General features: G+C 40.0%; 2 long non-coding RNA genes across 3 annotated transcripts; both read right to left on the bottom strand.

Annotated features, from left to right (window-relative positions):
- Positions 1-16,390: 16,390 nt before the first annotated feature.
- Positions 16,391-68,441, bottom strand: LOC142601086 (uncharacterized). Of its 2 annotated transcripts, none has more exons than XR_012834685.1 (3): positions 68,353-68,441; positions 57,376-57,426; positions 16,391-17,338 (listed from the first exon to the last, which is right to left on the bottom strand). It is a non-coding gene; the product is annotated as an uncharacterized LOC142601086 (long non-coding RNA). The 2 variants fall into 2 exon arrangements; XR_012834684.1 differs by lacking the exon at positions 16,391-17,338 and adding an exon at positions 54,105-54,218 and having other exon boundaries at positions 57,380-57,426.
- Positions 68,442-69,019: 578 nt separating this feature from the next.
- On the bottom strand, positions 69,020-99,847 carry LOC142601084 (uncharacterized). Its single transcript, XR_012834682.1, has 3 exons — positions 99,530-99,847; positions 98,652-98,865; positions 69,020-69,101 (listed from the first exon to the last, which is right to left on the bottom strand). It is a non-coding gene; the product is annotated as an uncharacterized LOC142601084 (long non-coding RNA).
- Positions 99,848-140,205: the final 40,358 nt, after the last annotated feature.

A 140,205-nucleotide genomic window follows, 5' to 3' on the forward strand; every position in this document is an offset into this window, starting at 1 on the left:
AACAGTTGAAATAGGGAATATTTCTTCAGCTTCTGGGGCAAGGCAGAGCTGCTCAGGAAGTGTGACATTTTGCCAGAGCAGGGAGCCTCCGGGAACTGAGACAACACTGCTGGTGACCCTTCACTGCCTTAGACCAGCTGTTGGAGAGAAGGCAAGCACTGGTGTGTGCTTCACTCCTATGTGAAAGAGAAGAAACAAGAGGACATGGAAACTGTCACATCTGCATTAGGCTGGCGATGTGTGTCTTTGCTGGTGAGAATGTAATGTTTCAGGGTTTTTTTCCTCCGTAATGTTCCTTTATAGGCTATATTGACAATGATACTTTTTTTTTCTGTAATTCTAACTATATTTGTGCATTTTTCTGTACAATACTGTATCATTTTTATGTGGTCACAGAGAGTGAATATTGCAGTCAATGGGATATGTTCCTTTAAAATTGCTTAAGAAGTTTAAAAGCATGCTCTGGGGAGTTGGCTTCTCCCTGCCCACCCTAGCTGATGGAGAGCTTAGACTGAGGAAGAATCACAAATGGTAGCTGCAGTGTTTTGGGGACCCTAATGCAATTCGCCCAGACAGGGTAACTTCACATTCCCAACTGGATCTGCTCTGTAAAGAGATCTGAACCGAGGAATAAGGACCAAGTGTGTGGTGATTCAGCTGACTAATTGTTGGATACCTGCACTCTGTACTGGCTGAGCTGGAGGGAAGGCATTCGGGCTATCCCTGCCTGTGCTTCACACAGCCTGTGGGCTGCAGTAAGCCTGTGAAGCAATGTGTTGGCTTGCTGGGCAGCCTTGAATCATCCTGGGACGTTTACTGCCTTCCTGAACACCACTCAATGTACTTTTGCCTCTGGATTGCTGGGTGAGTCAAAAAAAAAACATCAAAAAAAAATCAAGTGTAGCCAAGAGGAAGTTTAAGCCATGCACATTGTGATATTGCAGATAGGTTCACAGGGCACATGAGGATGGGGATGCTCCAGCTGGAGTAAAAAAGGAAGAGCCAAATGTTCAGTGGAGGACACACGCTTGTTTAACTTGCACAGTGCTGACACACAGTGGAGGGCTCCAAGGTACCCTTTTTGAAATTCAGTCCAGTCCCCAATAGGAAAAGAAAGCAGCATTTTGAGTCCAGAGGAGGCACTCAGCAGCCCTGGAAGGAGCAGCAGCTGTTGAGCCAGCTACAGAGAGGGCTAACCAGAAAACACCGAAAGCTGAGATCCAGCAGATGAGAATGGAGCAAAACAGCAGCAAGAGACAAAAGGATGCAGCCCAATGGGCTGTCTTGAACGCAGTTCTCTCTTAATCCAAAGTGACCTGGATTTGGTGCTAGATTGGGAAGTTTTCCTAAAACATTATTAGCCCTGAATGGGTATCTGATTCCATTTTCTTAATTTTCGGTGAGGTATGCTCATTTATACCACTGAGGGATCCTGTTTTCAACACACTTTTACATCTAGAAAGTTATAACTACCCATACTGCTATATAATTATCTTTTAGGAGGGGAGGGGGCAAATCCACTATGAGCAATTGTTAAGCACTTATCCATATTGCCTGGATAAGAACTACAGAGCATGGCTTCTGAAACTCTTCTCACCTGTATGGGCATGATGCTGCTAGCTTAAATGGATTTCCTTCTGTTTTGAATTAAGTCACATGAGAGGATACTCCTAATGTTCTTGTCCAAGTTGATAGTGCTACATCCTACCCTGGGAGTCACGAGCATTTGCTGTATTCTTCAGAGATATGTATTTGCAATTAGTCATCCATACGAGGGGACTGTTTAAGACAAGCCTTTCCCCAAAGCAGTTAATTCTTCAAAATGAAAATAATCAGATAATGAGTTCATTTCCGATTTCACATTTAATGCCAAACATTTTTGGGTAAACAAGATATGCTGGCAGATCTCTGCTCTCATTGTATGGTTTTTATTAACTGGGAAACAGACAGTTGATTCTTATCCTCTCTATCAGCTCAAATAAATTACACATATTTTAGAATGAGAGACTTGTGCAAACTGGCTGGCCGGTTTCAATGTGGGAGCCCATCAGCCGGTCTGTGTAAAATGCACCCAGGCCCTGCTAGCAAGAAGTGAAAACCTCTGAAGACCCAGCTTGGGAATCTCCCACTCGATGGAAACTTTTACCGCAGTAACTCATACTTCTGCAGCACAAAAATAAGTAAGGCAGCAGAGAGTCTGTCTCTGGCAACTTTACGAAATCAGACTGTGTCATTTCTGTTGACAGCCCCTTGGTAGCACGAGGGAGCCCCTGAACAGCACAGGTGCTCCCGTATGGCTCCGTGCTGCTTGAGAGCCGATGTAGGCGTCAGCTCTTCACGATGCACAGCATAGCAGATACTGCTAGGTAATTAGGGGTTGTGTTTTAAAGAGGCTGCGGAGGGAGGTAAGAAGATAACAAAGCATGGGACCAATAAAAGTGACAGTGATTTCCCTCCCTGGAGCTCAGCTTTGGTCAGTGGACTTGCTGTGGTTTTACAGACCTGCCAAGGAGAAGAGAATCTGACCCTAAGTCTGGGGACCCTGAAGCTTTCAAAATCAATACTTCTCTCCAGGCAGGAGAAGTTGAGAAGAGAGAAATTGAAAAGATTTATTTGGAAGTGGTATTTATGGCATACACTATGTCAAAAGCATTTAAAGAAGATTATTCTTAAGATGTCCCAAATTTTAGCAAGCGGTTAAAATAGTCACAATAATTTCTAATTTTGAACATTGTAGATTAAAATTCAGACGTCTCTTTTACAAATAATATTCTTCCTATCTATGCCCAATAAACTCTAACATGCCATGAAGAGACCAGTCATTCCTAAACAACACAAAGCTGTCTTCCCTGTTGATCCTTTATATTAGCGCTTAGGTTGATGGTGCTAACTCCTGTCCAAACTGAGAATGTGAAAACAATCTCTGCGCTAAAGAGCTCCCAGTCTAAATGTACAACAAAGAGTCAGGAGATGGAGACAGACAAGAGGAGGGAGTACAAACGCAGCGATATTGATCAGCACAGCCTAAGCGCAGCAGTAATCACACTGCGGTTAGTTTTTTAAATATGTATTGCAGAAAAGGAGCATTTCAAGGTAAGAGTTGAAAGAGAGCAATGTGGTTATTTTTATGGATGTTTATCTATTTTTTAAAAAATAGCGAGAAGCAGTGTCAGAGAAAACAGTTTGGTGAATCCAGGCTGCATTTTTAGGGAGTCATAATTGACCCCAGAACTCTGAGATTCAGATGTTGAACAAAAAAAAGATCAGTAGAGTTTATTGAGACGATCATCTTTTTCTGATGTACAAAATAACATCCATGACACTGGAGAGTGTAACAGAACTATATAGGTGCAGCTGGAGGAAGACTTTGGCACTGCAAACTCTAGACAAATCCCAGCTCTGAACACTTCACTTTTTAGTTTCTGAGGACCCATTGAACAGAAATTGCCTGTGCTTTTGCAGGGATATGGAACAGAGGGAAAGTGGTGTCCACAAAATCAAGCCAATGAACATTGTGATTTCTGGGAAAAACAGTTTTTGCAGCATGGGCTCCAGACAGGAGAAGCTGGGGTATTAGTAACTTGTGACTGGAGACAGTCTCAGCAGTCCAGCTCTTGCTGTCAAGAGAATAAAGGAGTGTCTTGGGAGAAGCGCTCCTTTCCAATCCTCTCCTTAGAGGGGGAAAAGTGCAAATATTTTTCTTTCTGCTGTCATTCTGAGGATGAAGCCACCATTTGGATTTTCCTAGCCCAGTGTTTAAGTTTCAGATGACAGAAATACAACAGTTCACAAGAACCTGGTCTCAGCCCTCACACATACCCTGGTTAACACTTTCAAGGCTGAGTTAAATGCTAAGAAAATCTAAGTTGCTTAAATAAGAATTTGGCAAATTGCAACCACCCACTCTTTCCTTTTAAAACACCTTCTCAAATGGTTTTATTTTCTTTTTCAGTAAAAGCCTGATTTGAAAAGTTATTATCTGGAGGCTATATTTGCATAACAGCAAGAAGGGTCAACCTGCATTGTCCGGCATTGAGGAAAAATCAACCTTTGGAGAAAAGGAAGGCAATCTGCCCTGTTGTGACTCATCAGGAGCTGTTGTGCTGAAGGAAGGAGACATTCTTCATGAAAAAGTTGCTGGCATAGGTCTACTGCAGGGGAGAACCAGTGTTGTACTGTGGGTATGATATCACTAGGAGAACAGTTAACAAATTGGGTACGTGCTCTGCTTTTCTGGTCCCTGGCAGATTGATAGTGACAGTTGTTTGTTGCAATGCTTCAAGGTTGCTTCAGCCACCTCAAGCCATATGCCTAATGTTTGGGTTTAAAGAAGTTTGAATTTGGTTAGAGGTCTTTTTCTAGTTTTCCATACAAGCAATGATAGGCTCTGGGCCTGATATATCCTTAATCAAAAGGTGCCTTCTGTCTCCTTTCTGGTTCACACTTGTTTCAGAACTTGTTTTGTATTCTGTTTTTCTCCATTTACAGCTAATTTCGTACTATGTGGTTTTTCAGGGAAAAATGCCTGTGGTGAGGGAACATTCAGAAAAGCACCCAGCTTCTCTGCAGGGTTCTTTGAGGAACTCTACTGCAAGAAAACAAAAATGTTATACCTGAGCGGGGTGATGTTTTTCTAACAGGTCTTAATGCTTTGCTATCTATCTGGTTTGCCAGTCCGTTTCAGCTGTGAAGGTGCATTTGGTACAAGCACCCCATTTCATCAGACAGGAAGGTCACCGCATCACGTAACCTGACTTCTACACCCCAGTAACTCTAGAATATATATGTCTGAATTTCGAGTAGGAATACCTGGTTTAGAGTAGTCCCCTGCCCGCTCCGAGGTCTGCCACAGAGCGAACCTCTCCCTGCCTGGACTCAACCGAGAGACCCCCCTGCCTCCAGGAGAAATGGCTCAGGACCAGCGCTGCGACGAAAAGTGTTGCGCTGGTTTGTCCTTCAAGTGTGAAGCCAATAAGGACTCTCTACCACAGTTTTTGAACATATTTCCAAGTATGGCAGGGTGCAGTGGCAGGCACATAATAGGACTTTTGGCATGCATTAAACTGTGCTCAACAACTCCACTCTCTGATCCAAACATGCCCACCAAAAATAACTTCAGTGAACAGCTTTTATTTTAATTATTCCAGTGTGGGACTCATGAAGTTTTGCCAACAATCTGGTTTGTAAAGCTTTTTGTATCTAAGCACAGAAACCCGTAGTGTGTAGTTCATCCCCCACTGGGATTTTCCTGATCCAGTCACAGGTCTATTCTGCAACTTCATCTTTCTTTACCTATCACTTACTCTTAATGCTGTTCACCCCATCGACTCCTTGAAATCTTGCCCTTTTGTGGCTCCCGTGACTGTTCTTTCCCAGCTTTCCTCCCTAATTCTCCATTTTCTCTTTCAGCTCCATGTTTAGGGGTTGGTGGTGGCTATTTGGTGGTTCCCCAGTAGTTCTCATCTCTGCAGGGCTCTCAGTGAGGTCTGTACATGGAGGTCTCCCATTCACACACTCTGTCCAACCTACCACAAGGTATAACAACCGAATAACTGCATTTTTGCCAATGACTTGCAAATCTGATCTCCTTCCTTTTATCACCAGGACTTTCAGTTTTCTTCCCCACCTGTTCCCCTCTTCCTATCTCCTTCCCTTGCTCCCTGTGTCATAAATCATAAAGCAAACATAAGAAAAAGGATCTCCCTGTGGTTTGGTGGCATGAGCTGCGTGGGTTGACTATGCTCATTCCTCTCTATTCTCTGTGTTGGACTATTTATTTAACCTTTCCTTCATCAAACTCTAATTTGCTTTGTGGGGAAGCACATGAAATTTGGGACATGGCAATAGTGCAGTATTTAAGGAAGTACTAATTGTTACTTTGTAAATACCTTAGCGAATAAATTGTCCCTTTAAGAAGGTTAAATGTGAAAGACAAAAATAAAAAAGAGTTGATATGATGTTCAGTTTAGGTTAGGTTCATTTCCTTAGGTTCATTTCCTAAGCAAGCCAAAAAAATAAAAAGCTTTAGAAGAAAGAGTAGGAACTTTCCAGAGTAGGATAACCTATAGCCTGATAGTTTTTGGCACAGCTGTGGATAATGCAGGTTCAGATCCCTTCATCCCTAGAGGGAACTGAGCCCAAATCTCTGCAGTCTGAGGGTGTGCTCCAGTTGTAGAGCGATTGCGTAAAACAGGCCTGGCATCAACAGCACCCACTTCTCTTACTGTTTTGGTGGAGGAGGTCTGGATAGCAGTGGAGGAGGGTGGAGATCCCTGCCTTGAGATAGGCGACCGAATTCCAGAGAGGCTTAAGGTAATCCCAATATCCTCTGCATTTCCTAATGGATAATTTGGGCAGCTCCTGCTCAGCCCTCTGTTTGGGGTGTCTGTATTCTCCGCTTCCCAAAGCTCTGGGTCCCAGCACACAAGCGCGCTCCTAGCAGTCAGGAGCTGCAGTTTTCAGCGCTATGGGACCTAAACACTGCTTGTGTGTGGAACAAAGTATGTATCTGTGTGTATGTAAATGCTTAGCTCTACGAGGTCTTGTGCTTTGTTACCTTGAGAAGTGCTACTAATAATAACAATATGGACAATATGATGTTTATATGCAGCATTCATAAAACTTTCACATGCCATCTGTTACAACATCTATAACACAGTGCTTAAATTTATGAAGCAAAACCAGGGGAATGTCTTTACACCAGCTAAGGACAGACAGGACGTATAGTTGTGTGAGAATCCCTTTGCATTCAGGATATTTTCAAACTACTGCTTACTAGCATGCTAGTCTGTATTTGAGTAAACCTGAAACGCCGTATCTAATACTGGTATTTTCATTTTGTCTCATGTTTGGACTGTAATCTCGTTCTGCTACCTTAAGTTTCTGTGTGTATGCGGTGGGGAGTATAAAATGGGGGATTTTCAAAGGTCTGGAGGTCCTTCAGTGTCAAATTACTTTTGAAATTCTACTTTAGCATTTCCATAAGGCCCTCAAATATTCTTGGCAATTTACAATAGTCCTTGTCCCAAAGCACTTAAAATACATTTCAGATGTGCCGAGAATAATAAAGCTAAAAACAGGGAGAAAAAAGGAATGAAATAATCCAGGATGTAGTTAGAGGATCAGCGCTTATTCAGGTATGCAGTATTTTATTTTTAAGGCTTGGATGGAAGGACACTTCACTTTTAATTATTTTTTATTGACTCACTGATTGTGACAGTGTAAGAAATGTTTCTAGAAGTCAGATTTGAATTAAAGGAGGGTTTCATATGAAATCTGAATGCTTTTGAGAGAAAGAGTTGCAAAGACTAGACTTCATTATCTAGTACAAATACTGGAAACAAAATGGTTCATTGATCTCCTCCTCCTCAGTTTCTTTTTTCCATATGTATCAGTGCATTTGCCCATCTGTGATTAAAAATATAGATAACAAAGAAACTTTTGCCTTATGGTAAGTGTAAAGAAAACAAAATAAAAAGCTTTGCTTTATAGTAAGCGGAGGGATGCTGCAGTATTTAAGCAAGTATCAGCCAGCAGCTGTTTTTAAAAAAAAAACAATCTGAAATAATGAGAGACTTTGACTTTAAAAATTTTGAACTTTTAAAAAACAACAACCTCGGATCATGTAGATTTGGTGCCTACTCACTGGAAAGTCACCAAATCTCACTTGTTTTGCTTGGGCCTCACTCAAACATAACTGGCCTCAAGCTAGTAAGCAAGCCAGCAAATGTCCCGGCTTGTAAAGAAATCTGATCCAACTCTGTAAACCGAACCCAGCCTAAGAGCAGTGGTGAGGGGAACATATGGAAAATTAATGACAGATAATAGAATGGTGGGACAGTCTTAAAAAAAAAAAGAAAAAAATTATTAAGTTTATGCAACAATTCCAGTTAATGGTCTTTTGAGTTAAGAAAGTTACAGAGTAGCTGAGCGTTGCTTTTGACTTGGCCAGCACCTAAGCTCTGGAAATGGCTGCTGTGGTGCTCTTGCCCCTCTGCAGCCTGAAATTCCCACTGCAAATTCTTAATTGATACCTGTAGCAGAATTGCTTTATAAGCTGGTTCAGCTGCAACACCACTTTGGGAAGTACAGCAATTCTGGAACCACCTGTTTAAATAAATGTGAGCCTCAGGAAGAGGAGTGGATTGGAATTTGCCTGGGCTCAGACTAGGTATAACAGCAAAAGCCAGGCTGAGAACTACAAGCCTGGCCAAGCACTAGGAGGAGGTAAGGGTGGTGTGTGTGTGTTTTCTTTTTTCCTTTGCGGACCTCCAGGCATTTTGCAAAGATAAGCTGCTTGTGGTATGATGTCACAGATGGGGAAACAGTCCCAGGGAGCTCATAGTTGCACAGCCCCTCTCTGGCGGAGGGAAAGGAAAGAACAATTTTGAGGAAAGTGTATATATTCCTGGAATATTCAAATCACATATTTATTTGGCTGATGGCCTGGGATGCTCGTCTAGGGTAGGCTTTGAAATGTGGCACCATACAGTTGTTGTTTTGTACCAAGAAAAAAAAAGTTGTGGGGCTTGTTGTTTTTTTTTTTTTAATTCCTCCACTTTTGCTTTATTGAAGACCAGCTAAAATACTAACATTCTTCCTGCCTGGACCCTAAAACATCTCCAAGTCCTCCCCTGTTGTTTCTGAGAAATCACCTGTTTCCACTGGAGGAGCATCAAGCTGCCTTGCTTGCTGAATAACTCAGGTGTGTCCTCATTCCTTATCACCATGTCCAGCCCCCTGCATCTTTAACAGACCGTGCAGTGCAGCGGTGGCCCAGGTGATTCGGTGGGGTAAGCTGATGCCTCTTGTGCTGAGGAGGGTTTCTTGTATGTTTGAGGAAAACCAGCAAGGACTGTGCAGAGGGAGAATGGCTGGCAGTGATGTCCATCTCTTTATTACTGAGTAACATACTATGGCTGATGGATTATCATATTTGTCTCCTGGTGAGTAACCTAGCAGGAAGAGCACAGCTTATGCTCTTGTGGTTGTAGCCTCTCTGCAGGAGAAAACTTTTCTTTCTTTTATAATCTGAGATGAGGACTGTATGCTGTAATCCTTGCAAAACCATTCCCACTTCCAGTAGCTCAGCATTTAGAATATTCCCTATTCCTTGCTCACACTTGCAGTGTGGAGTATTGTACTCCCTGTTATCAAGTAAAAAGTAAAGTGTCACCTGAAATGGAGTGGCAGCAAAAAGTGTTTCATATGTGGCTGTGACACAAGAGCGGACTCTCACCCTGCTGAAGAGTAGCAGCATTACCAAACACATTTCAGTATGCATCCATCCTGCTGCACGTGAGCAAATGTTGAGGTTGATTTACCCACTCAGAGACCCCTCGGGGCCAAAAGTTGGGCAACTCATCTGGTAGTTTGGGTATTTTGAAGAAAGAGAAAAAAAAAAAAAGAAGTCCTGTGGTGCCATTCAACAAACTTTTTTCTTGAACTTGTTGCCTCTGCCAACACAGTGGCTTAGGGTCCTTCCCAGAAGAGCCTTGGGGAGGTTCTGGAGAGGACCAGGTTCACCCCAGACTGCTGAAGAGCAGGCATTGGGGGTCTCTGGCGTGAGCTCTAAGCTTCCCTCCCTGGCTGCTGAACTCAGAGAAAGAATGCACTTTCCAGTAAAAGCTTTTCAGGTGCCTGCCTGCATCTTTATTGCAGTTTAAAGAAATATACTGGGATGAGGTGTCAACAAACTGGTGAATTCTGTAGCTTACATTAAATAGATAATCATATTAGATCATTATAAGGACTCATACTAACCATAAAATTTGATGTCTATAAAACAAAAAAAATATGATACGCTGAGTTCTATAGGAAAAAAATGCATACATAACACACAAACATATAAATACACATTATGTATACATGCATATAGTGGTAGTAGTAATACCAGTAGTGCAGCAGAAAGCCTTTAACTATGTGCAGGAGGTGTAGGTGATTTAGCAGGCAGACTTTTTTTCCTGAGAAGTAACTTTTAACCCACTTCACATGGTTCAAAGACTGAGAATCAGTATCAGTGGGGAAGGAAAGAAATAAGAAATGTTTAGAAATACCAATGTTTCTAAACATAAATATTTCCATTTCTAGTTTGATAAATCTGTTTAAATCCTTTCAGGTTCCTGTGGAGGAGTAAAACAGCCTAAAGGTAAGACTTATGATGTAAAAGAGTGTTTTCTGTGACCTTGGCAAACCTATGAACTGACCAAGAGAGGTGATGGCTCCAGAGTGCACAGTGCATGTTTTGCTTTTCTAGTGTCTAGAAGATTCAATACATCTGAAATATAACACAAAATTTCATGCAGGGCAGTGGAGATGTCCTACTGACAAGAGGGAGCTGTATTCTTTTCTCATCACCTCATAAACAGTGGGGTTCTGACTGAGGATGTTAGGTAATGCTTGCCATATACCGAACTCAAAGGGGGTATTACTTTCATTGTATAACCCTTTGAGATCTGAGGCAGTATTGTTTAACAAAGCATATTGTTTTTCCCTCTTGCTTTTACTGAGCTTTGATGCTGATTTTAGAACTTGACAGCTGTGTTTAGACTTGTCTTACATCTCTTGTACACAGGGGGGGGGAGTATAGATATTTGGGGCAGCAGCAGGCAACGTAAACTATGTGGCGGTGATGGGGAGGGAAGGAAAAGAGGCAAGATTTGGCTTGGGAAATTGTGGGATATGTCCACGATGAAGAACTTCTAGTTATCCTCCTTTTGGGAGACTCCTTAGAGCTGAATGGGGTGCTGGTCCCTTATGCCCTACCCTGGAGAACTGTGTGCCTCAAAAGGACTCGTTGCCCCCTAACACTGACGTACAGAGGTGTGAAGTCTGGCTGGGCACCGTGCTTCAGAAGGATTCCTGTCTTTGCTTGGGACTGTGATCCAGGAGACCTTAAGAGACCCACAGGACTGCTTCACCTTCCCTAAAAGTGCTATTCATTGTGACAGTATTTAGGTATGAGTATTTTGTGTGGCAAGATAATTAGGGCGAAACAATATCTATTATGAATAGACTCTGGGGGGGAAAAAAAAAGTTAGAACTCGTTACAGCTATTGTAATAAATGAAATAAAAATAAGCTTTTTATCATTACTTTCAAATCCCTAGCATCAACTTAAAGTTAATTCTTGTACAATATTAACCTGCTAACCTGTTTAAGTTCACCCTTTAAGACATAAAGAGAAGTGTAAAGTGTTCATATTTGTTCAATAGCTGAGTTTTTCAGATGGCCCATCTTTGAATAATTATGAATACTTTGTTCAATATCTGAAAACTGTCGTGTTCCACCATCTTTACAGATACTTGAGGAGAATTTCTTGAATAAGTCAGCGGGACTGCACACATGGAACCAGGGATCGGGGCCAAAATAAGAAAAGAGAAGGAATTGAGGGATGTTCAAAACTCTAATAAAATAGAAGTCAGGCATAATCTTGTTCGAGGTCTGAATAACTCTTTTTCTCTTCACTGTTCTATCTAATGACAGAAGAATATTAATTCCTCTCAATTTCTGTAAGACCCCATGCAAGCAAGGGCTCTTAATGAATTGTGTGTCACAATATTGTTTGTTTGTATTTGTTTTTCCTTTGGAAGAATGACATTTCCATGGTGTTTAAGTCATAGCCCTCTCGGGAGAGGTCTCCTGAGTTTTAGCAAGATTATATCTGAAGTAAAATGCAAAATCCCTGATCCCTTTACACATTTCTCTTTCTGTTCTTCATGTACATTCTTTTCTTTTTTTTTTTTTTTTTCCTCCCCCCGCCCAAACTGGAGTGAACCTGCTGAGCACAGAGCCTTTGTGGCAACTTTTCTGCAGGAACGCCACCTCCTCAGACCATAAGCATTTCTGTTCTGTAAATACGCTTCCCCTTCTCTGATATGGGATGTCTTCATCTTTGTTTTCTCACCTTCTTTTCAGAATTTGTTTGCCTTTGGCAGCTGAGGGAGGGGGCATGATGAGCAATCCTTGCCACCCATTGCACACACTTTGAATTAATTTTTAACTGGGTATCAGAAGCAAGAGTAATTTAATGGCTATCACTATTAACCATTTCACAACAGATCAGTTTAGCCAGAATGTAAAAACAGTATACTTCCAAGACAATATAATATTGTCTGTCAGTGGTTGGTATCATTTGTGTCCTCTATAAACGGAAATTAGCAATTCATAGGCCTTACTTGGGCACTGAACATGGAACCTGCCTTTATACTCATAGAATGAAACATACTACAGGATTATCACTTCTAACCTAAGATGTCAAACAAATGTCCCCATAGCTGAGCTCCCAAGATCGGGTTATCTTAGAGAGGAAAAAAATCTAAAAGTTCTTTGAGTATTTTGCAATAATTTAGGGCCAGACCCAAATTTCATCACTTGCAGTGTTCTTCAGTTCCAAACCACTGTGTCTGGTAGAAATGTCTGGAATGTGGAATATTTTATTTAAAAACAAAGTAAAACAATCCTTGATAGCCACTCTATCATTTAGCTAAACAAAATCCCTATCCACACCATTCTGGAAGGGGGGAGTGGTGAGGATGGGAGAAATGGTGGGGGGAAAAAATGAAGTAAAACTGTGTATACAGTGACCAGTATTAATCACTTTGAGGTTTGGAACAAAGATGAAAATATAAATTAAACAAAACTGCCTTTATCCCATAAAACACTTAAAATGCTAGTTACAGAATTCAGAGGGTCCAGTGTTTAGTTCCAAAGAAAACTGTATGAAAGGCCAGGAAGCCAATTCTGCTTGGTTACCCTTACGCTAAGGATCAAAGCAGAAAGGTATCTCATTTCCATGTATAACTTTGAAGTATTTTATAAAGAAAGTCAGAAAATGGCTCTTACGAGTAGTTCTTACTAGGCTGCCTTGCATCAGAGGAATGAGTAAGAAAACTATAATGTCTCTTTGCTGGAAGATGTACCAGTACTTGTATTGTACAGCAAACTTCTTTATCTGTCTCTTGTAATCTTTGGTTTGCAAAGACCAAGAAAGAGTGGGACAGGTTTTTTTTATTGCCTTGGGATCATTTTTTCCCCCTCTGCTCTCATAAACCTTCCATATGCTTCTACATCCATCTCTTGTTTTCAATTTTAGTGAAGGTTTTTATTTGGAGTCTCATAAAATTCTAATTTATTGCAGCTTCTTTTTATAAAATGGAGAGGGGAGGAGGGAAGTGTTGAGATAGCGTGTGCAAGGCAGTCCCAAGGAATGTATTTGTGAATTTAAAGCATCAGTCAGTTTATCAGCCCCTGCTTCAGTTATTGGCAAATACTTTTTCTCGTTCTCTAACGTATGATCGTGTATTCTCACTGTGTGTGCAGAAAGGCTAAATGACCATCTAATTGTACCAATATATGCTTATTTTGGGGGGTATGGAATTCAAGTGCTGAACTTCTAAACCTGTTAAATAGGCCACACTGGTGTGTATTATGTATACTGAGAGATGGTGAGGAGAACCTGCCCTCCCAACCTGTCACATCTGGCACTACTTGGTAATAATTCTCATGCATTTTTGTGCATTGTGGTCCTTGAATTTTGCTTAGGAACAGGAACTTATTGAGTAGCTGCTGGTTTCACCAGCCTAAAGGAGTGCATCTCTACTACAGGGAAAGGCATAGTCTTTCTTCTTGTAGGGCAGAAGCCAGAGCAGAAAATCCTAAGACACCAAGTGAGCGTACCAAAATCAACCTTGAGAGGTCTGAGGAACATCCAAGAGCACAGTGAGCTCCCAGATCTACCCACTTCTTGTGCACATGGACTGCTGCATGCACTGGCACATCAAGGGACAGCCCAGTTGGGTGTGCCTGGTGGGGAACAGAGCACTGAGTGTGCTTGAATGTACGTGGGCTCATGCAACACGTGTTTTGCGTTTTTACATTTGCTCTTTACTTACATAGCAAAACTGGTCTACAAACTCTTATCCCTGTGCTTACATAATAGTCTCTTTTACAGTCAGCAAAGTGTCTGCATCTGCAGTAGTGAAGGGGAATCAGGTAGAAGAGCCTCCCCTCTATATGGTGTGCGCCTATAGCAGTTGGTTCCCGCTGGTTTGTTGTGGACTGACTTCCATCAGCGCATGCCGTTTGTTGAATAATCGTAATATCCAGCAAGATAGTAGTGGTACATTCCCCTGGAAGTCGCTGATGACAGCTGGCCCTTTCCTAGGTCAGGAGCAGAGGGTTCGCCTCCGAGGGAATAGGAATACTTCCAGGCTTACCTGTGATATCTCCTCCTGCTCTGTTCAGAATTGGATGAGACCAATTCTTGTTCTGATCCAGAAAATCAGAACAAGACCAGAAATCTTGTTCTAAAGCGAGATTTCTACATAAGGGAATAAAGTATATTTCCTATGCGCTGCCAGTATAGTTATTTTTCTTTGCCCTTCTCCAGTGTTAAGTTGACCAACCAACTTAAATCAAAACCTCATATTTCAAATAGGGAAGAATCTGGGCACTGATGTGTCACTGTGTTTTGAAGTTTTGAGTAGCTGAAGTTTGAAAATTCAGGTAGTCACTTGCTTCAGGAGAATGAGCACATCTTGTTCAGCAAAGAATCGCATCGCTTTTACATAATGACATGATGCACTGAAATCACCTGTAAAAACAAATGTCCAGAGTTAATGGTATATTGCACCAGCACAACCTATACAGAAGTTATTATCAGCCAAAATTACAAGTTTAAGAATTTTGTGCAAACAACATGTTTGCTTTTGTGTATGTTGTATGTTTGATAGACATGTAAATGTATATGTACACACACATGCATGTATGCTCTGAATATATTCTTTGTGAGCCACTTCCAACTCTATATATGTTATTTTATACATTAAGGTATGTCAGTAATACAACACTCATTTTGTTTAAATGTTTGGAGGGAAGATCCTCCTGGGAAACGTTCATAGGGGTGGGTCAAACTGAGCACTGAAAGAGAAATCCAAGTCCTGGAGCACATTTGAAATCTGTTCTTGCAGAGGCTGTAAGGAAATTTGAGAGAAGCTCTGCTGGAGAGAAACTGCTGGGTGCTGGACTTTTTTTTTCTTCTTTTTTCTCCCTCTCTAAATAGAAAATAGAATAGGCTTTTAAATGCCTTTTCTCCATAATAGCTACTTAACCCTGTTCACTAACATTAAGGGGAAAAAAAAAAAAAGAAAATTCCAAGCAAAATTCCTATTCAGAGTAAAAAATATAAATTAAAACGAAGTGCGCAACGCTCACCCTTTTCTTTCCTTCCTGTTTTGTTTGGTGTTTTCTAGCTCTGCTTTTCGGACAGCTGAATGGGGGCTGGGAAAGTGTTTACAATATTTTCACATGATTGAGATGGCAGAGTTCTTGCACTCTGTGAAAGGCCTTCTGTTTTCAGATGGCATTGAAAGTTTACCGTCTTTCCAGACAAAAGGAAGAGAGCCCGTTGCCAGCGGATGAGTAATGGGCATGGCCTCCGCACAATACCTCCTATCCAGTCCTAAATCTACATGGTGTTCTTAGGCTTCCCGGCTTCTCCAAAGCAACCTTTGTCTCTGCTCTGGGAGACCAAAACTGCTCGTTGGGCGAGTGGGGATGCAGCCAAGAGGGGAAGGCTCAGTGACAACAGTTGCTCAGTGCTCACTGCCCAGTATCTGCCTTCTTACTATGCTACTATAATAGTTGGAAACCCATCAACAATTGGGCATCTTCTATACAAATATGTTGCGGACCATCTGTATAGTTTTCTGTTCCAGAAGATTCCAGTAACTCACTAAGTTTTAATACTTTTTTTTTTTCTTGTGAATCTGATGGGCTGCCCTGAGATAAGTGATTAAAGCAAAAGCCTGCCATAATTACTTCAGAGCTAAAACTGCACAGAATTTGCCAATTCCTGTATTTGTTTTCTTACAAGTAACTTGAAGCAGGCATTTTCCACTGTTAATAATTTTTAGGTTCTATTAAGTCATTATTTTGGTGAAAATGATTGCTAACATATTCTTTCAAAATATTAGAATAGACAATTCTAAAGTTTTTCCAGAGAATTGTGCACTTGTTGGCGTTATAGAGACCAGTAGGTAATTTTTTTCTTGTTTCTTTTACAAAGTTTCCTAGAGCTTGTCTGTTTGGAATTTATCTATCTGCATATATGTGGGGCTCGTGTGTGCGTGAGACCATGTCTTTCTGTCTACCTGTCTAAAAGAACTTGCATTTCACTTTCACATACTTTAAAATGCACTAAGAAGAGCTTTCTAAGAATTAACTAAGTGTTCATTAACTCCTCTTAATTTTGACTGTGCGCTCTGCTAAGAATTGTCAGTATTAAGTTCTTACTCTTTCATGCTAATTTGACATTGCACAGACACTGATTTATTGTTGTCAGGAAAACAGAAGCAAAGACGTAAGAGATGTACCATTTCTTGAGGGTTGGTTGTAGCTGGTATCAGCAATTTACTGATTAACATGTAGTAACCTGTAGTGCTGACAGTCCTGGGTATACAAGCAATGCATTAAGGGTATTAGCAAAACTATTTTCTAAATTACCTGAGTCGAGCTTTCAAGGTAACTAATTCTATTTCTTTGGGCTTTTTTTTGCCTTTTTTTTTTTTTTTTTTTTTTTTTTTTGAGAAGCTAACTATTTAAAACAGCATTAAAATAATCTGGCTTCATTTCTTCTGCTGAAAGAGCAAGTCAGCTGAAACTTGGACTTTTTTGCTAAAAGAGGGGGGGGGAAGAAAAAGAGGTAGTTTTTCTTTTAAAGAGCATGACCATACACATTCCGCTCTGGTGCCTTTAAAGGGGACTTCCCTGGTTTAGATGCCCTTGAGCACAGAAATACCAACACCTCTTAATTGTTTAATATATTACAGCCTAAAACATTTACAGAAGTGCTTTCCAAGTATTTCACTGTTCCAGGTGCTTGGTCCTGCACCTCCTAAAATAATAGGCTATTTCCCCTCAGTTTTCATGTGCTTGGTGCCACAATGAGACATATGCTCTGTATCAAGGGAAGGGGAAGTGAGGGAAGTAAGTGGGACTGCCAGACATTGGTGTTTGCACTTGTGGCATACACAGACTTCTCTGTCTTGCGTCATGCAGCTTGTAAAGAATGAGAAAATAACGTGGCTTGTACTCAGACTGTAAGATCCAAGGAGAAAAATATCATATTGTTAAGCATTTGAATGTCACTCTGCACAAAGACCCCCTATCACTGCGTCCTCTGAGCAGCATCACAAAAAGAATCACAATTCTAGTACATACACCAGTCCACGCTACAGCCATCTTGCAGCCGTCTTAATGCCACGCTCCAAACTGCATTCGTTGTTGTGTGGAGGCGATGTGAAGCTGAAGTCTGACGTCTGTCACGTGCAGCCATGCCTCTGAGGAAAAAAAATTAATCTGAAAAAAACATGACACCTTATTTTGATTCAGTGGAGGCAAAGAAAGATAGAGCAATTTGCTTGCCCTATGCTTAGCTAATTTATTTTTCAACTTGTTTAGCCAAAGTGAAATGAGACTTTTTCCCACTTGAGAAATAAATCCCTTAACATCGAGCACTCAGGGCTCCTTAGGCTTCCATGAGACTCTACCCCGGCATAACAGGATCCGAGCTACTCTGTCCATCTGATTGTCACGTCGTACCTCTGCTGGGAGTCCCGGATGCCGCCTGCTCGCAAGCTGTGCGGCTCAGACATCGACGTGCCACGAGCACGAGTAACCCCAACATGCTATGATTCGGTGCATGGGCACTGAGTGAAACTGGGCAGTCAAAGGGACTTTGTCTGGAAAAACCTGTTCAAAAAGTCTCCCTCCTCTTTCTTGAAAATCCTCCATGCTGTGCAAATGCAAGTGAATGTAGATTGTTTAAAGAGTTGGGGTTTCAAGACCTTCTCCTAATAAGTCCCTGTAAGGGAGCAGCAGCTGGACACAGTTGCCAGTAAGGAGCTGGAGGGAAGGAGGAGATAATGCAGAGTTAAACAATTCTGTGAGAGTGGAGGACTGAATCTTTCCGTGGCTGCAGTTTCAATCATGCACTTCCCCGCTAAGTTGCCTACCATCCCTTTGAACCCACATCTCCCATGTGACAGAGCAGTGATCTGGCTGCTGAGCCACTAGACTAATATTGTTCTTTTAATCTCACAAAAATGTGTTATAAAAGAGTTTGATTCACATGAGAAATTAAGTATAAGATCGGTCCTCATAAAGACATTATGCCATGAATGCTCTCTTTCTGCTGGCTGCAAGAATAGGTGGCTCAAGGGTGAAAGGCTAGCATTTACATTTAAATACACCTATTGGAATTACACAAACAGCAGGCTAAAACTACTGGTCCCTCTCTGAATGCTTTTAGAGTTTGCTGCTTTTTTTTTTTTTTTTTACATAGCAACATCTTTTTTTTGGGGGGGGAGTTAACATAATCAAAAATGTGAAACGAGAGCCTTAAGATCCTATAAAATAAAACAAAGAAGGTCTTTGTGCCAGCAGGATAAATGGATGAACCTTTTCAAGCTAATTATTTTACTTTTCATCTGTATGTGGCACTCAGGAGGCGCAATCCAGATACGAACTGGAGCTTTCTCTGCTGTTACGCTAACTGGTAGTGCTGGCTGGGTGCGATGCTGTTTATATTTCCCAGAGAAAGTGAAATGCACTTTTTTTTCTTGTGTCTGCCAAACCCAGATTTACCCTGTGATAAAACAGAAAGCTCCTTACCACCTGGAGAAAACAGAAACTGAAACAGGGTGGAAAGAGCGCTTGGTGCCAGGGTGGCCTGGCAGGCAGGGTGCAAGCTCAGTGAAACCCTTGAATTGCACCCGCTTGACCCAGGCCAGGGGTTCTTCCCTTTGCTCTCTGCCATCTTCCTCCCCTCCACGCAGCGACAGAGGCTGGACTTGCAAAACCTCTGGGCTTGCCTTTGCTCTTTGGCACCTCTGATTGCGAAAAGAAAAAAAAAAAGTGCTGTGTCTTTTCCTTGAATTTTCCTCACATTTTTGATGGCTCTTTTACCATGATTTTCCACCACTCAGACAAGGGCCAAAACCAAATAGCATGAATAAATGCCTTAAAATTACAATGTAGCTGGAAATCAGAAATCAGGAACTGCATTCTGAACAATTTTTGCACACACTCCCCAATTTGTATTAAATTACCACATAACATACAGCTAATAACACTAATCATTAAATATGTTCCAGATGCCTCTGAACAGTGAAGAACTTAAAATCCAGATCTGGATGTGGCAGTTTCTTAACATCTTGTTAATATTTTTTCCTTTGAATATGTATGTAAAACTGCTATCTTAATATATAACCTTGGATAGTGGTGAATCCTAAGGCATTTTTTACAAACATAATGAAATTATATGGGCTTTAGAATCTCTTCTAAGTGGAGTGAAATGATCAGGTCTTCAAAATGCATGCAAAGAAAGAAACAGTGAAGGAATCCATATCTCCATGTTCAGTAGCCATCTATGGGTCTTTTTTTAAGAGTATATCTAATTGTATTTTGTTTGGGTTTTTAATAGTTTGGGCCTTTACAACATTGTGTGGCTGTATAAAACAAAATAGCATGTGCCTTAGTCTTCCTAGTCTAGCATGTCTTAGTCTTCCTAGTATGTATTCCTAGCTTTTATATTATGAGAAATGTTCAATAATTGTTTCCGGTATGCCGCCGCCTTTTTTTTTTTTTTTTTTTAATAATTTTATGTCAACTACTCAGTCATCTTTTTTTCAAACTGAGGAATCCTCTGCAATCTAAACTCTCCATGTAAAGAAGCTTTTCTAGACGTCAGATAATCCTTGTTGCACCCTGTTGTAGCTCTCCTCCTCCTGCTATGCCCTTGGGGAGGTGAGGGGATGAGACGTGTGCTCAGTATTCACCATAAACTTATAAAATGGCAGAATAACCTCCTCTGCATTGTTCTCCCTTCCCTTCCAAAGGACTCCTGAGATCCTGTGCACTGTCTGACTGCTACAGAGAGTTAGGATGACATTTTCATGGAGTTTAAAGGTCCGTTGTCTGGAGGAGTTAATTCTCCTGGCCCATGGATACATAAGGCCACATTACCTGAATTCAGAGGATTTTATGTCCTCTGCAGAGCAGTTTAGACAACCTAAATTGCATACCTGTGTTTTGAGCCTGCAGTGCAATGAAGATGCCTCAGTGCTCCTGACAGAGAAGTCCCTTCCAGCCAGCCACCAGTCAATATTATGCACCTCAGCTTACTGAGAATTTAGGCAAAAATTATCTTCTGAGGAATAAAACATCAAGTAAAGCCCATTTTTAAAAAGTGGAGGGGATGACAGATGTTCTGAGGCTCTGGTTCCTGGCCTCAGTTTCCTGTTTTCAATAATAGTGTCACATAAAATATCAAGTTATTCCCAAGACAAAGAACCAGAATCTATCTACTACCACTACCTGACAGGTAAGTTATCTCTTGTTTCCCCGGTGGATACTTAAGTGTCTCTGGGGAAATGTCGAGGGAACTTCCAGGTCAAAGAAGGAAGCCTGTACCTGCTTTTAGGTTCTCATATCATTAGACTGTGTGGGCAGAAGATGGTCCAAGTTGCTGTTTGAGCTTAGAATCAGACACCTCCATTCCAATTCAGGCGATGTTATTGGATACAGGCCCAGAAGTTTATGCTAAATGTTTAGTATTATTAGGTTATATCAAGCATAGCTCAACTACAATCAAATACTCATTTCCTAGCTTGAGGCTCTCATTTCACACTCTGAATGAATAAAATATAGCCTGACCAAACAGAGGTTGTGAGGCGAGTGCAGGCTCTACTTAGAGGTTAACAACCTGATTTCTCTCTCATACCAGTTTTACGGTCATTTAGCTCCATTGACTTTGGTGGAATGAGTCCTGATTTACAGCATTGCTTCAGAGCAGGTTTAAAGCGGTGTTCTACAATAGCAATGCTGGTGCCAGGTCTTTGGAAGCAAAGCATTTTGTTTGCATTGTGCGTGCCACAGTACTATCAGTTCTGAGGCCCTAAAGAAAATTTATATTAATTTTTGATCCATAGAGAACAGATTTTCAAGAAATTATTTAAGTTTCTCATTTGTTGCCTTACATGATTTAATATCAGTTATGGTGGGGTTTTTTTCAGTGACTTGTTTACCAAGGTAATCCTGGGGTTTCAAATCAAATTTGTAGGTTAGAGGTTTACAGAATCCATATTTGTGTGCATTTTTGGTTGGAACAGACACCCTCAACTTGAAATTAAATCTCAGAAATGCTGTCAAATTAAAAAAAAAAAGCAGCACCAAACCCACAAAAAACAACAAAACATAGAATTAGTTACTTTAGAAACTACTTTGAAATTAGTTTACTTCCTGTCACCTCTCGCAAGTGCGATTTTAAGTTTGCACACAATAGACTACCATTTGGGGGTTGGAACTAGATGATCTTTAAGGTCCCTTCCAACCCAAACCATTCTATGATTCTATGATTCTTCGGAGTTTGGCATGCACCACCATAGGTGGTCTCCTGTGCTGCTTCTTACCTCATATTGACTTCCCAGAGTAGAGCAGATAGGAGAAAATATCTGAGTGAATACATCTGAGGAAGGAATGAGGATCTGTGTTCTTAGCTTGACTCATGTTGAAACAAAATATTTTCACTGTGGGGAAGCTAAGCAAGCCGAACATGATAAACTTGCAATCCGCTTCACTGCTAGGTAAATACAACTATGCCTGCTGGAGCTCTCCTTCAGGAACTTAAGCTCATGTGTGCCGAGGATATGGAAAAGCACATGTGCTTTTGATGTCTCTCTGGTGTCTCTCTTAAGTTGCCAGAGCTCACTTTTCACAGTCCTTAGCAGCTGGTCTGTCAATGAGAAGCTGTAGAACAATCTTATCTTTGTGAGCCAGCCCTTATCTTCTTACCCAGTGCAATGGCCGTGTTCTTTGGTGCAGAGATCAGCTAGGCTTCTCCCTTCTCTGTCCCCATAAAATAATCTGAAGTGGGGCAGAAGCATCAAGAGTGCAGTGCAGAGGTGAAAAGAAAGATTTATTTTTCTTTCCTGAGGGATGTCATTGTTTCTCAGTTCCCAGCAGCAGAAACTTTAAACTAATGATCTTTACAGAACACGCAGGCCAGCTGAGCTCAAGACTCATATTCATATTGTGATGATTTAATATTGCATTATGAGTATTTCTAGATGGGGCAATGTTTTGCAACATCATATTAAGGATAATAATAAATAAAACCATACTCCCTTGTCTCCCCAAAAAACAACTTCCACCATGACTATTTATCCGGTGGATCTTGGGGGCTTCAAGGCCTTTACAGTTGTCAGGATTAGTGCAAGACAGACTTTGCTGAAGGAACCAGGTGGCTGTGGTGCCACCTCTCTACTTCTTTTCCTTTCCCCACCCAAAATCCTGACTTTAGGGAGGGGGTAGAAATTTTTTCTTATGTGCCTGGCTTGCTGAGAGAGCGCCACATAGTTGTGGTCTGTTTGCTCAACATTAGCTGTGCTGCCCAAGCGTGAAAGCAAGCATGGAGGGTAGATTCTCCCTGACTTCTGTGGGATCTGGAGCAGATCCATGAGGAATGCTACTGTTTTCAGCACTTCCCTTGCTCTGCCTAAGACCAGGCACACTGAGATATGAATGTTGTTGCAGCTGCCACATACTACGTATAAGCCACATGTTGATGATTATTGCTTTAAACGAGAAGGTCTTTGTTTAAATTGCTTGTTTTCTTCCATCTAGAACCTATCATGTTTTCTATGATAGAATATCTATTTTTAATTTCTTTAACAATGTACCTGGAATTTACATAATATCACAGTTTGTATTTATAAAAAAAGACTCTCCAGATATATATTTATTGTGTAGACAGCTTTATAGTAAAAGAACTAGCCTCTAATTAATTGAAACAAATTGACCTATTCATTTTTCAATTGTTTGTATCATTTTATGTTGTGGTTTGTCTGTTGCTTCTAGGTCTGCTTCAGTCCGCTCCCCAAATAACAGTGCTTTTCTTTAAAATATAATGAACTGTGCTGCATTTATGAGAGCTGCATGGTCAAGCCGTGTTACTCCCGTCACCCGACTGAATGCCATGTCACACTGCCAATGTTTGGACTGAGAACTGATCGCTGGCTTCGGCAAGACTGGAAAGGAAAGGATGACCTGGACACACTGACTACATCTAAACTATTAAATAAAATTAGTCAGAGACTTTTCCTGGAGGCCAACTGGCATGAAGGAGCTTGCATTCACACAACGAGACTCTCTCACCCTCCAAATGACAGTGACCACATCCAAAATACCTATTGGAGATGGTCCCTGACCCAGGTTAATACCCAAGCTGTGCTTTGGCATTGTATGGAGAGCACAAGAAGGCTTGGGCCAAGACTATGCCAGCGACCAGTTTAGTAGTATGGATGGTTTCAGGCCCATGCTTTGTTGGTCCTGTTTTGTTTATTTAGTGTTAGAGTGAAACCTCAGCAACACTGCCAAGAGTCAACAGAAAACCCCAACTGGCCTCAGTGACCGGAAGTCACTGAGAAATATAAACTTTAGTTTGTTCATCATCTTCACGTTTGGATTCTTTTTTCTTTTGTTCTGTTTTTTACCAAATGAGTACTGAAATGAAAATTTTTTAAATCTTATAGACTAATAAAATTGGGTTATCACCTGCTCAAATCTTGTTATTTTTGAACTACCGAGAGGTTTATCACCCAAGCTGAGGTTCTGGAAAAGCAGCTTCACCTCTCTTCCCTGATGGAGGATCTCCTATGGCTTTGAGCAAGTAACTAAGATCTTCTATGACTCAGCACCCTGTTTGGATAAAAGGGTAAAAAGCTGCGAGGTGTTGAGATACAAACACACCAGGTGCTTGAGGTCACATAAGCACGCTAAACTGATGTGAACATAAAATTCCCTTTGATTTCTGTGGCAACTTTTTTTCACATGTCTGGGAAGGGAATTTATTTTAAACCCTGCAAAACAGACACGAGTGCGTTCACCCTTATATCAAGATGTTTTCACAGTCAGAGCACTGGAGGTAGTTCTGGATAAACCTGAAGGTCCTGTAGTGTAAGATTGTTTGGGGAGCTGGTGCTCTGTGTTTCTAGGACTAACAGTGCACTTGGTACCCCAGTTAACCCATGTAACACTGTCCTTCACAGGACTATGTTATACTTCTGCCTGCAGCATTATAAATAGCAATCAGACAATTCATGCTATAATCTTTTTCTCTGTTCTAAAGATAAACGGCAGTGAAGGCCAAGTTGGTGTAAAAAGCTCATCATACAAAATTATGATATTAGGCCATGCTGTATTACTGCGATTACAGAAAATTACCTACAGGTATTGAATTAATCCATGATTTTCCAATGATCTCAGCAACAGCAGCAGAATTGGGACATTTTAATCATTGTGTTATCAGTTTGGTAGGTAACTACTAAATTGCTGCTCGAAATGAAAAACAGTATTGTTTTATCCAGAAGGTTTCTGGTTTCTAGCACTAACCTTTACTTTTCTTAGAGCTCAGACATACGATTGAATTACTGAAGCTGACAAGCACTGATTTCAACGACATTTAAGCTAACACAATTTTTGCTACGGGCTAAGAGTGTGCTGTTAATTAACGCGGTCATTTGATGTGCAGCACCTTGCAGGACTATGAGAACTTGATTGTGTGCTTTCATTTCACCCAGTGTTCCTTTTAGGTTAAAAAGACTCTTTGTTTCTTAATTAACCTATTCATGGATCAGTCTCATAAAAGAGGCTATGGAGCCTGATATGTACATAGTCATACCTGGCCCGGGCTGTGTGAATCTTATTTAATGAAAATGTTATGGAGGAAAGAATAGAATTGTTGCAAAGAATGATTTACATAGAAATTGATAATTTATTTTCTGAGCTGGACTTTGAAAAGCAGGAAGTGTGCCAAAGCAGAGGAGGAACATTTGACCAAATCTACCATTGGCTCCCTTTCCCTTCCCTTTCTGTGTTGCCCCTCAAGCCAGCAGCACTCTCCGTGGGTCCTGGCACATGGCAGTGGCTCTGCTCAGACCAATTGAGATCATTGCATCAGTTAAGGCTTGCAAGGCCATAATATGTTTATTTTTGCAGCCTGATCTTGAAAGAAACGGAGGAGGGCTTGCATCTCCCTCCCACTGATAACGGCGGTGTTGAAAGTGCTCGGTGCATTCCAGGGCAAAGCCTTGAAGGCTGCGGGTTAGAGAGCTGGTAACGCTCCTCTGGAAGTACAAGCAGATTCTTTTGCTTTTCACTGGGGAAAAGCCTGGCTCTCCATTAAAAACAAAACAAATCAAAACAACACAAAAAACCCCAACACAATAGTGTAGTGGCCCAAATAAAACATAGAAGAACCAATCTCAGCCCAAGCACTCAGTTTGGAGATCCTCTAGAATTAGACAGCAGCTTGAAGCTTGACCCAGGGAGGAGTATCTCCATGGTCTTCTCACGGGCAGAAGTGTGCAGGCTCTGCCCACATGTGTGTGCCCTGTGGTGTGTGAGGACATAGCCCAGAGTCCCCAGCTGGTATTCCCTGCCTGCTGGCAGAGGGTATCATCACTGGCTTGATGCTTATTCACACTGCGTAGGCTCTGAGCTGTGCTACGCAGCCATCACCCCAGGCTTCATCTCAGGCTCTTTTTGACCCTCTTTAGCGTTTTTAAAGCTGGATTCTTTCAGCTTATATATTCTCTCTAAGGAATCTCTTTTTTTTTTCTCTCTACTTTCACAACAGATCGTGCTTTGCCAAACTCGCCACTCCACCATCTATCCACCCCATATGTTTATATTTTCCTATTGCTGAGACACGTTGTGCTGACCTGCCTGGCCAGAGCTCCTTTATCACAGAGATAAACATGATGTCCCCCCTCACATAGAGTTTCTATCATGTGTGACCTTTCATCTTGAACTGCCATGACCTTTTTTTTATTAATGCTGTACTGTGCTGCTTGCAGAAGCCAGGAAAGAAAATCTTTTGTTTCTAGATAGAATACTGCTAAAGGACATGATACGGTCTTGTTTTTAATCCAGCTAATTAAAATCTGCATGTGCAGTGTAACTGAGAACGCAGCCTTCGCCCACTACTTTCCCACAGGCAGGGAATAAAGGCCTTTAGTGCAGCAGCAGCTAGCCACCCTTGGATAACAGAGAACAGAGCCCACAATTCATCCCAGCTTTCCTTATCATATCCGCGGAGGGCTTTCCCTTCCCTCCCTCCCTCCCTCCCTCCTTCCCTCCCCCTTTCTCTCCATGGAATCACTTACTGTAGCTATGCGCCTCTATACATCACTTCAGAATGTAATCAAGTTAAAAATATGTTAGCTCTCGTTTATCTATGCTTCAACGTGCTCTGAATATAATTCTTTTCCAGTAAGAAAAAAAAATAGAGAAAGAAAAAAAAGAAAAAGAGAAAGGAAAAGAGAAACAAAAAAGAGAAAGAGAGAAAAAGTGTCTATTTCTAATGAAATGTCAAACCTATTTATGTTAAAACTGTTCTGCCAAGAACTAACTGAATAACACAGTTTAGCGGTTCACACTTTCGTACGTTCATTATGTAGGCTTTTTTGGATTTGCTGGATGGTTGTGGTTATTACTAATGCTGCCTTTTGTGTGTGTGTGTGTGTGTGTGTGTCGGGGAGAGGGTGCCATGGAATTTTTTTGTGTGAAGCATTCCCTTGGTTAGTTTTTCACTTGTTGTTTTTTGTTGGGTAACTGAAGTGGGGGAGGGAGGAGGAGGAGGAGGGCAGCCGGGTGGGAAGAAGCGGTGAGGGTAGCATGGGAAGCACTAAAATTGAGCCCCCACCTGTTTTCTCTTTCTTCAAGTCATGTTTTATATGATGATGATGAGGTCAACAGGGAGCATAAAAATGTGCCAGGAGATTCAAAACTTGGAAGGAGATTGTACAACATGAGTAGAAATTACATTTCAGTGCATGTCGAGAAGGCCTGCCCCCCCCGGTTCCCCCAGTAAAGCACACAAACAGGCTTTCTGTGGGCATTCCCTGGTAACCCGCACAAAGAGCTGTTCCAACAGCTGTGCCTGCAGCTAAACACCATCCACGGGCTGCTGCCGAAAATGATGGGGTTTGTGCGTTAACTTCCCCAACTCAAATTCAAGGAAATACACTTGCGATTATTAAAGGAAGAGATTTTGAGTCCTGAATGAATATGCAACATCTTGGGAAATGATTTACTTTATTTGTCTGTAATGAATTATTCATATGTATGTTGTACTCAGGGAATGATTAGAGAGATATGAGAAAGTGGTGTTTTGAAATCTAATAGAGCTTATTAGGTGACACCAGTCTAACTAATGCACCTAACATCACATGTTTTTAATACCTAAGTATTTTAAAAACAGAGAACGGAATGTTTAAAAGACATCAGAAGTACTGTGCTGCCTATACATTAAAACATGTTATGTTGATCAAGTACACTTATGGTGACTTCTATAAGCACGAATAAAGAGATCTGTACATTTTTCTGATCTTAGTGCCTATGGAAGGACTACATTAAATAAGAAATAGCTGTTAGTATTCTTATATAACTCTGATATATTACATTTATATAACACATTGTGAAATTACAGCAAGCATAAATTTTTATGTACTCTGGAATTAGTATCTAATCAGTAGAACAGCGATAGCCAAGAAGACATTTATCTGTATTTGACCAATTTAAGATTTTCGGTTTTTCACATTTTGAGGAATATATTCAATAACCGGTCTTTGATAGTGACATCTGTTTTGACACAGTAAAAAAGTTGTTAATATCATCACATATTTTTTTATAAAATGAGGGTTTGCATATTGCATAAGCAATGTAAAATTTATGAAGCTTTGTGTATTCCTTTTAAGTGTGCTAATCATAATAAATATGGCTTTTTTTTTTGTTACTTAGCAGCCTTCCTTAAGCATTAAAATTAATTTGTATTTTGGGGGACACTTATTATTTTTATGGGCAGATGTGATGTTAAATAATGTTCTGTAATTTCATGTAATTAATAACATAAATTAGGGTGGTGATTGTTATTTTTGTCACTAATAACTGTTGTTGTAGAGTCCTTCTTACGCAGAGGGCACCTAACAAGAGCTGAAAATCGACCACATTGCTGTGTTAGTCACACATGACAACCAGCATGGCATAAATTCCCTCTGAAAGTTACTGAAGGATGCTGAACATCAGGGCATGCTAAAGGTCAGGCTTAATAATGGGGCATAAGTCTCAGATCCCCACAGTGAACAGTTAATGTATTGGAAATCAGGATGCCTTTACTAAGTCCCTAAACCATTTTATGCACTCAAAACTACATCCAAAAAGTTCAGCTTATGATAGGACCCAAAAGTGTTTAGGAGGCTGCTCTCAATACACTTAATGAAAAGGGGATCGAAATGGCATTCTTTAGTCTCCCACCTGGGACCTGAACCTGCACTTGAGATGTTTTGGTTCATCTGTGGTATCAGCAACCATTTACAGGGATCCCTCACTGGTGATACCATGGAAAATATGACTGCGACAAGAGGGCATACCTGATTTTTTTGTATCAAATAATTTTCAAAGTTTTAAATTTTCATTTCAAAAGTTTATTGCAAAGTTTTCAGGTTTTCATAGCTTGTACCTCTACTTTTTATGTCACTGTTGATCTTCTGCACAGCAGATATATACTGATCTGCCAGAATTAAGAACAAATTCTACATTAAGTGAAAGTTAAGAAAACTCAAGAGGCTGACATGTCAAAGATGGCAGTTATTTAAAATGTTCAGCTATGGCTGCAGAAAGATCCCTTTAAAATGACCATTCTTCTTTCCTATACTAACCTCATATCAAAGCAAGTTCTTAAATCAGCACCAAAGGAAGTGAAAAGAAAATTTGTGACTAAATTTCTTTTGATGCTGCAAATTCCTCTCACAATCCAATTGTCAGATTTCACTGCATCCCTTCCAAACCAAAGCAGTCTAGCCCAATTGTGCAAGAATGTTTTGTAAGGCTATGAAACGAAGGGTCAGTTAATTACGCCCTTTTTACAAATGATGAAGACCATGGCAGTAATGCTTCATCTGATGATTCAGGGGGACAGTAGGAGGCAGCTGCTGCATTGCAAACAGAAACATGACTCACCCTCTCTCTGACTCTTAAATTAAAAAAAAAAACAACAAAACATAACAATAATACAATTAGAAATTACTTTCCCTACCCTCGGAGTGGAGGAAGAGAGGGCAGCTCATCTGTTTTTGCAAAATAAGAAGCTAAGTTTATTACTGGTGGTAAACGATAAATGGCATAGCCACATAGCTCTGGAAACAGAAGAGTAACACTGACCAAATATTCATGCCAAAGTCAGGTTTTACCTACTGAGAATAATTCCGTGTGAATTAAAAACCGAGTTGGGAGCTTGGGATTTAGCCTACTGCTAGCATAGCAGTAACAACAATAATCCTAATAAATAGCTATTAGTAATGGGAACACAGTGACAGTACTTGTTAGTTATAAATAATTAGTTATCAGCGATGGTAAGCCCATGGTAGCAGCGGGAGCCCAGGACTGCTTGCCCTGCAGGTACCTGGCAAATGGAGCATGGTGGGAACACCACCATGTCTCCAACCCTTGGCAGGCTGAGCGCGAGGTGTAAACTACCGAAACGGAACAGGGGTAACTGCTTGTTCATGGCATTGTAAAGCCTTCCTTCAACTCGTTTATCCTCAGTCTGTCAGTAAGGTCCCATTTTCTCTCTGGGACACAGTTAAGCCCAGAAGGAGCAGGGAGAGCTCCCATTCAGTTCAGCGTCAAACTGAAAATGCAGTGCTTCTGAGCACTTCTTCTCCACCTGTAGTAAGAAGCCTTAAATCCCTTTAAAAAAAAAAAAAAACCCAAACCTGAAATCTGTTTTTCCGAATTCGAGCCTGATGCTGTTGCCACTCCTGTTGGTTGGATCAGCATGCCTACTTACACCAACACCCAGGTTTTCAGCTTCCCCTGCAAGAAATATAGTCCTGGGCTGTACCTTCTACTAACATCAGGAAGACAGTTTTGGACTGGTAGAGTATCGAAAGTTTAGTTTTCTGGAATTGTGCCCACTAGCAACTAGCCAGAATTTGGCCCTCTCAATCTGTTCACTGCCTATGAGGATGGCAGTATTATTACATTTAACCTCAATGCAGGAATCCAAGAAAAAGCAAGATAACATGTTTATTTAGAAATTCCTACATACATATGTGTAGCCTTTTTAATTCTCTCAAAAGAAATGGGAGCTGGGTTACATCTGAGCAAGCTAGCTGAACAATTATTAATGTAACTAAACCAGTTGACGATTCATCCCACTTTTACAACCTTTTTGTATACTAAGGTTTGATTCATTTCTCTCAGATAGACAAGTACTATGCACATGCATGGCCCAATGCTTCTACCTTGCTCCCTATCACCGCAGGAGGATTGGGATAACCTTCATGTTTGCACCAGGTCAGGTAGGACATTGGTAGCAGCAGCCCTTTTGCTGCCACTGCAACACTTTTTGGGTTCCAAACAGCGGAAATGCGGTTGATGCATCGCAGACAGCTTTAACATATTGGGAGAAATGGAACATCTCTGAAAGTTTCAGTTCAAAATTTAGCCAGCATCAGATCTGGCATAAATTGTTTTTCAGAGATAAATATGTGAGTGTTTAGAAGGAAATACTCCTAAACACATGTAGTTGTTGAAGTTTACCTCTGACGACATCTTTGGGAAACACACCAAAACAACCCACAGGTACAAGGTGTGCATAAAGCCTACAAGCTCTTTACCAGGTGGAAAAGCCATTCTGTGACAGCTAAGGATGAGACAAAACAAAAAAGATTGAGTTCAACAGAGCACACATATGCACTTTCTGAATGAAGTCAGCTAAAAGGTCAAGAGAATAATCTGAGTGATAAGCAGTGTAGTGAGGCACACACTAAAAGTAATTTTCAGATGTACCTCCAATCAGCTTCTTCTTTTGAGAAAACATTTCAACCTTATTTTTTGCACCTGCAAGCTGGTTACCTGGATTAGCCTTATACTTAACACGTGCCTTGTTGCTTCACTCTCCTTCCTGCCAGGGCTACCTGTACTGATACCTGGTCTTGGTGCTTGGGCTCAGGGTGCTGTGTGCTTTGCTTATGCATTACAACGTTCACATTCCTATTTCCTTGGCTTTGCTTCCAGAAATCTATCAACAAATCTCTTAATTTTTTTTTAAAGCATCTGCCATTTTTTCTTCTGTAAAATGATACCTGTCATGTCTTGAAGCTCAATAACTGTCCTTTATGTAAACCTGCAAATTCTGCTCAAAATTCTTTGAGCTCTGTTTAAACCCTTTCTCTGAATTAGCTACTTTCTTTTAGTTTTTATTTACAATACGTTCCTCATCTTCTAAATGCCTTGCTTCAGATAGTAGGATTTTTAATGTCTAACTTTGTTCTCTCTTGTATTTCAAAGTGTTCGAAACTTTCTGATCCCACTTATCACTGCCCTTGCCTTAGGTGTGCTTTTTTCAGAGACTCAGATTCTCACACCATGTATTTTCAAAGAGTTTTTTTATTTCAGTGATCACTATCCCAGCAGATGGAGTTTCTGTTGCTGCCACTTGGATCTGGTAAGTAATCTAACAAAAGTTGGTGGGCGTATGTGTCACTGGTGGGTTTAGGGTTTCATTTCTTTCTTCTTTCACCAATATCCAAGATCATCATTGGCTTCTGTAGTGAAGTGAAAAGTTTGAGCTGCTCAAGCTAAACTGAGGTTCTGGAGGGACCAGAGTCTTAATAACAGTGAATTTAGGATGCAAATGTAAACTTTCTTAGTGTAATGAAACATAATACACTTCTGTGAAGTGTGTTTTAAAAAATGAGAAGTGCTAATTAATCATGCTTTGAACTTAGCATATGAGTTGACTTTTCAACTCTGACCTTGACTTAATTAGCTGGTAAAATACTATTAATTGAAATGCTCTTTTAAAATTTTCTTTAAAATTCTTTATATGTTGCCTTGATGAAGATCATAACATAAATTTAAGCAGTTGTAAGACTCTTCCTTCCATTTCTAAGCATTTACTTCTGGAATGAATCCTGCTGATGTCCCTGGGAGTAAACCACCTGTGAACTGGGAGAGTTGCTACTCTCGTTCTTACCATAGCTATGTCTTGCCTGGTATCCTGCTTTGTCTCTATCAGGTTCATTATGAAAATAAATTATCCTTTGTCAGTATGTTGTTGGTAGATTTAAATAATTCTTAGCAGATTAGTGAGACACAGGTTTTCTCTGCAGAAATCCTGCTGATTAGACTCTGTGGCATACTGAACATCCAGCTGTTTTATTATTTTGCTTTTAATGACCATTTCAAAGTAATGTCCTGAATAACCAGTAGAAACTTTTCTAAATAAAGGTACAGCGCTTGCTACCTCCAGTCTTCTGGAACAGTGGTTGTTTTCCTGCAGTCTAAAATTTTACTTTCTTCACAATTTGTATGCTTTTTGGGTCTGGTAGGGTTTTTTGTTTCATATATTGGCAATTCAAAATCTTGGATAGCTGTTCCTCTTTATTACAAAACCAACCAACCAAAAAAACCCAACAAGAAGGTTTGAGATTAGTAATCCCCTGATGTTCCGAGCAAAGAAAACTGATGCAGGAAAATAATTTAGCTCTCCAATAAAATGTCTTAGCTCTTCTAATTGCTTTCTTTAGGTCTTTCTGATCCAACTCAATCACTGACTGTTGTGTGAACCTTTTACTTCTGATGGACTTACTGATTTTTATTTTTATTTTTTTGCTAGCTCTCAGCTTCTGATAAACCCTCCAATTCATGCCCCAGCTTCCTGTTTCTAATATGCAGAACACATGTCAGAACAACTGGCCTAACTAGAGATGAAAAATAGTGAGAAGCTCTAAGATGTAGGAAAGGAGAAATACAAACACCAATTCGGTATGAGCTTTAGGATGTTTAAAATTAAGATTCTAGAGATTCAGTTGTCATGTAAATGAATCTGAGAAATTTTTTTTGTTGTTAATATAAAATTCTTTGGGTTGTAAAAGAGTCAATGAATGCATGGCTGTTTCTCATTAGTGGTGGCTGTCACTAAAATGAATATGTTGCTGAGTGTTCAGTTTCTGGGAAACGTGGTTGAAACATGAGCAGCTCTCTCCATGCAGAGCTCCGAGTCAGATGTTTTCAGAAGGGATGTTCCCCATTAAGTAATGACAGAGAACCATACGGAACACATTACAAATCGAAATACTGATTGATGAAGTGCCTGTGGTCAGCTTTCTACAGAAATGAGAATTTTGAACGTATTATCACATCAGCATGGAACTGATCTCACGTACAATCACATTCTGTTTTCATTTCTTTTTTGCTTCACAGTCTCACATGTGCTGTTCCAGATCACGTTTATAGTGAGCAGAACCTCAGACTGAAGGAAATAAAGCATCAAGTTTGAGCTCTGATGTTTCATTGATTTAGCCCAGTTCACAGAAGCCCAATAAGTCTGAGTTTGTTCACGCAGCTGGTAAGCTATAAACTCTTTCTCTGCGTAAGAAACTTCTCCCCTCCTTCCCCAGAGCTTGGAGATTGCTGGAGCAGGCCGGTGTTGGGGAGGGAGAAGTGGGGTCCCCTGGTAAGGCAGGGTGAGTCCTGGGCAGGTTTGAATTTGTCAGACTAAAAGCTCCACTTTGGCTTCCCAAAAGTAGATGCTCTCCTTTTCCCACTTAGCTCATTCGCAGGGGTTCAGTGAGGAAAATCAACTGACTTCAGGGCAAGACTGCTTGATTTGTTTGCATTAAAGTTACTTATTACTCTGCTTCAAGTTCAGGTTTGTTTCAGATACGGTGACCTCTTCTGTTTTACACAGAAAGCAAACGGGGCTGGTCATGTGAAATGTGTATATCTATTCACTGTGTACACAGATTGCAAGTGAATGCATGTGTGAGTCACAGCACATCTAAAGAAAAATATACAGTCAAATGGTAAATTTAGAAACTTAGGTCAAAGTATCTAGCTCTTTTTTTGCCAAACAATTCTTAAATGGTGCTTCAGTAAAAGCCTGAGCAGGAATGGACTTAGACACATATTTAGCACAGTGAACACTTGAGTATTTCTGTTTCTGAGATCTCGGCATGAGATTATTACAGTGCTAAGGCACATCAGGTGTGAGAGCCAAGTCTTGCTTACGCCTTTGCTAATGGAAACTCACTCAAGTGAATAGAGTTGCTTGGTTTACATTAGCACAGCTGAGGCCACAGGTTGGCTCAGCACCTAAATATTTGAACATAAGGGGAAGTAAAATCAAATGTGTACTAATGCCCAGAAATGTGAACAGTGGACAGAGTCTAAAACTAAAAACAAGGAGAGAGAAATATCAGGCATTTGTGTAAAGCCTGTGAATACATTTTAGGGTCTAATATTTCATAATAATTGATTTCAGACAATCAGGATCTGATTATTCAGAATTGTTAAGAATGCACAATCCTTAGCTGAATTCTCTTAAAATTAGATCTTTGAGACTTACAGCAAACATTATAGCAGTTTCCTAGCCTTCTTAAATACATGTGGGTTTTTTCTTTTTAAAGAATTAGCCGTGACAAACTGTTTTCCAGGGATCTGATTTCTGCCTTTCAGATTTCTGCAGATATTTTTGAAAATGCAGAACAAATGTACCTTGCTGATAAGCAATTTGTTAGTTTTCACTTTGTGTTTATTCATGGCAGAAATCTGTATTGGTAAGTATGCAAACAACAGTGTTTAGGTGCTTCATGAATTCAAAGGATAAATAAATGTAGAATAAAATGAGGAAACATGTACAAGCAGCTGTTCAAGGCTATAGAGTTTTAAGCTATCTGTAACCATAATTATTTCTGTTCTTCTTATTAAAAAAAATATAATGCAGATGTTATAATAGTAATGATCAGTAATTAGCTGAGATTCTACTGCCTTTCAGATATCTAAGTCATGAAATACTAAAGTCTTTCTGATAGTGATGGTTAGTCATTGGCAACAGATGCAGACTTTTAAGGGGGCTGAAGGACTTCATGGCAGGAGGAACGCAGAGAGTACTGCAATCATCATTCAGATCACCTTCCTCATGTACAATCTTCTTACCATACAAGATGACCCTACCAGTCTTCATGGCTCCTCATACCACAGTCATGAGCTCTGCTCTCAAAAAAGACTGTTGCAATTGTATTTTTGGTACTGTCCAGAAGTTTGGGCTTAGATGGGGCACAGATCAGGAAAGTCTCACAGAACTAGTGTCTGACATGAGCTTTGTTTAATCTTGCTTGTCTTGGAGGATCAAATGCTCCAGAGCCCTTGCTGAAACTGCTCCCCCAGCCTAAGATGAGCAATAGGAGTGATCCTAATCTGGACAGGAGAGCAGCTCAGATAAGGAGAGGGAAATGCTGATGGCACTTTCTCAAATCTTGTGTGTTTGGCCTGGGATAGATGATTGAGGCTTTGATGCCAGAAAGGTTAGTTCTGGACTGGGTTCCTACTATCATGGGCACACAGCTGCGTTTCTGACAGCATAGCCAGAAGATAGGTTTTGTGACTTCTAGACTTGTTCTGCCATGGCATGAAGCAGCAATGTGGTTCCCTGGCTGTTAAAGCTGCTCCAGGCTGAGCAGACTCGCTGTCCTGCAAACCCTTGGCCGTGTATTTGAGCTGCTCTCCTGACCTGGAGCTAGCACTGCTGTGAATGTGTGGTGCACAAACTGAGAGATCAGTCAAATCAGTTATCTGTAGGCTGAGGCTGCCTCTCTTCTTTCCAGCACTAGGCACCCTAAAACTGATAGACAGTATCAATGAACCTGAGGTTTTCCCATGGATCAGATAAAATAAGGAAACTCCCTTTCTCCCTCCACTGAAAGTTTGTAAACTTCTAGTGGGACGTAAATCAGGGAACTAAGAATCTAGATATTATTGAATTTATCTTCTCCAGGACTCAGTTTGTTCTTGTATACATGAAGATAACAGCATAGTTTTGTCTCAGATAAAAAATGCTCAGACAGCATTATATGTATTGCTATAGCTCTTGTTACCATTTTCCACAAGTATGGGTTATGGACAGAGAAGACTTGCCAATATAATCAGCATTAATACAGATTTCTCTTTCCTTTTGTTATTGTATCTTCAGAATGGCTTTGTTCGATTCCATTTCTTTGAGGAGGACTGCTTTATTTTTTAACTTGCCAATTCTTATACATTTCATCAGCCTTAAAAAATAATATTTTCAAAATGCTCAAGTAACTTAAGACCTTCTCTCTCAGATGTGATCTGGTGCTTACATGTGGGCCTGGAAACGCTGTTACCTGCCAAAATTGTAGTGAAACTGGTGTGATATAGACATCTAAGACTTCTGAGACTCTTGGTCTCCTATAGAAGATCTGGCACCAGTGCAACCATTTAAGTTACTGGTATGTGTTTTTATTGAAAAACATCCCAGTACAACCACATTTATAGATATAAAGACATCCTATGTTCTTGCTTCCCTATACTGCTATTTCCTTTCTAGATTGAAATAGGTGATACTGCTCAGAGTACCGGTATAACTGAATCAACATTAAATGCTGTATTAACTATATCTGACATCGTGCTGAAAGTTGTGACATAGGCTCTTAGGTGCTAGTCTGTTTCAAAATCAAGATTTAAGGTCTAATTCCACAAAACTTCTTTGCTTTCTTTTTAGATTGGGGCTTTTGGTCTTTTGAAAGTTTTTACAGTTAGGTTTATGCTGTCAAATCAGATCAGGATTCAGATTTTGGGTAGGATTTGGGTATTATTTTTTCTGTCCCGTAATAATGATCTGACAAAGATTAGGAATGGTGTGAATGCGGGGTGAGACTCAAAGCTTTTGAAGCACTAGCTCTCACCAGAGATGAGTCCAGGTTAAAGCTGCACTTCTTTTATGGGGCTTATTTTGAGCTTCCTTAGAATTTTTGAGGCAGTCATCTGAGAACTAAACAGCATAGCTGCCTAAAAAGTAAACAAATGCTTTTTAGATGTGGTGGGCAGATCAGACTGGATATGAGTTCTAAGAAAGTACAAAATTAAGTCAGCTTTATTTAGCAACAGAACAGTTACTGCACAGTGGTAGCTTCACACGTGACTCGTCCCCAATATTGCAACACCATTAACCAGAGAGATTGGGCACAGAGATAACTGTCCTTGGCCTTGCTGAGAATAGCAGTAAGAGGTCTAACCACTGCCAGTCATGCTCATGTTAGCTGTATATAGGGGGGAAAAAAAAAAAGAGGGAAAAAAAAAAAAGTCAAAATTCTGTTGTTCCCTACTAAGTTGCACTGAGTAGCACCTATTACAGCTGGTGGGTTTCCATAGGCTGCTTCAGGACTCCTCCCATCAGGACACCACAGCTGGGTGATCACATCTGGCCATCAGGGAGCAACTTTGGGTCTACCGATTCTTTTTCTTGGGGCAACTCATCTTCCAAGAAATCTGAAACAAGAGGGCCCTTCTAAGTCCCACAGCAAGAGCATGTTTTTCTGTAAATGCTCTGTCATTCTCTCTTGCTCTCACTTGCTTTAAAGCATACATCTGACACAAATTAATCTGCAGGGTTTTTAGTCATTTCCCATCCGCTGCTGGGGCAAATTAGACTTGCTGATGTTGTTTTGGCCTAACCCTGAAGCAGCATGAAAGGAATGGCCCAGAGAGAGCACGAACATGTTCTCCTTGGCTCTTCTTCCATGTACTCTCTGGCCTGCTCAACAACAACAAAAAAAAGAGTTCAATTGGCCTGAAAGGCACTGGGAGATTGAAAACCCCTCTGTAGTACCTTAAAGAACCAAAATTACTTAATTAATGTGGAGGCCATTATGTGTGGTTACCATATGAATGAGTAAGTGGACTGCCTGAGTTAGAGCAGGAAAGAGGAGAGGATATCTGAGGTCAGCCTTGTCAGGGTAAAGGAATCCTAAACAATGAAGGCATTGGTTTTTAAGATTTGATGAAGAATTTGAAAAAGAGCCCTGAGACTGAAATTAAATGAAGCATGGGAGAGTATTAGTGGAGATTAGCAGTGCTGTGCAGGAACCCGGAGCAGACTGCCAATCGCCCCTGAGCGCAGGCAGCTTTAGCTGGGCTGCTGCAGACAGGAATTAGGCAGTACGCTGCTGGAGTTTGACTGAAAAGTATTTTCTTGAGCAATGTTAAAGAGTTTCTCTTCCACACTCCCTCTCTTTTATTGACTTCTAAAAGTGAACATGCCCTTTCCAGCTGCATTTTTTTTTTTTTTTTTTTTTTTTTTTTTTTGCCAGGCAGACTTATGACAGAAGTAGAAAAAAACAGAGTCAAGACTTTAAAAGCGCTCTGGCACTCTCAGTGTGAATGTGAGATTCACTTAATAGCACAGGGTTGTCATCACAAATGTACTGCTTCAGATGAGCAGAGGACAAAGCCTAGTGAAACTAATGAAATTAATGGCTGTGTTTATAGTTGAATTCGGTGACATGCATTTGCTCACCTATAGAATGAAAGGGATGGATACTGGTTTAGTGAAAACTAGATTATTTTTCCAAAATCTGAAGGCTTCCAGTGATCTAAATTTTTCAGAGTTCTTTGAGGCCATTTCAAGACTTTTCACTCAGGAGTTTATCTTATCAGCCGTAATTTCCAGAAAGCAGTAGCTGCGATAGAACAAGCATGTATAATGCAAAAATGAGCTGAAGGCAGTAATGTTTTGGAAGATGTTGGCTACAGCATTTACTTTCTTGGCTTTCATTTGCTGTCTCTTCGAAACACTATTCACTCATATGTTCTGGGGTAACAATCCTGACTGCTGGATATCGGTTCCTAGCACTTACTTTTCCTACTAGCTACAAACAGAATTGTTGCTGAAAGCAAGGGGAGAGAAAGTGAATCATCTCTCTGAAAAGACTTTTATTGTGTGTAAGTTTTCCAGAAGACAGTTGCAAAATTATCCACAGAATCCCAAGGTGAGATCTGCCAGAGTCTGTAGGAAGTCAAGGATCATATTTAGACCACGTCCTTCAGTTGTAGCTAATGATGCTTTGGTGTTAAATGCTGTTGTACTGTGATACCCAATAGCGGTTGCATGGACAAAGCATCCATCTTTCCATCCATCTTAAGCATCCATCTTTGGAAAGCTGCGTTGTATCTTTCTCTACACCTTTACTCTGAAAGACTGTAGGTAATCTTGTATTTTATAACTCTAAGCTCAGCCACTGGGGCTTAGCCTTCCAAGGCAGCTCCTGCGACGCCACAGGAACCTGTGGGCCTAGCCTGCCTCTGAGGAATGGACCTAAATGCTTGAGCTGCCTCATGAATAGGCCTCACTATTTTATGTCTCTAAAACATTTAGGCCCTTCTGGGAAGGGGAGGGGTGCAGGGGAGCAGGACACATCAGCAACTAGCCCTGGCTGTTAATAATTCTAATAGTTTTCAAGTAACACCAAAACTGGAGTCTGGCTGCTGTTTTAAATTGGAGTAAATTAGTGGAATCCACACAAATGGTGCTTCGTTGCATAAACTGCATTTCAGAAGCAGATTGGATGACATTTTCCAATGTTCTCTCTGCAGCAATTGTTTCATTCCTCTGCAAAAGAACAATTTAAGTAATTGAATTTTCCCTCAGGATAGGAAAAAATTACCCCCCTCCCAGCCCTTTCTTTTTTATTTTCCCTTCTATTAATTTAATTGAAACCAAAATTGTTTGAAATATTAAATACCATTGGAGGCCTCCCATTACTAAGGCTAGAGCTGTGTGGGAAATACTTTTCTAACCTGCAAAAAGTTCATGTTTTCCTAAACATTCCTCTTCTGCTCTGAGATAAAACCGACCCGCTTTAAAGGCAGGAGTATGTGTGCTTGTGTTTATGTATGGGTGTTAGCGTTATGAGTGGTATGTAACCCCCAAGAAGTTTCAACTTCAAAATACCTCTTTTTTTTTTTTGTGACCAAAGAAAAAGTTGCCAAAAAAAAAAAGGTGTATGGTTCCATGATTTCGTTCTCTACCCAGAGCCTGAGCAGACTTGTTAGAAGGGCATTGCCTTTCGGCTGAGTGCTCTGTAGGTTAATGTGAAGGCCATCAGAAGGCTGAAACGAGTAGGAACCAATACAGAGCGTGGCCCCACAAGTACTTAGCCAGACTGCCTTCAAAACATACCTTGCAGCCTGGCTGAGCAAGAGTTAAGTTCTCTTTGGAAAGCAATGTTGCTTTAGGAGACTTGTGACTCACTAGTCACCAGTTCTATAGCTGTCATGTAGGACTTCATGGGTAGTTTTCCAAGCTAGGCCTGACTAACGTGTTCCACCTGGTTTAATGGAGTGTGTACAAGTGGCTTAAGCTGGACTTTGCAGTGGAGCGGAGGAGGTGCATTCGGGCGGCTGCTGCAGGCCCAGCTGGGAGGCAGCACTCCCTGTTGTGCCAGAGATGAGGCCGGTCTCTGGCAGGTGAACTTGGACACAGCAGAAACAGGTCAGGAAGCCCTCCAGACAAAACCCCTGACCAAACCTGTTGTGTGTTTCAGCGTTATTTTTTTTCACATTAAAAAAAAATCACGCCATATAAATGAGGAACAAAGATGAAGCTGTTTTTTTTTTTTTTTTTTCCTTAACTCTGAAGCTATAAAAGCTGACAGGAATTGCACACCCTCTAAACAGTCTGCATTGCTTCTGGTAACAATAACATACGTGATGCTCCTGCTAATTCTGAACTGACCATGGAGTTACTCAACATATCCTCCTGCACTGCAGTGCTGATTGCTCAACATATGGCCTAAACAGAGTTCACAGCTGAGTATGACTTTCTGTTAGCGTAATGTATGATGACCAAATTTTGCCAAGTATTAATCTAATCAGTACTGGAGGACATGTTTAGCTAAGAATGATCTTCCTACTAAACATGTTGCAGGAAATATATTCCTGAACCATAAACTATCCCCATTTCTCCACTCCCATTTGAATAAAACACAGTAACTTTTTATTGAAAGATTTTTGTGTTATTTCAAACAGACTTTAACCCTGACGCTGCTTCTTAATGAAATCTAATTACAGAAATATGATTTCATTTTAAAAGGTTTTTCTCTGTCCTTGCCAGTTCATAGCAATTTGAAATCCTTTGCCTTAGAGCTCACAGAGAGAGACTTGTATTACCTAAAATTTCAACTCGTCTTTTTCATGTGTGAACGACAAATATATTAACTTTCAGCAATTCACAAATTAAGCTAATAAAAATAAAGGCAGGAAGGCTGGTAGGTTCATACCTTCTAAGAGTTTGGGAAGGGTTTTATTATTTTAAAAAACAGAAAAACAGCTGAAGTCTCAAGAAAAACAAGTGATACATGAGATCAAAAACTACATGGTTCTTTTAAAGGATTCTGAATAACTAATCCATTATTAAGATTCCTTTTAATGGCTGGTGCTCCTTCTAATTGGTTAAACTGCTTAAGGAAGTATTTCAGTGCAATCATTAGCATAGAAAGCCTGATTGTTTATGGCTTTTGATCGTTGATGCTATCAGGGAAGAAGTTGGCTTTTAATATTCTTGAGAAGGATGAGTAGAGTTCTGACTGCCATCCAGGCTTCTTGTTCGTAACTTTATATGCAACTTAAGGATCTTAGACATATAGATATCATCTTATTTCCTCTCATCAAATGTTTTCATAATAAATGCCCTTTTTGTACTATTTATTATACGCTATCCAGTGAGCTCCTTGGGAATCAAATAACTTAGAAGTAAGGGGCAGAGAACACATTCTCCTTTTTGTAGGCTGTATGGACTATATTGTGCCCTGGAGATAAATACTATCTTTGGGGTTTTTAATGAAGCAAAATGACTGTCTATGAGTCAATGTCAGTAGCTGTAGAGGCTAAATCATCTGCATTTCATCTGTTCATATTTGACCTAGGTGAACAAGGTCTACCAAACTAGGGATAAAGAGGTATTTATGCAAAGAAATGTATCAGCTAGTTTTGGTTTGGCAAGTTTACCAGCATGTTCTTTTGCTCTGAAGCTTGAGAGGGAATTCTCTCAGGTGAAGCTTTCCTGCAACATTTCTAGTGCTTCCTGCCTTGAGATACTGTTGCCTTACTGGATTTTGCTTCTGGTTCTTTCAAACCAGTCCAGAGGTGAGGTGCACGTCATGAAGAATGTCACATTAAAAGCTGGCTGGTCTGAGGACGTATTGAAAGTACCCAAAATAGTCCATGACGTTTGTTGTGGGCTAAAGTCATTCTTGGCATCAGCAGGTACCTAGCAGTGCTTGGGCCTTAGTGACACCTGGCAGTAGAAGTCAAAGAATTAATATCTTCAGCCTAAATTGCTTAGAAACTATAATTATACTGTCAGGGATATGTGGTCATACCTTTTCTGGACTGAAACCAGTAAGAACTTCATACTGAAGAGATCTGTTATGGGTGCACATGTGAAGTTGGAAATTTGGTGTGGAGAGAAACTGGACCAGTTGTACAGTCCTGCTGCCTTGGATAGTGGCCAACAGTAAAACTGATTTTAGAAAGTCTGTCAAAGTTAGTGTCAAAATATTCTTTGTTAGGTAGATAGGGACATTTTATGTTAATCTGCTTCAGTGTGAGGCTAGAAAGCAGTTTTTAAAAAACACACTTGTTACTGAATTCAAAACTGTGTTTTGTGAATCATTAACTCACATTGTGCTCATAGGTAGGCTCCATTATTTGGGTTGACTTTCAAAATGCTGGTGGGAGCACACCCACATAAGTAGAGTTGAGCGAATAATGAAACAGCGAATAATTTATCTGATACATTTTGGTTAGGTTCAGGATGTTTGGTGAGAAAATTGATTTGGGGGTAGTATTTTACACTGATGAGCAAGTACCAAGTTCTGGAAATAAAAGCTGCGCTGTGTAGCTGCTCTCTGCCTACATGTGTGTGCATGCAGCTCTGGCATGCAGGCTGGAGGATGCAAACGAAACCTTCAGTTCTGGAAAGCCACGTCTGCCACTCTCCCCCTCCCCCAAACTGTTTTCTGCTGATATGTTTGCCAGTAAAACCCAACCCTGTGAACACTTGCAGACTCCAGTTGTAAAAACAGGCCAGGCACAGCAACAGTTAAAGATTGCTTAAAAAAAAATAATTAAGTCACAGAAAATAGGTGGGTTTGGGTTTTGTTCCCCCCCACAGCTGTTCCCTTAGGAGCATTTCACTGCGAAGGAAAATAATTTAGTTATCGTGACTGCTGTTGTAGGTTGCTGAATGTTTGATGTAAGCAAAACTTACAAATTTGATTCTTTATTTCTGTGTACACAGTCTTTATAATGTCTTTTGGAGAATCCTTTTTAAAATGTCTTTGAATCGTTGTAACTAAATTGCATCTAAAAGTTCAGGCCCAGTCATTCTTTTTCCAGTCATGGCCATGGCAATTTAGACCGTAAAGGAAAAGAAACCTGAAGAGGGTGGCTGTTTCAGAATGAAAGGTGTGATGGCTGCCCACTCTCAGCTATTTAGTCAGAAGTCATCTTTAACACTGACCTGAGTTACAGGAATTCTGCACTGAGCAGCCTGTTGTCCCCCCCTTCCTGTGTATGCGGAAAGCCTCCGTCAGCAGTCGTGGGGAGGAGAGTGGGAGGTTATCCCTAATTCTAAATGTATTATACTAACATTTTATTTCAAACCCTTCTGCTTACATGCATGAAACACTTAATATGCTGCATGACTCTTTACCTGACTTGTCAACTTATGTGGTGAGGAGGAAATTCCCAGCCTGGGGAAGCATCTATGGTATGAATTTGTATAAAGCTCCTATGCTCATCACCAGAACAAAGGATAATGCTTAACTTGCTGACTGCTCAGGTCCTTGATCCTGTAATGTACAGAAAAATAGATACACACACTGCACACTTAGCAGAGAGGGATTAAAGTTCAGTCTCTAAAGCATTTGGGCAATTCTCTCTGGACTCAGATGCATCAGTTATCGTTAGGATAGGAATAAATAGGGTTTTTAGTGAGAAAATGCTAGAAATCTCTACTAAATCTTGAAAATGCATTTGTGGATTTTTCTTCTGACTATACCAACTGACCAACAAAGTTTCTCTCTCACTGCAGAAACCCAGCCTCAGAAATATGACAGGTTATTGCTTATTTCCAGATTCTCCTTTCAGAGCAGAGTGTATGTGTGTTTCAGCACTGGAAAGCCTCAGCTTTGAGTAGGATGTATAATTAACACTACTACAGCTAAATCTCAACAGCTTTCTGTGCAAGGGAATCCAAACGCTGTCTTTAGTTCGCTCTCAATCCCTGTGCCTAACATTAATTTAGATCCAGACTGAGCATGGTTATCTTACCCTCATCAATAAATTCCAAACAGTAACAGCTCTCCATTCCTTTCCTGGGTAAGCTTACATACAACTTTTCTGTTTATTTCTCATTCCTCCCAAAAGTACAAGAGGAAGAAGTTAAACAGAGTTCTTCAGAATAAACTCTGGACTTCGACACAGTCCGAAGCATTATGGCTTCAAATGATAAAAATGGTTTGCCCTTTTTGTGGCCTGAGCTTAAAAAGCATATACCTGTCCAGTTTACTTATTAAAAAAAAAAAAAAAAAAAAGGCAGACTAGACTGCAGACGCATTACTTGGAAGAAATGTAATGGTCTGAAAACGCACAAAGTGTGTCCGGCCCAAAAAGTGCTTGTCCTAAAGTGCAGATCTGGCATCTTAAGAAGCAGCATGTGAATTTGATAGGTTTCTTTGTTTAATTAAAGGAAATTATTTAGCTAAATTGCAACTTTTCTGGCTGATAGAGCTGCAGCTATCACACAAGAATTTCTGCCTAATGGCTGTTTTAAGTAGGTGTTGAATTGTATTGTGCTCTTATTTCAGTGTAGGAGATTTCTATTTTTAAGGAATGATTAGACAGTGGTTACATTCTGTGCCATTATATTTATTACCACTTTAAAACTTTGACTTAATCAAATTTTCGTAGTCTCATAGGAATTATCATGGTGATTTACGCTGCTTTATATGCTGTAACTAGTAACAGACACTGGTCCCCATCTCCCTTTTGTGCTCTGAGCAGTTGATATGTGATGCTTTTTTAGCTGGCTTGGTTTTGTGCTGTTCCTGAACAAATATTTCCACAAAGTTTTCTATCACTGGATTTAACACGTTCAGTGTAGCACCTGACACTGTCCTGACTTGCAAGGATCGCTTTCAAGGCTTAGAGTCCCTCACTATTTTGTTCTCACAGCTTATTAAGCCCTTTTTATAATATGGGTCTTGGAAACTAGTTTGGAACCACCAACTTCTTTTTCAGACACCTTTGAGTGGTCCCAGGGATGAGCTGGCACAAGCAATCATACCGTGCAATAGAAAATCACTCCAGAAGGTGCATTTGACAAACTGGTATTTAAAAAAATTCTCCTTTTCCCCTGTCCAGCTGTCTGGTCACATCTGTTTGGCTACATCCTTGTAATCTAATGAAACTGATAGAATGAGTGTTTGCAGTTAATAATTCATACCCCTCTGAATTCCCCAGCTCTTGACTTTCCCCACAAATTTCCAAGTGATTTGAAGACATAGATTTACCCCGTGGTACTGTTTAGCAATCTGGATGCACCCTTCCTGAGCTGAAATGGTTATGTTTTAGGAGGAATGTAACTTGAAAATACATGATTAATCTTTTAAATGAGCATCCTTATTTCATTCAGGATGAAGAGACTGAATTTGGGATTATATTTTGAGTTATCTATGAGGCTTAAATATTAACAAGGGACGTTGAGAGTCTGGTTAATATTGCAATTTCTAAAGGATCTATATCAGGATCTTTTCAAACAAGGCACTGGTAAAATTATCATGCTCATTGCCCTTTTGTTCTAGCTTTTCTATATCTTTGAGTGTAATAAGAATAGGTTGATAGTTGCATTTAATTTTGCATTGCATTTCCACATCTCATAAAATCTGCCCTTATCTGCTTCCCCTAAAAGATATGCAGAAGAATCCCATGTCTCCTTTCCAGTCTGTTTACATACTTACAGATACGCTTCATCACCAAAAACTGTTTTCTGTTTACAGATTCAAGGTATACAACACAATGCACAAATTGCTACCCATAGATTAAATTTAGGCATGCACATTGTATAATTAACTCCAAGACTTCCAAATTATGTATTGTACTAATTACATATAAAGAAGCTAATTATATGGCTAGAGTTGCTTGTTGCTGCTTGTGCAAGTTTGCAAAGCACAGAACCTCCTTTATCTATACCTTAATTCTACAGCTATCAAGCTACTGAGGTTTGATGATTCAGAAGCAACTTTTCCTAAGGTCAAAATAGGTCATTGGAGTATCCTCAGAGATTTAAGTTGTGGCTTTTTTTTTTATATCCTGACTCAGATAGGTTTCTGATTCTAGGTTCAGACCCACAACCTCCCTTTGTTTTCCTGATTAGACCACGGAAGTTGCAGAACACTGGTGGAAAGTATACAGGGAAGAACCACGTTTTCCATATAATTCTATTGCAGACACTGAGATTGTCTTGGTGCTAGTGCATTTCATTAGAAGCTTGGATAGTTTCTGTTACTAAAATAATGGAATGATATGAGGGGAACAAAGATGAAAGTCCGTATTTCAACAGGATATCTTAATGAAGCAGGAAAAAAAATAATTTACACAATATTTCAGGTCATAATTGTCGCTTTTCTAACCAACACTTCAGCCAGGTTACTGTCTGCAATCTGGATATCACAACTCTTAAAGGGAGACAACCACCAACTTCTGCAGAGGTGTCCAGACCGAAGTGCAAAAGCAAATATATGCCTTTGTGCTTATCTCCTTGACCTTAACACTGCAGAATCAAAACACTTTACTGTTATCTAAAACACCATGCCTTTCCAAAATTCACCTCGAAGTTGGAAACATTGCAAAGGCATGAATGGCAGAAAATTCTTGCCTTGTACTGCCATTTGAATCCTGTACCTTGCAAACTTTGAGCATCTCTCATCTACACTTTGCCTCATGGGGAATGAAACTCTGATGTACTTCTTACCTCTATAGAGGGCAGATCAAAAGCAAGGATAATTGCAGTGAGCAATACATATTTTCTTCAAAAGAACAGTGGCACTTTTGGTGGAAACTAAGCAGCATGGAAAGAGGTAATAGGTTGGAGAGACACGCATAAAGGACATCTCTTGTATTTGTTCAACCTGCAATTTGTGCAATGAAATGCATGTATGGAACATATGTGTGAGTATAGGCTCACTGTATAGCATGTCTAGTGTGCTCAGTGGTCATCCATCCCTGTATTCTGGCAACTGGTTATTAGAGACTCCTTTAAAAACTGAGGATCTGGGCCCTCAACCCTATGGCCTTACATGAGAAGACAGGATTACGTAAATGAAGTTTGAATAAATAGCAAGTAAGTGTGCAAGACTAGGGGCCATCAATGATTCAACTCCTTTCTACTAAAAAGAGCCAGCATCATTGTGTTAGCATTAGAACACCCTTCTGTGATTGAAAACACTTGTAAGGCGGTGCCAGCATGTTGCTGTTTGCATCCAAACAATAATCAAGATCTCACACAGTGATGATTTGTTGTCAGCTATTTTTCTCGCACTAAACAAGTCTGACACTAGCAGCCCACAAGCTAATTACCTCAAGTATCTGGCATGGGAATCTACATTATAGCAATCAGCAGAATATCCACAGAACTGAAATAACCAGCCAATTGGACTGATGCTCTGGGGAGATGAAGAGTGTCTCCTTGAGGTAAAAAAGAAGAAAGATGAATGTTGATAAACAGGATTTCCACACACACCCCTCCCCCCAAGAAATTTATCTCTCAGGTTTATTTAAACAAAACCTTGAAAGAAAATTTTCCATACTCACTAAGCTGACTGCTTCAGACTGAGTATTGGTCCCTTGTCCTTTTAATTCCTTATTACTTTCTCTTTTTTCAGTCTTTCTGGTTTACCTTTAGCCTGTTCTTAACGAACAGAACTGGGTTCTGGCATCAGTTTGCTTTTAATATCTGCCCAGGTTCCTTAATGAGACAAGATTGTGGGATGCCATGCTGTTCAAACATTTTTTGTTGCATCCTGAGGATACTGTTGGCATCATGTGCTCATGGGGCAATGGAATGCAGAAACAGCAAAAGTTTTAGGAATTCAGCACTGTTGCTAAAGTGTTGCAGTAGGCTGGAAGAGTTGAGCTGCCCAAGACAAAAAGGTAACATGAACAAACTGAATGAACAGGACATTAATATTTTGACACCTGGACGGAGTGCCCATATTTCAATATTTTTTTTTTTCTGTATGTCTTACAGAATTAGAAAAACACTAATCTGGATTTCTGTCACTCACAGTGAATTCAAGCAGAGGTATGGATTGTCGGTCCCTTTAAAAGTGGAGCCTGAGTTGTCTTCTAAGCAGGGAAAGATGCTGCAATAGTACCCTCTTGCCACTGTAACACTGAAATGGAACTTTTTTTTTTTTAGAACACAATCATGTACCTCATATTGAGCAGGAAATATACGCATAGATAGGTCTATATAGAAAGCCTAGTTTAGTAACCATAGGCAAGTCCCAGGAGAGCTAATGGAGACATATTTTATTTTTTTTTTAATTAAAGCAAATTAGATCCCTTCTGAGCAGACAGGCAAGAGCTGTTTGGTCCATATCCATTAAGGAATTTAATCATTTGGCTCACAGGGTCATATTTACACACCAAAATCAAATACTTATGAGCACTATTTGGTAGAGAGTGGCTTTACTCAGTAAAAGGCTCTTGAGAATCACAGGTCAGCCAGAAAATATGCAGAAGAGAGGGCTGCTTCGGAAAATTTACCTCCTTGATAAGTGTGTTTCTCTAAATTCAGGTGTTTCTCACCCAAGTTGTAGTACAGCAATCTATTCCCATCTATCTTTTGTATAGCAGATATTGACACAGAGTAAGAGTTCAAAAAGACATTTCTTACCTTCCTAGCCAGAAGAGTTAGAGGTGAATAATTCTGTTAAAACTTACTGTGTAGAAAGGGAATACAAGATTCATTAACTCCCAGGAGAGTATAAGCAGAGGGTTAATGAATCCTCAGTCCTGCAAGGAACATGCTCCCTTGGAGCAGGGAAAGCCTGAACTCTAGCTGTTTAAATCAGTAACGACCATATCTGCAATTATAATACCAGTGGGTAGGATAAGGATTCTGTTGGGGGCTTGGACCACTGTTGAGTTATTAAGGAGGGAATTTACACCATCGTTCAAAAGCACGATTACAGCAAACAGCATGCCAACCTGCTGTTAGTTGAACTAACTCCGGTATCAACAATAATGTAACTACAGCAGCATTAAGCTCATCTCAAGATCTGAGCATATTTTGCTGAAATCAGTGCTGGGGTGGGCTGGAAAGGAAGAAAATTATATCCCTCCCCGCCACCTTGCCTATTTGTGAGCTCTTAAACTGTCCCGAGTGGTCTGGTATTTCTAGCCTTCAAAAATCTGGTGCTAAACTCTGTATGGTTTGGGTCTGATCCACTATGGCCAGTCCAGTTTTCCTTCAAGGGAAGTTGGATGTAAATAGTTAAGTTGCACCCTTTGCAAGTCAGAAGTAGAAGCGAGACTGGCTTTACCCATTCACCCTGTCCAGATTCGAAATTATCTCAGCTCCTTGGCCAATTTCAAACAATGACTAAACAAAGAAGGGGAAAAAAACACCAAACCAAACCACCATAAACTTGAACTCTTGTTGTGTTACCACTGTTTAATTGGGGGTTGACATGAAAATTTAGTTGTACATCTGTGGCAGTGTTAAAATATATTTATTAACAAATAACTTTTGCAGCAATGTGTATGCTTTCTCTTCCTCACTTTTGCACTGAGCTATGAGGTTTCACTACAACATTCTTTTCCAGGTTGCCGCTGGGCAATCTGAGAGTTAATCAATGAGTGAGTCAACAAGTGAATTTCTGCTTCTGCTGGGCCATCCATGGTATTTTTTTTTTTTTTATTTCCCAAGCATTGCTTTCATCCTGCCTTGGGTCATTTACTATTATTGAGTTAATCCACTCTAGCAGAGTGGCAAATGAGACTGGCACTGAAGGTATGCCTGCTGCTGATTCCTAGCTATTTTTATGTCATAATTGCACCAGAGGACATTGTGAAAAATGAAGTTCGTCCTTGTAACATAGTATGCCTGTGAGTTATATGGAAAGTGATCATGAGTAAGTCTGCATCAGGTACAGGCCATATCTGGACTAAATTAAATTAAGTTAGTTTATGTGGAGTCTGTCAGTTGCATGTATCAAACCCAAAGTGATCATGTTCAGCAAAGACCGGTATGCTGTTTTATTTTTTTGTTAGAGGATAACTTGTGAAAACAACAACAAAAAGAAATGTTGCATGCAACAGTGATTTTAGAAGGTCCTGTTGTTCCCATTTGCCCTTGCTTGTTCTCTCCCTTGTATATGTCGTAGCCTACACATTTAACAGTTCCTAACTAGATTCTGCAAATTCATGTACAGGAGAGGAAAAGGCCTCTTCTAGAGGTGCAAGTGTCCTAAAAAGTCAGAGGCACAAACCCCTCTGACAGAGACACTGCCCGGTTTCAGACTAGCCACATTTGGTAACTATTTGGGCTAGGTCTATTAAAGCTTCCAAAGAAACATCTTTAGGAATTGCACATCCTGATTGCAGTGTGGACATAACGTGAGTCAGCCATGAGACATCCTGCATGTGTTATGAAACTACACAAGGATTCAGAGCAGTATGAACATCGGGGTAGTAAGTGCAATCGTGCCTTAATGCATGTTTGTGCCTAGAGACGTGTTGTGAAGTGTCTTCAATACAAAGACCCCACCAATAATTTTACAGCTTATGTTAAGTTCTCTAACAGGCTGCTGAATGATTTAATGAAGTTTTTTTAAGATGACATAACCATTCTGCAAACAAAATGCCACGTACTTAATAGCTTAACACTAAGGAAGGCAAGATGAGGGCATGTCAGTAAAGAAGAGCTTCCCATTTTGTTTTGATTTAAAATTGAATTCCTGTCACAAAGTATATTCTGGTACTTTGCTGAAAGCATAGTTTTGTCAGATTCCCTCCATTTCCAGGAAAAGGTACTCTAAACTATGCTGCTGACTGCATCCAGGGAGAAAGAAATAAAATCAGTTAGAGCAAGGATGAAGCAGCACAACTCCTCTGTGAACCTGATTGTCACTGTATTTATTGTGTGTCATTGTACATATGTGAGTACTGCATTATAGTAATTCCCAGAGTTAAGAGATCAGGATCCAACGTGCTTCAACATCTTTTATATCTCTAGACTCAGGTTTCTGCAAATGCAGGACTCCAGATAGATGAGATGAATCAATTAGTTTATTCATGAAAAAACAAAGCAAATGCTAATTCAAGAGTTCCTGTGCTCTGCAGTTACAGCACAGGGACAAACGGAAACTTCCCTGTCTTGCTAACTTGATTGTGTGTAGTGCTTATAAATGTTTTAACCACCATTCCTCCAAAGGAGCAGAATGCATAGTTCTCCATGTTTACTGCTCCTCGGGGGAAAATGACTGTGCTGAGCAAAAGCCGTGTTGGTATGGCCCGAGGAGTGAGACGTGTTGCAGTCTCAGCACCAGCTTTGCATACAGGGAAGTCAGTGGGAGTGCAAGCAGTTTAAATATAGGAAAAATCTAATTGCCAGTAATCATGCGATTACTTACAATTACTTAATATAGCTCTGAAATTAAAAATATATCGCATTCAAGCACTGATATATAACCTTGGCATAAGGATGTACTTTTGGCAGAAGTATACCGTAAACGCATAGCAAATGGAAAGCCACTGCCTTAAGGAGCTATCAGTCTTGGGTTTATTACAAGATACAATCAGAGCAGGAAACAAACAAATGGATAGGAGCTGAAACAGAGAAGGATGTGGGAAGACTAGTGCAAAGCATGCTTTTTCATAGACATGCTGTGTGCATAATGTCACAGTGAGCAAGGAGGCCCTGGGAGGCTCCTGCTTCGTGTTGTGGCTTATTTAGACACAACTCCCATAGACTTCAGAAAGAGTTTTGTCTTAAACAGAACCAAGAAGGGGAAATTGGGGCTCATCACAAAATGATGATCAGGTATGTACAAATGAATCGATGTGCTTCCCACTATGCTGGCTTAGTGTTGTGAAGAAAAACAAAGCTTAGAAGGAACAAAAAAGCAGCTTTTTATAATTATGGATCTTTTTGAGTTAGCCTGAGCCCTCCCCTTTCCTTCCTTTACCTTCCGCTTCTCCTCCCAAAATAATAACACATTTTGCCAATAATTCTGAGGAAGTCTCAGTGGGCCAGATGGAATTCAGAGAGAGGGATCTAACGGAGTTTCATTTCATTCTTCTTTCTCCTGCTTTTCCCCCCCTCCCTGATTTTCTACTTGTGATTTCTTTCTTTGGTTTATTGCACGACATGGAGGTGGTGAGGCAAAAATAGAAGTTAATGGTACTACCACTGTTTGTTTCTATTAGCGTTTACATGTGAAATGAAGGCATTTTGGAAGAGAACCAGACTGGCCAGTAAAACCTTTCACCCTCGTAAACTGTACATTTGGTTTGACTTTGGCTTAGATCCCAGAACTTGTCACAAGCTTTATAATAAAGCTGTAGTTCAGCTAGAGTTTTGTTAGCTTTATTACAACAGCTCGCCTCCTCCTCAAAAAAAAAAAAAAAAAAAAAAAAAAAAAAAAAAAAAAAAAGAAAGGAAAAAAAAGCTTTTGTTCATTCTGAATGCTTTTCAAATTCTGGAGAAAATACAGTAGAAAATGCAAATAGCCAGATAACTGGTCAGCATCATTCATCAGAAAATTAGTGAACTTTATCTAAAATTTACAAAAATTATACTTCACCTCCTTAAAATAGTGCAAGAGCGACTAATCATATAAACAATAAGGCAGCCACCAGCACTCAAGCATGCTACAACTTCTGAGAAAGCACAGGCCTAGCACTGCCAAAGAAGAATCTACAGATCGACTGGAGAATGATATGGACATCTGGAGGGAAGATGCATGCTACACTTTAAGGGGAGATTTTTTTTTAATATATATACACACTTTCCCAAAGGGGTAATTTAGCTTTTCCTGAATTCACTAGGGAATATTCAGGGAAAAAAAGCAGAAAAGGAATGCGTTGCACAATACACAATTATAACACTATTGGTCTCATCCTGCTTTCATACACCCTGTGTCTCTTGTGCACAAAACCCCCTTGGTTCAGGAGCAAGTACACATGAGAGCAGTATAGGGTTTACACAGCAGTAATGGGATTTAAGGGGACTGCTTTATACCATAACCATTAATGAATTTTAAAAACTTATTACTGCAGATTGAGCAGTTATTGAGAGGATATGTAGAACTGCACTGGAAGATCAGTTAGTTCGTAGCAGTAGGTTGAAATTTGAAACATAGTCTTGCAGCAAAGGGACTAATTTGAGACACAGAAGATCTAAGTTTGACTCTTGCTCCTGTCAGTCAATTCCCATGTGATCCTTTAGTATGTGACTTACAGTACCTATATTTCAATTCCCCGTTGAGGAAATGGTGAACAGAAATTCTTATCTAAGTCTAATTTAGACTAGTCTAAAAAGTTTAGATTGGTCTTCTAGTGTAGAATTTTTCACTCTTTTAAAACTTTGTGGGTCAGGAACTGTTAATTGGGTATGAGGCCTTGATTTTGATTAGAATTTATAGAAACCAGATTCTTAAAAAGTACTGAATTCCCCAGAAAGGCAAACAGGCACGTCAACTCATTTTTTCCCCCAATACTTTGGTGTCTAATTTCAACAGAAATAATTACAACTCTGCACTTTTCAACGTAGCACCACACTGATGGTGATTCCATGTTTTCGCATTGGAAAATATAAATTCACAAAATCTTGAAGTTCCCCGAGAACATATTGAATTGAGTCCCATTTCTCCTTCAGTAGTCAGGGCTTTCTGGAACCAGGGTACTCAGGGAGCAGGACTACTTGAAAATCTCTCTTCTCATGCAAAATGCTTAGTGTTTGGATGTGAGCAATTTTTTTTTGGGGGGGGGAAGGAAATACATTTTCCTATCGCTGCTCTTGGAAAGCAAGCAGTTTGGCTCACCAGCAGTTAAACCTGGCTCCTGTGCCAAGGTCATGGCTGGTAATGGCTGCAGGCTGCCTTGGTACTGTCTGAATCCTCTCTGTGGAGCTGAGCTGAAAGCTTCACCTTGCTGGAACCAAATATGGGCCTGGTAGAATCGTTGTAATCACTGGTGAGTGAATCACTCGCAGAACTTGTCCTCCTGGAGAACAACATTGTCTGGTGATGTTTTTCTGTGGGTCATCTAACGGAAAGTTAGCCACTCTGCTACATAGTGCATTAGTGATGTCCATCAGCAACCTATTGAAGTGAAAACCTGTGTAGCAGATAAACGCTGTATGCAAATGATCATTAGCTTTTGTCAACTAGGAAAATCAGTTGTGTATGAAGTGCTGTATAATGCATTGCTACTGAACTTCAGTTCACAAGCAATGTGTGCAACTCTCAAGAAGTCCTTGGTAAATGTTGATTTGCAAATTTTAATCTGACAATCAGGAATTTTCAAACTCTACTTGAAAGTTTGCTTAAATTACAAGCGAAGAATGTAAAAGTAAAATTAAGGATTTGCATCTATCAATAAGAGGAAATAAAAATGCAGGATGAAACTAAGGGCCCACTGATGTATGGCATAGCACATATTCTGTGAAGCGCTGAGGATGAGATTGTTTTAACAGTCAGTGGGAGTCAGAGCCTCAATACCTCTAAAAATCTGTCTCTCTGTGCTTTACATTCTTATTGCTTTCTTTGGGGGGGGGGGGGGAAGTTTGAAGGTCACAGAATTGGGCCATTTGCGTAACCAGAACCAGATGATTAATTACTTTTTTAGGGATTTTGTTCCTCTGAAAATTTTATCCCAGAAAAGCAAGAGGACACACAAAGTCTGTGGCTGAAAGAAAATGATATTAAGATTACAGAAATATTGTACATCACAGTTCTTTGGGAAGTGGCTTTTCATTGTTTAGAATAAGAAAAAGAAATACTAACAAGTCAGGCTACACAGCTGGGGTTTGAGCTGTGTAATAAGCTCCAAATAAAAGAGTTTTATAACAAACCTTTAAATATTGCGCCCAAGCTGAAAGTACATATATTGGGAAGTCTCAGACTGAAAAGAAATCAGTTAGCACAATCAAGATTCAAACTAGATTAACTGTCATTTTACCTTAAAAAAAACCTCCCACTCCATTCTTTCATGCTCCTCCCTCCAAAAAATTTGGAACTCATCACTGGAAATATCACCTCAAAAATCTATTTCTGCTTTCTATTATTTAAACCAGAGATGTATGTACTCGTTTGAGCAAAATAAGAATGAACCTAATTTTTTCTTAAATCAGAAACAGATCCAGATGAGGATTTCAAAATTATGAGAACACTTTTTTTATTTAGATTTCTGTGCATTTAAGTGGTATGTTCTAGGGAAAATGCTGATTATTGTCAAATGTTGAAGACTAGGTCGCAAAGCCCACTGAAACCACTGGGAAAACTGCAAACAATTTTGATGTGCTTTGAATCAGGCCCTTTCTGGAACAGTCCCTGAACATAACACATGGGATGGGCTGAAACATATCTCATTATGCTGCTCCAAAGGCTCTGTTTATCATGGCAAACTGACAGGTTTGAGCACCGTCACGCAGTCTGTTTCCTTCTTTGCACGTTGTTTGGCCCAGTTTTGACCTGGGCTGACCAGCTTCTCCTAGTTAATGACCAAATTTCGTTTGGGTGTCTGCAGCAGACCTAAGGCTCTTCCCAAGAGGTAGCATGGATGTGGTAACTGGATTTAGGTACAAAGAGGAGGGCTGGTTGTGTGAGTCCAGACCATGCTAATGCCACTCATCCTTAGAGCCGGAGAGTGATTCTGGACACATTAATGTGCCAAAGGTTTAGCAGAAGGAAGGCCTCTGCCAACTCTTATCCAAAAATCACTTTTTTCAATGAAGTCTGTTTTCAGCTGGGTTTACTCCGGCACACTATTTCTGTAGTTTCTCATTTCCCCTCTCATTTCCTCTAACCTTGTTCAGCATGTGAGTTGATCACAGCAGCAGTTGATCACAGGGTATGGAGAGAGCTAAACAATACTGCAATGGACAGAATCATACAGAGTTCATGCTGTCTTCTGCAGGTCCTCTTCTGTGTGTATAAAATCCCATACATGAGTATGTTTCCAGGAGCCAGCCACACTGAGCCTGTATGAGGAAACATAAAAGGACTGGTGCCATACCAGACATTTGCTTCTCCAGAGCTTGGCTGACCTTGGTTGAACACTGGTTTGCAGCCTACCATCTGGGCTGGAAGAGAGGGGACAAGCAGCAGTGCCGTGTCCTCAAGGCTGAGCCGCTCCACGACTCCCTTAGAAGAAAGCAAATCCTCAGCTACTTTTCTTCTGGACCGCTTTCTGGTTTTATCTTGCCCTTCCTCAGCACCAGGAACTGGTTGAGCCCAGTGCTTCTAAAAGCCCCATTCTTCATGAATGCCACTGAATGGGCTTTTTACAAGGTAAAGTTTGACCTAAGGCTTTTGATATTCTGAAAGGAATCCCTTTTACAATGAGTGGCATTACATTAAAAGGACAATTCTGTTCTCTCGCTGGAGTGAGATCAGAATTGGGGTTTCTGCAATTTTTCTGTCCACTGCAGCTTTGCTATAACACAATCTCCCTGATGTTTTTGGTGCTGATAAATAAATGTATTTATATGTTGTGCTCTTACATTCCTGGTACTAACTGAGGAAACAGAACAATAACATACTCTTGTCAATACAAGCACTGCCCTGGGAATTGACTAATTAACATAAAACTCAGCCCTGCAGGGACATTTCCAGGTTCATTTTTTGCTGCCTCAGCAAACTATAGGGTTTGGGCTGTTAACTACTTTCAGATGCTCTTTGTCTTTCAAGAAAGAAATAAAGAACATCCACATTGCTTTAGGCAAGTTAATGATTCTACAGAACACTTACCTTTTTACCATATGCTTCACGGCAGATTAAAATCCTGAAGGAGCTAAGGATTATATACCATGTAGAGCCCTTTGGCAGAAAAACATGTATTCTGAACTAAACGTGAATGGCTGAATGTGACATTTATATTCATTGTTTTTCCAGAACTGCTTATTGAAGATGTTTGATTTTACTGAGAATAATCCCAAAGCAGAAGTTTTGTAGGTGCTTTGATTTCTCAGGGTCTCTTAAAGTTATGACAAGCAGTTTAGTTCACAGTGGCTACTAAGAAAACTGGAGAGACTTGCATAACCACTTATGCAAAAGTAGAAGGAAATCTGGCCTAACTTGGCAAAGAGATGTGCCTACAGTTTTGAGACACTCATAATTCTTGGGTTTTGTGTGTAAGCATATGTGTTTGTGTGAATTACTCACCTTTCATTCACATTATTTCCTTTGACCACAATACAAAAGTTTCTTTTCTACAGGAGAAAGAACAGAGAAAAGAGAAAGAAATTCAAATGAAATGAAATTTGAATCTCACTGGTAAAGAAAACCCCATTGTTTTAATTAATTTTCTCTAGATCTGGATATTATAGACAATTATCTCTCCTCCTTGTACTGTTTGCCTGTTGTTATTATTAATTAATATTATTAACCTATTATTAATGGGCATGTCTGCCCATTGCTGCTGTTTATGAATGAGCTAAATCACATTCTGCGATTCATAGAAATCATCTGTAGAAAGTAACAATAGAATAATTTTCTATCAGAGGGTGGAAAATTGTTTGATAGGTCCTCAAGTGCTACAGCTAAAAGAACTCAGAAGTTACATTTGCATGAGAACAGATACTTTCAAAGTGTTTTATAAGAGCAGAAAAATAAGCATATGTGCAAAGTGCAAGTTTGAGAAAGCCGATGCCACAGCGCATGCAGATACATGCTATATTCATAGTTCTGTTTTGTACACGCATTTGCTTGTTGGTGCATGAATATGCTTCTTTTGTGAGTGCACTTCAGGCATGATTATCAGAAGACCGTGTGTGTGCATATATATATATATAACTGTGCATGCCTATCAGCTCAAGTTATTACGATTGCCCAAACCTATCTGATCCTGGTGTATAGGCTTCATAAACTTTACCCATTCGGAATAAAATTTTACATGATGTCTGTCTGCCTGCACTTTTTTTGCTGCAAATTTCAAACATAATAGTTTGACATTGGCTAAAAAAGGAAGAAAAAAGCCCTAGGAAAACACATATTGTTTCACTCTTAATCAGACATCCTGGAAAGGTTTAATTTGTGTCACTGTGGCTTTTAGGTTTTAGAGTAGCAAAGTGATTGAGGGGAACTTTGAACCAAACTAGGGGAACGTAAAGAAATCAGAGGGAAAGTGAAACCTGATGTGGAGCCAGCAGGTAGCCAGGACTAACTGGGTAAGGTGGCTCCTAAGAAAAGAAGAGAAACTTTTAATAAGAGAGATGAGTGACTACAGGATGAGGAGTCAGAGACGGGGAAAAGGAAAGATTGCTACAACAGTATTTTGAAGAGGATGAAGCAGCAAGTGTCAATCTTGGGGTGATCAGAAAAAACCCAGCCTTTGTGCCCCTTTAGCACTTGGAATGGCACCAAGTCTCTCTGAAAGTCACTGACAAGATCTTCATTTCCTCTGATCCCAATTAGCAATTTACAACTGCCACCATCTACTAGGACAGCTGTCGTGCCAGCAGCAGAGATCTGTACAATGGATTTCAGCGTTTCCAGCACTGCTGATTCTGGGAGTCAGCAAATGCAGAGATGCCAAAAACATGCTGATGAAATCTTAGTATTCTCCTTTATTTCCATGCATTAGATACTGCTCTCATGATAAGTACAATAACTTTTCATTAATTTAGTCTGCCTTTGCTCTTCTGAAAAGCTTAAGGAAAGCTAAGCATAGGCAGCTAAGTTTTATTTAACTTTTCCCTGGAGATTCTTCCCTGCACGCAGCAACAGTGGCTGTCTATCATATAGCTACAGTATGCCAAAACAGAGGGAACACTGCATTTTGCCTTTATTGTCAGGAAGTGTCAAAAGTATTAATAGCATAAATTTTGCTAGCTAGCTAAAATTCTCACACTGCAATCTTGTGCATCAGCATTTTTTTTTACCACAGATGGTCATTTATGTAACACTGTTGGAAATTGTGGCTGTGTTCCACAGCAACAGGAAAATGGGATACATCTGCACTGTGTGGGGAAAAATACAAATGAACTAGGAGCTATGCAAACATTTAAATTACAGGGAAATGGGACTGCGATAAGCCCTGGACTGCATGAGCAGGAAGAGAGTGTCAGCCTCACCCATGCCCTGAAAAAATGGTCACATTTATGGGCTACTCTATTGTACTGAGTGGAAGTTTGTTTATGCGGGACCTTCCTTCCCTCAGGACTTCCTCTGAGAGGAAATGTCGTCACTATTCAGTAGGGGTCAATTGTTATGCATTCAAAACTCAAACATAAAATAGTATCCCTGAATACAACAAAGTGGAAAGGAATAAATAAGATTTCTCCATTTACATATTTAGAAACATTTACAACAGTTATTCTTGCTCACCAATACTTTCAGAGAGCTGAGAAAAATCAAATGGTTTTTAAGGAGCAAGAATAATATTGTTTTACAGGTACCCCAGACAGGACTCAGTATTTGATGAATCCCACCACTTTTGTCAGCTCTGCTACTGCTCTGTGGGAATATGTTTTAAATGCAAGAAGGCTAAAAAGTCCACAGCTTTAAAACCAGCGTCATGCTTTTACGGGAATATTTGGCGAAGTCTGGTCTGTGCTGGACCAAAGTGCTCTGGGTGAGCACTTTTCTGAGGCCATATTTGCAGCTTAGATGTTTCCCAAGTTTTATAGTTTTTCTCATGGTGAAAAAAGGAATATTGTTTGAGATAAAAGAGCTAATATTAGTATTGCTTTCCCTTTGCTACTGTCATTGTGCTGTCAATCAAAAAGAAATAACTATGAATGAGACTTGTGGGTGGGGAATACACTGAGCTCTTGGGGTGACAGAACAACAGAATGGCTGAGGCTGGAAGAAGCCTGTGCAGATCACCTCATCCAACCCCTTGCTCAGGCAGGATCAGCTAGAGCAGGTTGCCCAGGACAGCGTCCAGCTGGGTTTTGAATGTCTCTAAAGGGTAGAGACTCCACAACATCTCTGGGCAACCCGCTCCAGTCTTTGGTCACCCTCACAGTGAAACAGTATTTTTCTTATGTTTAAATGGAATTTTCTATATTTCAGTTTGTGCCCATTGTCTGTCAGCTTTTGTCAAGCTGAGGGTAACTGCACTGTTCCGACACAAACCATACTGGAAAGACGCTGGGCGCCAACTGGACAAAGGCACACTCACAAGAGTGGTTAGTAAACCCCGGTCTGTTCCCCACTCACAGGGGGTGGTTAGTAAACTTTTCTCTCTTAGGTGAGTAGACTTAGTCTCCAGGTATGTATCACACTTTTATATCCATTTTGCATTAGGCTGTGGGACACCTGAAAACAAAAGAAAAGTGGGGAACAGACCAGGATCCTGCAGTCTGCAGGGCACATTTGTGTCCAGAAGACACCAAAACCATGACCAATGTTGAAGACACTTGACAGCCTGTCTCTTGAACTTTTGATGTCCATACAGTCTTCTTCCCTATTGCACAGTCTATACTAAAAGTTGCCTCTCCTCTCTCAGACAAATTTTTCTGAGGGTGTGATAAAACAATCAAGGGGGCAAGAAGATTTAGTCTTTCCAGTGGAGCACTTAAAAATTCTCCTCCAAGGACAATATATAAAATAAAGCATAGTACAACATTACACACTGGTGTCAACCAGATTAAAGCTCTGTTAGATAAAGCACTGTAGTCCTCAAGCTGATTTTAGCCTGACTAGAGACCTGGTCCAACATGTTTAAGCCAATTCCTCCCTTTCTCTGGCTCCTCCCTGCCACACACACACACGCAGGGGTTACCTCTGTTTTCAGCCTCTGAGGGAAGGAATAAGCAGAGGGGCTTTCATTTTGCACATGTACACGTAACCTTTCTGCCAAGCCGTGCAGTCCTCGCAGCCCAGGCTCCAGGCCGTGCCCAGGCCACCAGCCCCTTCCATCCCATCTGAAAGAATGTCTCCTGTGAGGCAGAAATTCCCACCAGGACAACCGGGGCTCTGTGTTGCACAACAAAGGCCACCGCATTGTCTCCCCGTTAAGCGGGTGTTAAAATGCGCATATGTTGCCAGGGCTATTGCATAGGAGGGTCCATTTAGGAAGCAGTGGTTTTTCCCGACCGCTGACTGCTCTGAATCCCCTCATATTAGCACATTAGCACACATGCGGGCCTTCTTATCAGATTAGCTACAGTTGTCACAGATTAGGTCACCCTGTGAAGGAGCCGCGAAGGTACCTTTGACCGTTCGTTCAAGAGAGCCAAAAAGGTTTTTTTCTTGTCTTCAACCATCAGAGTGCAAAGCAAATTAAAGGGAAAGTCTCTCTCTTTTTCTCTGGCTCTCTCTCATTTTGATAACAGGATAACTGAAGGATGGATATCAGGGTGGACTAAACAGACATTAGTGGATACCTAATATTCATCTAGAAAATATTTATTTAACTCCACCAAGGACAATACTCTTTCGTTGGGATACAACCTTTCTGAAGCTCAAAGTTGCTTTTTTAATGTTTTGCTTCGCCTTCCCCTCCCTTCCCCCCCCCCCTTAATTACAGTTAATTTACAGTCTGGTTCAATGATCACTATTCTGCACATTGGGGGTGGGGGAGAGGAAAAGACTTGCTAGTAGCTCATTACATTATTTATTTAACCCATCTTGCTCCTTAAAAGGTTGTGATAACTGGTAAAATAAACAATGACTCAAAATACCTTCGGCATGACTTGCAGTCTACACAGACATTAAGACTGAGCCTAGAGAAGACATAACACCTTGGAAGTGTAGTGACAACAGAGATTTCAACAGTCTCGGAATGAAGCTGGTGGTAGAGGAGGCCAAGAAAGGTACAGAAACACATAGCTGTAATTGCTGGCTACCATTCACACCTTTGGCACCAAAAAAAAAAAAAAAAAAAAGGAAGGAAATTGTGGTGAGGAAGGAATGCAGCAATTCCTTACACCTTGGTGCTTTCTAGGGGAGGTGTTCCACATCCTTGCTGCCAGGTATAGCATTACTGTGCTCAGTTTGAGCTTGTTCACGAGCCAGAGAAGAAGAATCAGAGGGCAGTGTTGGTGCCTTTAATGCCCTCTGCAGATTAGCTGTGCCGCTTGCATATGGGAGACAGAGGGGACAAAGCGACACAAACCCTATTCCAGGACTGGCCTTCCCTTTGTCATACAGGTGGGCTGTGAGAGTAGACCTGCAGTCTCGACTATTGGTCTGGTGCAGCATATTTTCTCTAGGAAATGAAGAAGAAATCAAAAACTCAGCTGTGACTTTTTTCTGATTGCAGGTAACCAAACTGTATTATCATTAGTAGGATTTTAATTGGTAACTCTTCATTCAGGTTCTCTCACAAATACTGGAGCACAATCTTAGCAATACCGTTCACCAGTTTGTTTCTCTGCACAGGCTTAAACCTGGCTGGTTCAATGTGCTCTGTTTGTAAACAGAATAGAGTATCATAGATCATTTGTAAGGGCACTACTGCATTAACAGAGGGCTGAAGTTTTGGTGCTTCTAAGCAAACATCCTGACTATGTGTTCTCGAGTGCATGCAATCATACTCTTCTAGGACTACACCTTCAGGCTCAGAGCGTGAACTTTTTGGTCCTTGAATCATATCTGACAGCAAAACCCTGAAATACTCCCAACCTAGTTCTGACTCACTTCGTAGATCCTGTTGAAATGCAATAATATTTCTACTACAGTCATTTTTTTATTTTATTGTTTTCAAATCATAGTGCCATGTCTATAAGAAAGGGCTGTGAAGAATGTGGTAAAACCATCCCTTAGAACTGTGTGTCAAGAAAACTTACATCACTGGTGATACTTCCCAGCTCTAAGTTATAAACAACTTCAATTTATGATCAAGATAGTGAGGCAACAGCAGTAACAGCAAAGTAGGGTGTATGTGGGAGAAATCAAGCAGTTGCACCCTGCTTTTGCTCTAAGTGGTTGCATCTTGATGCAGTTGATGAAAACAGTCTCCATGCGATAAAGTTACCAGAAGAGTTCATTGTGACATCTGTTTCTTCTTTTGTCAGATAGAATGGTAAAACCTTACATTATTAATTTCCTGTGTTGTTTTCTGATAAAAAGCATCAGTGTTTATATTTTTATATTTCCACATGCACCTAGTTCACTATGGTCATTTTAAAATTCTATTTCGTTATATATATATAACATTAACTGATTTGTTCCAGTTTTGAATTTCTCTTTTTGAAAGGGTGTGATATGAAAAGTAGCAGTGAAAGTAGAATTGTAGTTCTCAAATCGATTATTTCCCTATCAATTTAGAAATGATTTTCTGTGTTTCTGTGAAAAAAAAATCATTTTTCAATCCTCCAGTGACACCTTTCAAGTGCACCCACTGTGGGTCTATGTAGCTTATGCTCCAACTTCAGTCGTTATTCTGAATTTAGCAAAGCTGTTTTGTTGATGAGCCTTCTGTCTTTATCCCAAAGCAAGAAAATAGCTGCAGAGCTAAAGGCCTAAATTCGCAGTAACTACATCTCTTTTTCTTCCTTAAATAAACATACAGGAGTCTGGGTCAGAATCTTCTGTTTCCATTAGTTATTGTTACTACATTGTCCCAAGTGTTACCTGTCTTGCCAGTGTGAGTAAAGAGTCCCAGTTTGAGAGACCCTGTTGGATGTGAAAGTGCTGATTTTCACACAGTCCTCTTCACTTAATGAAGTTAAGTGAGGTCTGCAGCAATGCATTTTGGTGCTGTGGATGTAAATTAGAGTATTTTCCAGAATGCCGATTCAAATCCAAACATGCCCCCAAAGCAAAATTTAACCTCGGTCTACTAAAAGTTTGATTTTTATATAAATGATAAATCAGTCTGTCTTGCTTGCCTTGGACAAAAGAGACTAGAATTGAGACCTGTGGCACTTTATGCTTTGATTCATGTAACTGAGTCCCTGGCAGCTACCCCTGCATCTCATTGCTCTTATGTCATTATGGCTTTCTCCCCTTCCACGATCCCAGGCAGTGTGGCAGCCTGATCTGTGAGCTGCTGATGCAGTCATGACATATAGCATGTGGGGTCAGAAAACAGTGGGGAGGCAGTGCCATTGGGGATGGAGATGGCGATCTGCTGCCTGCTGTGATCAGCACATGGAGAAAGAGCAAGGCTGGACAGCATGCTCCCTGGCAGAGTCGAGCATCATTGCCTCCCTGCCCCGGCCCTGTCACCTACCTGCTTGCTTTTGTCACCTCAAGTGGCATGGCACACTGAGAGAGAAGCAACTTGACATTTCTGCATGACACACAGCTTAGACCCTTCTTCAGTTCATTGATGAAGCTCATCATAGAAGAAAATTCTTGGCTTTGGTCATTTTATGACCTAGTCAAAAGCAAGGCACAATTTTCTTCGAAATATTCATGAACTTAAAAAAAAAAAATCATTTCTATCAAAATATCAACAACACGTTATTGAATTTTTTGAGTTGCCCTTACTTGTTTTGACAAGCACATTCTCCTTATTTTAACACACTGGATTAAACACAGGCTTGATCAAGCATGAATAGTAAATCAATTATTTTAAATACAGGAGAGCTGTTTCACTTACAAAAATTCTTTCCCATGCTGATGAACTACTGCAAGCTCCATGGCTGTTGATCTGGTCTGGACAGCCTTGTTCTAATTGATAATGTTGCTTATTGTGAGAATACTGGCTATGTAAATCCTGACACTCGGTGTGCAGATTTGCATTCCAATACTCGCAGCACTCTGTAAGGGTGTGCACGGCCAGTATGCTGGCTCTTGAAGCACAATGGGAATTATGGAGATATGTCTCTGGGCCAACAATTATTTCCATGTGCTTGCTAAATGAGTGCAGGGAGGGAAGACTTTCCTCTTGTTTAGTCTCTGTCACTGTCTTTGGTGCTGTATTGCATTTTAATCGAAACCTCCCCCACCACCACTACCTCAACCCAGCCCTGTCAGATATTTGCCTGGCTTTCATTAAAACACTAGTGCATGAATAGCTGTAAGTTCACAGGGCTGGAGGGCATCTTTGCTGAAGCTGGAATCTTTGGTAAATAACTTGCTGCACTTTTGGAAGTGTTAAAAGTAACGAAGCACCTAATGACTGAGTACCTAAACAATAGAGTTAGTCAAACTACTCCCACTATTCTTTTTTGCTAGTAGAAGTAAATAAATAGCAAATGTTTTTTCAACCACTATATATTGTTGGCAGCTCAGACTCCCTATCATATGTGTGTAGGTTCACAGGGCTAAAGAATATTGTATTAGTGTATAGTGCCCTGTCTAGCTATCAAAAGCAACAGGTCTGTAGGCAGACTTAGGCTTTTCCTTCTGTCAGAATAGGCTGGGCTACAAAAATAACAGGATCAGAGCAACAGCTGGCTCGGTCAGTTAATGTTCTGCTATACAGTCTGCACTTCTTGTTTTCATTTCACTTTCCTTTGTTTTAGAGACAAAAAAGGAAGCCCTTGGGGGAAAAGACTTCCAAGTTTATTGCTTGACCAAAGTTAGCTGACTCCGACATCAGCAGCCATTATTAACTGGAGCTTTAACATTTCATTCTCTAAACGTACCAGAGGTGTGACACTGGCAGCTCTGTTCAGCTGCAGAACCAGTACCAAGCAGGCCTTGGTGCAGGGCAGCAAGCTTTCTCAGGCTGCTTTTCCAATTGTTGTAGTGTCATCTGCCACGGACGATCCCTAGGGTTAATAGATAAATCGCTCTGTACAGTCATAAATATCCTAGACTCTGCCCTTAGACTGCCCAGTTAGGTATCACTCTGTGCTGTTTGACTTCTATTTTAGGAAATGGTTTGAGATCACCAAAGTGTTCTTCACATGGAAGCAACAACCATTTGCCATTGCCAGCTCTACTATAATTTGAAATCTGTGGCCTGTGTCAGGGACTGATGGAGATACCGTAAGGATGGAAAAGGGGAAGAGCTGGACTGTGCAATGGCAGCTCCTCTGTCAAGTGACAAGTACTCCTGCTTATCCCACTCCCGCCACACTGGACTGTGCGTGTTGAGGCCAGTCCAGCTACTGAGCCAGCTGCACCAGCCATGTAATTTCAGTGCACTGGAAAAAAGCCTAGTGATCTCCTGATCAGCCATATCAATATGTGAAGGGACATAAAGCTGCAGTGAAGAAAATACTCCCTGCACATACCGAGCAACTCAAAAATTCTTGCCGTAAAGGACACTTTTTGGTTAATAGTACTGGCCCCAAATTAGACTGTATTGCTCTTGCTAAAAGGGCCAACTCGTTTCACTCCTTTGATGGAAGGTCACATAAAAGAAGAATGAAACGAAGAATAACACTAGAAATTTTATCCAAGGTACCTGTAATACTGTATGTTGGTGATGGATGACTAAATATTTTTGAGTCTTCATGCCATTATGCAGCTCAGCAGAGTATGATACACTGTCTTCCTTCTTTTGCTTTTTATGCTGAGCTATATGAACAGCCATCTGGGTTCCTGAAGCAGCAAGTTAAATATTTTGTCTATAAGGTCACTTTTGTTATCACATATGGTGTTGCAAGGAAATTTCCAACTTAGTTTCAAAATAGCTTTGGCAGAATATAAGATTCAAGCCAAGAAAGCCTCCTTCTTCTTTTCCCAGCTTCTGTCAACACCCGATCAAGGGTCGGCAACCTAAACCCGGCTCATACGTAGTTGGCTAGCTCATTTTTTTTTATTTCTCCAGGGACAAAAGCAGACTTCATCGCTAAGATAATGGCTCTCCCTTCCTGCAGTGATTGAGGTCCAGAAACCCTTCTCTCAGGTGCATCGCATAATCTAGATTTTTGCTTTCTGTACTTGGATTAGGCATGCAGTATATATTTCAGTTAAAACAAACACTGCTCCCAACTTGTTCTTTTGACACAGCTTCTTGAACAGGATTTTACTTGCCAGCTAGCTGTCAAAAGGTTGGAGAAAAGATAAATCTTTATTTGGATAAGCTGTACTGTGTTAGATACTTATGGTGGAGCTCACCTTTTGTAATAACCAGTTTATGTTTTTCTCATATCTAATGTGTTTTGCTATAAATTTGTCCTTATAGTTTTATTGTATGCCTGAGTCTGTGTCAAAAATAGAAACAGGAATATAAATTGTGTTCTCTGTCCTGTTTCCTGCCTTTGAAGAATCTCTATAGACTGAAGGATCAGGAATATTCAGGAACAGATATATTCAGGACAGGTACCTATCAGTGCCCCTATGAATCTAGACAAACTGCAAAAAAGTCTTCATGCAAGATCATAGATCAGGCTCCTCTTCTCCACTCAGCAAGCAGCTGGATTTGGATACAAGTACTGGACCCACGAACCTTGAAGGTTCCCTGTGTACAGTCAGGCTCAAACAGCTTGCTTTGGCCTTTCAAAGACTTCTTGAAGATCTACCTTTTTTTTCATCCCCAGACTTCAGTCATGCTACTCTTTAAGGTGTTTTTATTTGGAAAGACAGCTGTTCATTGATGTTCAGGTTTTCTCTTCTTTGATACCAACCAGCTGATTAATATTACTCTGACACCTTCAATAGTACAGCACTTTCATCAGATGTATGAGATTCAAACCATTTCATTGAGTATCTACTTTTCATTCACAACTGCCCCATCACTCGACTAGAGGGTCATAGAAACAAAGCCTAGTTTTCAGAGAAACTGAATATCAAAGTGATCAAGAGGAGCCTTGAATCTTCTAATTTGACATTTTACTGATATTTCAGGATAAAGAGCACCACGTTCTTGACCTTGCTCAGTTCTGTAAAAAAAACCAACTCTATATACAAACTGAAGTGCAGAAGCTGAATACTGAATAAAACTGAACTGAAACTGGCTGGGATGGTGGAGGAAGCTCAGGAAGAGAAAGGATAAAAGGTGTTGGGGAAGATAATAGGTAGTGGCAGGGCTAATTTATAAAGCATCTTCTTTTTAAAAAGCAAAAAACAAAACAAGAACCAGAAAAAAAAAAAGAAAAGAAAAAAGAAAGGATTGTAGTGGAGAGGGTTGCTATAGTGAGAGTAATCTTACGACCTAACGTGTGAGTGCTCTCAAAAGACTGGACGTTCCAGTTCAGTGAAGCAAGATGGCCCCCTGCAGTATTGTTAGCCCCCTCACAAAGAAATTTTACTTCTAATCTAGGAACATCATTGTACAAAACACTAACAGATCTGCTGTGGTTTACCATTAGTTTCACTCAAAACACAAGCTAAATATTCTTTACTTTAAAACATCCGTCAAAAATAGAAGTCCTCATTTACCGATTTTGCTCCTTACGCTTCCGAATGCCTCCTGCATGGTTCTGATGTGAGACTGAAACAAAAACTGGTTTTAGAGTAATACCTCTGAACCCTCAGGAAACAAAAATACTTTCTCAAACTTATGTGGTAAAGACTGCAATAGGGTAATAGTAAACACTGAAGAGAAAGTCTTGCCAGACTTGTGAAGCAAAGAGAGAAATAAAACTTCGTGAATGAGAAGGTAAACTTCAGAAAAAAAACACTGTGCTTTACATGCATTCAGAATAGGAACGTTGATGTCTATTGTGTGCATGAAAAGCTTTTTATTTCTCCTATCCTATTACATTTCCCTGACAGCAGTGAGAATGAGATAGCATACTTTTTTTTTAAAAAAAAAAAGTAATTTTTATAATATATTGGTATTTTGGCAGGATCTGGAGCTCTTGGGTTATCAAATTCTTTTCACTGACACAACAAATCAGTATAAATTATGTGCTTTGTAACAGCACAACAATTTCATGCCTTTTAGAACTTGTACATATCGTGGAATTGTATATGTATAATCAACATACATCTGTAACCTGTTCCTGATAATATGCAGCAAAACACAGAACTTACTGTTTATTTTGTAGTTACGCAGGGATATGCAGTTAGCTTCCCTCTGAAGTAGATGAGACTTCTTCGACTGCCATCTGCAACTTAAAGCATCCATCCAGGTCACACATTGCAAAAGCTAGGAAAAGGAGAGGAGGACCAGATAAAAAAGGACCCAAATATTTTCTTAGCAGTTAAATACAATGGTTCATAAGGTTCCTGAAGTCAAATAAATTCCTTTCTTAGTCCTGTTTCCTCTCCCCCCCTCCCCCTGCTTTGTATACCTCTATGATTTCTATCACTATTACTTGCAAGGCAGTAACACTATGCCCAGTGCTCTACAGAGAGATGTGCCAGACAACCAGAAGAAAAAGCATTAGAAGTCTTTGTCATAGTAATTCTAATTCATGCTTTAGCTTGTTCCCATCAGATTTCGAGCCTAACTCAGAAAATCAAAAATGGACGTGGGAAGTTTGAATGCATTTAAACTTTAATAAAAATTAATTTCCTCTCTACCTCCCAATGCTGAACTTAACACATCACTCACAGAAACCCACCCAAGCTCTAAAGATTCAGTGTTGTGAGGTCTGTGTGGCCTTCTACGGACTGCTTTGGTGTGGGAGCTTGGATTGTTTTTGACCCTGTGACACTGAATGGCCAAGAGCCTCCATGCAAGCACAATGGTGCTGTTAGTGCCCATTACTAAAAGCCTTCTTGTTTCTTTCAACTGCTCACAGGCCTCCTAAACAATGAAAGAAATCCATACATCATTAATAAGGAGATTTAATTTAAATTCTGCTCTAAGAGAATTCTCAGATATCCTTCTTATTTATTTATTTATTTATAAGTTAAAATTGCTGAAGTCTGATGTAAGGCAGAATTTTAATGCAGAGAAGTGTTGGGCCTTATTTAGGAATGCCTGGACACTAGTGGGAATTGTCATCATGGAGCAAACTGGAAAGCAGTACTGGCACACCAGCGAGCAACTCCCATGGAATGAAAGCTCCCTGAGTGTGCGGATATGTCAGCCAGTGAAAAAAGGTCTGTGAGCCTTCCCGTAAAATGATCTCTTTTGAATTGAGGGATTTTACAACTTTTACATTTCTAATGATGGTAATTTTATTTTTGTTGGGACTACATGTATTCAGAATTTCTAACAGCCATTTGTCACTCAAAATAGACTCATTTTCACTAGAAAAAGGAATTGCTAAATTCCAACAGAAAGTTGATGGGAAAGAAAATGGAACAGGATAGCTCATGTTCATCTTTGTAGTGAAAGGTTGTTAATATACACATCAATAATTTTACTTCTAATTGTGAACACTTGACACAGTTAAAAAAAATCAGCCAGTAGCAAAAGAATCAGAGTTATTTGTCACATGAAAATAATGTGAGTTAACTTTGCCTTAGCTCTCTCTCTACTGTCTTCAGTGGAATTAATTACATGAGGAATAAATGCTGATTAGGGATTTCAAACGGTTTTATTCTGCTGTCACTTGGAATTTGAAACCATTTTCTCATGTTGGTATTTTTTAGGGAAATAAATAACAACGGAAGATTTCAGAGAAACCTCTAAGTTGGACTATACTGCGCGAGAGATTGGTTTATAATGCTAAGTTTAGTCCATCTGCCAGAGTAAGGCCAGAAACAACTAATGCTGCCTTCAGTGTAGATATATGTAATATCTTTCAATGTTTAAAACAGATTCTAGTGCATACGTCATCCAGAATGAGCCAGCATACTAATGATTAGGTGAACAACTATTGTATCATCATGCTTATTCTTCACAGGTTCCAATAACCATGCTTAATTCCTCATTGAATATGTTTTGGTAATGTAGCAGATACCAATCTATGTATCTACCCATCTATGTATCTATGCGTGCACACGTGCACACATACACAAATATATATATATATTTAGAGAGAGAAAACTTGGAAGAGAAATTCTTCTCATGCCATTAAATCTAGTTGAATGCCTTTGAATTAAATAAAGTTATTCTGTAGTTACACTAGACTAACTCAGAGCAGAGTTTGTATTTTGGCAGATATAGATAGAAATTTTGTTACATAAACTGAATTCTCACTCTGAATGGACTCCTCATACAGCTTACGCATAATTCTTTTTAAGTTAGGTGAATCAAATTGGCTTATAAAAAGCTTTTTTTTTATATATATATATTTTAATATATATTTATATATATAAAAATGTGGAGATATAAATTATAGCTCCAGGCCTCCTCTCTGAAGTGTATTATGGCTTCCAATGAAGGCAGCTGCAAAAAAAATCCCAGAGACCACTCTAAGCCACATTCAGTGATTCTTTTAGCCCAGACTTCCTAATCTCTATAAACCTGAGCATGGTCTTATCAAAGATGTCACATTCAGTTTAAAGATTCTTAAATTCTTTTGCAAGTATTCCCAACGTGACTTGAGGAAGACACAACCTCAGACCTCTGTGGAAATCTTTCTGTTTAGAGGGGATTCTAGAACCTGTCTCTATGTCAGGTTTTCACACTATACTCAGCAAGTACATGATCACTTTACAGAGCAGTGAAATATTATTTCTTTGCCATAAATGTTTAGGCAGCAATACCAAACATCATCTTAAACCAGGAAATTAAGGATACTTTTTTGATTTAATTTGGTTTGGAGATTCAGGATAGGAAAAAGTATATATGCTTCTGATGATGAAATAATTCTTTAGAATTTGGGTACGTCCACATTAACCTTTTAGTGTGGATCAGGACTGTGCTTTTAAAGTGCATCTCTTGCTTGTCCCCAGCTACCATGTGTTGGTTCACATCAGATATAGCACAAACTGGATTTTTTTAGTATGTCATTAAGCCAGAAGATGCAAACATAATACACGCCAAACCACCAACTGGCAAATCAATTCACACTTGAATATTCCTTTGAATGTGTAAATAAGTTCATGTTGAGCATGTACAAGTCCTTGCTATGTTTGTTTTCACAAATATTTGAGCAACTGAGCCTCATTAGCTAGGACAGTATCAGAGCCTCGATCACAAAGTCACTTGAATGAATATGCATGAAATCACCATTAGTTTTGCATTTAGAGTAATTATTCTGCACACATATTTAACCAGGGAACGGACAGCAAAGAAGCCATGCAAGTCATTCGCTTGAGCTCAAGGGAGAAAGGTATTTCAGGCCTGATTTTCTACTGCTTTGCATCTTGTATGTTTTTGCAAAATGAGTGTGAAACATTATCCATTCTGTTTTGAAAACATTTCACAGCAATGAATAATGCTGTTTCAGTAAGTAGTTACGTTATTCATCTGTCTTTATCTAATTCTTGTTTATGCTTAGAATGTAAACTTTGGAGAACAGGGACATACCATATTGGTACTATGCTGAGCAGAGTAGGATCTTGTTCAATGTCTGGAACTCCTATGCACTGTCAGAATGTTACAGTGTAGTTATGCAACGTTCAAGATGCTGGAGACTCAGTCATCGCATATTTAGAATCTTGTAAATTGTAGAGGATATATGTAATCAAACTATATGTTGGTATAAGAGTTGAGAGAATACTGATCACTACGTTTTACAGAGGGCAATCACAGATATTCATTCCATGAGCAGAAAGGCAAAATATGCCGAATAAGACAGGGGTTAGGAATTATTACCTATGACGACATCATGTCATATCGTGACCAAAAATGGAGATTCTAGTATGGGAAACATTATTTTCTGCTCCCTCCCTTCCTCCTCTCCTTCTCTACCCCCACTCTTTTGTTCTTTGCCATTCAGTGTTTTGGTTCAAGTTAATTAAAGATTCCTGTTGCAGCCTCCTGGAGTGAAATTCTGGCAGTATGCCCAGTGCCGCCATAGTCATGTGTAAGCAGCCCCTCTAGTGAGCTCCATAATGTCTCTAAGAAACTATACAAAGAGGAAGAAAGAAACTGAATCCAGATGGAATGGGAAATCAGATATTTCTTCCATTTGTGCTGAAATCTGTGAAGGCTGCCCCATAGGTTGAAAGAGAAGGCAATTCACATACTCTGCAGTCTCAGGGAAAAGCATGTTTTCTCCCCCACCCCTCTGCCCTGCATTGAAGATGAATCTGTGAGAAAGCTTACAGTGAGACTGCAAACTCAGTAATGCAAAACATGTTTTCCCAACTCTGCTTTTCTCTGCTAGCTTTAGAAAGGTGTAGGACAGACCTGTCAGGCGAACACAAAAACCAAAACAATCAAAAGAGTGATTCAGGCAGACAAAGACTCTTCCTAATGAAAGGGTTACTAGAGAATTTGATATCCAAACCAACATTTTGACACACGATTCATAGGGAAAAGAGGACTTAAGGCATTTTAAATGCCCAACAGGAGAGTAAACATGTCTAACACACTAAGCAATAACCACATCCTGAACTGCTTGTTGTTAAAAGGCACATTAAAAGGATTACAAAAATGTATAGTACATAGCCATTTCTTGGATCTCACACGCACAACAAAAATCAGGACTATCCCTGGAGAAGCACAGATGTGGTGTGTTTTGTGCTTGTGAGTCTTTGTCAACTTCAGTGCTTGGTTCTTAAAACATGGCACTACGCTTGGTTGGTAATTACTGAAGAAGTCTCCTGTGAATTAATGACAGTATCAACAGAAATCAAAACTGTGGATATTTGCAGGTATATTTTATATCTAAATTACAGTTTGCTTTGTGGCAGATTCTGCGCTTACTGGGATATTCTGGAATTTGGTGGGGAAAGGGAATAAATCATGAAACTATCTGCAGTAGTGCTTAGTTTCTCTATGCATTTCATTTTACTGTCAGCACCAAGTGAATTTGTTGCTCTCCGACGGCTTGCATAGTTTTTCAGGACTTTGGTTGTTTGGGGGTGGGAGGGGTTACATGAAGATTAAACTTTAGCCAGGGCAATTATAGAAAAGAAATCTTAAACTTAACAGCTGATTTCTATGTCCAAGGACTAACTTAATTTTAAAATATCAGGGCAGAGCGATTTCTTGGCAGAGAGGACAACCTGTTGTAACACAGGAGATGCCTGTTTGAGGTGCAAACTTGGGGCAGAGGTTGTGATTCAAGGTAGCAGAGTTCTAGCTGATGGTTTAGTGCAATACTTCAAGTGAAATGAACCCGATAATTGCGACGCAGATTTCCCCAAACAGCAGGTTGACTGGAATAGCTGTGATTCCCAGTGACTACTTGGATGTTTTGTTTCCACTTTTTTTTTTTTTAAAAGCAACAAAAATTGTCCAAAAAGCTGGCCAGGTGAAAGGGGTAATAGATGTATGCTGATATGGGTATGTGTGTTTCTTGCCCTTTCAAACCTTTGAAGGCAGGCTGGGGTCGACTTACTCAAGCAGAACAGCTCTGTTGACAAACATGTGGTCTTCAAAAAAAAACAATCCCAGTATGAGAGGTGCTGCTAATTTAAAATATCAGAGAGGGAGGGGGGAAAAAAGGAAAAAAAAAAAAAAAAGAAGAGGGAAAACCAGCACCAGACTACATGAAATCCAACCCAACTGCCACCTTCCCTGCTAGCCTCCTTTTGTGAGCCTGCCTTCCCTGCCGCGTCAATCAGCCATGGTTGGGGTTAAATGGGTAGCTTTTGTCTCCTCACAATGGTCGAGAGTGACAGGTTGAGCTAAATGATTTACTGGTGGAGATGACTTGAAGGACAGAGCCGGGCAGCCTTGGGAACACATGCACAAGAAAAGGACAGTAGCGAATCAGCCTCTCCTCCCCCTCCTGCTTTCATGGTTTTGACTGAAAGATCACAGAGCGAGACACTGACAGACACAAGGACCATTGAGAAGCTATTTTTATTACTTATCCATGGCAGCCTTGCTTTGCTGAGAAGAGACCTGAGGTTAATTAACCTTTACTTTTTTTTTTTTTTTTTTTTAAAAACGTTGTTTTTCTTATTGGGGATGCAAGCCTGTAAGTTGGCAGGGTCACATGCCATGGGCAAAGGGAAAGTTTCTCTGTGAGACTTCAGTGCAAGAAAGCTCAACAAACCCGTCCCTAGCCAAAACAAAGCTTTCCACACAGAGAGGCGATGCAATGGGGCCGCAGTGAAGGCAGCTGCTCGGAGCGGAGCCGTCCCAGCTGTTGTCAATTGGAATGTGCTAGAAACAGTGCCCCCCCCCCACACTCCGTTAAACTGCCCTGGCAGCAACGGTACCGAGCACTAATATGGATCCCAGATTGTTTCCCGAACACTGTTTGATCTGGCTCTGTGGGTGGGAATGAAGTGGTTTGTGGGGATGCGGGGCATATCGGAGCGCTGGCGTGCTGCATTTTGCCGGTTTCCTCATGAGCAGGCCAGGCACGCGGGGACAAGATGGCAGGCTGGCTGGGGTCCTCAGCACCAACTCAGGGGAAGGCAGCTCCGAGCCTCCTCTCTGCCTGCAAAGTGAGGAGCAGGGCAGTTCGAGAAATCAGCCAGCAGAGCCCATAACACAGCTGAGGCTGGCAGGGAAGGGGCACGGCAGAGAGCGGCTGGGAAGTGCTCATTAGCCATCATGCCCACCTCCACCTTGCTGGGGTGCCCGCTGCGTCCCACATGCAGCCATCTGGTCCAGCAGCCCTGAGCACCATTCCCGGGAAACTCGCCCTCCTCTGTGTGCCCACAATCCTTCTGGCTCCGCAGGACCAGCTGCAGGGCAAGCGCTGCTCTCAGTCCAAGGCAGCGGGCAGAATGGGGCCTGGCCTGGCCTATAAAGGGGAGCCAGCAGGAGATGGCAGCCCTGTGTGTGGCCTCTCAGTAAATGTATTGCGATGCTTTCTTCAGAAGCTGCCCCTCCGAACATTTGCGAGGAAAAGTGAAAACTTTTCTTAATAGGAAAAGGACCTTTTCAGACAGTTGTTGTCAATTAGTCTGAAAAAAACCCAGAAGGCAGGCCATAAAAGATATTAAGGTTGGGTTTATGGATAAATCAGAACTTGTAATAAGAGCCGTATTACTCGGAAGAGGCAATGCTCTCCTTCTATTCCATATTTCATTTGGTCTACGATTTGTGAGCTGTTCCTCAAGCGCAGTGGAATAATGCATCCTGTCACCTGTTATAACCTGCAATTGTCATGTCATTACTTGGTTCTGAGAAACAGATGACAACAACAAAAATTCTGAAGTACTACGGCAATAATGCAATTTTTCTATTGCCTAACACCTAATGACATCCAAAATCCTGTGAATCGCATCCTGTGAATGTGCAGCAAAGCTTTATTCTGATATATTCATCTAACTTCAAAAAAAAAAAGTCACTGAACGAGTATCTTAGACGTCTTAACTAGTTAAGGAAGACGTTTGAACAATAAAACCACTGTGTGCAGTAATACATAGCTTTTTGCTGGCTAGCTTTCAATCATATTCTCATCTTTATATTAATTTTAATGATATCTTGTAGTTATTAATAGAAACAATATGAACATGTGAACATGATGGCAAAGCGGCACTTCATATCGGCAAGTTTGAAAGACATGACTTGATTTAATGGAAAAGTGAAAGGATCTATAAAATGGCAACTTTAGAAGTGTTTACTGCTAGTTAATCTATGGTGCTGTGGAGTTGCAGTATGATACCACATGATACGTTTCTAATGGCCTCTTGAATGTTCCGTTGCAAATAAACACTTTAGTTTTAACATACAAAGTGCAAAACAAACTAAACCTAAAAATATAAGAAGGAACTTTTTTTTTTTTTTTCTGTAAAAGAGAGCAGTGTTTGCAAAAGATGAGGCAACTCTAAAAAAAGCTTACCCGGCAGGCTTCCAAATATAAATTTGGCACTGTTAGGATTGTGGCAGGTGAAAACAGAAGAAGAAACCTTTCTTTTGCATATTCTTCCAGTCATAATCACTTTCTCAGTGTGTGTGGGGAGTATTGGTATTACTTCCTTCTTGAAATCCCAGAGGAGTAAGTGTACTGTAGACACTGATTAGTACCAGGAATGGGTTTCATAAGTCTTATTCTTGACTGGCTCTATATTAACAAATCTAGTCAGAAAGATCTTGCAATTATATTTTGCATCTATTTCTGTCCAGGCTGACTTCCCGATGCTTCTCCAAGCACTTCTCTCTCTCAACTTCTGCCTCCACACCTCAAGCCCTAGCAATGCTGCTATAGCCAACATCATCTCTACAACTGGGTACACAGTACTCTTGTAGGACCGGGCTACAATCCATTGCATGTTGAGCTCTGCTTTAAAAAAGTATTTTCTGCAACTCTTGAGGTTTATAGAGTGCTTTCAAAAATGAAGGAAAACATCTTATATATTGCACAGGATGAAAGATACAACTTGAGGCTCAGGAGTGGCCTTCTAAATCCAGGACTGCACAGTAACAGTTATGCTTGCTCAAAGTTAGCAGAGTCATTTACATGAGGTTCTCACCTTACCCCTCTAGCTTTCATGAAACTAGTGTAAAATTCCTACAACTTTTTATGCCCTTAGTATGGACTATATATCCCGCTTCTCATTTGTCTGTGATTTTTCTCCTTACCGTCACTTTTTTTTTGTTTCCTGCTCTTTTTCCAGCTCTAGTTCTGTCTTCCTCTTAGCTTTCATCTGCCTTTTCTCTGACTCCTTTACATGTGTCCTTGTCTCAAAATCCTCCTGAGTGCCAGTGCAGCTGTAATGGTGTTCAGAAGCCAGTGGGGCCAAGACAGTTGACTTTGAAGGTAAAGATGGGAAAACTATGTAAGGGTGGGAAAGGAACACTTGTAGGATGCAGAGTCCCCATTTCATTTGTTATTATCACTCTATGCCTGCAGCGTGACAGTTTTGCTGCCCCTCTCCTGTTTGTCCATGCTTGATGAATACCTTGGCTGACCCCAGCCGAGTAGCTGGATATCATCTGGTGGCAAACAAAGAGCATAGAATAGTGGTGTGTTGAATCACTCAAAGGAGGAGCAAGATGGAGTCCCCACGGTCCGGGGGATGGAGGACAGTAGGGGCTGCATGGGCTCTGTCCTGTGGCTTCCCCCAGACAGGTGGGGAACAGGGTCCTCTTCAGCCACCCAGCACTCTCCAGTGGCATGGAGTGGCCTCTGACGCTGACATGGGACATGTGGATTGGTCTGTTCCTTCCAGCTGGGCACAGCCCTGGAGCACTGCTTGGAGCCAGCACTTAGTGCTTGGGTAAGACCAGCTACTTAGTTTCTTCCCGTGCTCAACAATTATTTCCTTCTAGCAGATCTTTCAAAAGCCTTTCTTTACATTACAATTCTTTCATTGCTTTGTAAGAGGTTACGTCACATCACAAGACCAAAAAGCACAGTGCCACTTAGTGTAACTTGACCCTGATCTGGCATTTCTTTGTGATGTGTCATGTCAGAAATGTAAAGAAAACAACATTGTCCTTTTCCTATTAGTTAGGACAGCAGTGGCCACTAAAGGTTGCCTTTCCTTCTGCCTGGAAGATGTGTGTAGTTTATGAAACTAATGAGGATTCTATACTGGAAGTAGGAGAAAATATGTTTATGAAGCTGTACATACTTTCTGGAGAGATGCATCTAGCTTAACAAAAAGTGGGCTCTGAGTCAGCACTGCTGTGGTGGTTGCAGAAAAGCTGGCAAGAAAGGCAAGAAATAGCATTTACAATTGCTGCTACTTAGGAATGAAGAGCCATGAGGGAAAATATGATAACACGCTGTTTTGTCATTTCTGTAGATTTTTTTTGGCCTACTGAATTTCAACTCCTTTAAAATATGCCTTTTCCAAAAGGGATTTAAGACAGCCAGAAAAGGCCGAAATTACCCTTAAAAATTGAAGAGTAAGAAATTCTAGAGCATCCTAGACCCTGTAACAAAGTTCCTCCTTGTACTGAGACTAAGCAAGAGCTGACAAATGGGTCCTGTTACAGTCTAGACCCAGGCCTGATCACATTAAAAGGAATCACATCTGTATTAGTTTTCTCATGTGTACACAGGAAATTATCATCCTGACTCCCTTTGCACAGTGTGCTGACCTATTGTTGCTTACTGTGAGGAGTCTATCTTTTACGTCCTTATAGCTACAGCCTATTTGCATTGAAATATCACACACTCAAGAGTCTTGCTGCTCTCCATGGGAGGATCAAGTACTTCTTGCTTTTAAAAGAAGACTTACCACTTTGTCACCGTGGAGATGATGAGCACAAAGCCCTGATTTAAAAGGCTTGTATGATAGTAGGAATTGAGGATGGTTTGCAGATAAAGCATTCTAGGGGGGCCTCAAGTGCTCAGTTTCCAGTCCTGCTACTAACCTGTTGAGTAACCTTGAGCAACTCACTTCACATCGCTGCAGCTCTGTTTTCCCCTTGATTTTTTTTTTTTTTTTGTGTTTAACTTGCAATATGCTAGAAGCCTTTCTATATACCCTGTGAAATGAGTCCTGATTTCATTTTGGTTGTTAGGTGCTGGTTCATTAAAAACAGTAAAAACAGTTTTAAGCAGATTATTAACCCTTTCCCAGGCCCCTCCATTTTAGCAGATCACAGTGCCTTGCTGAAGCATGTGGCCATTTTTCTTGTAATATTCTAGCGCACATCAGTCATTCTGGGTTTCTGCTGAGAGAAAAGCCTTAAGCCAGTCCCATCCATCATAAAACTACGAGTAAGGCAGTGGCAGAAAGAAGTAGCTGGCACAGGGGAAAGCAAAAATTGCTGAGGAGGAGCTCGTAGGGAAAATACCCAAGCATGTATTTAGCATGGCTGTACTGTGTGGATCTTTAGAGGCGAGGAGAGTTGGAATGGGATGAGTTAGGGGAAACAAAGACATAGTCCATTAAAATAGTACTTTGAATGGTGTACAAAAGTGGAAATTGTTCTGAGTTTCCATACTTACTTTCTCTGCAGGGAAGAAATATTCCCATACTATAGGTCCAATGTATAGGGTTAGCAGTTCTGCAGCTATCAGGCCTCATGCTTATGCTCTGTATCACAGTCTTGTCTTATCACCCATACTTTCTCAGGAAGTTCAGGTGAATAAGTGTACCTGAACCACATTCCAGCTTACAATGCTATTATTAATAGAAATGTCTTGTTTCCACTGATGTTTTGCCTTTCTCTGAGGAAAAACGGTGAGACCTTTGTGATTGCTACATATTATAGAAAACATTTGAATGAATAGGGCTGTTGTAATTTTGAATCTAATGTCTAACTAACACTGGGTGCTTTATTCAGTGGCTCTCTTTTGCCAGAGGAGGGGAAAAAAAACACAACAAAAAACCAACCTCCAAAAAACCCCTTATATAATGGTAGGAAAAAAATTTATAAAAAGCACCTGGAAGATTCCTTGTGAGTCCATGGTACATAAAAAAGGTACTTTTAATTTAATTTACAATATTTCAAGTTTATTTCATTCATTTAAGAATCTTTCTTTTCCTCAAAGTTTTGATTAAATTATTGTCACAAAGTGTAAGAGCCACCTCAGACACTTTAAAAGGTTTCCTATGCAGCTACCTAGGTCTGATAGCTTTTGTTCCTGGAGAAAACAAGCACCTCGAGGCTAGACTCATTTAATTGGATATTCATTGGACTTATTAGAGATCTACTTTCACAGATGAATAGTACCCCAAAAGTGCTATTTCTCTCCATTCACTACAAAGGCAGACTAGATGGTTAATCCAGATGTAGGCAGCAACATTGCAGAAGGCTGTGTTTGATCAGACGAATTGACCCAAACACTTGTACAGGAGCTGCAGACAACGAATGCCCGAGAGATGTGTGCTAAGTTAAATGGAGGCTTGATTCAAAAGTCTGTTAAAGTCTCTAGTTATCCTTTATTATGTCTGAAAATGTCTATCCTTAAGTCAGTCAAAGCAGAAATGGGAATTTGTTAGCGTTTGTTATTTTCTACTTGTTTTCTAATGTATATTTTTGTCTCCCTTATGTGCAGAGCCTGCATCCTGTTTAGCTTGTGTGTGTGTGTGCGTGTGTGTGTACATGTATGTACATGCAGTGCTGGCTCAAAGCCTCCTCAGGATTGTGGACAGAATTGATTTCTTACGCTCCATGCATGGAGCAGCAAGAAGGGTTAGAGGTCAGGCCAGAGCAGAAGGGGAGCTGGTGACAAGTAGTGGGAGGAAAAGGGTTGCCTTTCCTTTCTCAGGTATAAGTACAGGTACACCTTTATGCCTTCCTCAGTGGCAGCAACAGCCTGACGACCACTCTTTCTGGGACTGGGGCCACCCTGCTGAATGTGTATGTCCATGGGCTCTGTGACTATGGCCATACAGGTATTTCTACAAGTCCTAAAATATTGCTCTCTCTTACTCTTGGAATAAGTAAGGATATTCTACCTTTTTAAAAATTGAATGATTTTAACAGTATTTTTTTTCTATATCAGAAGATTTAACATTAAAAATCAGACTGTCTACTTAGGTGCCTGTCATGATGGCCATAGATCGACATGTCTAAATTCTGCCAAGGAGAGATGCACTGGCTACCTGGTTATAGAAACTCCTAAGTTGCCATTTTAGACCACAGAGTACCCAGGAAGTCTAAATATAGATTTGCTGTCATGGTCAGAGGTGTCCCATTCTGAGCTGGCAGTGACATAAATACTCCCCCACCTCTCCTGCCAGAGCAGCCCCGCTCTCCAGAGAGCAGAGCAGTTTGGGCAGACAGTGCAGAGAATTGAGACGTACCAACTGCCTGACAGTTGGTATGGATCTCCCAGGCTATCTGAAAGTGTAGTCTACTGAAAAGTAGGAAATATTTTCATGATTCTGGCTTTCAGTTTTCAACTGTAATGAAATCCTTTTTGTGTGAATGTGCTGTAAAGCCCTATGATCTATTTTAGCTGGATTACCAGAGGCAGTTTTTTAAAAACTGCACTGCCAACCATAAAAATCCATCTCAAGTTGCATCAAGGGATATAAGCAGCATATGAATGTGCACCTTTAGGTTAGCATCATTAGAAATAATAAGTAAACAAAGTTATGTTATTTTTAGTGGGCTTTAAATTCTTAAATATATGCCAGTATGTTATTTACAAATATTCAACAGTGATTTTTTTTAGGAAACTTGCCCGCCAGTTAGAACTAAAATGCTTTTTCCATGTTTTTTAAATGTTAAAAAATAAAGACAAGAGAAAACTGGCTGAAGAACTCCAGTCTGTGCCCTTCTCTGCACAGCTTGAACTCTCCCTATATTTATCTGAAGCAGATGTTCCAGGCAGGATGCACACTGCAGCCAGAGGTGAGGACGGAGGTGTACAGGACTTGAATACATTTCAGTACAGCTCCCACATCCTGTTTACACATAGACGCTGGCCTGAGAACAACACAGGGGAAAAAAAGGAAGGTGTGGGGAGTGTGATAGGAAGGAACGGTTGATTGGAGTCATGATACTAACACAACTGCTAGGCTTGCATATCGAGAGTGCTGTGAATCTGTGGTTCTCTTTACATCTGCCATTGCCAGCAAAATTTTCTCTGCTACTTTGGGAGGTGTTGATAGGCATGTTCTCATCTGTCGTAGGGGAGGGAGAAGGAAGAGATGGAGCAATATATTAAAAATAAAAAGACAGCTCACCTGCAGAGAAACTATACTTTCTCTTCTATTCAGCAATGCTACCCAGACTAAGGAAAAAACACAGCTGAAATTCACTGAACCAACTTTTCTGTCTCATTAAAATTGTGGACTGATTTTTAGTAGTAGAAAGGTACTTAGTGAATCACTGGTGGGCAATGAGAAATATTGATAATGCTAAGCCCCATTTAAACAGTCATTCTGCTGGAGGATGGATTTTTTTCAGGCAGGATACTTAACTGGCAATTTGATTTGTACACACACACAGCAGTGAAAGGCCCACTTTTCTGTGCACCGGACATGCACTTTCATTTCATGCCTCATTCCCAACTTACTAGAACTTTTCCACATCTTCCACACGTATTCCTGTTTAATGCTAGGGAGCTAAGGAGGAGGTGTACATATACGTTCTGTTTTATTTTATTTTTTTCTCCATTTAAACAAGATCATTAAGGGACCACCTTTTCTGGGAGGTAGAAATGGAAGAAGCAGTTTTTCAAGGTTGTTTTTCACAAAGTTCACAACATGGACTGGGAACACTGTGTATCTGTTAGGTGTCCCTATAATATTATATTCTGCAGAGACTGGCTACTGGCTTCTCGTCTACATGGTCATGCAAACATACAACATTTGGTAGTTTGAAGGACGTGTACTTTCTTGTGCTTAAATGGTATGAACTTATCAACACCACAGATCAACCGATGTCTCATCAGCTCATATTTTAAAATACTGAAGAGGCAGAATGCCAGAAATAATTAACTAATTTGTTTTACTAGAACAACATAAAAGAAGGTCAAAACTTATAAAAAAGTCTGGAAATCTATATTATTACAGGTTATTATAACCTTTTTATTTTATCTCCTACTAATTTGAATGTAAAAATACTAAATGAAAGCATGAAAGTTTCTATTCTCTCAGCCCAGGCCATATTAACGTCTTTGCCACTGCTTTTGTTGTTTGGTTCTCCCCTCCCCTCCCTCCCTCCCAAAAAAGAAAAGGAACTATCTTAGTGCTCAAGACTCCTATTTTTTATGCAAGTTCCAGTAGGAGACAGAAACATCTGAAGTATGTGCTGAGATAACCTACATTTCCCCGGATGCCTTGCTTTTCTTTATTATATTTCGATTATTTTGTCATCCAAACAATTACCATGGTATTAGGCTTTGATTTTCTTATTTCAAATCATCCAAAAGACCAGAAATTTGGGATGAAATTGGTAGATAGAAGGAAAAATTTAAATTCTGCTTTATTCTCAAGCCTTTCTTCTGAGCTTCTATCTATTTAGCACTTGAAACTCAATCTTCAGATAAGGAACAGCAGTCAATCTCTTCATTGCTTCCCATTTGTTTTTGTATAAGACAGCCTATCGAGTTCCTTTTTCTGTGAAAAGACTATAAAAAAAAAGATGAAAAACCTTACTGTGTTATTACTAGTAATCCCAGCTCACATTTACATAGCTTTGTAATTACAATGTTTGTTAAAAGCTTTTCAAGCTGCATATGGAAAAAGCACCACATCCATGCTAAAAAGCGTCCATCTTAGGGTCAGGCAGAGGCTGCCTGAAAAGCGTTTAATTTTATGTTACGAAAAGGTTTAGAACAGGGTGAAGCATTGTAATTGGAAATACAGGCACCGTTTGGGGAAAAAGGCTATATTAGCTTTCCTAATATGACCTGACAATGTGTGCTTGCAGTCCACCCGTACCCTGGGCTGCATCTAAAGAAGGGTGACCAGCAGGTTGAGGGAGGTGATTCTGCCCCTCTGCTCCACTCTGGTGAGACCCCACCTGGAGTACTGTGTCCAGCTCTGGGGGCCCCAGTACAGGAGAGACATGGAGCTGTTGGAGAGAGTCCAGAGGAGGGCCACGAAGCTGATCAGAGGGCTGGAGCACCTCTGCTATGGGGACAGGCTGAGAGAGTTGGGATTGTTCAGCATGGAGAAGGCTCCAGGGAGACCTTATTGCGGCCTTCTAGTACCAAAAGGGGGCCTACAGGAAAGCTGGTGAGGGACTGTTTACAAGGGCATGGAGTGACAGGACAAGGGGTAATGGCTTTAAGCTGAAGGAGGGCAGATTTAGATGAGATATTAGGAAGAAATTCTTCACAATGAGGATGGTGACGCACTGGAACAGGTCATCCAGAGAAGTTGTAGATGCCCCATCCCTGGAAGTGTTCAAGGCCAGATTGGATGGGGCTTTGGGCAACGTGGTCTAGTGGAGGGTGTCCCTGCCCATGGCAGGGCGGTTGGAACTAGATGATCTTTAAGGTCCCTTCCAACCCCAACCATTCTATGAGTCTATGAGTCTATGATTTTCTATTTCCATATATTTTACAATATTTCATTGAAGAATCTGTTTTTATGCACCAGTTTTGTGGTGGTATCTTCTACTTTCTGGCATAAAACTCAATTTTAAAGTTAATGAAAACTAAAAAGTCATCGAAGAAAAAAATGTTGCTGGAGTTACTGGTAGACAAACAGCAATATGCCATTTTCTGCCTTAAGCCTTTCGTCTTCACTCAGAGGGTATGCTTTGCAGCTTTGTGGATTACTATTGCCACTTGGAAATACTTCCAGGATGGTCCCTAGAACAAAGACCTTATGAATGACAATATAATAGCAAAAATGTGTAGCAAATGGAGACTGACAATCATATTAGTGGTACATTACTAAAATTCCTTTCTAGTCGAAAAGACAGTAGGAGATGAAAAAGCACTAGGGAGACAGCATGAGTATCAGCTCAGTGTTATAGTACAGGTATGAGTTTTGAACAAGACTCCACTTCTATTTATCTTTTACTGGCATTTCCAAAAAGGGTAAGATCATTTAAGATAAGATACTTAAAGCTATGTAAGATAGCCTTCTACTTATTAGTAAGAAGAGAAACTCAGCTAGGCAGCATGAATATTGGATATGGACATTTTATAATGGTTTCCAGCAACCGAATATCCAGAGCAATCCTCCTTATTTGGATCAAAATAATGAATCATAGCAAGATCAGAATACAACATGTGTGGTCTGCAAACAGAAGGGATTTCTATATAATTCGCTTATGATATAGAGAATATATTAATGGCAAGATAGCTTTTTTTTTTTTTTTAATTTTGCCATTTCCCACTTGTACATTGCATGTCCAGAGGTCCTAGTTTACAAAGTAAGAGTGGAAAGAATTTGAGAATTGGCTTCTAACTATTACTGTTACCATTTTATCTATTTATATTATAATCATGCACAATGATCAGGATTGGTACCTGACTGTGCTGAAGGTTATATGATATATGAGTTCCAAGATATAATATATGGGTTCCAAGAACCCTTTTGTCCTGTGGTTGGAATGGGCACTGAAAAGTTTCAGTAATCACTCTATCTTAATAATTTTGAGAAATTAATTTACTTTTTGATTCTAAGTAAATTCCTTTGTGTTTTGCATTATAGGAAAGAACCTTAATATTCATATATACCTGAGGATATCTTTTTTCTTTTTGTATTATTTATCTTGCTTCACCTGAGCTGTTGTCTAAACAATTTTCTCCCCTTGGTTTTATATCGAAGCTGATGCCTGACCTGCCACCAATTCTCTGTTCTCTCAAATTTTTCTTATGTCCCTTAGTACCAATAAATGTAATCAGCTGCAGTATTTTCTTGTAACCTACTTTCTTTTTGTGACTCAGTATTAATTCATATTTTTAAATATACAAAAACACTTTCTTGATCATGATAGGTTTTTCCTTTTCTTTGTCACTGAAGAGAGCTCCAGGGCGTCATGTCTGAAGTTTTCCATTTCTCATGCAAAATAAAAAACATGAAAGGGATGAGGGAATGTTATACTGCTAGCTCATGCAAAGGGAGGATGAAATCTTGTTATGCATCTAACATTGAGCTGAAGACAGTTTTGTCTGCAGGGTCTGACTGGGCTGTGCTTGTGGCCGGTAGACAGTGTATGTTCACGAGAAGAGGTGCATGTCTGTGGTAACCTGAATGTCTGTGGTAACCTGAGCTATCTGAACCACCTTGATCAGTAGCCTCACTTAAGCATAGGATAAATTATGTGAAATAGCTTAAATTTATACCTAAGATGTACAAGATATACTTCAGATTTCAGAATTTTTGAATACTCTTTTTGTAAAACCAAAACCAATTGATTGACAATTAGAGAAAATAATAATGTTTTTACCAAAATGAAATATATCCATGAATGTTTCATAGATAAATAGTAGCTAATTATTAACTCTCACGTAACGACATAAACTTGTTCAGAGTGAGGTTCCCGTGTATCTGATAACACCACTGAGGTGGCATATAAACATTTCAATAGTTCAAATGCCCACAAAAGCCGTAGAAGATCAGAGGCATCTGACCCCTTGCCATTGGCACCCATTTCCTGGGTAGGCTGAGGAATTCTTCTGCTCTTTCTTCAGTAGCTGAGATGATGAGACTGGACAGGGATAGCTATCGGTTTGGTGGAGGATTAGTTACAAATTATGTAGAAAACATTAAAAGCATTTGGATTTCATACCAGTCTGCAATAATACTGAATATTGTTCATTCACATGAAGGGGATAAATGCTTCAGTAATGCTTAATGTTCGGTTTGCAGTCATTATTCTGGAATGGGAATAACTCAGAAATACAATTATGAATCTATCGTGTCTGATGACAGTTTTAATTCCATTAATAGCAAACTTGGCCACTGTGAGATTTTCTTATTCTTACTGCACTTTTTCTGCAATGATATCTATAGACAGTGCATTTGACTCAGTTTAAGTTATGAGCAATACATTATTCATATTGCTCACACCCTCTGCTTGGGAATTTTACTTGTAGCCTTAATTTCATGGTTAGTGACTTCATTGTGAGAACAATAAGGACAGATAGAAAAAAGGTAGAATAATTTCAGTTGGTTTAGCCTTGAAGAGCATTGTAAAATATAAAGCAAGGAAAGTTAGCAAATCCAGTGCTGCAAATAGAAGATTACAAGCCATACCGCTGCCTGCAAAGTTTTCATGTTTGATTGTCTTTTGACTTTAGTGCAGAAAAAGCAGGTTATACTCTCAAACTAAAAAGAGCTGCCACTATGTTATTAATTCTGATGAGTGTCCAGTATTTGCACTTTATAAAACCAGAAGGAGGGTATAACCTCAAAAAATCACCTATTAGTATCCCATTTTCTGCCGTTTCAATTCCGATCCTCTATCCCAACTGCAGAATAACTAAATTTAGCTGGTCACTAACTTTTGTTAATGACGCTTTCGATCTAAGTGCCAGAAGCTGCCTTCTCTTCATGCCTGATAAGATAAGCACATCCTTTAAAATATTTTAAGGTAAAACTGTTAAGAAATTATGCTTACTATGTCAAGTCTTGCAAACAAACCTATCAGTGGCCAACTGAAACCAACTACAGGTGCCTGTGAAAGAAGTACATGCATAAAGTTTAAATGCATCATTAAATGTAAAGCTGAGGATATTGACCAACCAGGTACAGTTACATGCATGATGTCAATATTTTAGAGATTTATTTTAGTAAATTCTTTTTAGAAAACTACAGTAATTACAATGCGTGAGTGACTATGCATTTTTAAGAATACTGGTCTTAGTAATATTTTAAAACATGGGAAAAAAACCTGTCATAGCTAATGGGATTGGATTGGTTAGCTTTTTAATTAGGAAAGAAAAAGCTGTCGGTGGCCTTTGCAGAATTTGCATGGTAGGAAAGAGGAAAGTAACAAAAAGCTTTTGCAGTGGAAAACTAAAATATTAAGAGGTCTGGTTTATATTTATGATTTAAATGAAACTACTCTGTGTCATGTCAAGCAAACTGTCTAATGAGAATTTATTTTAGGGAGCTTAAGCTTTATTTAGAGATTAGTATTATTCAAAAAACATCTGCTAATTGGGGAACAGTACCTGAAGGTATAGCCTCCTCTTACGAGTTTTGCAGTGCAGTTTTCCGTTCTCTGTCTTCAGTATGTTCCACAGTATCTGCACATTGAGAGAGTACTCAGACATGTTAGCCTTTGACATACAACTGAATTTATCTTCAGAAGATGTTCATTTGCACTACACATCTAAATCTATAACATCCGTATCTATTTACATGTACCTGTGTCTTATCTATTTTAGCTTTCTTTTAGCCACCTTAGTTTTACTGATGAGCTGACTCATTAGGGTGATATCAGGGTGATGTGTACAAGACAGACTTCTTCAGGAGTGATGAAACAGAGCAAAAGGAGGCCCATCTCCAGTGTGTGTATGCAAATGCTCACATCCAGAGAAAAAGACAGGAGGAAAGAGAGCTCTGCTTGTGGTCGCTAAATTACATCATCACTGGGATAACTGTGGTGGGACAGCTCACATGGCTGAAAGGTTGTGATGAATGGATACACAACATTCAGTAGAAGAAGACAGGAAAGACAATAGGGGTGTCACCCTTTAAGTGAAGTAGGAACTTGGATGTATGGAGCTCCTCTATGAGATGGATGAGAATCTGGTTGAGGGCTTATGGGTCAGGGTCAAAGGAGAGGCCAGCAAAAGTGATGCTGTGATGGAATTGTGTTACAGACTACCTCCTTAGGATGAGGAAGTAGATGAAGCCTTGTTTAAACAACTCCGGAAAGTCTCTGTATCACAGACCCTGGTTCTTATGGGGTCCTTTGCTTTCCCTGTTATCTGCCAGAAAGGCAACAAGGCAGGATGTAAGCAGGTGCAGGTACTAGATGAGCCAACCAGGGGTGACACACAGCTGCATCTGCTATTCACTAACAAGGCACAACTTGTTGCGGTGTAATAAGCAGTGATAGCCTTGGCTGTAGTGACCATGAAATAGGAGTTTAAGATACAGAGGAAGAAGAGTAGCAGATTAAAAACTCTGAACTTCAGGAGATCAGATTTAAGCATATTCTGGAAACTGGTTGTGGTGTGTTGACCCAGGCTGGAGGCCAGGTGCCCACCAGAGCTGCTCTATCGCTCCCCCCCCTTCTCTAGACAGGTGAGAAAATGTACAACGAAAAGCTTGTGGGTCAAGATAAGGACAGGGAGACAGCATTCACTAATTATTGTCACGAGCAAAACAGACTGAACTTAGAGAGGGAATTCATCTAATTTAATACTAGGCAAAACAGAGTAGAGGAATGAGAAATAAAATCAAATCTTTAAACACCTCCCCCCACCTCTCCCATCTTCCCAGGCTCAACTTCACTCCTGGCTTCAACCTCCGCCCCCCTCAGTGGCACAGGGGGACAGGGAATGGGGGTTACAGTCAGTCCATCACATGTTGTTTCTGCCGCTTCTTCCTCCTCAGGGGGAGGACTCCTCTCATCGTTCCCCTGCTCCAGCGTGGGGTCCCTCTCACGGGAGACAGTCCTTCACGAACTTCTCCAACGTGAGTCTCCCCCTTGGGCTACAGTCCTTCACGAACTGCTCCAGCGTGGGTCTCTCCCATGGGGTGCAGACCTTCAGGAGCAGACTGCTCCAGTGTGGGTCCCCCATGGGGTCACAAGTCCTGCCAGCAAACCTGCTCTGGCGTGGGCTCCTCTCTCCATGGGTCCACAGGTCCTGCCAGGAGCTTGCTCCAGCGTGGACTTCCCACAGGCCACAGCCTCCTTCAGGAGCCTCCACCTGCTCCAGCATGGGTCCTCCATGGGCTGCAGGTGGAATCGCTACACCCCCTCATCCTTCCTCCATGGGCTGCAGGGGGACAGCCTGCTTCACCATGGTCTTCACCGTGGGCTGCAGGGCGATCTCTGCTCCGGCGCCTGGAGCACCTCCTCCCCCTCCTTCTGCACTGACCTTGGTGTCTGCAGAGTTTCTTACATCTTCTCACTCCTCTCTCCGGCTGCAAAAGCACTCTCTAACTGTTTTTCTCTTTCTTAAATATGTTACCACAGAGGCACTGATTGGCTTGGCCTTGGCCAGCGGCGGGTCTGTCTTGGAGCCGGTTGGCATTGGCTCTGTCAGACACAGAGGAAGCTTCTAGCAGCTTCTCACAGAAGCCACCCCTGTAGACCCCCCGCTACCAAAGCCTTGCCACGCAAACCCAACACACTGGTAGATAGAATCCCATGGGGTAGAGCTTCAAAGAGCAAAGGAACTCAGAACAGTTTGCAGATCCTTAATGGCAGTATCCTCCAAGTACAGGAATGGTCCATCCTAATACACAAGAAGGCAAGTAGATGTATCAGGAGACCACTTTGTCTAAGCAGAAAACTCATGAAGGCGCCCCAGTTCAAAAAGGAGCCAAAGCTCAAATGGAGATGCCAAAGGGAAACAAGAGTAGCCTTTACCACTACATTAATAGTAAAAGACTGAACAAGGAAAATGTGGTCTTGATAAATGGATGACTAGATGGGTAAAAAATTGGTTAATTAATCAGGCTTTGAAGGAAGTGGATAATAGACCTATCCTGCCTGGAAGCTGATGATGAGTACAGCAGGGGTCTTTTGTGGACCTGACCTGTTTCACATCTTTATCAAGCATTTACCACAGGTGATGGAGTACATGCTTACTGAGTTTGCAAATGACACCAAACTAAGAGACCAGTCAATAAAGTCTAGGACAGAGCTGCCATCTAGAGAGACCTAGACAAATGGAGGGGATGGACAGGAACCTTCTGAAACTCAGCAAGGACAAATGCCAAGTCCTGCATCTGTAGACAAAAGAACTCCTGCAGCAATACAGGCTAGGGACCAACTAGCTGAGGAGCATCTCTACAGAAGAGGACTTGTGGGTCTTGGTAGCAAGGTGGACATGAGCTAGTAGTACGCACTGGCAGCAAAGGAGACCAATAACATTCTGGGCTGTATCACCAGGAACATAGACAATAGATCAAGGGAAGTGAAAGAAGTCCTTTACCTGGCATCTATGGGACCACATCTAAACACTAAGTGCAGTTTTGGGTGCCCCAGTATGGAAAAGATGCAGTCTCTTTCCTGGAGGTTTTGAATATCTGTCTGAATAAAGCCTTGAATAACTTAATCTGACCTCAAAGCTGAGCCTACTTTAAGAAGGAGGTTGGACTAGAGCCTTCTGAGGAGGGACAGAAAGACAAGGCTTGGAAAGAGAAAGAAGAGGGTTCAGATCCGGAAGAAATGCACCCTCATTTCATGATTCTGTCTCCTAACCTCTGCACCCTAAAAAGAAAATGTGCAGAAGTGACTTCCCCAGCTAGATAAGGACACAAGGCAATGTCCTTGCAAAACAGCTGCCAACCTGAAACACTGTGGTACTGAGGAGGTCCCAGGAGCACAGGGAAGTTAAACCACAATCCCTACACTAGCAAACAAGAAATGGGTAGAAGTAAAAGCCAGCTACAGTTTTCCACCCCAGGAAGGTGTGAACAGTCATTAGGAAAGGATTTCTTCTTCAGGCATTTGCATATTAGCACCTTGATGACACCAAATCTGTTTTTCCTATAAAGAAAATTTGAAAGGTTCCAAAATGCAGTTTATTTTTAACATACTGCTTTATTTTGATTTTAGACTATCCCTGCGACTATACTGTCTAACAGTTTTCCCTTAATTTGTGTGTCTCTTAGTTTTGCCGAATGACTAACATGAATCCAGAGGCATCTGGCATAATTCTACCAAATATAGACTTCTGGTGGGATGGGAGCAAGAGATGCAGCATGTTTCTATATCTCAGACTTTCTGGAGACAGAGCTGCAGGTTTATTTAGCCCTTGAAAGTAAACAGTGAGAGGAATGAGTAAGTGGAATCTCAAATTTTTACAGAGGTAAATGTTCCCTAATATTAGCAGCACTGCTGTTACCTCAGCCATATATCAGAGGACATACATACTACATCCTTGTTTGAAAAAATTCTACAGCCTAGGTTCAATGGTGTAAAATAGAATAGATAAAAAGTGTAGTAGAAGGTAATGCTTGGTCAGCCATGTGATGTTATGAACAATATAGTTGCTTGTAAGTCAGCTGGGTATTTACAGCAATTTCCTCTGTGAGAAGGGCTATTGTAAATGCTACTAATAAAACCTTACAATAACAGTAATAATATCTTTCATTTTTAATAGCATCTTTGATCCTAAAAGGGCAGCTAGTTTACTGCATGTTTTCCAATTAAAAAGGGCATTCATGTTTTATGGCCTTCATCCTATTCATCCTGCTTACTGGCTGTTTAAGGAGAAGGAATAAACCTGTAGCTCTGGAAAACCTAAGACTACTTTGCATTTCTATATTCACTCTTCATTGCAGGGTCTCTGCAGGCTCTCCACACAGAGTCCTGTAGGGTGACTCCATTTATCTCCAGTCACTGATATTCTGTGATGTGGTATTATGCCTCCTAATGTTTGTATTATGTTCGATCCTTTTATATTAAGATCTCCAGACAAGTAATCACACTCCATTGTGCTAGATGCTATATAGAGATTTATAAAAAAGGCAGTCCACAGAGTCTATAGTCTAAACCAGACAGAGCACTGGAAAACATAGACATTTGATCCAGTGAGGGCCTCAAACACGGAAATAGACTTTAAACAACTTACCAAATTCATACAGGAAGTCTGTGGAAGAATAGGGAACAAATAATCTCTGGGCTCGGTTCTGCTTTCGCACAGGATAATTTGGAAAAGTTCAATTCTGTACTTGGGTCATGATCCAACAGAAAGTAAAGCATTGGGCTAGACTCCCTGAATGTCAGGATCATCTGAGTTTTATAAATGCTTAGATTTAGACCAGAATATTCTAGACTATAGCAATCCCTTTACTAAAATGACTTGAGGAATCCAAAGATTTTTGCCCTTAGTTGAATCTTTCCTCTAGATAGTAGTTTTTTGTCAGGCTGAAGTCTATCTAGTAAATATAATATTTTTGTGGGAATAGCTTTTCAAATTAAGCACTATCCTTTACCTTTTTTAGATCATTCAGCAAGATTTTAGACAAGCATGAATAAGGACTTAGCTAGCCTTCTCTAGACCATGTTGCACCGCAAGCTTTACTGCAACCCTCACACAGAGGAGGAGCTCCCTATGGAAATATCTCAGCTTCCCCTTCTGTAGTACCAGGGAGGTCTGGTAGTTCACAGGGGGAGTGAAACAGTGATACTGCTTGAGACTTCACTTCACCCCTTGTCCAAACATGATACTAGTTGAGTCTGAGGTTTAGTTTCTTAGTTTCAGCATCGTGAAAGATTCAAACGCTATGACACACTTCTGTTCGCAAGGAGACCATAGCAGAAGTGCATTAAAATGGTGTAACTGCCCAGTGGTGATTCTGCTAAGCAAGTAACACCTTGCAGAAGGTCAGGAGGGGGTTCTAAAGCAAGACTGATTTTCCAAATATGGCATGTATTTAGAAACAAATGGCCTGATTCTCTTGATTAGGCGTTTTGGTGCCCTTGAGGGAGCAGGAGTTTTTGCTTTTGGGCTGATATGACAGTAGAATTACACTGGTCAGGTGTCTCAGTTGCTATTGTCCATACAGACTTTTAGATCAGCCAGAAATGAATAGAGCAGATGCCACCCCAACAAGACTTGCTTCTCTAAACCATAACACCACTGCTGCGGAAGGGCATTGTGCTCAGCACAACGTGCTTCTGCTGAGCCGATGCTACTATGTTTGGGTAATTCTCCATGCAAAGAAAAGCCCCAAAGTTTTCTCTTGAAATCAATCTTATGACCCTTGCAGCCTGAAGAAAGGCAGAAGATATATACCCTAGGCTAGGATCAGATCCCTACATAGATTAAATGTCCAGCAGTTTGAATGCTTACCCAAATCTTGGCCAAAGTACCTCAGCTTCCTGACCTTAGAAATCATTTAGGCAAACTTACACTTCTTGCAGCATTCTGGTGTTGGACTGGAAGAGGAATATGAAAAAGGAAGGGATTTAAACTGAATTGAAGAGATGTTTTAATCTATTTCAAATGTTAATGAGTACTGAATTTCAGCATAGCTATTAATATTAGTTCAAAACTCTTCCCAGTGATGCATGTAAAGGTGATATACCTCTCATCTGTGTTCAGAAAAAGAGTTTTTGTTTGCCAGTTTTTCTATTATCCTGGCCTTTGCAATACATTTACATCTTCTTAAATATTAATGAGAAATGTATGTGTGTCTGTATGTATATATAGATACTGTAGTGGACTTTCTTTTACATCAGATGTAATACTTACTCCATCCAAATGAAAACAATCTTAAGTCTTAAGAAGCTTTTGAATTCTTCGAAAGTAGAAGGATTTATAAATCCACAGCTGGAACAAAATGAATTGCAAACCTTAAAAGACAGATTATGTTTCCAAAACATGAGGACAAGTATGACCTTACTGTAAAACTATGTGTTTTAGCCTATGGGTAAAAATGGTACGTGAGGGGATTATTTATGTTTAGGTGTGTAAATAAATAGTAAGCCTTTGGACACCCTTCTCATATTTCCAGTGGAACTTGCCAGCAGTCTTTTATTTCTGTTATGGCTTCAGGACATTAAGACCACAGGAACATAGCTAAATTAGATGTTGCAAATGCAAAAGTATCTGTGGCACCTCTTGCCTTCACACCTAAGCGACCTGATTCAGTTAAACATGTGCTTTACTTAAATATAGTGATAGTACCATGAGACTCTGGTACGCTGCTCCCAGACTAAACCATTGCTCTATGTAAAGGCAGCAGAACGGGGTCCATGATATTGTAGCTATCTGATCATGAGAGAAGTTTAATCCTATACTGATCATGACTGTAGATTGGAAATAATTCTAGGGAAATTGACTGCATTTGTACAAATACTTTGCTTTGTTTTATTTGGCTGTAGAAGGAGTAAAACTACAGTGATACACTTGGTAGATTTTGTAGAGGCAAAATACTTCTGAACTGAAGGTGAGCTGTAAAGACAGTCAGTCATCAGAAAGTCATATTCTTTTACCATTTAACTTACCCAAATCCCTGCTTTTTCTAAAGTGTTATTCCATCACTTCGAAAATGTTAGAACGCTAACAACAAAAAGTCCCATGCTATTATACCCTCTGAAATGGCCATAACAAATCATAGGCCATCATTGTTTTAGTGTCTTCCATGATTAATATTTTTTTACACATGGACAAGTTTGACACAGTCTGAGACAGATAGATATATAGATATATAGATATATAGATATAAAATCTTTGTACTTAGCCTGGAAGCTCCCTGCCTTATTGAAAGTGCCTGCTCTGGAGTGTCAACCCTGGACATACATAGTACTCTGCTTGTAGTCCAAGTTTAGGCAGAGTGCCATAAAAACTCCGTCTTAATCTTCTATGAAGTTAGATGTGATAACATACAAGCACTCAAATGCTTCAGTAGCCATCTTTTTGCATAATACTCCACTAACTCATCCAGCAATTAGGGATTTTGTGCTTTCTTCACATGGAGAATGCTTGAATCCATATCTTTCATGTGTTAGTGAAGTGCTCAGGCCATGAGGTATTCTGGTTAACTTGTTCTCCACCCTTTCTCTTGAAGTGCAGCCAGAAATGCTGGCATTGTGAGCCAGAAGGAGTAGAGCCAAGAAGAAACTTGACTCTAGCTTAAGGTTCAGACGTTTGCTTAGAAAGGGAAAAAAAAACCAGGGATGCCAGACACTCCTCCCTAATATATATGCACATTATATAACTGTTAAAACAGTCCTGGGAGCAGAGTTAAGAGCCATAAAGTCTATTATTATTAAGCACCCACCTGAGAAGATGGCTAAATATGTATTTTTTCTGCTTGTATTAGGCCTGAGAAATATAGCTTCAGTGAATCTTCATCTGTCCTTTCTCAAGTCTATGGGTAAGATCATTGCAACATTTGTTGTCTTTCTCTTTTAATTAGCACTTGATTCCTGTTAAGGGCTTTTGAACATGTTCCCATGTGCCTGGTTGCCAAGCAGATCATCACATTGTAGCTATTGCATATTTGAAAGGCAGTTTTCTTGGGCTATTTATGAAGGAAATACAAGAACACTCATGTTTTAATCCACTAACACCAAATATGACGCAATACCGAAGGTTAAAATGAGAGGCAGAGGAAATAATTGTGTAAGAATTTTAGGATATAGTTATCAGAGTGCTCACAGGTATTCACTGGGATATAAGTGCTGCGTACTGTTCAAACAAATAATTAAAATATGATCTTTACCCTGAAAGAAAGACATCCTACGTAAACAAGGAAGATTAAAAATGGATTAAGAAATCGAGGTACAGAAGAGCAGGATGACCTGTCTTAGATCAAAAATGCAGAGATAGAGCCAGCAAGACACTCCCATGTGTCTGGCGCCCAACTCAGTGCCCAGTATGGCATACGTATCTTATTTCCTTACCTGGATATGTTTTCCTGTTTGAAATACATAAATCCCTGAACCCTCTGCCTAGACAAAGTCTACCCTTTCATGCAATTAGGCAAGCCATTAATGTTGTGCCTTGAGGACAGTGCTTCGTAGCGCTCCTGGTCCCATTGATGTGCCTTTTACAATGAGAAACACAAGCAGTATTTAACCTAAAAAGAGGTTTGAGAGTTTAACCATAAAAATCTCTGTTTCTGTGAGAATTTTGAGTGGCCTGATGGTAACTAAAATAACTGGTAATTTCAATTATTAACAGTTTTTTAGAAAGGACATTTACACAGGCTTTTAGAATATAGAAAATATATATATGTGTACATATAGATGTATGTATACATATAGATGTGTGTATATATTACATAGAGGGCGTGTGTGTGTGTATGTGTGTGTATGTATGGGCAAATTCTGTGGTTCATAACTGAACAATATTCCCACTGAATAGCACAGAATTTGGCTCTGAGAATACCATTTTGTATGGAAGAAGTTAAATCCTGTCTGAAGTGCAGAATATCTTCTTGGACCTCCTTCAGCTTTACTGTATATGCAATTCATAATTCAAGAATCAGAAAATAGAAACAAGAAGAGGAAGCTCACTAAACATGGTTTTGCTTGAGAAACACTGAAAAATCTCCCTAAGGTATTACTAACATTGAAAGATGATGGAAATTCTTGACCTTTTCAGCGGTCATGATTATGGTTAGACTATACCGTATATGATATGATCTCTTACTGGGGCATCTTTTTAAGGGTCAGCTGCACAAAGAAAAGGTTAATGTTTACTGGCATGTACAAAAAGGGCCCTGCAAACTTCAGCCAACTGGAAACCCTTGTCAGTTGGAAGTCTAATTAGATTAATTCAGCTTAATTATGTATAGTATTTAATAACAGTTAAACAGAGGGTAACTAATATACTTTAAATATCCTGTTCTCAAAATTATTCTCAGTCCTAGTCTATGTCATAGGTACCTGTTTGAATATTGTTCAATTTCCATAGAATATATTAATATTGCTACTTTATGCCAAAACAGCCTTGTCTAGCATGTGAAATATGATGTGTTACCTGTTTATTTCAGGTTTTGAACCAAAGTGAATAGTTGCTATAGCAATTGTTACACCACAGATTATTTGGTGTACTGTAGTGATTCAGAACAATAATGGCTGAGGTTTTAAGCAATAATGGCTGAGGTTTTAAGCAATTTTGTCACCTGCACAGTAAAAGCAGGGGAGAGCATATTCCTGAAAACTTGCAAACTACAGTCTTCCTGCTGACACATGGCTTGAAATTGAATTCTGGAATGACAGGAAAATTTTCTGTACTATTTTCAAACTGAGCTGAGAAAAAAAAAAAAATCATACAGAAGGAAAGAATCAAATGCATTTAAGATATATAATTAAGTTTTCTAAGCTGTTCATTACAGCTGTATGAAAATACAGTTCTCGGTTGAACAGCAAATGTACGAGCTCTTCCCAGAACATCACTCTGTTAGAGATGCATGACTTTGAAATGGCTCAATGCAAACAAAATGTATAGCAACCTCTCGATTTGCTCTATGTTGTGCCTCACACTTTTGACTGGTGTCATTTTTCTTTCCAGCACACTGGGCTTAGGTAGAGCTCACTGGGAAAACTACTGTGTTTTGCCAACTGATAGTTCAGGACCAGAGAGAGGAATCTTCACTAATCACTTGTGAATAAAGTAAAACTGCTGTGTTCAGTATCGAATGAGAGAAGGATCTGTATCGTAACTTAAAATACAGTACTGGACTCCTGTCAGAAACTTCCTCACCCTTTGTCTTCACTTTTCCCATGGATCTTAACAACTACGTTTTTATTGGTTGAAAGCTGGTATTAACAAATTTAAATTTACATGGGCAATTATTCACAAAAAAGCTCTGTTACCTGTGTAGAGAAGACCAGTGCTTCACAGAGCTTTCTGTCAAGCATTTCCAAGGATTTTGGCACAAGTGGAGGCTGCTGAGCCAGATGAGGATCTGACCTGTACTTCTGAGATGTACTTCAGACCATCACAGAGTGGAGGGACACTGTAGGAAAAACCATGACTTTGCAGTTATCACACAAGATAGTTGAGGCGTATTGGTTCAATCTGAGCAAGCTCTCAAAAAAACATGTGTCTTCAATTAGTTTTATTTCTCTCCTATATTCAGTTGGCTAAATTATATATTTCATGCTATGTATGCATGGAAGGAGAAAACCAAAAGTTTTTTCCATTATTTCCATTTAAAATTAAATTTAAATTTACTTGTTCTCTGAAAACATGCATGATAATATAAATAAAATGCAGCAGAAAAGAGTGCAAGAAAAGAAAGTATCTAATTCTCATTAATAGATGAAACTCCTTGTTTCCCCCCTTTCCAGTTCTTGTTTAGTTGATTCATTTTTGTTCCTTGGAAGATTCCTTACAACATAACCACAAATCTGATCAATGTATTCAAGTCACAGGAAATAACAGAGAGAAAAATTTGAAAGTGATTTCTTCACTAAAACAGCTATTTCTCTACCACCCCTCCCCAGATATCTTGCCTTCAGCCCATCCTAATTCAGTTAGGAATAGTAGTAGGAATATCTCGAATTACTGCAATTGCTGCAGCAAAAAGGAAGGAAGATGATAGAAAAGTAGATACCCCTGACCTGTGTGGGACTGACTTACCCAAAATAATTCAATTACATGTTATAAAAATAACTGTTACCTATTCTACTATGTAGTGGTGATAGCTATGTGGGAAATGACATTTATAAAGCACCTTTGACCACTTTACCTGAACCCAGATCACTAATCCATCTGGCCTGGGACAATTTCCAACACTGCCAATCTGTCAACAGTTCCAAACAGCTGCCATTTCAAAAATAAAGTCAGCCATTTCAGATAAATTTCTTCTTTCCCTCAAGATGCGGCATTATTCTTTTCTTTGCTCCTCCCTTTATAAATTCCTCTAATGTGACGTGGGATCAGTAGCTGGTCCTTGAAAAGGTGACTGGAGAAGTGGCAGATCCAGTAGCTGATAAACCATCTTAAGTCAGAATGATAAATGATTATTCACACTTATGACCTGGGACTCCAGATTCTAAAGAAATATGGGAGTAATTTCTTGCTGGGAAAAAAAAAAAAAAGTGAAATATTATACTCAAAAGTGCAAAAAGGGTACATAAAATCTGCTTTTGACTTTTTTTTTAACCAGCTATTTTTGTTTATATGCTTATGAAAATTCTGTGGGATGACATTCTATCTTTATTGTAACACTGCAGTCAGTGGAATTTAAATTCAATTTATATGTGAGCAGAAGTGATGATAGGGGTCTGTTTGAGTGAGGAAGGGACAAGACATTTCATTGGTCCCATTTGCTCCAACTTTCCACTCACAAAATTTCCATAATTTTTAATACAGCCAGGATTATACCTTTGGGAAGTCACCTGGGAGTAAAATTATATCATCCATAGGTATGGGGTATAAGGAGGATGTGTGAACATGGACTTCCTTCTCAAAGCAGAAGAATTTATACTTATTGAAGACTGCTTCCCTCTGGTTGAGTTCCTCCAACACATCTCCCTTGAAGAGAGAGAAAGCTCTTGCAGCTTTTAAAATAGTGTAATTAGCTTTAGTACAGCTCTCTGCTGTCACTGCCAAACTGTTTCTAGGTGTGGATCTAGCTAGGTCAAATACTTCTGTATCATGGTATCCCTGTACAACTCAGACATGCCCTGCAACACAATGTCCAGAACAATAGTTGACACCTTATCTTTTTATATGTGCCTATAGCATGCTGTTACAAAGGATAAATGTAGGTACATGCAATAGAGGAGTTTAAACACCTGTAGAGACTCAACAGCAAAAATATAAGATTTTTTAATTAAGCAGATTTCTATTTCCTTCCAGTCATCTGCACTTTCAGCTTGAGGCAAACTGGTTATCCAGTTCCAGAGAGACAAAAGTGTAACATATGCTAAAAAGTTTTAAAATTATTTCCCCTGCATTCCTGAGAAACATTGTACTAGCAACCAAGTGATGGTTGGAAGTATGGTTTTATCTCGTATTTATTTATTTTTCTATTACTTGAATCTTTAAGACACAAGTGATATGATCATTCCCAATGAGTGCCAGCAACATTTTTATGTAACACCAGAAATATAGCTAGTTATAAAGGCAAATGCAGCAATAGCATACTAAATGCCACAAACTTAATCATACCAGCTCTGTATAAATGGTGGATTTTTGCATCTGTGCCTCACGTGCCTTTGTACGTGGAACTCTGGTTGGAGCCAATCCTACCTCCTTCTCCAATTAATTCAGATGGGGTTGCAAGTACTCAGCACTACTGAGGCTGTTTAAGAAGGGCCTAAAACCACAGCCTTTGAAAGTGGAAAAAATAACTTTAAAAAAAGAATTATATAGAACTGGGCATTTATTATTTAAATCAATAACATTGTTAAAGATCCTATAGCACTCAGTAGAAAATACTCTATAGAGGTTTTGAATCATCCTGCAGAATTTAATAGATAGGGCTATGATTGATGTATGGCATGCAGGAACCTTTAAAAAGAAACTATGCAAAGCATATATTCTATATCAAGTCCTCAAATATTTTATATTAGTTTGTATGGGACCTTAGTAAGTGTTAATATAAATAGGACATTTTCATTAATTCTATGTTCTATCAGGTTTTTTCATCCCCAGGAAACACTATTTAGGAAGATAAATTTTTCTTCATGAACTTCCCTGGAAACAGTCTTTGCTCTTAAAGAGCAATAGGTGCTATCAGTTATTCCAGACCAAGTCTTTTTCTCACTTCTTAAGTTTTTTAATAGAGATGTTTAGAAAACCCACTACATGCAATCCAGATATTGTGCAAGTATACAATTTATCTTGTTGTATTTATCTAACTAGCTGTGGATAAGAAAACATGTTTTTTTCTTTTATCTGAGCACTGGTGAATCAAGTTTTTCCTTTAACTAATTTTTTTTTTACTGTATTAAAAAGAGGAATTCATTATCAGTCAGTTAAGTGAAGTTATTTTAGTCCTGAGAAGTCCCAGTTTCAGAAAGGTTTGGGCTATGCTTAAAGCTATGGTAACTGGATAGTTTGTATTTGAGTGGGAAACACATTAATTCACATGGGATAGTGAAACCAGAAGTGGTGAAAATTTGTCACTGCTTCTTAATACAATTGCTATGACAAAATACTAACTCTTTAAAAAAAATCTTTTGATGTTAAATTTGGTGTGTAGCAGCTGCAGTACAAATAGCTACAGTATCCCAGGACGTACATTAAAAATACAGAAACTAATATTGTTATCTATATGGTGTGGCAAAGTTGGCAGGAGTTGTTTTTTCATGAGCAGAGTTGGTTGTTCAGAATTTGGAAGGAGCTTTATATCCAATAGTGTTTAGTGAAACATCCTAATGTGTAACTGATTTTTGAGAATTCAACAGCACTCAGAAATACTTCAGAGAATTTATTCTACTTTTAATTATAGAGCTGAGACTATGGGGGTTCCTAAGGAACTGGCCATTGGAATTTCTTATGTGTGATAACCCTACATTCACTGAAAAAAGAAAGGGTGTAGAATGAGTACCAGTAAGGTATAGCGATGATAGCCCAAATGGTCTGCAAGAAGGATTAGGATCAAAATGGAAATGGCTTTACCTTAGAAGATTCCTAGGTGGCAGGAATAAAGAGTTGAAGAAAACAGTAATCTGACACATTTTTTACACCTCTCTAAAAATATAAGCATAGTCACTGTGGATTCATGATGAAAACTTTATAATACCACAAAACCAAACAACCTAAGGCCGCCTACCCAGCTGCCCTTTTTAACCTCTGGATAGAACTGATGTATGATTGATAGACACTAACTATGGAAATATTTCACAAGGGGCAGAAAAGTAAGGTTTTCCGTGGGGCTTATTGTTTTCAGAAACTATCTTGGCTCCGTGAATAGCTCTAGTTCAAGTAAATGTAGAGGATGCCGTGCAGCTATTTATCCCTGTGTTGTAACATGGGGAGGCTGCTGACTGGGCTGACAGAGCTCCCACGCATGCCACACAGGAAAAAAAGACTCAAGGTACACAGCACAAGTCCCCATGTGAGAAAAGGCTTCCAAGGGGAAGGGGGGCTCAGTGACTTTCCCACTCACTCCTTGGCTTCTGGAGTTGAGATTGTACCTTGGGACACAGTTTGCACAAAGACAGTTTGGGTTTTGGCACTGCTGCACTATGAGCAGGTTAAGAGGATGCCAGCACCTTAGAAGTGAGCAAACCCACATCTGCAGAGTCAGCAGAGGCATTATCTGGAAGATTTTTGACATGGGGCTCCTTTTACTTTAGGCATGGATGGGATTATGAAGACGACACGCTAGTATTTGCTAAACACAACGGAGCTGCCCTGTTTGACATCATGCAAACTGATGAGACTGTAAAATTCCTCAGGGGCTTTATGGAAAATAGATCCTTGTTTTAATTCTGTTCTATGATTAGTTACTGCTTCATATTTATTTTTTACACCCTCGGGGGACACCCAGTGATTTAGCTCACAGTTCTGTGCAGTTTATAAACCAGAGTTTACTTTCTGTTAGCACAGCAATACCTCAATGCCATGTGAGAAGTCAAGGCTTTATGTATTAGTGCTGCATACAGAAAGCCTATCTAGAGTTTACCATGGATCACATTGTTATTTTTTTTCCCTAGCATTAGATCCACCGAAACATCTGTAAGCCTGCTAAATAAAAGCGCCTGACTTTTAGAAGAGAATGAAAGCAGCTCTTGTAGATTCTGTGTTTATAGCATGTCATATGGTACAGCTTGGTCAGAATATTTTTGAAGTTAAGTAGTGTTTAGAGAAGTTCCAAAACAAAAATCAATCCAAGAAAAAAATCCCAAATAAAAGATTTCTGGTTTATACAATGTTGTCAGCCCTGCTTCCTTTGAGTAAGGCCGATCTACAAAAAATGGCTTTGTCTGTGTAACTATAACATAGGGGATTGATTTAATTTTCATTTTCAGCTGAAATAATTACACTTGTACAGTCATGGAAGTATGGTGCTGCCTTATTTCAAGAACAATCGGTCCTGTTTGCATTGCAACTTGTGAATACACAAGGATGCACGCCCCAATCCCCTGTCCATGGAGGAAAATACCCCAAGCACTGGATTACATACCGAAATACCTCTACATCCAAGGAGGTTACTTGAACATGTAACTGCAACCTTGTTCCAGGTGTGCCACATGTCAGCACAGGCTTTAGAAAGCCAAATATCTTCAGAGAGAGTATTTTGATCTTCTTATTCCTCGAGTACAATGCTAAGCTACACTAAAAGCGAACGTCCTAGTTTAGTGTGTTTTAGTAATCTGCCTGGGAATGTGATGTTCCCTGAAAGCAAATGCGTAACTTTCTCTTTCTATTCTTCTGTCATAAATTCATTCCCTTTTTGTTCAGCTTAATGTTATATGAAATGGATTTTAAAGCTACAAATTCCCAAACAGGCTTCTGATTAATCCCTATCTAAGTACAGGGTACACTACTTGTGCCCAAATTCCCCAGTCAGACCACAGCTCACATGGGCTTCTGTGTATCTGTCTCCTCTAGTGAGGATTTTGGGAATTTCCCTTTGTCTGAGGAAGGGTTATTTATCATGCATGTGACTCTGGTTCCACTTCACCTGAGTCTCATGACGGTGTCTTTAGGAGATAATGGTCAAGATCTCTATTTTCCTTAAAATGGCAAAGAAAATTTCTAGCTTCTGTGATTGCAGGAAAAAATTTGAAAATGGTGAATGCTCCTCCAAACTGCAGAAGCCAGAAGTCAAATAAAACAGTTTCTTCCTCTTTATTTTTAAGATTCTTATGGTTTGTAGCCAGTTTCTTTCCCTAGTGTTGTTTTTCTTGTAGAGGAGGTGGAGGTAAAAGCGAACTAACTCATACATTTACTTATCTATTTTTTATCCTTTGAGGCTAACAATGGACTTTTGCTAGCCTTCTGACTATAAGTGAAATCAGGGTTATTCTGATTTCCTTATAACTGAAATAAAGCACAACTAGTCTCCGAACAGCAGCAGCTACCAACTCCTTCCCAAAAGCAAGCTAAGGTCAATATGTGCCATGATCTCTCTGAACCAAAGAAAGATCCAAAGGAACTCCTTCATCTTAGTGCTCATGGCAGTCCTAAAGAAAAGGCTGGGGTGAGACCCTGGAGGAGAAGCAGCCTGACTGACAGTCTGGGTAGCGTTCAGTGGATCGGCGGAATTTGCTGTGCATGCGTCAAACCAAGTATTTTCCTCTCAGTATTCTGAGAGGAGTGCAAGAGGCTTTCCTTTTCCCTCTTATAAACGGCCCTGTAGCCTGAAGGTAAGGGTTTGATGTTGGACAACCGAGGCTGTGCATTTCTTGTTTAATTGTTAGCTCCTTGCCTGTATAATTTTAGATGTGAGTAATTGCTTTTTTCCTCCTTTCTTTTCTTTTTTTTTTTTTTGTTGTTCTTTCTTTCTTGCATCAGTGGAAACAAAATATCAGAAGTATGGGAATATTGGAGCAAGTGGAAAGAGTGAAAACAGCCGTTTTCCTGGAATATAATATTAAGCCATGGGGTCAGAAGCAGATGAAGCTAAACAATGACAAAACAGTGTGTCTTTATACATACATTTCTTCTTCTTCCTTTTTGAACTATAAAATATTTGAAGTTACTAATTTTGCCATAAACCCAATTATTTTTCTACCCTCAGCTGGATTAAGATTTAAGCTTCTGTTGAATGATTGGTTTCTTTCTATTCTTTCTTTCTTTTTTTTTTTTTTTTTTAATTTTAGTGCTGTCGGTATATTCAGTGCCCATTTAAGCAAGGCTCATGTAGTTCAAGAAAGATTGCAACAGACCTTTTTTGTGTTTTGTACATCTAAGAAACTACTGCTTGGTAGCTAGCAGGAAAGATGTGAAGGACTGAGAAGAGAACTTGCTGGTCTGTATTGAACCATACTATTCTGAAAAACATGTTTCAAGAGTCATTTACACAGTTTACTATGGACAAGAAATTCTAAAATTAAAAAGGCTTCAAATAAAACATGTCATCCTCAGAGAACCCACTGGAATCATTCATTTGAGCTCACCCAAGAAAAAATTACTTTAAAGTTATTTACAATGCCAAATTCTTGGATTACAAATTAAAGATATTTCTTTAGCAAAAGCTTCTTTTTTTTCTCCTCTATTTTTTAAACAAGGTTCCATTTTAAAATCATAGATTTATTTTCTGAAGAAAAGAATTCCTTACAAGTGTAGCAGAGAAGTTAGGTTTGGTTGTTTTTTTGTTTTTTTTTATGGAGGAAAAAGGAATGTGTTTGAAATATACATATTCACTAGGCAAGTTTAGTTTTGTATGAAGTGGTAGTTTTAAGAATAATTTCTGATTAATTGCAAAGGCTACAGAAATTAGAAGACCTTCTCATATGTTTCAAATTAAATATACAATCAAGTGATCTGCTGGATCTGACAGGCTCTTCAGTAGATCCAGAAAAACATTTTTAGCTGATTTTTTTTTTTTTTTCCTGAGAATAAATGTAAAGCCTGGTGAACTTAAATATGTCATAAGTTCATTTCTGGTTAACCTTATTGTTAATGCAAAACCTAAATATTAATGAGACAAAAATGTTTCATCTTTTTAGTTTTCTTCTTTTTTTTTTTTTTTTTTTTGAGAGGGGTGGAGGAAACGATTTTTCATTTTGAAATCTTCTTCATATGTAATTTTGACATACAAAAAAGCAGTACTTGAAGATTTAGCACTTTGGATCACAGGAACTTTTTGTCTAACTTTGTCAGACATGAAATGAAATTTTCCAGACTATTTGGTTCCTACAATTGTTTAGGCAACCCAAAATGGCTTTTCTGCTTCAATTTTACAGAGTAGTCAGGAAATTTGTTGTTTCCCTTTGTCCAACATTCCTCTTTATCTGGAAAGTCTGTTTTTGAATATTAGGAACTTGATGCTATTTAACAGAGTTAATAATTTAAACTTCTTGGACCTTTTTCAGGTAGTTTAGATCTTGTGAAAGCAAACATTTTCACTATTACACATAAACTCCAGTTGACTCACCTTCTCCAACTTCAGTATCTGTCACTTATATAAACATTACACAAAAGCATTACATTTTATTTACCATATCTATCTTCCAATACCATGAAAGAAGCAATAGGTGCTGCTCTGAATTGCAGAGTAGTATCCAAATTCAACATTAGCAATTTTTTCCCCTCAAAAAATAAGGTCATAAGCAACAGTAAAGTATTTACATTATACTTCCTACAGATAATGTTCTTCCCTGGCAAGATGCCCCAGTCACCAGCCCATGAAATTCACAGACTCATTCCTGCTACCACTGAGCAACTTAACAGTTTTATTTGGGCGGAGAAGAGTGACTTTCCATCTGGACAACACTTTGTAGCACCTTATATATACTGGAAAATGCCACATAACAATGTAAAAAAACCCAAAAAAACAAAAAACCCAAAGAAAAAAAGAGCTACTGAAACTTTGGTTTGGTACCCACAACTTACAGTAGCTTGTTTTGTTGGCTGTAGTGGTCTATGAAGAGAAACAAGAACACATGAGGTAATTCCTCTGATATTTTTGAGATCTGAATAAGAAATTACCCAGGATGAAAACGGCTCATGCAAAATCACTAGGCCTCTGCGTGGTCACGCAGCAGCTCCTTTGCTGATCGGCCTGTGTCTAACAGCTGAGGCACCACCAGACCGCCTAATCTGATACCCAGTGATCTTTATCTTCCTTGTTATTCAAATCAGCCTCTAGAAATCCCTTCCTGTACATCTTTTCGACTTCTGCGTTAGATGCCGGTCTTTTATTTTATATAAGGCCTGGTACAACACACTGAGGCCTACAATACCGCTTTATCTTTTTTCAGTCTCCTGCGGTTTGTGAGACCTCCTGGTCCCTTTCCATCTTTTCCACATGCTTTCTTTGTGCCCAGTTACTTACTTTGTGTAAGTCAGTCACCAATTTTATATTCTTTACATTTACAAAGCAGCCAATTCTCAGTCCTTTTTCTTCATAAATCTGGAGCTGCTGCTGCTTTCCAGTCCTAGGAGAAAATACCACTCCCAGAAATTGTTGTTGGTTGGGTTTTTTTTTTTTTTTTTTCACCTAAAGCCAGCAAGCACCGATTCTCGGAGTAGTTCCATTTCCTCGCTGGCCAGGGAGGTGGGGCTGGGGGGCTGGGGCATGCCTCCCCACTGGATTACGGGGATGGAAATTACGGTTAAGATCTATTGTTTTCTCTATGCTTCTTCAGTGCCTGGTTAAAAAAAAAATGCTTTTTGTTCTACTTCCATTCAGGTCTCAATATTTTCATGCATTCTCATTTTGCCAAGAACTTTTCTTTGCCTCTTCCTCAAAATATACTTTTGTGACACTCCCATAAAAACCACAAAAGAACGGTCAAGAAGGGCCAGAAAGAAGGAACTTGCCCCACCCCTGCCATCAGGCCCCAACAAAAGCCAGACACTAGAGAGAAATCAGAGGAATTAATGAACTGATTGCTAACTCCCAACCCTCACTTCACCTGCTTGCAACTTGTTGCTCATATGAGTGGTTTCTTCATCTGTAGCCTATGCAAGCTAACTCAATAGCAAGTTCTTTGGTGCAGAGACCTCATTTACAGATGTGATTTTTGGAAACCAATGATTCTGTAAAACCACTGGCTAGCTGAGGGGACCTAAAAAGAAGCCTGTGATTTTTATGGAAGCCTGAGCATATACCTTCTGGAAATCACGCTCCTCTAAGAATTAATATTTTCCAGTCTCTCTGTCACTCTGGCAAGCTCCTGGACAGGTTGTGGACTTTCTTTCAGGGGAAGTTTTTAAAATGCAGTTAAGACAAATATTTTCTGCAAATGTCCTGGATATAATTGATTCCACCAGTGGCTTCCAAAGTAAGGCGCTTCTCTCCTTTTCTGTAAGATGATTGCAAGATCTCCCTCAGAAATCTCATCCTCAGTTTCTTTGCTATTTTTCAAATTTTGCAGAATGCCTGCAAAACACAAGAATTTTGTAGATAACAAGTAAAAAACTAGGCAACATAATTACAGGAGGTGAAAAGAAATTCTAGAAATGACAACCTCACTCATGAATCTGGTACTAATCATCTGCAATAACAAATACAGTTCTGAGAAGAAAACAAAGTGATGGCTAGAGATAGTTTAACAACAGCTATAAACAAAAATGGTTTAACAACAGTAACAACCAACAACAAAAAAACCCCAAGCCCCCCAAAAGGAAGTAGAGCTAAAACAATCTCTATTCAAAATTCTGTTCCACAAGAAGTCTCAGTGGAGCCTTTGGGACTGTGGTCCCCATATTTCAGTCAGCCATGTGTTTCATGAAAAGTTTAGATCTGAAGATTCGTGGAGTTCTTGACTGTTCTTAGCACACTGGCTTTTGTTCTTACTTTCATGTTTTTACCCAGCACCTCAGCAGTTAGATTATCCCTTTGGGACTTGAAAAACCTGGGTTTTTTTCCCTCCCTTTGTCCAACAGAATTCTGGCTTAAAATCTCTCTCTAAAAATTTCTGAAGGGTGCCTTGGGGAGATCTGGGATGAGAGGAGCCTCCGAATATTTCTGTGGAAACTCTTCCATTTTGAATGAAATAATTAAACACTTGTTAAGCTATTGGCCTTGAGGTTAGGGAACTTGGCTGGAAAGGGAGAAATGAATATTTCAGACTGCTCTGATTAATAGTTCACTATTTTATGTTAAACCAAACAGGGAATACACCTTTAGCATTCTCCTTCGAAGTAAGCCTTACTTTAAAGTCCCATTCACACTCTTTTTTGCTTGGTTTTCTCCTTTATGTGCCACCCCAACCTAGGTGAAGGGTATAAATACAATATAACTCTAGGGAAAGCTGTAATTTTGTGCTCAACATTTCCTGTTGCCTGGCTTCAGTGCCTCTCCAAGCATCATGTCAGACTTTGCAAAGCCTATTCTTATGTCCCCAACTCTCCTCACACAGCCTTGGTACCTAACTGGAGTCTGGTGAATTGGGGTATTCCTTCTCTGGATTTCACCTCTAACTGATTGTTTTCTTATTCTGTGTCAAATTTCTATTCAACTAAAAATAAATCCCTCTGCCAGTTGCAGCAGGACATGGAAAGCATTTTGCTGTAGCGAGGTATGTATATGGGTTGGAAGCTGTGAGATACCTTCTGCAGGACCTCATTTGGTCTAAAGTTAGGAACAAAAGTTGAGGTTTAGCTGTATATAATTCTTTGCTCTGTCAATGCATGTCTGTCACATTGATTGAGGTGATTTAAATTCAGTATGTATAAAATTGCATTAACATTCTTTGTAAATTCTTTTCCCAATTGCTGAAACACTACCAGAGCCTCCACACTACCAACTTCTGCAAGAATTTTTCCAGAGGCAAAGAATTTGGATGGATGCTTTCTAGTAAAACAAATAGGTTTTTCTTTTCTTTTTTTTTTCCCCCCAAAGGCAGGGAACCAATTGTACCTAAAATGGGTGCTCAATAAAAAGCCATTGAAGATTGTTTTCATGCTTTTTTTATCCCCAGAGGTCTTGTAAGATGGTGGATCCATCCTTCATTTTTTTAAAAAATAATATATATATAAGGTTACATTGCAGTGGCTGACACTGCTCATATTAACAATGTTGTTTTAGATATAGATGTTGTGATATGCAAAATCATTCAGTGTTAGATATCCTAAGCATCCAAAAGATACGTTGGCTGCAAGAAATCTAAACAACTCTCTTCCTTTAACAATTGTTGTTATGGACAAGGCAAAAGGACCTTAGGAGTTTGCAAAATGCTGAAGTTGTACCCATCTGACTCTGAAATGGCCCTGTAGTGCTATTTTGAACTTGTATGTATGATTTAATGTGTTACTTCATTTGGCATCTTATGGGAATCTGATACCTGGGGAACATTAGTTATCTAAGCTGAAAATAATAATCCAGTCTCTTTCATGTGGTACTATATCTAGTTTATAGTGTTGCTTCCTTCCAGGTTATGATGTTGCATTTAATTACAATGCAATAATAAATTACCTATCATCATCAATAATTTTAATTGTCCTTCTGTGAAGCTGGTCTTCCTTGCAGCTGTGTAAAGCCAAACAGCTTGAGCAATTTGACTCTTGTCCTTAGATATCTGGGAAGTTTCTGCTTACCAAGAGTTTCAGTTCCCCTTCAAAGAAAGGCACTAAATTTCTTGGGTGAAAACAGCAATAATTATGTCATCATTGTGGTCTCCATGGGGGATACATCTAGGATACCACAACGCTGAGAAATAAAGAACTTTGACTGAGAACGAAAGTGATGACTCGCAACAGATTCTGCCCCGTTGTCTGTGTTTTACCCTGTTTACAAAACAATTTTCAAAATTTGCTAAGAAGGGAAACTAAATACTATTTTAGTGGTACTCATACTGTGAAAACCAAGGAGGCCAATTACTTTCCATCTTCAGAACAGAGAAATAAATAAAAATCCAAAGAAGTAGGTCTAAGGATTGTAATATTCAAACTCTCCTTTTTCTGTTTTACAATATTCTTCAGTGGTTCTTCCACCTCCCACTGTCTGGTACTGGTTAATCAGTGCTTTGCAGAAGTGTGGTCTTAGTCTTCTGCATTGCTAGCAGTTAAAGGCTGATTTCCAGAGAAAGGGATGATTTTCATGACTGCTGCAGGAGAAATGGTATGGAAGGTTTGCAAGTGAATGTTGAATGCATTGAACTAAACAGTCACAGAACAAAGCATTGTCAAAAAAAATTGCTGAAACATATGTCAAGAATTTTTGGCCACATCACTTTTTTCATACCATGTTTAAGTGACCACTGAATCTTGGAACAAACCCAGTCAACTGAGGGCAAAGGGTTTCACAGCACTACTCTAATCACCAATCTGTTTCATCTTTTTTTTTTTTCCCCCTTTTTTTTTTTAAGATCGGGACGTTTTTGTCTGCAAGCTGACCCATTCCTTAAGCATATATACATGCCACTTAAGGATTTAACAGTCAGAGATATTGAGAGACTGTCCAGATCCCTGTTTGACAGTTCAAGAGACAACTCCAAGAGGCTGACATACTACTGGGATTTGAAATAGCGTGTGCAAAGAGTCTCCATTTCTTCAGCTAGTTAAAGAAGTGGTTTGTTTCTATAATTTCATATGCATTAAAAATAAATGTATAGCAAGTAATATTTTAAAGTAACTTTCTGTTATACTGCTGGCATCATGTCCAAAACAGTTGTATGTCTTAATGACATTCCATTTATTTAACTGCTTTTCTCGTTAAAAACACAGCCCTGGTGGTACTGATTGCTCAATGTTTGACTCTCCAGATTATACAGATCTGCCTGTTCTGAAGAGACAAAAACCCAGAGCAGAGCAGCAACCCCAGAGAAGGGAAGTTCCCTGCTAAGAGTTTATCAGGTTGAGGAACAATGTGCATTGCCCGATGCACTTATGCAGGAAGTTACTCATCACTGTTAGTTATTCTTACTGAAAATACTAAAATAATTTCCAGTACTTCGTCCAAGAGACTTAATTTCATTTTGTTCTGTTTAGCTGGAAAACAGATTTTACCAGTGCCCTGAATGGGTTTGTTACAACACAGTCCAGAGCTGGGCAATGCACTTTGAGACCCTAAATCCTTGGGTTTCTGTCTTCATAAAGCTGGTGAGGCTTTGTACTTTGAGGGAAGGCCCCTGAGTTAAGAAGGAGTGGGAAAAAATGTTATAGAATTTTCTTATACTCCCAGTATGAGAAAGTTGTTTGCATTTAAGCTCTCTCCTAGCTAAAACTTGTTTGGTTTTTTTTTTCCCCTTGCAATGAAGATCTTAGGCACCAACAAAAATCAGTACCCCAGAGTGTGAAAAACCTTTCTGGGTACTCTTGCACACCTGTGCCAAAGGATAGTGAGGATGTGAAGGCCCTGTGGTGCTCAGGAGCTCTCTGAAAGTGTGCAGCGATGGCACCAATGAACAGCTCCCAGCTGCACCGCTTTCAGGAGGAGGGCCCTTAGGAATGGTTTAGGAGCACAACATAGACTCAGCCATAATGCTCCCGGGATGGCTGCCAGGTGGAAATGCCCCTCCAGGACATGCATGCAAGGTTTTATTTGTGAAAGGTCCCATGTGCTCTTAATTTCCAATCAGTACACGGTTGCACTGAGTCTCAGTGGGGAGAAGAGGTGCTGTGAGCCCCCCAGAGCACTCTGAGCATGTCAAAATGGCACCCAACTCTCTGGGTCTCTGCTGCATTTTGCAACATGTGCATCCTGAGGATGGTACACTCAGCAGAGCATTTCTGTCCACAGAGTGCGCACAGTTTCTTGTGGTTTTGCTTCAGGAGGCTCTGCTCTGTTGCACAAGACCAAATGGTATGTGACTCAAAATCATGACTTCACATACGCTCTGTGAAATTGACTGATGCTGATATGAGGAAATTCAAGGAGATGATCAAGAAATGGAGTCTACAGGCTCATGCCTCATTTTCTGACTTTATTCTGTTCATGGACCGCGCTGCATGCAAAGATCAGAGTTAAAATATGGTTCAATATGTTGCCATTTGGTCTCAGTGATCTGTGGACCAGGAAGACATGAATAACACACTGAGATTGGAGCGATGTAATGCAAACACTTCAGTGATGTACCAGGTGTTGCCTGAAGGCACCAGCTTTCAGATGAGACCATTAGCACTTTATCTGAGCTCTAGTATTTTGTAGATAAATGATCACACTGCACTCTTGAAAAGTGCACACGGACAACCCCAGGTTTCTCACCAACATTCACTTTCTTAACACATAATATAACATGCAGGGCGGTTACTGACTGAAGCTTGGCTGTTAATGTTTGCCTACATAGTCACTGTACTTACCAGCACCTAATTCATCTGAAAGGATTTTGAGAAAGATGTTAAATAAAATTAAATTACATTTTTCCATTCTGTCTCACATATAAATCTCTATAAACATAAATCAATCCTGTGTGTACAGTTTGAACGCAAGCTTTGCTTCTGATTAAATGAGAGTTTTTCACATCCTTATTTAGATGCAGTAGCATTTCTGCCTTTAATGTTAATAACATACTCAAAGGGACTGGAAATTTTGCAGAAAATCACAGCCCTGTATCTGAATAAGTAATGCAACTCACAGGTGCGCTTCTCTTGCAGCACTTTCCTGAATGCCTGTGTCTGTGTGTAAAGCGAAGGCCACGCTGGCAGCAGAGCCATCCCCATTTGTTCTCATCAGACCCAAATGTTACTTCTTCAAGCAGCAGTTAACAAGCAGTGGCTTAATTCCTCTGGAGCCTGTAGGCTGTTCCGTGCAGAATGCCATCTCACGTTAGGACTTAATTATTTTAAGAGTTTGGAGAACAAAAAGATCTTGACAGCAAGATAAGTTGAGCTCAGGGAACCAGGGGTCCCACTTCAAGTCACTTTTCTCTGCTGATTATGGATTTGGTGAAAACCAGATTTAATTTCTGTCTATTATCTGTATTATCTTCGTAATAACTGACAGAGACAGAATCTTTGACTGCAAAGTCAAATAAAGAGGTTCATGTGCTGAGTTAATAGTTTGCTGGGAAAATTAATATAAATGAATACAGCCACCAAATGCCTGTGCAAAACTGCAGTAACACACAGAAAGGAATAAGAGATGGTGTTTTGAGAATGAGATGTGTTTCCATTTACCCGGCCATTTATCATAGGGATGAATTCATTTTGGTATGCTGCCTTCCCTAATCAGACCTTTCATTCTCCTGAACAAACATATAAATAATGTAAATCACATGTATGTGCATAACGTACAGAATGGTCATTAACTGCAAATCTAATTGGTGTGAAATTTTGTGTATTGGTGGATTTTAACATTGGTTTTAATGTTGCATACATTTTTTTTCTGATAAAAGTAAAAAAAACACCAACCCACCAAACAACAAACGAATTAAGATAAATATTCAGTACTGATATAGAACATCAGAAGTTGATTTTAACATTTTTTTAAATGTTACATACACCTTTTTGCTAATAGAAGTTAAAATCCCCAAATTAATGAAGATAGATAAACATTCAGTGCTGATACAGATTATAGACAAACTCAGAGTTTTCAGTATGAGAATATGTTGGCCTGAGAGTATCACGATTATTATTTGTTTCCAAAAATTGCAAGCGATAGAGCTGGGCAGAAAATAATGCCAAATGCACCTGCACTCTGTCTCTGATTTTTTTTGGTAGTCACATCAAGTTTTGGAATTTTTAAAAAAATAAGCAAGAAAAGAAACTTGTAGTATGTTTGTTGATTTTTCCTGGAAAACAGGATATATGTGTAGATTATAAAATAAAAATAATAAATAGTAATATGTTCTTGGATATAATGTCTTATTTCAGTGTACAAATAGGTAGAAATACCTGAGAAATTACTTATAAATGTTGCAAACTTTTCAGCACGATGACCTGCTATGTGAGAAATGTTCAAAGTAACAAAATTCTTAAAGAGATCAAAAAAGAACAAAGAGATTCTGTAGAAACAATGGACCAAATATATCTCAAGGATAACCCCACTGAGATCAGTGGAATTGCACTAGGGATATACTTGGCCCAGTGACTCCAGAAATGATGTTAATGAGGAACCTTAACACTACTGCTGGAGAAATCTCTATTTAAACCATGCTGTGGCAGTTCATGTGAAAAAGTAAATGGGACCTTCACACGAACTGCACAGCATGTGAGTGTGAATCAACAGGCTATAATAAATTGATTTGGTTTCCTTCTCCCAGACTTAAGCAAATGTATTATATTGTAGCATTTGAGATATTACAATGAAGGTTATGTCATTATTCCATTATGTTCAAAAAAGCCTGATTGTCTTCAAAAAAAGGCCTGATGTTGAAAAATATTTCTCAGTTCTTACAAAAAAAGAGAATCTGTAGATCAAATTTAATGAGTGATAAATGCCTGTTAAAAATCTTCTGTCTAAAACTTGATCTGGAAGATGTCAATAAGCTCTGGATGAGAAAATGTTTTTGTAAAAAAAAGTCCCTGTTTTCTTCCAAATGAACGCAAACCTGGATGGGTTTCTGACAAAATTTTACTTTCTTACAGAAAGATAAAATGATTTAAAAAGTGTGAAGGAATGTAGTATCTGACGTCCTATGACATGATATATCCTGAAACTACTTAAAAACACAGAAATTTAGCTACAGAGAAAGGAGTGACCTTTTCAACTTGAACTGCTGATCATTAAAAAAGAAAAAAAAAAAGACAGGATCAAGATTATTTTTAACTTAGGGTAAAGTACTCACAAATAACAGAAGCTGAAGCTGCCTGGATTGCTCTGGTCTGCCTCAGACTGAAAGCAGCTCTTGTATAAAGCTGTTCATCAGCAGATTTGAAGGCATTTTACTTTTGTTGTTCCTAGGGACAGATAGGAAAACTGAGATGCAGAAAGCTAAGGTGGACAGCATCCCCAAGATGGGGGATCGTGGTGGAGTCAGGATCTCATTGCACCCACTGACGTGTGAGGCAGAATCCAGCAACAGTATCCCCACCCCAGGTCACCTTCACAAAATATGACTGATCCTGCAAGCTCTTTTCTGTTTGAGGACTCTTAGGCTTCAGTCTCCATCAAAGAGCAAAATCGTGCTTCCTAATCTAGTGCCTGCTTGCAGTGAAGTGTTCAAACTTTGCAAAGAAAAAAAGCAAAACCCAACAGTATGTGTGCATGTGATAGAGATTATAAGATGTAGTGCCTGTGCACTGGGCTGAACTCACTGCACCGGGCTCAGTGACCCTGGATGTCACTTCCAGTGCTCTAGCCCCATGCACTGTGATTTCATTCCAAAGGTCGTTGAAAATGAAATGCAGCGTTTCACAGATTTCACCCTGCACATTCAAAATGATCATGTCCTGAACATTTCAACTGTTGAAAAGAGCCAGTATTTACTACCTCACATGAAAAAGACCAGAAGGCTAAATTGCATAACAAAGTAAAGCTGTGATATGAGGCAGATGAACTCATTTAGATAAAATAAGACAAGACTCAACCTTTATCTGAACTTCAAATTGAAACTGAGTTAAATCTCTCATTGACGGAAAAGAAGAAGTTAGCCAATTTATTTGTCTTCTAGCTCTCCTTTTTACTTAAGAGAATGCCATTGAAGTGTTGGCTGAGATTTTGGGGAAAGCAGTTCCTGCTGTGGGTACAGCTCTCGGGGAGTACTGAGCCAGGCACTCAGCCTCTCTTGCCTCGCTTTCCAGTCACAGTCTGGTGTTCCTCCTCCCTCTCCTTTCTGTCTGATGTATGTACTTTAAACACAAAAGTTAGAACAAGAACTACCACCTTTTATTATGTGATTACACAGTGCCTGAGGTCCTTCTTTCAGCCATTGTGTCCAATGTGTTTGCAGTACAAATGATGATGTTGATGAAAATATTTTTCTCTGTGTGTCCCCCAATGTCACCTAGATGGATAAATATTTTTGATAGAGATATGTTCTTCATGTGCTATCTCTTTGGCTTAACATTCTGAATATAACTCATTTGAAGTTAAAAAGTACTAGGAGAGGAAACAGAAACGTTTTTTCACTGTATGAATGCCGTTCATTAAAACATTCTAACATTTAAATGTTAGAAGCAAGCAAAGGCATTGACTACATTTTAATCCATACTTCATGGTAAGCAATTATCATACTGCTATGTGTCATTTCCCTCTATATTGTTACAGTAATGCTCTGGATTTTTGCATGAATCCTTTGGGTTATAAATGTCCCACAAAATATAATGGAAAATATTTTTATAGAAGACAATGTTATACAACCCAGCTTGATCCCACTCCTCATCATTTGTTCTAGGATTATTCAGAAATGTTAATTTCTCTATCTGGGTTTCATAAATAGCTCAAACACCCCCAACTGAGCATAAAAATATCTTCTGTTTGATGGAAGCTGTCTTTTGGGTCCTTTAACTGCTGTTTCTTAACTGGCTATTTTGGTCCTGTTTTCCGTTGTCATGTGTGGCACAGACAGGAGTTGCCAAAACACCTTAGCTATTCCTCCAAGTGTTCGTTTGTGAAACAGTCTTTAACCAAACCCAACAATCTTTACCGTAGCACAGGATATTAGGAAAAGTGAGATCTCAAAGACCTGTCATTAATAGATTTCTTCAAAGGCAGAAAATACTAGTTCAAGCTTCTCAGTCTTTTCATTGGGGTTTAAGGGATCTCTTCGTCTTTCCTTTCCGTTGCCAGTGCCCCATTTTGTCTCCCCACCTCTCAGGCTCTTAAGAAAACCCTTGCACTTACACCTTCGCTTCTTATCTCATTTGACAGACACTAATCTGGTCAATAGACATAAGAAGTGACATAATAATGTCATGAAGCTTTCCAGTCAATAGATTCATTATCGGATTTTTTTTTTTTTTATTGTTAAGCAAAATTATTCATATTGCAGAGGGGAGCAAATCCTAGTAAACATGTAATAACTAACAGAACTTACACTTTCCCCACGCTCCTCAGAGTAGAAAGAAGAACAAGGTGAGCAAATTACCCAGCACTCTTAAGGGATGTTACAATAGTATAATCACATCTGCTGAACCCCACTTCTCTTCCCTCTTCCTGAACAAAAAATATCCAAACTCGGAGGCAGAATAAAGCCAGGTACAAATACTGAGGTTATATTTTAGAAGAAATGAAGTGATATTTTGCACCCCCCATCAGTATCTTTAGGAGTAAAACAAAATATGCAAGAAAATGAGTCTGAAAATCAGCTTGAATATCACTATAAAAAAAAAATAATCAGTGCTTGAGGCATTGCTGAAACTGGGCAGAAGATCCATTCTACTTATAATTTTGAGTGAGCAAAAGATGATCTAATAGCACTCGTTACATACTCACATGATATAAATATACCAGTCAGTCGTATTTGCCAGAGTCCTGCCAAAAAAGTGAGAAATATCAATGAAGGCCAATTGGAACAAGTAGTTAAAAAAATCCTGATGTTAAAGATGATAAAACTCAGAAAGCATGAAACAAAAAAGATATCTGGTTTGAGGATCTTCCATAATTAGCATGTCCAGTTTGACACAGTGTTGACTCTGCTTGCCTGTGAAGTATTTACAGATTTTGCAGTAGTGCTGAACAATTTTTTAGTGTTACCGCAATCCAAATATGAATAGCTATTACAATAACAAAATGTTGTGAATCATTCTGTAATTATCTTCTAGCCTGCTAATAGTAACTGTGTTAATAATTTAAATGGCTTGCTACATTTCCATGCTTTATGCAGCAGTATTTAAAAATATTCCCGTTATCCTAGAAGTTACACTGCTGAGTTTATGTCATGTCAGTCACTATACGGTTAAATACTAATTTGAAAACCTATCAAAAAATGACTGTAAAGTGAGTAGACCAGTCACAATCGTTCATGGAAAGACAGGAAATATGTCAAGGCAATAGAATAGAGTTTTTCTCTAACAGTTTGGAAGAGAAGCATATAAATCACTGTGTCATAGCATCTAAAACATTACAAAACTGTCTCAGCTGTAACAGCAGGCTGCAGGGCAATATTTACTGCTAATTCTAATTATTGTTATTATGGGCATTCAACATTGGTATTTTTACTTCCTTAGAACCACTCCCCCAGATGATTTAAATTACAAATTTCCGTTCTTATATAATAATTTCACCTTACCGCTATTATTAGGATGTCAGCTCTCATTCTTGGTCACTTCTTCAGTTTATAGGTAGTTATGGGCAATTTAATCCTCACCTATTACAAGTGGTTTCCCTATTCAGTTGAAACAGTACACTGAAATAGATTCAGTTTCTACTGTAATGACATTAGGGAGAATACTTTCATTTCAGTTTCTGCTACATTCTATGCTATATTTTGTTGAATTGTTATTTCTCAGTGGGGCACTCAGTGATGTTGCTCTGAAGCTTCACTCACAAAAGAAGAAACAGGTTTTGATTTCAGGAGACCTAGCAGAACACTGTAATAACCTGTAAAATTAGAGAGCAGCATCCACAAGAGGAAAAGGTAGAGTTGATAAAGGAGGAAAAAAAAGCTGAAACACCAAATCAGAACAGGATATAAACTGATCTATTTTGCCAGTGCTGCAAGGAAAGTGAATAAATGAGAAATTGGAAAAAAATACTGCCTTGCTTATCACAAAATGGTTGAGGTCGGAAAGCATCTTTGGCGATTGTCTAGTTCAACCTTCTGCTAAAAGCAGAGTCCATGAAAGCAGGATGGTCAGGATCTTGTCCAGTTGAGTTTTGAACATATCCAATGACAGAGAATCCACAGTCTCAACCGGCAACTTGTTCCAGTGTTTGATCACCCTTGTAGTAAAAATGCTTTTTCTTACATTTTTTCTTAATGGAATCTCCAGTGTTTCAATTTGTTCCCATTGCCTCTTGTCCTTTCGATGGATACCACTGAGAAGAGCCTGGCTCTGTCTTCTCTACACCCTCCCTTTGGGTACTTGTACACATTGATGAGATTCCCACCCTGAGCCTTCTCTTCTCTACTTCTCCACTTCTCCAGGCTCAGCAGTCCCACCTCTCTCAGCCTTTTCTCGCATGTCAGGTACATCAGTCCCTTAATCATCTTCGTCTCCCTTCGCTGGACTATCTAAAAAGTTTTCTTACTCAAATACAAATTGTTTATGCACATTACATATATTTATAAATATATGTAATATATTTTAAAAAATACCACACCGCCCTTTAGGGGGAATGCTCTAGGGAATGCTAGAATTAGATATGCTTGCACAACATTAATTCAGTCTGTGTGGTATACCAATTATGATTTTTTAACCTATTTTGGGAGGAAGGGGGCTTGATCCGTCATCCATTCAGTCTACAAATGGGCAAGCCATACATGCATTTTTCCTCTTCACTGTTCAGTCTGTGGCTCAAGACATTTATAGTCAAACACTGGTCTGAAAAAAGAAAAAAAAAGATTCAGAGACTTTTCAGTGTAACTTCTCACTAGTACAAGTAGCTGTGGCACAAATGTTCTGTGAGGCAAGGTAGTATCTCTACTCCAGTTTTACAGACAGCCTCTGGCCTGAATTTTTAGAGAACTTCACATTTAATTGCACTTTAAATACCCCCACTGACTTTAGTTGCAGCTGCCAGTGCTCAGCACATTTGAAAATCCAGGCTTCTGGGGCTGCAGACTGGCTTGTCCAACACAATTAGCTTAATCATAAAGCACAATGTTTTTATCTAGTGAGATAAGAGTTTGGAACAAGGGAAAATCCTATTCAATGGAATCTTTATGGTTACAGCTCCCCCGAATAACTGTCCTTTCCACACTACTTCATTTCCTAACCACTGTATGAGATATACAGCTTGTGGTAATGAAATATGAAATGCATGTATTTTACTGAGCAAATATCTTGCTTGAAATGTGAGGTCTTCTGTTTGAAAATAAACACGATTCAGGGCTCAGCTGTGGAGCTGTACTCGCTGCTCCGACAGCCAGGTCCCGCTATCCTCGCTCAGTCAGCTCTTTTGCACAGCGTTAGCCTGATCTTACGTTTTCCCTGTCACAAGTTTCCAGAAGTAAGTGTGAAAAGGCAGATCACTTTCCACTACCCACAGGAAACGAAATGACCCTTCTGTTGTCGGTTGGATGATACATGATCTGTATCCCATGCAGAAGCCAAAGCTAGTACGGACTTGTTCTCATTAAACAAAGCTAAATATTGGAAGCACGTAGGAACTGCAGTGTAAGAGCTGCATAGGCTCCAGCTGAACTTCCAGAATTAATTCTGTAGGCTTCAAGCTATTCAGCCTTCAGGCTGAGGTGCTGGATGATGCCATTACAGGCTTTACCTCTAATTCATAAAAAGGGAAGGGGGGGAGGCTAAAGTAGCCATAAACTGCACTTGCTTCTTCCTAATCTTGAGGCATCTCAGGGTTTTAATGGCCTAATGTAACAGCTCTAGAGAGTAGTTTGCATTATGGCAGCCTTAACCCAGCTGCCCACTATTGAGAAAGTCCCCAGTCTATCACAAGTGCCTCTGCCACATGCTTTGCCCCCCCACCTCGCCTCTGCTGTGCCAGCAAACTGCAGATCTCTGTCCACATTTAGCTGTAGCCTGTTCATCCAGCTCCATCTCCTGAAGAGCAGCTCAGGGTGCAGAAATCCACCCCGTGAGGCTCAGGACCTGTTGCTTGAGAGGCTGTGTCTTTCCTCGCTGTCACAGCTGAAATCTGGACCAAAGTAACACTTCCAAACAAACCTTTCCAGAGACAGGACGAGAGGAAGGGGAAGGTGGCTTTCACATTGCTCCATGCGTGGCCTGCCTCAGGCAGAATCTCTCTGACTTCCCAGGCACATGGCAAAAGCTGTCTCGGTCCTCATCCATGCACTCCCTGTGCTGCTTCGCTCAAGTTATGCCTAGGGATGGTATATTAATAGGTCGCCCTTCTGTGTACATTTAATTTCTGAGGCTGATGACCCGAACATGATATGAACACTGGCAGACATTGTAATTGTATAAACTTGGGGGGGGGGGAATTAAATAATCATAACAAAACCAATTGTCAAGAATAATAAGATTTCCTGTTAGTGTAATAATAGTGTCGTTAAATATTAAAGAAGAAAAAATAACAATGAATCATCGAGGCTAAAAGTAAATGAGCCTTGAGACTGCAATTCCTTCTTATATAGGAGTGCCCTCTGCAGTCTAGTTCCTGGGGAGTGATGCTGTGCCAGCTCATGCGATGCCGTGCCAGAGGAAATCAGGAATAACTTGGTCAAAGCCAGAGCAGTTAGTCGGGATGTGGAGCCATAATGAGCACTTGGAGTATGGGATTCACAGTCCTACTACACCATTCCCTAGACTAAATGCTAACCCCTTGTCTCTGACAAACAAGCTAAAAGACCTGTGTACACTTTAGTGGTGGTTTTTTCAGATCTAAGCGTTGCAGCTGAGAAGTAACAACTTTTATTGTTGCTGCTTAGGCATGGGGCATTTTACTCTGTATTTTAAAGCTTAGCAGAAACTGTAAAGTGATCTTCAGGAATGTTCTTCAAAGGGAACATTGTCTGTGTCCTTTCAAGATTTTAAGCTCTAAAGCTGGTCACATGCTGCCATAATATTTTAATGTCATTCCTAGCTGGCAGGTAGCAACTTGCTTTTCATCAGTGCCTTATGTAAGTAACCCAAGCGTTAAGATGTGACCTCATTTCTAAACACCCATGTTTCTCCGTCCACTGCAAACTTTAGAGGATCATAATTTCTGCTTGTATGATGCTTCACAAAAATGACTAGTTTTAATTAAAAAAAAAAAAGTGTGTGCAAAAGAATATTTAATTTGGGAGGGAAAAAAACCCCTAAGCCTCTAAAAGTTTATACCGCCTCCAATTACTTTTCATGCTTGACTATGTGGCAGGGAATACTTCATTATACCAGGTCACCAACTTTGACATCTCTAACCTCACAATAATAGTCCTTTTTGTAATGTACCAAAATTGAAAATCAGTTTAGTTTATGTTCTCACTAGGTTCATGGCTCCAGTGCCTAATATATTGCTGACTTGTATGCCAGCATTACTCCCTAGTGAGGAATATTAAATAGCCACAGCATATATTAGAAGGGGTGAAAAGGTCCAGCTCAAGTCTGCTGTATAGTTCACATTCGTTAGTGCTTTAAAAACTCAGTAAGTTGCATAATGTTTCCACTTATCCGTGAAATTGTGGTATTATTCATATCATAGGCATCTTTAACTGATTTGTAGTCCACTATTTAAGTACGTATTCCACATAAATAAATACTTCCTGGGTTTGTATACATGACTTGTGCTAGTCAGTATCATAAAAGAGGCACAATAGTGCCTGACCTTTATTACTAAGGCAAGAAATTCATACATCTAATGAAAAATACCCAAATGGCCAACAGGAATGGCGTAATACAAAGCACCTCTGTTTGGAAAAGGCATTTTTGGCGCTTATCAAAATGTGAATGCTATTTCCCTCCATCGAAAACTTCTGTTCTTTCCCCTCCCAGTATTCTCTGTGCCTTCTAAAAAGTTCACGGGCTGTGTTGTTAAAATTAACGTTAGTACTTGGGATACAGCGTTTGACTGCTGCTAGCTGGGTTGCTCCTTGATGCTGCTAGTTCCTTGGCTCTATGAAACAAATTGGACTAGAGCTCTGTCTCTTCGGGGGACTGGCTTTACCAGTGAGCATACCTTCAATAGTATATTGGGGTTTTTTGGTATGGAGCAATTTTGCAAAAGAGAAGATATTTATAGCTTTCTGGAAGCTGAAGGATGATAGTTGTTTAGAAAAAAACCCTGTTCTTTTCCCCACCATGATATGTCTCCAATGTGTGGTAAATCATTTGCAAGAAAACTGAGGATGCTAAGTTAACAAGAGTAAAAGAAAAGCTGCAGCAGACTCAACAATAGATGGGCTCAGTCAACAGTCTTCTAAAATAATCTGGGCTGTTCCTGAAGAGTCCTTTAGAATAACTTATTCTTCCTGCCAAATTTTTGGGAATGCCAAATGAAGTTTCACTGAACTACCATCAGTCAGAGAATTCAGTAGCTATCATGTTCTCCTCTGAGGACTTTAGCTGACTTTCTGGAGCAAAACATGTCCTTAACTTTTCTTGTTGCATGTTTGTGCAATCATAGCCAGTGCTGGCAAACCTGTGTGCGCACCTAGCCTGCAACTATAAAATAGGAAATACGGTGTGAAGCACAATGAAGCATGAACACCATTGCTTTTATAAAGAAGTACAAGACACAGAATTGTCTGATACCAGCTTCTTGCAAAGCAAGATTCAGATTCACTATCTCAATGTATGCGCATTTGTGGTGGATGCTACCATTATACCCTGGGTGTCTGTGAATTCTCCATGTAGGCCCAAGTGATGGAGCACCACTGCTATGATGGCACCTATGGCACAAGCCACGCATCCCACGTTGCATCGTTCTGCATGAAAGCCAGCGAGGATCCTCTGTGGGCTGTCTACAGGCAGACTGAGGGCCTACCCGGGGCATTTTTGTCTTCTGCTGAGCACAGGTGGGGCATTTCAAGGCAGCGCTTGCGCCTGGTGGTGCTCCTGGTCCTGCCAGCCAAGCACCAGTCAAGGTCTGTTGTTCTGACTGCACAAGTGGGTGAAGGAAGGTCTGTGCTGGGTGGGAACCACCGGCTGCCAGGGACATCCGACCACCTGCAGAGTGGGGAGACAGCTGTGGAAGGGGACAAAGGCAAGGACCATGCCTTCACCTCCAAGACCCCCCCTCCAGCCCCAAATCCTTGCAGATTCCTTACCCAGAATGCGTGACAGTGGTAGTTTCATCATGCTTTTGGTATCAATACACTGTAAGATTCATGTGGTATTTTTCATCCCTAATGTGGGTGTGATTAGTTCTTTAAAGGTCATTGGGACTCTTAGCACAAGTGAAAACACTATCAGATCACAATCTTTTAATTAGCAGTATGTTGTTGTAAGCTTGGTAAAGGAATTACTGAGTGGAATTGTACAAGCTGATTTATATGAGTCAGATGAGACAGTGATCATAACAGACTGTTGGCCTCAATGTCTATGAATCTGTAGGAGTCCCAACTAAATAAGAGAATAAGATCTTCTTTACGTTCTAGTTTCTCTGATATCTTTTGAAAAGAAAAATACCTACACAGAAAGAAAAGGTACTTTCTTCAGAAAAAAGCCTTTGCATACTGTGGGCTTTTTCTTTGTACAATAAAGTTTCTTTGTTGTCCCTTAAACATTTTGTCTCGTTTCCACAAGGTGGAAAGGAAAGTAACAGACAATCTGCATACATCACTATTTTGTTTTATCATAATGGTGGCAGACATTTTCAACTTCTCTCAAAACATTGAAGTATTTGTTGGAACTCATTATTTAAACAAAACCCAATGTTCTTTCACTGGAAGAGCCTACTTTGTCATATTGACAGTGATATGAATATTTATATTGATATAAACTGCATTATGTTCTTGAATTTTGATTCCAGGGTAAATATACAGTTGCTTTTTACTGTAGACTCCTTTTTTTCCACCTTTTAATTTTTTTTTTTTAAAAATCTGTTTTCCCTTTCCTCTGTTGTCCATGCCCAATCACCTAAAGGATGTACAAGCCGTTAACATGCATGTGGGTCTCAACTGAGCAAAACAAGTTGCCTGGTATGCAGACAGACTTTTCAGCTCTAATGTCTGAACTAAATCTCCTCTGTGACATTGTGTAGGCAAATCCCAAAGTCCTGGAGCACGTTCCTCATGCAGCGTCCTGCATAGATGACCTTGTTCACCACAGCTGGGCCCAACTGCACTTCCCTCTTAGTCTGATTGCCTCACTTCTTCTGGGCTGATGGCATGCAGCTCTGGCCTCACCTCTTTCATGGGAAAGTATGTTAACTCTTCCCATGATAAAAATTGCCACTTGGTCCAAGTATCCTGACCCAATTCTGACTTCCCTACATGTCTGTCAGAATAATTTCCTTGAAAGCTATTATTGTCTTGGTCAGCAAGGTGAGGATATGGTCCTCTTTCTCCCCTTCTTTGCCTCCCAAAACTTACATGTAATACACGTGAACAGTTGCAGACAAAACAGAAGAAAAATGGACTCTACATGGGCACAGCAGTTGCCTACAAGCGACATTTATACTGTTTCAGGATATTTTACATGGCAGGCAGAAATGTTCAGATAAAACTATATAAACAAACAATCAAAATCATTATTGCAATTTGAGAACCAGCTGGAGAGTACTTGGACATAAATCACTTTATGTGAGCAGAAACACAAAAGAAATATTGCTGAAATGTTGGCTGGCAGCCATCTTAAAAAAGGTCAGATTTTTTTTTTTTCTTTAGGTGAACCATATGTAAAGACACGACAGTTCTGGCTAACATCTTTTTTGTCCCTGAAGATTGCAATATTTTCAGTCAGCACTGCGTTTTTTCTGCACGTTAGAATGTGTATTTATGAGATAGATAACAGCTCAGATCCTCATTACTCTTCATAATTTCACCATTATAGCTGCCTTACGTGACTTTCCCAGCCACAACACTGCACTGATCTGCCAATGAAGGAGTCCCCTGTCATGACGGAGCCTGCTGAGCGTTCAGGTAAGGATGTTTTGGTGAGGAGATAGGCCTGGACGAGGGACAAGACCGATTCCCAGCAGCGCTGGGTTTTGGGAACCTTGAGAAGGAGAGAAAGGCTGCCTATTTAAGCTGGGACCAAAATACCTGTCTGGCTCCAGGTTTGCCACCTAGCTGTATCTGCACCATGGCACTTGCGTGGCCGGGCTCAGGAGATCTGGTTTGCTGCAGTGACTGCAGAAGCAGTATCATTCAATAAAACGCGTTACTTTGCAGAGCTTTATGAAGCTTGCAGTTCTGTTTTCTTCTGTGGGCCTCAGGCGCAGCACAGGGTTTTGTAAAGGAGCAGCCTAGGTCGTTCGCCGTGGTGGTCACTCAGGGTCACCCGCAGGAAGCTCCAGGGAAAGAGAAGGGCAAGCAGGGGCTGGTGGGGGGAGAAGAGGGCAGTGTCTGGGTCACTTACGGCATGGTGGCATCGGACCTAAACTGTCCACATTATAGGGCAATTAGAAATGCCGTTCCAGTAGCTGCAAGGATGCTTTTCTGTGATTGGCACTCTTTTCTCCGCTCCCCCTTACTTCAAAGGGAGAGAGGGCAAAGCTATCCCCTCTCATCCATCTACCCTTCTCCCACTAGCACGCAGGCAGGGACTCCCCCAGGGGGCTTTCCCCACCAAGGCAGAGAGGCAGGGAGCTGCTCCCAGCCCAGTTTGGAGAAGAGGATATGCCCCAGTGCCCTTTTTAGTGCGGGATGGCCAAGCTCCCCCTGGCTTTCAGCTGTGCCTAATATGCACAGCCCAGCTCTGAGACTAGTCTGCAGAAGGTGGGATTTTTGCCTTCATGCATTCCTATAATACACTCAGTACCCTGCAGCAGAATAACACAAGGTCCAAGAAAAAGCAGCCTTTATGCATTTGTTAAAATTAATGGTAAACTACAAAAAAAAGTCCCCTTTCTAAGGATGTGGGTATTCTTGACATTTCTTTAAAGCAAACTGCAATGCACACTGAACAATGTTCAGAGTCCTGCTGAGGCTTCAGTAACTTAATTATACTTTATTCTCTTTCTAACCCACCCATATACATGTTTTACCAATTTAAACTTTTTATAGATCCTCCTAAAGTCTTTTCTGCTGTGCTTTGCTCTTAGCATCACACTTGTTTAGTTTTGGTTTTTTGCTTCGGCTCTTACTCAAGTACAGAGTGCCTTCCTATGTCGGTGTAATACTGCGCAAGACAATTTCCATACCTCAGGATGAAGCAGAGCTAAAAGAAGGAGGAAGGAAGGAGGAACAAATGGACTTTACCTTGTGCCACACCTCTATCTGGTTCTTCTGTATAAAATTCACAACAAAGTGATTTAGGACCTTTGGTCCTTGCATGCCAATAAATTACTGGAAGTACATATAAAAGACGCTAATGAAATCATACACTATCTAAACCTAAAGCACTTATAAACTTAATTAACTTGTCACAAAGCAAAGACTGTCATAAAGTGCTAATTGTACAATTAGGTCCAGGCAACTGTACAGAGGGTATCTTACAGATCAAGGCCATATTCTCTGTGTTGGACAAAGGGACTAAATACATACATTAATATAATTATATAATATACAAGCATATTTAAAATGAAACACCTAAAAAGTCATACCAATTTACCTTTCAAATCAGGAATAATTAAAGCCATTTTGAGCCCTATTACTTTCAGCTGCAGGACAACAGCTGATTCCAATGGGCTCTGTATCACTGAAAGCCTGTGCAGTGTTTTGCAAGACAAAGTTCAGATTCATGCTTAGCTAATACATTCATTCATCTTTGAGAGCTTTTTCCCCAGCTAAAATTCTCATTTGTATTTGAGTAGTATAAGAAATACCTCGTCAACTCAAAAGCATACTCCCTAGCAAAGCACTGAATTTCATGACTAACAGAAAAACTTGAAATCTTAGAAAGAAAAAGAAAATGCTGGACTTTCTCAGTTGATCGTTGCTGCCTTCTTAGATAAGATTCTTGTCCTGAGTTGAGCTGATTATAAAGTAAAAGGAATGGTTTTCCTAGAAAAATGGAAATGCTCTCTAAAAGGAAGATGCTTTCCAGATCTAAAATACAAGAGTTTAATTCTGTTTTCAAATGGAAATCATAAACTAACAATAGTTACATAGGAAAAAGCAAAATGTGCAAAATGCGTGAAGTTTTTCTATTAAAGAAAATTATTTCTGGCAGTTGCACCACTTGAGATAAGGGGCGAAGGAGACATGAGCAAATATCTTGGCATCACTTAGTGTGAGCTTGGAGCTCTGCCTAGCAACATTTCTAAAATGAATCAAAGCTCATCTGGCATCCTGCTTAATCTTTAGCTAATGCATACATTGGGGCTTAGGCTTCCCCTATGTATTATGATGTTACCAACACACTAATGACCGTTTTACTTCAGTGTGGCATATAAAGTGGGGAATATTTGGGAAGTTATACCCACAGGCAGAGTAATGAGCATACCTTTGCTGAAAGTCATAGGGTGACTCTCATTTGTGTTGATCGTAATCATGCAATAGGAGATCAGAATATGTTAACAGCTTGGGCACAATAAATAAAGCACACTCCACACTCTCTCCACATTAGAGCGTACACAGCACTCTACAAACTCATTTTCATTAGAGTTTACTGTACATTGAGTGGAAGAACATGACAGTAGATTCCGTCGGAGGTGAGCGTTGAATGGAAGATGTGAATGTCCATTTCTAGTTATGTGTGGGGTTATGGATTTCTGAACTCCACCCAGGACCGCACCGGGACACAAGGAAGTCAAGCCTAGAATTAGCTGTATAGACCTGGATGGAGTAATTTGTTCATATAGAAGGAAGATTGTTTTAGAAAATGGCATTCTCTACAAAACAGGAAAGACTTTCTTCAGGCAACTGAAGGAAGCAGCAATTGCCCTTTTTATTCTTTCTTCTCCCTGAGGGGATATAAGGCAATGAGTCAACTTTGATTCTCTCCTCAGTCCCACTGTCAGAGGGGCTGCCAAGTATATATTGGGTTCCCAAGGGCAAAAGGCCTTCAAGCAGATATTTGTGATACTTATCCCTGTGGCTAGTGCTGAAAATTAAAGACACATGATGTTCAAACCCAAAACAACATGCATAGCTTTCCAAAGACAACCAGCTGCTTCACTGGGAACTGCCAGAGCAAACAATTAGGAATTCAGCAAGGCTATTCACACAGCCTGCTTTCTCATTGAATGGTTTGGTGTTCTCTGCCATGAAGGGAGACAACTTTGATATTTCAGAAAGATGATAAGAGTGATTATTCATCACTGGCTTTGTCCAGCTGGCGGGGGAGGTAAGGGTATGTATCTGTTTTGAAAGGAAAAATAACTGAAGCTTCCTCAATCAGCAAGGCAGTTCATGAAATACATGTGTCCTAAGTACTAAACATGAATTACATTCTAACTGAAAAATTATCAATAAAGGAAAGCTGTTTAGGAGGTTAACCATCACTGTCAAAAGTGAGAGGAACTGACACGATATGCTTTTTTTTTTTTTCAAATAGTTTTCTAAATGAAAGCGAGAGGAATGGACACAAATCAAGTCGTCAAATTCAGTCTCTTCCTGCTAAGCTTCATGTGGGTCCAGATACCACTTTGCCAATGTGGTCCAATTGCAATGACAAGCTACAGTCTAGTATGCGTAATAACACCGCATAGTGTAGTCAGATTAACAGAGGGGCAGACTGTGGAGTCAGCTGGGCTCAGGAGAATCACTCTGGGTTTACCTGGGTAAGACTGAGAACTGAACCTGTTCCATAAAGTAATCCATCTCCTATGCAAGCATGTGAAAGAACTCCAAAACTGACATTACAAAACTTCCCAAAAGTATAGTATTTCTGTGTACCATCTTTTCAGCTTCAGATGCACTTGTAAAATACTGTGCATCTGCCAGTGAATATCACTTCTCAAACTTTGGCTAGGTAATTGATGATTATTGACTAAAGCCTACAAGACTAAAATAACCCTAGACTTTAACAAATGCACAGTTCTCCACATATGTCAATACCTTGGCAGAAATTGTAGAAAACGCTACAGAAACAAGAACAAAACTCATTGTTGGGCACAGCTCTAAAGCCCCATAAAAAGTGTTGCCAGAGAAGTACCATTCAGGCTGAAACAGAAGAAGATTTTTAAAATGCAGTACTTAACAAGGTTAAGAACAAGTGAACTGTGTATCAGCTACATATTAGCTGCTCAAATTCCTATCAGCTTCTTCACTCATGGATGGCAAAGCGTCAGGGTGTGAACCTTGTCTAAACCTCGTCTAACTCTTGGCCTATACAGTGACCAGATCTCAGGAGGGCATGACTTTCTACACAGTTTCTAAACTTCCTGGTTCTGTCTGGGTTGAATGCTCTCAAAAAATAATCCTTTCTGCAAAGCTGTGAAATGCTCTTTGTTATTTCACCGAGTGCTATCTTATCATCTGAGAAGTCATACTGAGTGTTCCACCTCCAGTTTCACAAATTAGTCTAGTTCTTGGAAATGAAAATCCTAGCTCATATCTTACCAGAATATTATCACAGAAGCCTAAATGCAAATAAACAAGAAGAGTGGATACCGCTAGAGGTTCAAGAAAAACAATTTTTTTTTTTTTTTAATTTCTAGCCACTCAAATATTGTTGGTTTGTAAAATCGTCTGAGAAGTAAGTATAATGGTCTTTGCATTCCTTCAACAGAGGAAAAATACAAATCAAATAAGCCAAGGGAGGGAAAGAGAGCAAAAAATATGAAGTATAAAGGACTATAAAAAAGGAAAATTATTGTATTTGTATATATCTATCACTAATCTATAATTTTATAGATATAGCTAGATGAAAAAAAGATTAAAAGGTGGCAAGGAGAAAAATCTATTAGTGTTCAAGATCAGAACAGGCGTTGCTGAGTGGCTGATCTTCACAGCTTTTCCTGAAGACCCAGATCATTCAAAGTGATCTCATGTGAACTGCCCACAAATCAAACTGGCAACTTAACCCCTGCTCAGTGCATATTTAAACCAGACTTTTACTGAGGTAGTTCTGATTTCTGATCAGGATCACTTTTTTTTTTTGTTCTCCCCACTTCTGCTAATACCATTTTGCATACTGATGAAAAGTTCTATGGAAAATACGGATTTTAAATTACTAAGGGTGGGGAATTGACAGTTCAGCTGAACTACATAGATGTTTGAAAACCAAAAACTCATCACAGAGATTAGTGAGAAGATATTATTTCTTAAGTTGACCTTTCTTAAATAGAATTTTTGGTAGTCTCAGAAACTCAGCATAGGACCAAACAGGCCTTCTTTTCTTTTCTGGAGTAGTACCTTTGAAGCAAGGGTGGAAAAATGCATAGTATTTTGTAAGAAATCTTTCCTGAATAGAAAGAGGTTTAAATGCTGTATTTGTGAGCAGGCAGAGAATGATGGTTTCCAGTAAAGCTTTCAAAAGCATTGAATTCACCCTAAGAAAACTTCTGAAACTTGGACTTTTTCTGTGAGCCTCAAAACACATAAAACATACACATGCCTTCAAAAACATAAAACCAAAGAACCCAATCAAAATCAAAAACACAAACCCAATAATAAAAAGCCATTCAGTTGGAGGTATAGTGTAACTGGGATCTGTTTCTAGAAAATGAAAACCAGCTTTGCACTCTTCCTCTGCATGCATAGGCTGCTGAAGCATGCATTTGGGGTGCCTCTGAATACACTGCATTCTGGCAATATGGCTAGAAGCCAATAAGATAAAACACACCGTGAAATCATATTTTGTAAATCAGAACTTTCCCAAAGAGTACTAGTGACATAATAGATCTAGAAATTAGTAAAAAATATCACCAGTTTCCATCTTTAAAAGCTCAGTTTATCTTTATACCTGTTTACCATCATCTAATGTTACGTGAAATTCATAAAAGTTGTGAGTGTAACGGTTAAAACAGCACTGAAGAACTGGACTGGATAACCAGTTTAGGGACCTGGATGACTAAAGCATTAGCTCTGAATGCAAATGTAAAGGGATAAAATTCTGCTGGTGTTATGCATCCATAAATCTAGAACAACCCTTCTGAGGCCCCTGGAAATTCTGACATGTTATAGGAATATAGGAGAACTCAAAATCTGTCCAAAATTACTGTGATGCTATCATTCCTTCCCAAATTACATGACAATATATGTCTTTACAGGCACAGGAATGGCAAAATTAGAGACACAGATTCTTAAAAGGAATAAATTCCTTCTTAAAAGAAAAAGAAAACACAAAGATATTAAAGCTTGAATGCTTTGGAGTTCTAAAGTATATCTGCTAACTAATTTTCCATTTTCTTTCAAACATCCCACACATCTAATCCTACAAGCAAGATTGTGCTCTTAAATTATCTCTGGATGTAATACTCACAGAAAGGCACAGGCTGTAAACAATGAAACATAATTAAATTGGTTTGAAAAATGCCTGTCCAAGTACCTATGATTAAATTATTTCATCTTTAGATTGGGGCAGCCAGTTTCCCAGGATTGTAAGTACCTACATTGTAACATGGATCAAAGTGTTGGCCATGTAAAATGAGAAACAGGCCAGCGCAAAACTGACAGAGTTAATCCATGGTATACACTTTTCCATCATAGTAAATGCTGTTTCTGTGCAGTGAGCCATCAGTAATCTCAATTCTTTTTCCTGTAAGTAATACAGCTGTGGTTAGATCAATTTGCCCTTTCAGGGTTACTGTACTTTAATTTGCCCTGTACTTTACACTTCCTCTGCAAGCTGCAGTTTAACAGATGTTATGAAGATGCAACTATGTTAGAGGAAAGATACTATCGTGTGTAGTGGAGTTCTTGAGCCATAGAGCTTTAAGCTCCTGTTGGCTACATACATTAAACTTCACAGTTTCTGCACCACCTCAGAGCATTGCTATGTGCTATGACATTTTAAAGTCACCGTGAATAAGCGTTCCTTTGTGGCAAACACTTAGTCAAGCTACCAATTTTTTATTTTTTATTTAATTATCATTACTGTCACTACAGAGCTCAACATACATGATAAGGAAGTAGTAAAAATAACGACTGCAATGTCTATCAATAGTGTGCTGATAACGCAGGCCTGTAAGGCCTGTGCAAACAGCTTGTGGAGCGAAGCAAAAAAAATACTTCACATAGCTTTAACTCGACATACACTACCTGTACAAGCCAGAGCCCAAGATCACCAACCTGACTTTAAAAATTACGGTAAACTGAGATACTGCACCTGCATTACCTGTTGCTTTCGTAGCTTGGCAATCATTGGGTATGTCCACTTGTACAAGCTACCACTGATTCTTAGGCTTACCAAGATCTCTTCTTCTGGATGCGAGAGATTGTCCTGTTTAACATATCATCAAAAGGTTGTCAATCTTTGCCAACGTGCAAATACTAAGTTTGCTTAATTCTGTGTGTGTTAGTACACGACCTGGGGAACCAGAGATAACAGGAGTAATTTTTCAGTGTAAGTAAGTAGGCTGTTAGGGTGACGGTCACCAGCACACCTCCTAACTTGGCATATGGAAAGGGCTATGTGTAAAACAGGGACTGCAATCTAGATTTCACCGTACCTTTCATTATTAGTCAGACACCTCTTTCTCTCCCTATTTGTATGAAGTGTACACAGCAAACGTGTTTTCTCCAAAGGAAAATCAAGGATCTTCCTCAATTAGCCACCTGCTCTCAAATCAAGTTTCAATAAGCTGCCAAGCAGTACAAAACTGCTAATAACATCCTAAAGAAGAAAAGTGTATTTCTTGCTGTACCTCGGTGAGCTGGAGGCTATTTCGATAACCTGGTTAGCTTCCAGCTTTGCAAGCTACTGAAATATTTTTGGCTCTGGACTATAATCAGACAAAATGAAGAAAAGGGAAAACAATTATCATAGCAGCTTTGTTTCTGGAATTTAAATCCTGCCAGCTCCTTCAGTTTTGCAAATTGACAGCTTTTCAGACTTCTTTGTGACAAAACCTCTTTGCTGTGTTTACAGTGCCAGCTGAATGGCAAATTCCCACTACAAGCGGAGCGATGGGTAAGGCTGACTTCCCTGCTCCTGCAGCAAACTGCCCACCTAGCCTTGAGCCTCCTCCGCAGTTTTGTCTTTGGCTTTGTAGTTTGATCTTTATCGCAGTCTGAATTGCTGACTAAAGAGGGAGAACTTTGTCTTGAAACTGGCAGAGCTGTTCTCCTTTCTCCACTGGTTGTGTAGAAAAAAGTATTCTGGGCTTTGCACAAAAGCTCAGTAGCTCTTTTAAAAGGACTTCCTCTCTTTTCGGGGTCATTTGCTTTAAATATATGGAGCAGTAGTCAGGGAGTGAATGAAGGAAACAGAAGAAAACAGTTTGAAATTAATGAAGGCCTAGAGCATAATGAAAAAAAAAAAAAATTAACATTAGAGGTGGTTTTCTGGACATGGCTTCTGTTCTGTCCTTCTCCAGCCGGGATTTATTCTTCAGACAGCAGCCCAGCGGCCATTGGCACGGACTGTCTGCTCCAGTGGCGTTCTCCCAGATGAGACACCCAGTGCCCCCAGCTTGCGGAAAAGGCTCAAATTCTGTGAGAATCCGAGCATTTGTGCAAAGGTCTGAGGATCCTCACAGACTGGGTGAAGCCGGTCTCCTCTCCTGCAACAGCAATGGATTCTGATGTTGCTCAGAGCTGGGAAGGATCAAAAGTATTCATCTAGGCTACCTCAGGAAGAAGGAGACTAGACTGAGAAGATGCCAGTCCCTTTTAAATTTTTAGATCAGATTGGATGTCTTCAAATATTCATAGGACATAGGACATTTTTTGCAGACAATATATATTGAAAGTGCTGTCTTTTGCTGAAGCTTTAAGAACATGAGGGTAGATACTTAAAACCACAACACGCAAATGTGAAAGCAAGTAGATCTAACCCAAAATAAGAATGAGAAGAAATAGTAGTGTGACTTTCTTTGAATCTGGTCAAAGCTGTAGGTTGCTTTACTGGGATCAGATATTGTTGGCATAGTAATATGCAAGAGTCATGTTATTATATATGTACACAATCTGTTTTACCAGCTAGTACTTTGCAATACCACAAATCACCATTTCCCCTCCAAGATCTTTCCTAAACAGTGAGTAATCTAAAAGAGGAGCACAAGGAATTTTACACCAGATGAGGAAATAAAGAGGATTCATACAAATGTTCATTCCCACGTTAAATGGGAGGGCACAGCAGAAATACTGCGGTTTATTCAAGCTGAAACTCTGCTTCAGTTCTGTGTAACCTTTCTTGAGGAATTCACTTTATAGAAATTTCTATTTTATAGAAATAAATCCAATTTAAAATATCCTGAGATATCCAGAAGTGGAGCAAACAAAACTTCTGACTTGAAAAGGTCAGAAATTAAAATCTGTCAATCAGTGCTATTAACTAAGTAAGTTAGAGCTGCTCTCCCATTCTTTTCTCTCTAATAAAGTATTGGAAGACCACGTAAAAGAGCTATGATGAAGGCATTTGGAAAAGCGACTTATAAACAACAGTGAAACCCAAAGGTAGGTGTAAACCTGTGGACAAGGGCTCCCTCTGTGCAAAGATATTCCCTGTCACAGGACAGGAACAGTGTGCCACAGTGAAAGGTGCCAGCAGTGGGAGGAAGCACATAAAACAAATTAGCCCTCTCCCCTTTCCACCAGTAAATCCGTCCGGTAACAGCTGTTACCTATCCAGTTTATACAATCTCTTCTCCAAAATGTTTGATGTCTAGAAGACTGGAAAATCTAATCATGTCTTGGGAAAGAGAATAACAAAAATATTGAGAAAGTAATAAAAACACAAACAATTCTCTTATTGCAATACTTGCTGAGAAAGAAAGTTCACCAGATCTGGTTAGTTAGCAAACTCTTTTATAAACCAGTCATGAATGGATTAAATTTACTATTCATGGTTATGGAAATGAAATTTAAAAAAGGACTTCCTTCATTCAGCAATCTTGAGAACAATGATATATTTTCATTTTCTTTGCTAAGGACAACTAGAAAATGAGAGCACTGAGGCTTCCTCTGAAAATCTTCAGCTTACACAGCCAGGCCATAGTTGGCCCATTAGCCCAGGGGCCTGATTCTCCATTACATCAGCTCTCATGGAATTACACTTGCGCAATGAAGGCGATAATGAAATAAATAAATAGGTCGCAATATGTCTGGTTCTACTATACGAACAAACCAGCGGGATACACCGTACGCCGGGAAGTCTGTGGTAAGGCACCAAATGTGGAGCAGCTTGGCTGCTGCCTGCCGCGCCACGGCTTCCTGGCTGGAGAGGTGAGAGGCACACCGAGCCGAACCCCACGCTGGGAACGACATAACTCCTCTCTTCAGCGCTGACGAAAGGGCCTGAGATGTGCTACCCGTGACATATGCCCTACAGCAGTGAAAGGAGGAATGAGAGTCCTCTTCCGTCCCTTTTGCCCCAGACAAAAAGCGGCAGCCTTACGCAAACGGGCACCGCTCGGGGCACGTAAGCAGGCTGCAGTGCATCGCCGCTCGCTCGCTCGCGCTGGGGGTACCAGGCCACCGGCCGCTGGGGTCGGGCAGGGCTCGGCCAGCCGCGCGGGAGACAAACAGCATCTCCATCTGGAAAACAGAGGGAGGGGGCCAGTCCCCATGCACCTGTTGAAACAAGATTGTAAGGTTTAGGTTTAGGAATGCCAATAGGCTTTTCCTGCACAGATCCTGCAGGCACACCTGTGGTACCTAGCAGAGATTGCAAAACTTCACACAGAGGTGACCTGGTCTAACTGCTGTAAAACAGGAATAGCACTCTTACCAGATCTGATACGCAAAGTGAGAGAGAGTCTGAATTTTAAAGCTCTCCCTGTGCCACCATCCCATTCACCTATAGCTCCTGTGCACACAAATCTCCCCAGAGAGGCACCTTGGTTACACGTCAGATAATACCCCCAACAGCTATTTAGGGTTTTTTTCCTATTTGGAGATTATTCAGTACAAACTCTAATTGGCTTATTTTTGTTTTAAATCACTAAAAAAATCTCTCTCTGTTTTTGAGGGGGAGGGAAGATAGAAGGGGGGAGGGGAGGCTAATTAATTTTAAATTTTAAGGGAAAGAACCCCTCCAAAGTACAAAATCTTTCAAAGACATAGTTAGGTGGTTTGTGAAACTTGTGTGTGACTGCTGTTTATAACTTGTACCACAATCTGCCTCCTTCACCCTCTGACACATAGCAAGAAAACTGGATTCAAAATGAGATTGCACCATGGTGAATTCATTCCTTGAATTGCATCGTACGTTTCAGCAATACACAGCGTGGGAACACGTCGATTAGCTCTCGCTTTGAAGAAATTGGATTTGCAAAGGTCAGCAGTGGCTCGGCCCATTTCTCAGCAGATCTTTGGCTTGCTTTTCATCCCAGGACTAGCAGGGAGGAGGTCAGAGAGGAATGACAAAAAGAGTGAGCTTTTTGAAGCGAGCCCAAAGAATCTGACCGTGCTCGCAGCAGCGTGGAGGTTTCTTTTGCTCAGAGCTAATAAATAGGTAGATTTTAAACCAAATTTATGGGAATAACTTTCTGGGTTTACTTTACATACTAAACAATTCATTATTTTGGTATAAACTAAGAAATGCTTTCGAGTGTAACTTTCAGTCTGGTAAGAGCAGCCTGAAGCTAATCTGCAGAAACAGCCCGCTCGCCCTCCCCCATCCATCCCTCTTTTTGTGCAAAGGGGAGCAGCCAGCCTGGAAAAAAGGTGGAACGAGGCAAAGCTCAGCCCTCAGTGGAAGTGTGAAACCCAGGGAGTTTGTGCTCTGTATTTCTCCTTTGAAACACATTTCCCAGTTGTTTAGCTTGCTCTCGTGCCAGCGTACTGAGACAGAGGTAGCTTCATTACCCTTTCGAGCCGGAAAACTCACAAAATATTTTGGCCACCCTCCACACCTTATTAACATAAACTGGAGTTTCCTCCCGCTGCTGGCAGGGCAGGGTGCTGGTAACGTGTGATCTCGGCGTTTCGGCAGCTGTCGCCGAGGTTCGCCTTATTCCTGCGGTGAAGGAAGTATTACTCCTGGATCCCGAACAGGGGGGTTGCTGTGGGCACCTACGCCGGGAAGCTGCAAGCGAGGGAAGGGGGTGGAGAAAAAAAGAAATTAGGGCAGGTTAGAAAGGAATCCAAGAAAACAAGCAAGCCTGAGTTCCTTCACCTGTAAATACTAAACTTCTCTTGCAGAAATATACAGTACATATAGTACTGAAATGTGTCTCCTAGAAAACTGGGAATAATGGACTTGTTTGCTCCGTTAGTGCATTTTTTTCGGCAGGTCTCTTTTGTATGCCTTGATTTCTCTGGCTTTAAAGCCTCCCAAAGGCTTATGGTATTTGGAGAGAGTAGAGAGAATAGCTCCGGCTGCTGTCGCAGGTCTCAGAGCTGTAAAAATTTGCTTTTCTCTGGCTCTTCCAACACGTAACATCGCAGCATTCTGGCATAAAATACAATTTAGAAAATATGAAATCACAGAACGCCAAATCCTGATGCCTTGTAGGTTCCCGTTAAGTAGCCACTACCAATCCAGGTGACTTTTCCCTGTCATTAACAGAGCAAAATCCGAATGCCAGCCTTTGCCCTGACTAATTTATTTAACTCAGAGAATTCCCTTCAGTCAGTCCCAGGGACTCCCAGAGGTCTGGCTGCTGCAGGAGGTGCCAGCAGTAATACTGCAGGTCTTGGGAAACCTGCTAGAGGGGAGCATTTACAGCATGTGTAAAAGACGTCTAGGGCAGAGCGTTTCAGGAAGACGAAGAAGATGAAAAGAGAGTGGCTATCGTCAAAATGACAGATGAGTGATGTTTCTGTGACCTAACAGGAAGTAATAAACACTGGTTTTAGGCTTTTAGTGGGGAAATGGCTTGTTCGCCTACTGCTGCATAACTACATCAGGCTTCCCCCCAACATCTAATCATCTCCATGAAAGAATGAGTCGATGGAAGGCTTGTAACGACTCTGCCAAGGAGACTGTGCCAGCTCCCCTCACAAGTGTTATGTTACCTCAGATCCAGGCATACCCTGGAGTTTCTCATTACCTCAGATCCAGGCATACCCTGGAGTTTCTCATTACCTCACGTACCAGCGACTCTTCAGCTGAGCCTTCGCTTCCCAGTTACAGATGTGGAGGCAAGTAGGGGATCTCGGTGAGGTTCCCCAGCTCAGGGGATCTCTATTCAGAAATAGCAAGGGGATCTTGCTTCAGAAATAACATTTTTTGCTAAATATGAGATCCCATCTAGAAATTTGGTTAGAGAATCCTTTCTGGTTTCCTTTTTAACACATTTTT

This window comes from Balearica regulorum, chromosome 3, assembly GCF_011004875.1.
Source record: "Balearica regulorum gibbericeps isolate bBalReg1 chromosome 3, bBalReg1.pri, whole genome shotgun sequence".
NCBI classification, from domain to species: domain Eukaryota; kingdom Metazoa; phylum Chordata; class Aves; order Gruiformes; family Gruidae; genus Balearica; species Balearica regulorum.